Genomic DNA, 140,289 nt, shown 5'->3' with positions numbered 1-140,289 from the left:
GTCTAGTCACCTCTCTTTATCCGTCATCGTTTTCTTTGTCAGTAAAATTAGGTCAGCCCAATTTGTTTATACGTTTTTAAGCTAACCATTAAAATGTAGTACATATACTCATGTGTTTTAACCTAACCTATAAATACTGTTGTAGTATTATTGATCGAAGGTGGAAATATATATTTTGGATACTAGTATACGGAGTGGGTATGCGAATGGCTGCAATGGATATGTGGCAGCGGTACTGGCTTAAGATCATCACCGTTGATTGCTGTTGTCAAGCTGCGGGAGCTGTAGTAATCAAGAGCTGATACGACAAAGGCAAGATTTTCTACCGCGCCTTTGAAATTGCTGAGTACACCGAGGACCCAGATAATGTTATTTCGAATATGTATTTAATTAGCGACCCGCCCTCGCTTCGCTTCGGAAACTTTAATTTGTTATTGATTTCTCCACTATTTAATAGATGTTATTATACCTACATATAAACCTTCCTCTTCAATCACTTTATCTATTAAAAAAAAAGAACCGCATCAAAATCCGTTGCATAGTTTTAAAGATTTAAGGATAGCATAGGGACAGACAGATATAGGGACAGAGAAAGCGACTTTATTTTATGCTATGTAGTGATGTGTCGTGACGTGCAATCTCTTTGACAGGACATAAGACCTACAACGACTAGACACTGACTAAGACAGCCACTTAACAAGAATTCAAAAATAAAGACAGAAATGGAACGAGGGCGTACCCATATATAGTAGGGACACGACATATTGTTCTATACGTACAATTGCTTATATAAATAGCACCCATTTTGAAAGCACACACATAAACATATATCTATCTCGTTCTTACTCAGCACTTTAACTCGCAGGAAAACAATATAACAGTATTTCAGTGCGTACATAAAATGAAACATGAATATACGTAAATGTCTCCGTCTCTGTCTAATGAGGCCGAAAATCCGCCATGTTTAGCGCGCCAAATGTCAATGTCACGTCAGTTCGGCCGTCTGTTTTGGGTTGTACATTATTTATTGACTTTGATATCGATTTAATATAATTGCTTATATAAAATTTCTAGTTTTATCATGCTTAAAACATACAAAAATAATAATTAAAACATATTTTATAGGATCTCAAGAAAGTCGATGCCCCAAAACTATTATCTATATATATTTAAATTCATTATGGAGCCTTCATCCGAAAGATAGATTATACACTTATTATATTTGAATCCGAAATATCGGACACCATTTTTCGGTCGGAATCTATTCATCATGACACTAATCATAAATACCTCTTTAAAATATGTCATCAAACTGTTTAGATATTTCGGGAAAAGGGCTACCGACAAAATCTCTTCGGAACTATTCAAATAAAATAGTTTTATTCCGCAGTGAGTAAAACACTATTGTAAATTCGTTAAATATATATAAATAAGTCACAAGGAATGACGTTTGTAATTTCATTAACGAATAAATGTTCTGTAGGTGTTTTTTTTATCAGGCGGTCCCTTGATAAGTTTAAAATTTGCGTGCGGTGCGGTAGTGCGGTGCATCTTCCTTGAGGTGCGCTGCGGTAGTGTGTTACGGACTTTAGAGTCAGCAAAACAATTAAAATAGATTGTAATAGTCTAAGAAGAACACGTACTCAAAATACGATAACATTCAGCATGCTAGAAATGGGCTGATGGCACTGTACTATGCCATATCTATAAGTTTTGCGTCAAACGACAACTTTATAAAATCAGTGTAGCAAATTTTAAAAATCGTCATATCGTTTACTTGGAAAATTTGAAGCACGAACTCGTCTTAGATTTCACATAATATCTAAATCACATCATCTTTGCACATAACAATATACTTACTTCCTATTAAAGTATAAATTCTACAAATACATTCATACTCAACAATATTTAAAATAAAATAAGCCAAACACGTTTATCGATAAAACCTACTAACATTAAAATCTTCTGGGCAGCACTAAAACCGCCATGTTTTGTGGCCAGATGACGTCACAGTGGCACGAATTATTGGTTGACGTTTCATTTCCATAGGTTTCCTACTTCAGTGGGCGTACCTGACTAGCGGCAGGCAGTACTTTTTTTGACTTCCTAAAAGACTGACACGAACGAGACGTCAAGGAACGAATTGACCGTTCTCACGTGTATATAAAATAGACGACAAAAGAACTAACCTTCTTCAAGTGGTCCTTCGACCGTTCATGTATACAAGCTTATCTTGTAGACTTGTACATTCCTATTTTCTTCTTCTGTTTTTGAATTGCTAAGATGGGTGGACGAGCTCACGGCCTACCTGGTATTAAGTGGTCAATGGAGCCTATAGACATCAACGACGCTACCACCCATCTAGAAAAAAATGTACCGAGTCTCATTTTTTAGAATATAACGGTTGCCCCTCCTTCAAAGCGAAACGCATACTGCTTCACGGCAGAAATAGGTAGTGTAATGGTACCTAACTGTGCGAACTCACAAGAAGCCCTACCACCAATAATTACGACAATTATATGTTTTGCCTGTTTGATTTATTATACAATACTATTCCTTCACCGTTGAAGTTATTCGTGAATATTAGTCAAGTACGTATCTCATTAGAAAAATTTGTACCTCCCTGCGGATTCGGACACTGACACAGTCGCATCGATCGATACCAATGCACCGGCCGTTCTATGTTTTAGGCCACGATGACTTCATATTTAGATTGCTACCACTACAACGTTATTACCATAAGCGAAAACACGCCTTTTATCAGTCTTTATAGCAAAACAAAATCATCAATCAATGTTCATTGAAAAAACGCACACAGCTTTCACCAATCTTTAATGCGCATCAGAATTTAAAAAAAATATATTTGTCAATCAATTTATCGGAATCACAACGAATAATAAATACTACGAAGTACAAGGTCACTGACCTTGGCGAAAGTTGATAACATAATAGCTTATAGATAAGAATTATTTTCAAAATTTTGCATGTTGCATGTTGCATGTTGATTTTTTTATGCGATTTCTAACCCTCACACGTGTAAGTACATGGCTCGATTCTCTATGACTATATTAAATCTCAAACAAATTTGGACACCATTTTCGGATTGTTGAAGCAGTTGACAATAACATATAATCAGAGAATATTTTTGTCGTACTGCCATGGTCAACCTATAATAGATGCCGTACGAGCTTTTTCTACAAATAGATGCTTTTCAATCACTTAATAACAACCATAGCCTGTTCGAAGAGGAAGAAGGGGAGAAGAGAAGGACCGAGGTCCTCCCCCTCCCCCAATTTCTCACAGGAGACTACGCCTTGAAAAAGACGCGCGAGGCACTTGCTCCGCAGAACCGACTACCGACTAAACCCCATCGAGCTCCACCACTTCGACTACACGAAACTTACGGTACCGCAGTGCGCGCCGAAAATAACATCCATACCCTGAGGGAAGCCGAATACTGAACGAAGTGGAAGAAAATTGTACAAAGAGCCACGAAGGTCTTTTAAGGACACGACCTTCAGCAATGCAGTATACGACTAAGAAGAAAAAGAGATAATAACGTCCATAGGTACTTTATACGTGTGCAAATTTTCAAGTCAATGGAACATCTTGCAGTTCATAAAAAACATGCATCTTCTTCTTCTTATCAGTCCATGGCCGTCCACTGCTGGACATAGGCCTCTCCCAAGCCTCGCCACAAAGACCGGTCCTGCGCTGCCTGCATCCAGCGGATCCCCGCGAACCTCAATAGATCGTCGGCCCATCTTATGGGAGGCCTATCCAAGCTACGTCTTCCTTCCCCGTCGCCACTCAAGAACTTTCTGGCCCCAACGGCCATCCGTTCTGCGAGCAATGTGTCCTGCCCACTGCCACTTCAATGTCGCAATCCTTTGGGCTATGTCGGTTACCATGGTTTTCCTGCGAATCTCCTCATTTCTGATTTGAAGATAAGACGTTGTTAAAAACAAATAAACATCTACTAATACATAGTAATGTTGAAAATATATAGTATTAAGCCGTAAAGTTGTTTGCATCGTTTTTATTTCAATAAAAATAAAAAAAAGTAATAAGCATATCACGTCTAACTAGCCTAATGTCTCAATCTATTGATGAGGAAGGAAAATTGTTTTTTTTTTTTTTTATTCACATCTAAATCGAATATAAGGAGTTACTACTACTGTCTACTGGTGGTAAGTTCTCTCGTGAGTCCGCACGGGTAGGTACCTCCACCCTGCCTATTTATGCCGTGAAGCAGTAATGCGTTTCGGTCTGCAGGGTGAGGCAGCCGTAGTAACTATACTGAGACCTTAGAACTTATATCCTAAGGTGGGTGGCGCATTTACGTTGTAGGTGCCTATGGGCTCCAGTAACACCAGGTGGGCTGTGAGATCGTCCATCAAGGTAAGCATACAAAAAGTTAAAATATGTATTATTGGAATCAATTACCTACGATTCTAGCGGTTCAGCTAACACTGGCTTTAATTGTGCTGGAAGACCTCTGTCGCAAGCTAGAACGTATAGTTGTTCTAATATTATTATTATAAGAATATTTATAATTAAGGAGGCTAACACCTGGTTCTATGTCAAGTGAACAATGGGACGACCGCGCTCGGAATTATAACGCCTTATTGTGCGCTATAAGCAAAATTGTTGGTTGTTGAATTCAAATTATTATTTGTTGTGCAAACGAACAATTTCTTGTGGCTTCATGTTTTGGGAAGAGTACATGTTTAATCAAGATGTCGTGTTCCGTTTTTCTAACCACTCTTCTTCACTCGAACGGCTTTAATAAAGACAAACAATATTTAATCTATTCTCAATTTGACCACAGACGGCAAGAACAATAAATAAATAGTATGCATGCGTGTGTGCGTCAAATACATGGTAGTGTGTGTAATGTTTGTTTTTATTGATTTAGTGTATTTTTAGGCATAATTAAAAAAAAATATTAACATTGTACACTCCTTCTCTATATTCTCTATAAGTGTGGAAAATTTCATACTCCTCCGTCCGCGCAATTTTCGTATATGGGATACAAAGTTTTTCCTTCACGTATTAATGCATCGATTTTTTCTATCTAGAAATTGACAACAGTTTCAAACAAAAAATTATATACCTAATAGGAAGTGCCGCAAGTATTTTATTACTTTGACCGTGTAAGGATATCGTAACCTTGCCAGACGACCTTGACGATTTTACGGTACGAATAGTTTATTTATACACACTTGTGTCGACGTTGACGCATTCAAAGTCCGCACAGGGTCTTGCGGGGGTGCTTCTGGGGGGAGGAACTTGATGAATTTCAATCCGTTAATCATCTAAAAAAGCATGTGAGCTTAAAAATAAGGAATCATTATTAAACATCAGCATCAACACATTTTAAATTTGGATCTAGATTTTTGAATGGTACCTAATAGAGTAATATTCGGTACCTAATAGAGTAATAATAGTCGTTGTGGCCTAACGGATAAGACGTCCGGTGCATTCGTGTTGAAGCGATGCACCGGTGTTCGAATCCCGCAGGCGGGTACCAATTTTTCTAATGAAATACGTACTCAACAAATGTTCACGATTGACTTCCACGGTGAAGGAATAAAATCGTGCAATAAAAATCAAACCCGCAAAATTATAATTTGCGTAATCACTGGTGGCAGGACCTCTTGGGAGTCCGCACGGGTAGGTACCACCACCCCGCTTATTTCCGCCGTGAAGCAGTAATGCGTTTCGGTTCGAAGGGTGCGGTAGCCGTTGTAACTATACCTGAGATCTTAGAACTTATATCTCGAGGTGGGTGGCGCATTTACGTTGTAGATGTATATGGGCTCCAGTAACCACTTAACACCAGGTGAGCTGTGAGCTCGTCCATCCATCTAAGCAATAAAAAAATAAAAAAAATCTGCTTATTTAGAAATTTAATTTAGGAACACTAAATTTTTTCTGTTGTATTACATTATTTCATAAATTCTATTTTATTAATCTATATTATTATAATTTTTCAATATAATAATTAATTAGCTAGAAATATACAAAAACTTAAGGCAGCTTCACGAAGTTATACTTCATCGCAAATGACCTGCCTTTGAGTTAATAATATACTTTTTTAGAGGCCCTCAGGCAATTCAATTTGAGTCTTTGAGTTCGCCCATCCGTCCTAGGTGAAGATGAAAAAGCCAAAAGGACTCTAAAAAGATACATCCTGACTTCCTTACGATTCTTGATTTTTACGGAAAATTGTCAGTGAAGTTCTAGATTTACATTATTTCATCGGCTACCCGAATATGTTGCGTGAGATCGATCCAATTTGAATTAGATACTAAATTTACAATACACTTGGAAATAGAAACTTGTGTTGAACACTAAGGATCATCTTCTTACACCGGTCACTCACATGCGCACGAATACGCAAACCCACAAGTGTAGGACGACATTTGCGAGTGATTATGCAAAGTTTTCGCTGCATTCGTGGTTTTCCAAGCTGTGTCGGTTTTTTAACAGACATCAAAGCGCGCGAACCTCGAACCTTCGCGTAGTCTCCCACACATTCGCTTGCCCAGTTGCACCGACGATTGCGAAGGTAACGGACGTATACTATACGCCATTTTCATAGTTCGTGACGTCTACTGTGTAGCGTATCTTCATCAAAAGAAATCCCATAAAAACAGCATGGCTGTTAATGATGTCTGGGAAAGAATTAAAAACTCTTTTTCTTTTCAATGTTCTATTGACGAATTAAAAAGGAGGAGAAATTCGTGAGACATTCGTAAACAAGTGTAGGAGGAAGCGCAAACGGGTTCACAAATTGAGTATGCGAACCCATTTGCACAGCCGCTAGGTTTGCGAATGAATGTTTGACGGCCCTTCACATGCGCGCAAACATTCGTACAATGTACGAATATTTGCGCGCATGTCAGTGGCCGGCATTAGTGTAACCGATAACCTCACGATAAACTATGCCGCACAACTATATATTACCGTAATTTAATATACGGCAGAATATATGTTAAAATCAGTTATTCTTTTCTTAAGGCTTTTTGTCAGTACTGTATTTCAAAGTTAATTTCTCTGTTTTTTTTTATTCCTTAAATGGATGAGCGAGCTCACAATCCACCTGGTGTTAAGTGGTTACTGGAGCCCATAAACATCTACATCGTAAATGCGCCACTCACCTTGACATATAGTTCTAAGATCTCAGTATAGTTACAACGGCTGCCCCGCCCTTCAAACCGAAACGCATTACTGCTTCACGGCAGTAATAGGCGAGGTGGTGGTTACCTACCCGTGCGGACTCAGAAGAGGTCCTACCACCAGTGATTACGCAAATTATAATTTTGCGGGTTTGATTTTTATTACACGACGTTATATTCCTCCGTGGAAGTCAATCGTGAACGTTTGTTCAGTACGTATTATATTTCATTAGAAAAATTGGTACCCACCTGCGGGATTCGAACACCGGTGCTTCGCTAGATACGAATGAACCGGACGTCTTATCCTTTGGGCCACGAAGACTTCAAAATCTCTCTTTGCTCTGCTCAGCTGCTCTGCATTATCGATTCATGTTATAAAAATGTTATTTTGTGTTGTGTTTGATAACGGCAAAAGTATAACTGCGACTGTAACAGTCAAAAAAATCCTTCCCAAGACTCGCTTGAAGAAATACTTGTGACATTGGGTAAATTCTGTAGGAGTTGTAGAAAGTGTGAACTTGATTTTTTGTTCATGATATTTCCAGATAATTCCTCATTCAATGTGAGATCAATTATTGGTGGATTCTCTGATTAAATAGTTATCTCGATAATTCAACAGAGCTTTTTAAAATCACTGTTTTCGACAGTTTCTTACATCTCATTACATCATATTTAAATAGGCTAGCAACCGACGCCTGGCGTGTGTTGTTTAAACAGATTATAGTAATTAACTGGAAGATAAATAAAATCTATTCTGCTTTATAGATACTTGTTACGTAATTTAAAAAATTTGACAATATTTATGAGTACATCGTGCGAGAAGGGATTTTTAAATTTTTAAAATCACTTGCAATTACTTATAGCGAAGATTTGTGGAACAAATTAAAAATTTATGTTCATACAAAATTCTACAAAGTCAAATCTAACGACGTAGAAAAATTAAAAGAAAAACAGCGGCACAATTTGAATAGTGCAATATAAAGAGATTTTAAAAGTATTTATTCTTTTTTGTTCACCAAATTTGTTATAAAAACCCACTGTAACAAATGATTGAAATTACTAAGCGATTATTTCCTGTATAAATATGCCCTATATAGAAAATAAATCTATGCGTTCTACGAAGAAAAAAAAGGCTAGAAGTTAATACTTTTCTTCGTGTATTACAGAATGTCTCAAGTACATGATTTTATTTAGTAAATAAATTATTTTATGATAGGTCAAACTAGTTACTTTAATAACGTACTGACGACAGTTTAGTAAATATATTAGTCGTTTTTAGGACACTTTTCTCCTTATAACGACACAAAATGATTTTATATATTATAAAAAAAAGAACATAATATTCCTAACCTAAAAGTACATGTTATTATTCGCAACATATGGTATATATTATATATATGGTATATATTATATATTATGGTAGGCAGCGGCTTGGCTCTGCCCCTGGCATTGCTGACGTCCATGAGCGACGGTGACCACTTACCATCAGGTGGGCCCTATGCTCGTCTGCCTACAAAGGCAATAAAAAAAAAAAAAAAACATGCTTCGACAGATTATAGAAATAGAGTTATCAGTAACATGCTTCGTCAAAAAGCACAATACTTACTTTCGTCTACAAGCGGCGTCATAAGTTAAGTTAAGCGTAGTTTAGTAAATGATGTACTAATATAATATATACTAATATAATATATCAATCAGATCTTCATTGTGATCTATGAATTTGATTATCAGTCGTCGGCTGTCTGAAGTGTTCTAAACATGTATACATATATGTCAATCTCACTTAGCGAAAGAAGAAGCCGGCTTAAAAAAAATATTACAATGTTTATGTCTATAGTAGTAACTATTGAGAATTATAAGAAATATCTTTTTTATTATTAATTCATAATAGTATAGCAGTCTCGGATTTTATATACTCATTGTTTGGTGGAATTCAAAAGTTAACGATTTCAATTTATTTAAGAACACTTATGAATTATATATTGTATAATACATATAATGATGTAGAATACTCCAGAACGAACAAACAATAAAAGACTTAATTGCGTTTTCTGTAATTTAATAAGAAAACAACATTTAATGTCCTTAATCTCTTTTTTATTTTAAATTATTATTTTAAACAGTATTATTATATAATACATTCTATGCAAAACTGCACTATTCTGTTCACTGAATGACAGGGAGGTGAGTGATTTCATCTATGAAAAATCTTTTTTTAAAACTAAAGAGTTTTAAAGGTTTTAAATGATAAGGCTTTTCTTTACATAATATGTACATGATTTCAAAACACCTAAAACCTTGGGCATTGAACTCATCCTGACCCACCATATTATACTTGCTGGCGGATCCAATAGCTAAGAATAAGCCCTGCTCAAGGAATAAGATTGACGTATCAGTTGCTTCAGATTGTGTTGAAATCGCCAATATACTTTTTGTTAAACTACTAAATAGAAAACAGTTTATTTTCGATTGATAAAAATAGCTCCGGACGACTGAGAATATCATACGAATTATATTTTAAAGTAACTTTTTCAACTGGTTCTTGGAACCTGTTGTTCGACGTGTCCAATGTCACTGACTCAAAAGCAAGCATATTTTTCCTCATATCAACATCGAGTTATTGATTTCACTAAGAAAAGATGTGTAGCAATTCGATGAACAAGAATCTGTTAATTGTTAAGTACATAGATAACAAACAAATGTAAACATGTACGTTTTAACGCTAAACTAAAGAGGGACATTCAACGAATCGCCTTAGAGACGTATTAAGGCAATTTAGTGAGTACTTGATTCGAAAAATTTAAAGGTAAGTCAAATAAAATCTAACAACAAAACCATCAATACATTACAATCACAGTCGACGCGGCTATTGACTGCGATGGCCTACTTGCTTTAGTCATTTACGGTAACAGAAGACACAGATAATAAGGTCAGAGGATACTACATGATAGTAGGTCCTATATTATGCAGAACGTATGTGTATGCAAATCGGTATTTAATCCATACAACGATACTCACAAGTCCAAACTTCAAAAATAATATCTTGAATACTACTGGTCGCTTCGAAAGTCCGTTCGGATTAGCCAAAGTCAAATGTCTGGATAGTCATAACCACAGTTCACTTTTGTTTACGACCTAAGTGTCAAGGTGGGCATTATGGTGTTTGCGGATTCCAGTGACTGCCATGAGCTCATCTGCTTATCTACTAGCTAGCAAAAAACAGTGCCAATTAACCAAGATCCCAAGATGTTTATCGGTCAATGCTGTTAATGTTTACAGAGAAACGAACTACGAAGTTAGTCGCGATCGGAAAAACGTAGAGAGCCGTCGTCTGAGTGGTTAATCATCTCGGTGCGTCATTCCATTGTTTTCTGTGTATGTGTGTGCGTGTGTTTTTCTTGTTTTGTTTTAAGTGCTAGCCATGAAGAGTGATGGTGATGAAAATCCTAAACACGAGACGAAAAGCCCGCCTCCTATCAGCTCTGACGTAGCTGTAGTGGACGACAGAATAATGGCAGTTGCAACACAAGCTGCGAGTTCGACGCCTATATCACAACTCAATGTAACAAAGTCGTCACGGATCCATATCGGACCCAAGTTCATATCAGTAACTCAAACCGTCAGGAATACAGAAGAAATCAAAGGTAAGGCTAGTCGAAAATCGATTTAAATTATTTTCTATTAGCTTGTCTGCATTATGCGAACTTATTATTCTAAATGTACAATTAACGAGGCTTGCGTACAATGCCAGTGCTATCATATATGTACATATACTAACCTATTTATTATAAGTTAAATAAATGCAGTCTAACACGTCTACTTGTTTTTATATGCAGACTGACAATCACGATTTCTGCGAATTATTTGGCGTATTTTTCCTGTTATTTCGATTTTTTGTATTAATTTTAACGTTACACAAAAAATAATTATACTCTATCATTTACATGTTCACTTCAACCTTATAATTTCAAGCAGAGGCAATGATAACATTTTACTTATCCCGAATATGACGTTCAAATTTTATGTCGTATCACTATCATTTTATGAATTTATGTTTTTGAATTTGAATCATTTCATTTGCGTATTTGTTTTGTGGTAACTGTTCTCATTTTGGTAACGGTGTATTAATTACATAATAACGACTCTTGAAATGCTTAGTTATCATTGGATAAAAAAGTATATAGTTAATAAACAAAATTGGTAAAATGACATTTCTGAGTCGATGTATTTTTTTAATGTTCTTCAGTAGTGATTTTTCCAATCGAGCTTATCCCTGAAATCAATCCTGATTGTACCGCAAAGCAAGCTATATTTATAAAAACTATAAACTTTATATTTAGAGGCGCAATTCATTCTGTCTGTTTTATCTGAAATGTCGAATTTAATTGGGGCACTGAATAGCTACTGTGTTTAATTTGATCAATATTACAATAATTGCTTTGTAAAAAATTCAAAAAGTCTAACATAGCTGCGAGCTTAGTATACTGGAATTAGTGCAGACTAATTTATTATTATTATTTCATATTATATATTATTTCACTATTAATGAATTTATTATCGTTTATCATCGTATTTGTTACAAAAAACCATGACAATATGAAGCTTCTCATTTATGACCCACTAGCGTTATGTTTATACAAACTCGATGCGAGATAATGAGAACATTACATTTTTTACAAACGGCAAAATATTTCGCCTTTTCGCAAACATAAGCATAATTTTCTTTCTCTTTTTCATAAAACTTTCGTCAACACGAAATTATTCACAAAAATCAACAATAATTGATGATCGTACAAAATAGGAAAAAGTTTTTATGACTGGAAAAAAATGTTGATTAAAATCAACATACATAGTCCCCCAGATAATAGTCTAAAAAAGTAAGATTTTATTACAGATAAGGCAATATTTGGTTGTAAGTAAAGAAAACAGTGAACTGACGCTCAAATTAAATACAGGCTTAAAGTTATAATGGAATGTTCTGGAAATAATGGTGTCCTGCCCGCGTCATTACGCGGGTTCTATTAATACTTTTAATTGAATATCACGATGGAAAGTCTTAGTCTTAGTCCTAGTTAGTCTACTCCAAATTACGTGGTTGTTATCGTTTCCTGCTCTATATGGAAGATCTTCCACCGTGCTGGTGTTTTTTTATCGATGAACAAACAAAGCGAATATTTTCGTTAAAAACTTTTTTATTCCTTAATTCTTATAAAAGGCCTTACGCTTTTTATTTTTGACTCACTGACGTTATTAAATAACTGAACATCAGAATCTAAATGAAGGCATAATAAATATTTTTTGTGTTTTTTCTGACTATTCTTTTACTATGGAGTTTTGAAAAATGGATTACCGAAAACACTGACAAATCCAAAATACATTAGAGTCACGAGAACTATGAGTATTTGTGAATTTTGAAACGTAACGAGAAGGACAATTGACTTTTTAGCATTCAGAAATGATTTTGTTAATAATATTATGATAATTTGTAAACAGAAGAAAAATATAAATTATCATTACAATTTAATACAATTTCAATGATGACGAGTTCTATTTATTGATAAATATGTATGACATAAACGTAAAAACCTACGCCTAATTTATTGAACAAACATAACGAACAAAGATTCAAACCAAATATCAAAACCTACCCGTGCATAACACTTTATAGTTAAATAAAGAGCTACGTAGCAAAATAAGATTATTAGCCATTCAGATTTAAAGAAGCTAAGAGCGTTTTAATTTCAAGCTCAACAAAGAACTAGGAGATGTATGGGAATGGTAGTGCAAGGTAGAGGGGGAAGAGGTCGACCGAAGAAGACATGGATGGAGTGTGTGAATGACGATATGAGAGAGAGAGAGGAATGAGTGTTGAGATGACGGCTGATAGAAGAGAATGGAAGAGAAAAATTAGCTGTGCCGACCCCACCTAGTGGGATAAGGTGTAAAAAAAAAGAAGAAAGAACACTACAATTTAATAACTACGCCAATTTTCATATCCGGTATACAGATTCCAAACCAGAAGTCCGTTGTGGGATAGAGACAGCGTTCCCTCTCAATCTTCACTAAAACTTCAAACGCTTTCATTAGACGCGAATACGACAGCGACACATGCCAAAAAAACTCGTGAAGTGAGTACCATGTTTGGTTGTACCATGATTCTGGTTGGTATTAAATAAAAAAAAATAATTTAAGGCGAATCCGTATAGTTAATTATCATATTTAACAAGTACCCATACGCAGCAGGGCTAACTATTAACTGAAAAACGTTGAGAAGGAAAACCATAGATCAAACATCGAATGGTGCGCAACCATTAGTCTACAAAAAAGATTAGGCAACTACGTTTACTCAATGATTAACACATTTTTTTCTACTATGAATCCGAACGAATTCTTATATTCGGTAACTTCAAATCAATGTATTTTATCTAAGTTAACGCTCCGATAGATACACAGTGTACGGAAACCCGTATTAAACGAATACCATAGTGCTTGCAAATTAATAGTGATTAGTCGTGTTCGATAATTGAAATTTAATTTTTTATAATATTTAAATCACGAAATTAAAAATCAAGTATGGTGCGTGATCGACGATCTTTCACAAGCGCGATAGATGTTTGTCGGCTGTCGTGAAGTTGAGCGGGTGACGCTTTTGATCTTCCAGTTTTGTATGATAAGCCTTCGGGTTGTTGATGATTTTACGCTAATTGTAGGCAGCGGCTTGGCTCTGATCCTGGCATTGCTGAAATCCATGGGCGACGATAACCACTCACCATGAGGTGGTCCGTATTGTCGTATGCCTGCAAAGGCAATAAAAAAAGCTTACCCAAATTAATATCGTGTTCTATTTAAGGTATAGTGTTGTTGGGCAGCTTTGGTACGGTTCCCTTACCACTTCGTTTTGTAGAGGATATTTGTTTATGGAAGCATTAATTTTGGTACCAAACATAATTCAATCTTGTAATCCACTTTAAAATACTATCGATAAAAAATTTATCGTCACGTAAATATACGTGTATACGGCTAATTATATAAATAAATAATAATAAATGAACCATAACACATGGAAATTGCAGTTTGATGATTACCTAAACGATAATAATAACTGAAGCGTGTCACACAAAATCTAATAATATGATCGGTGCTAACCATAATTTATTTAAAAAAATGAATACCGTTATGAACTTGGTAATAACAGAAAATTAAATGATTTATTTTTAAATGTATTCTGTTGTTAATTTAAAAATTGCCAGAAATTATGGTTTTGTTTTAGGCCAAATACTCGGTCAGGAGCTGATATCATCTAAGAGCACACGCAAACTCCGCTGTAGTATCGCCGTGTTTGTTTGCTGGACGCTCATTGTCACATTAGGACTGGGCTTCTACATATCACACTACGCGCTATCCAAGCTCACACGTCTCGATCTAGGTACGTGATCCGATTTGAACCCTTAAGTGGTTAACTTTATTCCATACCTTATCCGTTCTGGTCTTAATAATAATAAAAATGTTTGTACCATTGTCAGCAACAACAAATCATAAACTTTCCTTATAAATTTTTATGTGAATCTAAGATGTAATTAATTATTGTTTTTATAATGTCTGCTGATAACACTTTACATAAAATCTCCTTTATTTTGATTAGATATACACGAGCCTTGGTATCTTCGTCGAAGTGACTGGCAAGCGATGTCGCCATACTCAGTGGACTTCCTCGATTTACCCCTATCCTTCGTCATAGTTGGTCACAGCGCTACCAACTACTGTACTGAAAAGTACGAATGTATTAAGGAAATGTTGGATGTGCAGAAAAGCCATTTGCATCGCGGATGGCAAGATATCGGTCCCAATTTCCTCGTGTCTGGTAACGGGATCGTATTTGAAGGCAGAGGCGCTAATGTGTTCGGTGCAATGGCGATAGCTTGGAACCGCAGAAGCATACTGATCATGTTCCTCGGGGATTATACAAAGGATAAGACGACACCTGTACAGTTTGAACACTTAAATATCGTCTTAGATCAACTTGTAAAACAGGGAGTCTTGCGATCTGATTACACTTTGTATGGCCAATGCCAGGTAGCGTCGCTCACTATAAGTCCTGGACCTAACGTTATACGTGAGCTACATAATTTGAAGCACTGGAGCTCTGAAAATAGCAGTCTTTGTCTCCGGGGTTAAGGCTGGCTAATAATGGCGTTTAGAATTAACTCGTGTGACAGTATCTTATCAGTAACCAGCAGAAAAACTTTCTGCGCATACGGGAATGTAAGCAAACAATAAGATGTTCCAACGAAACACGTTTTGGTGTTACTTTCTTTACTTCATTATTGTATCTTAAGTAGTAAAGTAAGGAATAAATCAATGTGGAAGTTATCTATGTGCAAATTGAGTCAAGATTTTTAATAAGAGGATATTGTTTATTACTACACTATGACTTAAAGTACTGTATGCGTACTATAATAATTATCTATTTAGATACAAGTCCAAGGCGGATCTCTAGTATAGTATTATCTTTCTGAATTGAAGCCTTCATTCGTCCAAGGGTCTGTCTGTTTTGCTTTCGTTGTTATTCATCAGCTAAAATTTAAAACCTTTTAAATTTAATTACTATTAACCCATATTTCAACGAGAGATATTCGGTTCGAATGCATTTGATTTAGCCTCCCTTCCAATCTGAATCTATTGCTGATTATAACCAACAAAAAGGACGGTGTAGCTAGTGGGCTTATAGAGCACCAGTATCAACCACCTCCAGTGCTAATATTACTTAGAACCATTTAAAAAAATATTTACAAATTAAATGTTAATTATATTGAAAAATTTGTTGTGGATATCAAATATATATAAAATTGAAAATACAAGTAGTGTCAATTTATTTCGTACAAAGTATTTTGTTGTTCTATTCAAGACTGAGTTCAATTAATTTTAAGATTATTAAAGTAGTTAAAAATAATTATACCATATTATTATTTTTAATTTTCTTAGGTAGGTAGTTGATATGATTAATTGTTTAGAAGAAATTGTTACTTACAAAAAAAGGCGGATTGAAGAAAAATAACCAAAAATAAAAGTTTCTGTCCCTAGAGATACTTGCAGTTGAAATAATTTTAAATATTTTGACAATGATCCTGAGTTTTTTGGTTTCCCTATTTACGACTGACATGACAAGAAAATTCCTTTCTCTTAACAATTTTCATAGTAATGTATAGTCAACCTGTATAGTAAGTATCTGTGCAACACTTTACGCATGTGTAAAATATGTAAATATGTATGTGTAACTAGTAAGCAGCAAAGTTGTATGTAAACCACAAATCTTTATTTTAATCATGGAAACAAGTTACAATTAAGTATTATTACGTAGAACAACTAATGATTAAAAAAAATTTAAAACAAAAAAAAATTAAATGTACATATTACTACATATATCTATCACATGATTGGTTCTCGCATTGTGCTTAAGAGAAAATAAATGAATGTGTGATATTTAAAAAATCTCGTTTTATTTTAGTATTGCTGCGCGCTGGGGTTCAGGATAAATAAAAGCTCTATCCGGAATACTACTTAAAAACTGTATTCAACACTTAGAAGACTTCACAAACACTTTAAAAATCTCAATTCGCTTCTTTCGCTTCGAGTAGTTCCGATTACTGACTGGTTGCGTGCCATCTCTGCAACGCTTTTATAATCGAGACGAAATCCCTAGAATCGTCGAGAATATTCCACAGAAGTCGAATATTGTGTTTCCGTTATCTGACAATAGATGGCGTTGTACCTTTCGAGCGTTTTAGATGCTACTAGATCTTACGATGTTCGTTCGGATATTCGGCGATAGATGGCGTTACTCTGACCGGTGTAACAGTATTTTGTTTTCAAGTAATACTTTATTTATATTTAAAAACAACTGTTCCTTCTTTAATAAATTTAGAAAAATAAAATATCGATTATCCCGAGGGGCTGTTCTATTTTAATTAAATACATACGTACGTATACATATACAAATTAAAGCATAAAACAAAAACGACATTTTTGTCTATTCAAAGCCGTTAGACAGTGTCGTCTATTAGAAGCTTATAGAGCTCATAGACAATAATAATCCTTTATCAGATATTAAACAAGTAATTTGCAATAATAACAAAATGTGATTATAAATTAAGATAATAACTCACTTAAATTGGAACAAAGTGCATCTTTTGAAGAAAAAAAACTTAAATTTAAAATAGTTAGTTTCGCAGTTTATCTCGGACAAACATGGGGCCACATTAATTATTTATAATAATCAACATTTTTCATCAACAAAAAATTTACAATAATTTACTAACGGTATCCCCACTAGGCCAGGAGCAGCCAGGTATCGTGGATAACAAACAGCATGTATGTGTTCCTTAAATTATTCCGTAAATCATTACTATAGCAAGACAAAATAATTAATCTAATATTGTTGTTTATCTTTAGATATATGCGTGTGAAACCTGAGTAATATAGGGTAAATAACATGCGACAGATTCTTGATTTTGGTGAAACAGATGGCATAAAGGCATTTAAAGCACAAAAAACGTAACGGTTTTACTATAAATGTACATACACATCATGTTTTTCACGTTTTTCTTGAAATAAATATAACTTTACTAGACAATGCCTCATCACTCCTATTACATACTTATATGTATGTAATTACGACTCTGAAATCCTAAATCAACATATTTCTGTATAAATTTTCCCCTAGAAATTTTAGAAATGACTAATATTTAGACAAGATAAAACCAGAGCAATGAATTGGTATGTATTATGTTATTATATCGTACGATATAATCACAACATTATTTTTCATTCGTAATAGTGGAAGGCTAACTCTAAAAGTATATAGACAAAACGCGATGCGATAATAAAAATTCTTTCGTAATGTTACCACCAATAGAGAACCGAGAAGACATCGTAGAATGCTGTCTCTCTCTCTTTCCGAGCGTCCCTAGCTTGCCCTTCCTATCTTCTTATTCTTACACTCTTGACAGAGTGGTCGTGGTCATGCATCAGTCGGATCCTGCGATATCGATGCTCTCGCAATGCGACGCCATGTGGCACGATGTTTCGCAGAGTGAGAGCAAACATTTATGTTGGAGTGAGTCACAGATTTTATGAGATCGGTCCATCGTGTTGGAGATCGTCCGCGAGATCTTTTGCCCTCGACTTTCCCTTGCACCACCAACCGCTCAATGGAGTCCTCATTATGAGTGATGTGCCCGAAGAACTTGAGGATTCGTAATTGGACTGTTGACGATAGTCTCTCCTTGACGTTGAGCTCTTTCAGGATCGAAATGTTGGTACGGTGCGCGGTCCACGGAATTCTGAGGAGACGTCTCCAACACCACATTTCCAGTGCGTCAATCTTACGACGGTCTTGCATCCTCAGCGTCCACGTCTCAGCCCCATACAGAAAGATTGGAAAGACCAGGCATCTCATTAACCGAACTTTTGTGTTTTTGGTTATTCTACGGTCTCTCCAAATATTTGTTAGCCTCTCAATAGAGGCTTGCCCATTCGTCCGAAAAGTCCGCTCGCGTGTCCGATTTCCATCCAGAGAAGTGTATGTGTGATACATGTTTTTTTCAGTTTATCAGACGATCGTTATCGTATCGACGCAATAGTCTCAATGTTTGATACACTCAAACCGTCTAAAAAGTCCCAATGAGCACAGCTGAAACTCTACTGAAACTTTTTATTTTAATTAGCTATTAATTCAGGACATTAAACAGTCTCTTACGATAAATTAATGCCTATAAATTGGATTCCAAAAAGTTGGTAACAACCTGTATCAATCAAACAGACTTTATGTAAAAATTTAGTTCTTAAAATCTATTAACAGACACAATCCTGCACAAAAGTTAAAACAATTGCACATTGTATGCATAAAGTCAAAGGAAAGGGTACAACAAAATTTGCGATATCATTTGGGATAAAACTGACCTTAATTGATATTTACATGTTATTTTTTTCGAAAATTTTACCGGCAGTATTTGACTGAAAACCTATCAACGCATTTAGGATTTGGAGCTGTTAATATCATTATATCCGTACTCGGGTGTAGCACTGCTCATGCTGGTGCCCTGCACCCCCGACAACAGATTTTGTCACTCTCAGAATCAGAGACTGATCTCGCTCGCCCTAAACACGTCATTACGATCCATTAACGGTGTTTTTAGGTACCTCAAGCACAGGTCACCTCACCGAACCCGTCGCTTGCGACGAAGGGCTCAACGAGTAAATTAACCCATAGACACAGCCCACTGAGTTTCTCGTCGAATCTTCTCAGTGGGTCGCGTTTCCGATCCGTTGGTAGATTCTGCGAAGCACAGCTCTTGCTAGGGCCAGTGTTAGCAACACTCCGGTTTCAGCCTTGTGAGCTCACCTACACGTCAAGGAGAATCTAAAATAGCCTCTCAAGGCTATCAGCATAAGTAGGGAAAAAACGGTCTCACATAGGAACCCCGTACTATGTCACAACGACAGCCTAATTTAGAGGCAGCCTCTAAGCCTCTCGCTGTTTGATAAAAGCGGGCACAATGCGTAAGCCCATATTATCGTTCACCTCCGACATTGCGCCGGTAGCGGGCAAAACAATTTTTACCGCTGCTACGGGAATATACGTAAACCCGATGTCATAATTAGCAATGAGAGTCACAGCGGAGCGTGACCGTATTTCACTAATGAATATATAAAGATAAACAATTGCTATATTAGCTACAATAGGACTGATAAGTATCCTATATTTAGATAGATAATAATTATCAGATATCGATATCAAATCTATGCCAATTTCACCGTAAGTTAGCACAAAAACCTGCAAAGCATATATTAAGTTGTCTGTGCATGTTCGCTATGAGCGCTATGTATTATGACGTTAGTAACATGTCTGGGTGGGTAGTGTGGGAAGAGAATGAAATGATAACATTTTTTTAATTAATTAATCTTGTGGCTATTAAAGTTCTCTAGAGATTGATACTTAAATAAATTACGCCGTTTGAACAAGTACTAAAATTTAATTATTTAAAAATATTTTAGATTTCGATAGTTATTTAGTTTAGTTCCAGTTTTTAGTATTGCCATGGCTCTTTGTAAAAATCTAACACAATCGGCTACGTTATACATTGCAATTCTTGTTGAATTAGTTTATTTAGTGATAACAAATTTTAATAATTAGATTCAACCAGGTTTGCTATTCTCTCTATAATTTTCTACACTTGCACAGGCGTGTTTTTAATTTTTTGTGCATTTTTAAATGTTACCCTGTAAGTTACCATTTAAACCAGGGTCTTAGTGCTCATTAGCGAAGCGGTTAACATACAATCAGCTCCGTACAGAGATAACACACAAAAAATTTAACTAGATAATTATAAAACATATAAGAGAATTTAGTTCCTAATAAACTTATTAGGACTAATTTTACACTGTTTTCAATTAGCAAGCTTAGTAAATAGAGATATTTTTTTTTTACGTACATATATGTATCTAACCTTTAAGATCTGCGCTGTAACGTTTTAAAGCAGCACAGAAACAAAACAATAAAACACATTCAAATAATACACAAATAAAATGATATGAAGTATTTCAGAATGAATAAACAATAAAAGACTTAATTGTGTTTTCTGCGATACAATAACAAAACAACATTAAGAGCCCTTAATCTCTTTTAAAATTAATATTTTAAACAAACCGAAGTTTTTTTTTTACTAATAGAATGACACTGAAGAAAAATCCTTTTTAAAAACTAAAGATTTTGAAATAATAAAGGTTTTTCTTTACACACATAATAATATTATGATATTTAAAATAACTTATTTTACTCTCTTACGCATATGAGGATAATTCTGTGTCTTAGCTTATTATTTCATTATATATCCGAGGGCTCATTAGTGCAAGGCATGTTTGAATTTAATGCGATACTGTCCACCCCATTCGGCATACCAAGTTAAATCTAGATGACAAATTTATTTTAATAAAGTGAAATAATTTTTTTTTCCAGAACTCCCACTGCCGCGCTTCATATGGAAAGTGTTGAAGAATACAAGTAGAGTGGAAAGATCGCTTTGTGCTGCTGCTGTTTCAGCTTTAATCATATGTATAGCGTTGACACTTTACTTCACACTGTCAGCCAAGGCGACCACTGACGACGATGTTGGTAAGTGTATTTTACAATGTGGACAAACTTTTAGCCCACCTAATGTTAAGCGATCACAGGCGCATATACATGAGATCATACAGTAAATGATTCATTAATATACTTAGAACAACGCCAGCAATTTAAAGCGTTTGAGTCGTCCGTGAACCACGAAAATTGTATAGTTTCAAAACTTAGGAAACAATATACCTAATGACAATAAAAATTAATGTCCACGATTCGGGGAAAACCCAAACAAATACTAATTTAAATCAAATAAAAATATGGTTCGAATAATTTGCTGTCAGGAAACACAATTTAGCATGTTATAGAAAATACGACAGTAAGCCCAGGGTTTTTCATCGACTGAGTGAAATTCCTCAATAAACACACGGTCCGAATGTTTTATTCTGAACTTGTATATACGCAAACCTATCCTGAAAATGTTATTAGTAAGATTCTGGCAAATATTTTGTGTTCTGTAATAGCTATCTGCTACAACTCCTACAATTGCTTCAAGATGTAGGACATTATAACTATTCTCAATTGATACCTAAAGCTTTTTACGTCACTAGTGTTGACGAATTTTGATGAAATATGAAAATCCTTTAGCCCTGTATGAAGCTTTCTTTCATCTTACTGCTGAGTACAAACAAGTCTCTGCCTACACGATGTAAGGCGTACGTCACACGGTTGACGCCTACTGACGGAGAGTTAGTTAAATACATATAAGTTATTGTTCTAAAAATTCGCTCCACACAATGAAAATGTATTCAAATGCCACAGCTATTAATGTTAAGACACTTACAATTCATTTTATTAATAGCAAATATTTGTTTTTGTACAGAACTGATAAGAGCACAAGGACAGACCGGAGCGTTTAGTCATTAGTGATAAGTTTCGCGTAAAAACTAACCTCAAAACGCTTCATATTTGTTTAAAAACAACTAACGCTAAGTGGACTAAACTTATTAACCCGAAACTTATTATTTTTCGCATTTGAAATAAACAAGATTTGCCTATTTTATTACCGATTTTTACTTGCAGATTTATAAAATATAATTCATATTTTTACCGAAAAATACGATCATAATTAAGTTTGACGTAGCTGTATGAATATTTTTCAGTACTTATCATAAAGTCCGTTCACTGGTGATAAGATCTGCAAACGCTTATCGGTACATATACTAATTATAACTAAAGCAATAGACCGCGGTTGCGTTCAAGACCAGAGAAGTGCTACTCTACGAGTGTAGTTATATTGTAATTAGTATATATATATTAATACGTGAAGCAAAAACTTTGTCCCCTTTTTACGAAAATTGCGCGGACGGAGCAGTATGAAATTTCCCACACTTATAGAAAACATTGAGAAAAAGTGCAGAATGCTCATTTTTTTAAATTATTGATAAAAAATACAATAAATCAATAGAAAAACATTACACACACACCACCATGTATTTGACACACACACGCATGCATACTGTTTGTTTATTGTCAAACTTTTCTTATTGCTTATAGTCTGTGGTCGATTTGAGAATAGTTTAAATATTGTTTGTCTTTATTAATATTTGCCTAAAGCTTAGTCTCGGCAAGATCTGTGATTATAGAATTTGACTTGAATAGAATTATAATAATGTTCAAAATTATAATTTCAATTAATTATAATCGAATTTGGACTACTGCGCGACCACTAATTTATATTAAGTCCTTCATTCCACAGCACCTCACCCATGGAACATCTCTAGAGATATGTGGCTGGCCAAGAAGTACAATGGGTCAGAAGCAATTACACAGTTTGTGCCGTTGCGACTGGTCATCGTCCAACACACGGTTAGTGCGAAATGCTCCAACTTTATCACGTGTGCGGCCGAAGTCCGGATCATTCAAACGTTTTATTTGGAAAAACAAAAATATGACATTCCGTAAGTATCAGTTCAATTGAGTTTAAAAAGGTAAAAAATCATCACCTTTTATAAAGCTAGGGATGCAGCTTTGTCAGTCACGTTTTAATAATAAAGAAGTCTTCCAACTCTTTGCATCGTGATTCTCAAGGCTGAGGGTCGCGACCTTTATGAAGCGCTTTTGTTTGGATTCTGATACTCCAATCATTCCTGTCCTCTGTGCAGTGGATAGCGTCACTGATCCCAACATCAGTTGGAGACGACACGGATACTCCAAAGTCCAATGTCGTCCTAATTTGATCGGACCAACGAGAAACAATCAACGGAGCAGCTCTAATACACGAATCCAAAGCGCTTTACTTTAATTTCCTTTTCATTTATAATAAATTTTATTATTTTTTTTTGCTTAGAGAGGCGGACGTGCTCACGACCCACCTGGTGTTTAGTGTTTATCGTAGCCCATAGACATCAACAACCGTAAATGCCGCCACACACCTTGAGACATAGATAAGTTCAAAGTTTTGGTTTTATAGTACAGCGGCTCGAGCTGAAATGCATTACTGCATCACGGCAGGAATGGGCAGGGTGGTGGGACCTGAGCGTGTGAGTTCACGAAATGCCCTATCATCAGTAAAAAATTGTAATTTATATAAAACAATTATTCCCAAATCACCGGATTAAGTCAACCATTTGTTGTAATAACCGTTTATAAGTGCACAAGCGCACACATCGATAACTTAAGTTTTAAATATATTATTTCCCTATTTACTATTCGTTCGTAGCCTAAAGAACTATTCAAGCTTCGCGCGGAGATAACAAAATTAATTAATTAAAATCAATGAAAAATATGCTGATTTCAGTTACAATTTCATAATTGGCAACGACAATAGAGTTTATGAAGGACGCGGTTGGGGCATTATGGGAGCACATACTTTATCTTATAATAGCTGTTCGCTCGGTGTGGCTTTTATAGGTAAGAAGTTAATTTATTCGAACTAATTTTATTCGGGCAATAAACATTATTTTTGCTTAATCTAATATAATTTTTACTGTTATGTTCAACGAGATATGAAGATTCGGGGGTGTATGTGGGTCAATAAAGTCTTTTAGATCAAAATTGCATTCCACCTACGTACTATTCGGTATATAAATGTTCGATGTAGGTCTAATTTATATTAAGACACCTGTATAAGTTAGAATAAGCATGTTGTTTTCAAAATATTAATTCTTGTGATTTCTAATAATAATAGGTATACTCCACAAACCATTCTAGAAGATACTACACACAAGCGCTACTACGACCGCGCCATTCTCACCGATAAGGCAATTCATTACAAGAGATCAGATATCACCGTACAGGACAAAATTTACAAAATCACTTACCTTATTGACATTGCTGTTTCTAATACACAGAACATACAAAAAACAATAACTGAAAAAATAAGCTCACGCAGAACTCAAAGATGAAGTGAGCAGAATTTGGCGACAGGAAAAAGTATACATGGTAACCATAGTTCTCTCCACAACAAGCGTTATTCCCAACCGTCTTCTCCGTAGCCTAAAACTATTAGACCTCAAAGAAAGCCTCTAAAAACCCTCTACATAACTCTACAAAAAGTCGCAATCTTGAATACATGTAGAATAGTCAGAAAATTCTTGCAGATAGACGAAAACGAAATTGCCCCTCATAATAACATACCGTCAACATAAATTTTCCTCACTACACGCTGCATTCACTTGGTTTAGGACCGTGGATGTGATTCAGACTAGCCAAAGTGCTAAGAAAAGATTATACCTTTCCGAAAAAAATTATAATAATAATACGACTATACTGAAAAGGCGCGTACGATAAATTATAGTTATGTTTTTTGTAACACACAAATCGTACACGACTTTTCCACAAATCAGATACTCGGGATATAGTACCTCAAGGGAAAACACCGGTGCGATCCACAGATTCCTGATTAATTTTTTTTTTCTCTAAGCTGAAAACTATTTATTGGCTTAGTATCTTAGAAATGTAAATATGTATACTCTACGCAATGTACACGTTGAATTGGATTTCGTTATTTAAAAAAATTGCAGTACATTTTTTTTATAAAATAAAAAAATTAAAAAAAAAAATCCGAAATAGTGGTAGTTAATTTGAACTTGATGAAAAAACTCAATGTCGAAAAGTCTTCTATTTCAATGAGCTGTTTCATTTGCAGAGTGAAAACAGTCGTATAAAAAATTCAATTAAATGTTTTTATTATTATTACAGGTGATTACCGCGAGCTGGAAGCCACAGATCTTCAGCTTAATAGAACACAGATGTTACTTGACGACGGCGTAAGAAGGGGTTTCCTACATCCCGATTACTATATTGTTGGTGCTTGTGATATCCGTGAAACAGTCAGTCCTGGAATCAACCTGTATAATGCCTTAAAAAAATTGAAGCATTTTGATCACAGCGGACGTTTCAAACATAAAAGTTGTACGCAAATCTATGCAATGATCGAAAGTGAAAACTAAATGTGCCACTACTTTTAATTTTAGTTCGTTTTAAGCATATTTTTACTATAAAGATATGGGGTTAAAGTGAATCTTGATCATAATAACAGATCGTAAAAGATTTTTGATCGGTCGTTACTATAATTATATTCGACACTATTGTCCAATTAGCGGCAAACGAAAGCTTATACTGTTAATGTTTTTATCAAAACCATTCAAATCTACGAAGTAAATGACTATAACGTATTTTTTATCTATAGCAAACGTTTACCAAACATTTGTTTAGGCAAATTAATACGTCAATTTATAATCCCGAATCAATGAGAAGTTTTCATCGTTCAAATTCAAAGTTCATGTAACTCGTGCAGTTCTTGTGAATTTCTTGTGAATTTTGTGCAACTGTAGACGCCGCAAAAACATCACGAAACATTGAAGGCAAAGCACCGGCCCAGTACCGAGTCTATAATTTAAGACTATAAATATGCACGATAGAATAAGATGAAGATAATAACAATAATAATACAGAGATTAAGATAATAATAATAATAACAATCTATCCTAGTAGGTTCAAGGTAATGTTTCGTATGTGCTAGTATAGTTTGATGCGGAAATGCTCTATTGATATTTGCTAGATGATGTGTGGACGAAGATTGACAGATTGAAGCCCTCAAACTACAAGTTGAACAGACAAACAACTACACGAATAAATTAAAGAATCTGTTAATTTTAAAAGCTCTATTTTAGTAAAAGGCCTTATATTGTACAATAGATCGACCTCATAATATGTCAGTGCTAAGAAAAGAAACGATGCATCTATCTATGAAATAAAAAAAAAAACCTTAAATGTTTAGTCAGAGATTCCTTTATGATATTTTGCTCCGGAATACTTTGATTTGACAGATTGACATGATTGTGGGTTGTGTTGTGTTTGTGGGTTAAGTTGCACATTAAATATTTTCATTCATCGACAACGGTGCTTGGAATGCCTAAAAGCAACGAGAGTGAATTGGTAGGATCCGAAATGACATGTTTTCGGCGACAGCGACTATATGTTATCCGATCGTGTATCAGATGGGGTATGAAATCCATTAAAGTTTTCAGATTAGATTAGAGCTTATATTTTTGTACGACAAATTCTATACAATGTAGAACTCAGAACAATATCCTGCGTAATGCAACCTACTCTGCTGGCAATAATCGATAATATACAATTACCAAAACAATATCGATGACATTTTCTCCCAACCCTTATAAGACAATTTTAACTATTGTTGTATTGTAATGTAAATCATAAGGTGTCAGTAAATATTGTTGAATTTCGCTAAGGGGCTAATAGTACTTAAGACGATCATGATACAAATTTCAGCTTTTATATAATTTCAGTGAATAATATTTTATAGATTATATCAATACGTGAAGCAAAAACTTCTTACCCATTTTTACGAAAGTTGCGCGGACAGGGGAGTATAAAACTTCCCACACTTATAGAGAATATACAGAAGGAGTACAGGATGATATATTTTTTTAAATTATGCCTAAAAAATACACTAAATCAATAAAAAAACATTACACACACGCGCATATACTCTTTTGTTTATTGTCAAACTTTTGTTATTGCTTAAAGTCTGTAGTCAAAAATAATAGATTAATATTGGGGACTTTTTGGCGGGAACGCAAGGAGTGAAGTTGTGTGATTTGTTTTATTTCGTCTAATTAGTGTTTCTTCAGGTTTAAATGTGTAATAACGGTGGTTTATTAACTGTTTAGTATCTGTGAAAGTGCACAAATGTGAGAAAATGAAACAAAGCCGCAGAACATAGCTTCTCGGGATCGGGAAAAGTCCAATAGTCTCAGTAAATGACCACCATTTTATTGAGATTATGTTATACTTCATCCCATATCATCTCATCTCATTTCATTTCATTTCGTTTTCATTTTATTTCATGCCATGATTCATAATAATCAACTTCATTTCATTTCATAATAACATTTTCATACAAAAAAGTTATCAATAATAAAACAAGACTTGACCTAAAGGTTTTAGTTACTAGGTCATAAAATCCCTTAAAAAATTATTAATATTGTTTGTCATTAATATTAATTAACTATAGTGTAGCCTTGGTGAAATCTGTGATTCTAAAAGTATAGCCTTTGACAATGGAATCATATTAATGTTCAAATTTATAATTTCTTTTAATTATAGTCGAATTTCGAGTACTGGGCGACTAATAGTAATATTTTAAGACGCAGCGCAGGACCTCGTTGTGGCGTGGTTTGGGGAGGCCTATGTCCAGCATTGGACATCTGTGGTCTGAAAGATAGAAGATTTTTTTAAATCGTTAAACCAAATAATTATAACACTACTTAATATAAATCATAATCGTTTCATATGTGGTTAATCGTTGGGTTTTCGTTCATCTTCTATAAGAATTTTGTATTTGTAGCCGTTACCGAAATCCACATAAAATTATGACGGTGCATCATTCTCTAGCTTTTCTAGTCATTTATCTGGAATTGGGATCGTGGCACATAAAATAAAATTATTCCATTGTTGCACTTTTATTGTTATCTTGTCAAATCTTTTGTATTATATTAATGAAAAGTATGTATCACCTTTTTTACGCCTTGTTCTTCGGCATCTTCCTTTTCTCTCTCATTCTGTCTGTCATTCTCTTACTCCTTTCTTACCGTTTTCTCTCACTCACATCTTAACACTCCGTTCCACACTCTTTTCATAGATTCCGTTCTTACCAATCGTACATTTATTTTAGTCCTTAATAACGTTATATTTTTATATATGGTGGCGTCGCTATTTATCTAAACTATCGCATATATTCTTATCGCATGTGCATGTGTGTTTGAAATTGTCATGACCAAAAGGATAGGACGCCCGGCGTACCCATATCAAGCGATACAATTGTCGGTACGAGCACCCCGCAAATGAGTACTAATATTTCTGTCTTTTTTTTTTCATTTTATAATGATAGCCTTGAGAGGCTATTTCAGCTTCACCCTAACGTGTGTAGGTGAGCTCACGGGGCTCAAACCGGAGTGTTGCTAACACTGACCCTAGCAAGGGCAGTGCTTCGCAGAATCTACCACCGGACCGGAAACGCGACCCACTGAGTAGATCCGGCGAGAAACTCAGTGGGCTGTGTCTATGGGTTAATTCGCTCGTCGAGCCCTTCGTCGCCAGCGACGGGTTCGACGAGGACGTTGACCGGAATTTCTAATAAGATGCACACTTGGTACGTATTTACTCTTGTAAGAACAACATCTAATAATGTAATAATCACAGAGAATAGGACGCGTTGTAAGCCCGCACGGGTCGGTAATGCCGTCCTGACGATATCTGCGCCAAGCAGCCTTGCGTTCCAGTTTCAAGGCAAGGAACAGCCATGGCACGTTCTATTCTATGGTAAATATATGTGCACTATATCAATATCCTTATCTATCTATATCTCCATGCACTCTATTTATTTATCCATTTATTATTTACTAACAACCTGCCCTCGCTTCGCTTCGGAAACTGTAATTTATTATTGATTTCTCCACTCCATTTAATGGATATTATTGTACATATAAAGCTTCCTCTTCAATCACTTTATCTATTAAAAAAAACTGCATTAAAATCCGTTGCGTAGTTATAAAGATTTAAGCATACATAGGGATATAGGGACAGAGAAAATAACTGTTTTATACTATGTAGTGATCTATTTGTTATAACTCTATGTCTATGTCTATAGACGTATCTATATAAATCTATTACAAATCCTATTGAGATTATTCTATTTTTATGGGGCGACGCCGCTGTCGCCAACAGCACTAGTAAGACGGGTATGCTATTCACGTGGTGATATTCAAGCGTTTCGTCATTCACTTAACAATAAGTGAACCATAAGCTCGACTATCCATCTAAGTAACATGATTTTTTTATTGTAGTGACCTATTGTAGGCGATTGCATGCAGCAGAGATGCGAATGTTGCGATGGATGTGTGGAGTAACGAGAATGGATAGAATAAGGAATGAATATGTTAGAGGAAATCTGAAAGTGGCACCTGTGACAGAGAAGCTGAGGAGTGCGCGTTTGGGATGGTATGGACATGTGATGAGACGAGATGAAAATGAGGTTGGTAAGAAAATGTTAACTATGAATGTGGAAGGATATAGAGGAAGAGGTAGACCCAAGAATAAATGGATGGATTGCGTGAAAGACGATATGGGTAAGAGGGGAGTGAGCGAAGAAGTGGTATATGATAGAAGAGTATGGAAGGAGAAAACATGTTGCGCCGACCCCAAGTAACTGGGAGAAGGGCAGGATAATGATGATGAGTGACCTACATTTTTTAATTGAACTGAATTATTTTAATGAGATTATGAATATTGATCACATTATATTTTTCATATATATATTTAATTCCAACTTCAAAGCATTTAATTATTTCGGCTGTGTAAAAAAGCCGCTGTACAAAATGTAGCTACCTTAAATATGTAAGTATAAGAAAATAATGCGATATAAGATATTTACTAGTTGCAACTGATTACAGTTCTACGTTCATACATACATATATATATATATTGATATTTATAAAAAAAATATATTGGAAAACACATCAGTCTTAAAGTAACAGTAGTCTGAAGACGTTGTGGCCTAAAGGATAAGACGTCCGGTGCATTCGTATCTAGCGATGTACCGGTGTTCGAATCCCGCCGGCGGGTACCAATTTTTATAATGAAATACGTACTTAACAAATTTTCACGTATGACTTCCACGATGAAGGAATAACATCGTGTAATAAAAATCAAACCTGCAAAATTATAATTTGCGAAATTACTGGTAGTAGACCTCTTGCGAGTCCGCACGGGTAGGTACCATCACCCCGCCTATTTCTACCGTGGAGCAGTAATGCGTTTCGATTTGAAGGGTGTCGCAGCCGTAGTAACTATACTAAGATCTTAGAACTTATATCTCAAGGTGGGTGGCGCATTTACGTTGTAGATGTCTATGGGCTCCAGTAATAATTTAACACCAGGTGGGCTGTGAGTTCGTCAACCAATCAAAGCCCAAAAAAAGTAGTAATTTAGGCTTGATATTTTACATTTAAAATGCAACCGGCCACTTATGCTCACAACTAATGTTATATTATGTGAAGTTACAGTAAAAATATATATATATCAAAAATTTATTTCACAACAAGAGAATGTTACGTTTAAATATTTTTAATGAAAACGTTGGACATAAAAAAAGTGTGTTCACAAACTAAATAAGTAAGTAAACTTTGTATCGTTTCCAGATATTGATAAATAAATTTTTAATTTTGTAAAAAGCATTTTTATTCAGCCGTACTAATAATATAATAATATGTTGTCTGAAAAAATTGTAAATATTTACTATTAAGACCACAAAGATGGCGCACAATTGCATGATTGAGTGCAAGCATCTTCGTATAAAAATTCAACAAATATTACTGAAGCTAAAATGTTAACCGATAAAAAGTAAATTGTATGTATAATATATAGACACTGCACTTAAGCTGGGTAAACAAATAATGAAGAAAACGTAGTAATTGAGATTATCTAGAATTACTTACGTGAAGAAATCGACTGAATAAGTGTAAAAAAGTACTACCTAGTCAGGTCATAAATTCTGACACATGTTTAATGTAAAATAATTGAAACAAGTTTATTCATTATGTAACCATTCATATACCAAAATGAACTTAACAAAACATAGATTCTTATGACACTAAAGTTTATTCAAAATTACCTCCGTGATTTGAATACAGGCCTTCAATCTGCGCGGCCAGTCGTCTATCGCAGCACGAACGAGGTCCATGTCAATATCGGCGGCTGCCTTAATCAAGGATGTCTTGAGTGACTCCAAATTGGGATGAGGCTTTGAGCACGCCGTTTCCTCCAAGTGTTGCCATATCTTGTAATCTAACGGATTCAAATCTGGACTGGAGGAGGGCCAGTCTTCGTGCCGGATGAAGTCGATTTCACGCGCCGCCAGCCAGTCTTGTGTGCTCTTCGCTCTATGAGCTGGCGCCGAATCTTGTTGGAATACCCAGTGCCTGTTATTGAATATGGTATGAGAAACAGGTTCCACAAGGTTCGTCAGGACTGTATTTTGATACACAATTGCATTCGTTTTTACACCTTTCTCACAAAAATGTACCTCTGTTAAGCCCCAATAAGAAACCCCCAACCATACCATGAGCGAGGATGGAAAATGACCTCGTTGGACACGCGGAATACGGTTGCTCGCTTCTTCACTACTGTGTGCGTACACCTTATCATTTTGTTTGTTGTAGCTCTCTTCTACGGTAAAAATTTTTTCATCCGAAAAAAGAATTTCCCGATATTTTTTTCCCGCGTACCGCTTCAACAAAGCGCGGCATCTCTTCAGTCTCAGGTCCATTAGACGAGCATTCAAACGATGTCCTATTTTTCTTCGATATGCCCGAAGCCCTAAGTCTCATTTAACACCCTTTTCACCGTGGTTCTGCTTCACCCCATCTGAAGGGCCAACAGTTTCTGCTTACGTTTGGGATTTCTTTGAATTCGCGCCTTCACAGCTTTTATCACTGCTGGAGTCCTAAAAGACCGAGGGCGACCACTTCTTGACCTGTCATCTACACTAGAGTCTTCATTGTATCGTTTGAAGGTACGATAAACGAATCTTTTGGTTATATTCAAAATTTTCAGCATGTTAAAATTTTGAATTGGCGCGTAACCGCAACGATGCAACGCAATAACTGCAACACGGTCTTCTTTAAGCGTCCACTCCATATTTAAAAATGAGTAAAATTCTAAAAGTATACATTTTTATTTTCATGAACAATTCGAAATTCCAATTCAATAAACTTTTTTGTGGCCAGCATTCTAAAAGAAAAGTTTTTACTCTGTGACAATACTTATGACCTGACTAGGTATTTAAAAAAGAAATTAAATACATTATGTATCGAACAAACATAAATAATGAGACTGTCGAATATCGAAAACCTCTGTTCTTGCAAAAATACGCTTAATACAAATTCAGAAAACAACAGTAAGAAATCACATCACAGTCATGGATATCTATATATTAATACGTGAAGCAAAAACTTTGTATCCCTTTTTACGAAAATTGCGCGGACGGAGGAGTATGAAATTTTCCACACTTATAGAGAATATAGAGAAGAAATGCACAATGCTAATATTTTTTTAAAATAATGCATAAAAGATACCTTAAATCAATAAAGAAAACATTACACACACTACATACCAGGTATTTGACGCACACACGGATGCATACTATTTATTGTCAAACTTTTGTTCTTGACGTCTGTTGTCAAATTGAGAATAGATTAAATATTGTTTGTCTTTATTAATATTTTTTATAGTGTAGCCTTGGCGAAATTTGTGATTATAGAAGTATAAAATACAATCGTAATAGTGTACAAACTTACAATTCCAATTAATTATAGTCGAATTTCGACTACTGCGGGACCACTAGTTTCTTTTATTGTACAAATTGTATAGATGTTACATTGTAACGAATAATGTATACTCATACATTCTGTTATAAATTTCGATAAATAAAAAATTAAACATCCTCAAACTTCATAGTCTTTCCGATGCACTAAAATATATGTTCTGAGATTTTCAACATAGGGTACGGCTAGTGATCGAGTGCTTAACTCATTCATTTGCGATCGGCTTCAAGATGAAACCACGTCTTTTAATATGGACTAATCTCTAAAATACGATGGCTAATTTTTAAGCATTTTTGACATTAAAAAAATGACAATTATAAATACGTTTACAGATGCCATAAAAATAGATACGCATTCTAAATAGCAAACATGTTTGGCTAATATCGTCATTCGTCAGATTTCGACAAGCACAAACATCCTGCGGTAGCGAAAAACAAATGTTTACATCACAAACTTTTTTATTATTACTTCACCGACTAAGCGCTGAGTACTACTGCAAAACTCCCACACCATTTATAGTTAATACCATAGATATGTACTATAATACACATTTCCTTATCTTATATATTCTAAATTTATATTATGGAAAATCTTACCAGTAGCAGGACATCTTGTGAGTCGGCACGGGTAGGTACCACCACCCTGCCTATTTCTGCCGTGAAGCAGTAATGCGTTTCGGTTTGAAGGGTGGGGCAGCCGTTGAACTATATTGATGCCTTAGAACTCATATCTCAAGGTGGGTGGCGGCATTTACGTTGTAGATGTATATGAGCTCCGGTAACCACTTAACAGCAGATGCCTGTAAGCACGTCCACACCCAATAGAACATTAAAAAAAATGTTTTTTAATACTTTTGTGCGAACGTCCAAATTACGCAGTCAGTGCCTTTGAAGATTAAAAAAATCGCTTCATAGATTTATTCATGCCTACTAACACGTAAGAGTATTATGTCTTTATTGCCTTTGTTTGCAGACGAGCAAATAATCCAGCTGATGGTAAGTAGTCGCTGTCACTTATGGACGTCAGCAAAGCCAGAGGCACAGCCAATCTGCTGCATACCGCAAGTATGTCCAACAAGTAGCATGGTAGATACAGCAAGGTTTGGAAGTATATAATACATCACATATTTATTATTGCTAACTTAACTAATTTTATAGTTTTTGCTTGATGCACAAAAATTGATTTAATAAGTTATTAACTTTTGATTTTATCTCATCTCTGGATATTCTAATCTTTTTATGTGGATGAAATAAAATAAATTATGTTATTCAAAATAAGGTACAATAACAAGCTGCAAATATAATAAAAAAATTAAATAAACATTCAAAATTTAAATCTGGAATCTATCAAGTAATAACATTTATGTGATTTCTGATTTTAGCGCCAATCTTTTTTAGATATTTTGCCGATATTAAGCTGGAGTGGGTTGATAAGGAGAATCGAATTACTGAGATACAATTCTGGAACGCAAAATGGTTAAGATAATACACATTAATAGTTACGCTAATAGATAATGCCCACGCCACTGTACTGATTAATTGAGAAGCTTCAGTAGAGCTTTGAGCCTTAACTTAGTCATGTTGCTTTTTATATTACTTAGAACGGTGAACGAGCTCACAGCCTACCCGGTTCTAAGTGGTTACTGAAGTTTATTTAAGGCATCAACAACATCAACGCTTACCACTCGAGACATAAGTTCTAGGTATATAATTTTATATACTACAATGACTGCCCGAAAACTTCAAATAATAACACAATACTGCTTCGCAGCAAACATGGGTAGGAAGGTGGAGCCTTTTTTTTGCTTAGATGGGTGGACGAGCTCATAGCCCACCTGAAATTAAGTGGTTACTGGAACCCATAGACATCTATAATACAACGTAAATGCGCCACTCACCTTGAGATATAAGTTCTAAGGTCTCATTTTAGTTACTACGGCTACCCGACCTTTCAAACCGAAACGCATTACTGTTTCACGGCAGAAATAGGCGAGGTGGTGGTACCTACCCGTGTGGACTCACAAGAGCTGCTACCTACTCGGGCATAAGCTGTCCTTCTACAGGTGCTATTAAAACCTATTGAACTTATTAAAAATGCTTATTAAAATGCGGTTCAATAGGAAATACATCCACATCAGCAAATAAAAAAGGAAGATCGTATATTCGTACCGCCCAAAAAGTTTTTTATGATTTTACCATATCTTGAATTATCATATATGTAAATGTTCTGGCCTACGCGCGTCTCTTTTAAGTGATCTTTTAAAATATGGTCTGTGTAATAAGTTTATTTCGCTAACAAAATCTTAACTATTAGGATCACCATTGCCTCACTCATGTTAATATCACAGAAGTATACTACCGCCTACTTTGCACGAAAATAATGAAATATTAAATTTTCAAATAAGAACAATAAATTCGAAGTTCAAATACAATTTTTTTGTTTTCATTTTTTAATGCGACAACATCTGTGACCACATTGTGTGTAGTTTATATTAAAGTACAAACTAATGGATTAAATCTTACTACTAGCTTAGAAAAGTAATCACGTCTTACCTAATTCGTTAAATTATGCCACCATGACAGTATGGCAATATTGACATAAACAAGACACACACGAATAATTTTTACGACCATTGAAGACACAGTTTCGATGGTCGTAAAAAGTAAAAAGAAACCTTAAGACCTACGTCATTATCGATGGTTCAACGCAGCAACAGGCTCTATTCATGTATTTGCTCCCTCTCTCTCTCTCTTATCTTAGTTTATAATTCTTAATCACCCTTCATCAGTATCGAAAGTAGGTTAAGCAATATAGTACATATTTTCTTCGTTTTTCGCGGGTCGTAGATATAATTAAAACTTATTTTACGGTTTAATATCGTCTTCTTGTTGTCATTACAGGTATAGTCATCGGCACAAGCCGTGATCTCTCAACTTAAGAGGGGGGGGCCGTCTGCGCATCGTTCTTTTAGGGTAAAGTTAAATGGATCACTTCGTTCAATTTGGGATTTAAAAATGGATAAGTAATTTTATAACAGTTTTGCCCGGCTTTCGCTCGTATTATAGTCAGAAATAACCCTATTTTTAATCGACTTCCAAAAGGTTATCAAATCATTCCGTTTTTTTCTATAGAAGCGGTATGTTGTCGAGTTTTTATCGCTAATTTGCTTTTCCCGTCTGGTGACGGATATGGAAGAAATACACGAATTTATACTATGAAGCTTTAGATTTTAGACGATTTTCATTGATTTCTGTAGTGCCAGGGAAACCATTTGAATAATATAGCTAAACATATCTAATTTCAGAAGCTTATAAGAGAATCTTACAGCTACTTCAGATAAAAACTATGGAAGTTATAAGCAATTTCCTTAAGTTATCTTTTTATACGAGTATTGATCAAGGTCCAAGACAAAAAACAATAAACCGACTTTTACTAAAAAAATTCAAATAATATATATTGTATATGTACTTGTGGTACTAAATGTACATTTATCCACAGTACATTATTCATAAGAAGTTGGTGCCTGGAAGAATAAAATAAGGTTGACAAAAAATGTGTGGTTAATAAATATAGATAATAACATTTAACATTTGAGTTAATAAAATTAGAAGAAAGCGTAGTTTGTTGCAGTGATGCGTTTGCACAACACAGGGAACCAATCACAACTGACGGCTTGTGACGCGACGCGGGAAGATCCAATCACGTAATCGATATGGCCGGCACCACCTCCGTTCTTACCTCGTTCCCCCAAACAGACCCAAAATGCATTACTGCACATATCTGCACATATAAATGACAGATATGTGCTGCACATATAAATGACAGCTTAAGACTCGTGCCGATTACTATAACCCTCCGTCCACTGAGTTTCTCGCCGGATCTTCTCAGTGGGTCGCGTTTCTAGGGCTAGTTTCTAGTGTTAGCAACACCTCCGGTTTGAGCCCCGAGAGCTCACCTACACGCTAAGGTAACACTGAAATAGCCTCTCAAGGCTATCAGCATAAGTAGAATAAAAAAAATAACCATAAGCAACACGGTATTCCACAACATGGTTCCAAGCTAAGACGAAAAGAAAAAATGGCCAAAACCCTCTTAAAATACCTATGGCACTTCTGTAACACGAGATGTTTGTTTAAAATTACCCTATACACTATTAACATAATATATATGGAATAACCGAAGTTTTACTGCTTATTTTTTATGTATAATAGGGAAAAAAATACCTACAAGCATAGTTGAGGTGTTTCATTCAGAAAAAGATACTGTCATTATTGTACTGGCTTCTAGTTTCTAATAAGACTAGACCTGAAGTCTTGAGGAACAGGTTAAGCGAACCCGCGAACCTTTTTCTGTCGAGTAATCAAGTTCAAGTGCTCCGATAGTAGCTTTATTGACGCAACTCGAATGTCAAACTCAATGTTTTCAAGGTTGCGCTGTATAAAGACTACGACTATGACTTATGACTATCGATCTATCGGACCGGAAGAGTAAAAAAGTTTTATGCGCACTCATATTATATTATGTCTGTTCTTATAAAATTAACCTAGCGACACTGATTGCAAATACAATCCTTTAAAAAAATTAGATTAAAGATAAAACGATATTGGCAAACACATTTAATCAGCATTATCTACACAAATCGCGGCCATATTAAAATGGCGGACCCAGAACGAGCACAAACAAAAGCAAATCAAACAATAATATAACACATAGTTAATACTATTTCTTGAACTAGGGCTATGTGTTTCAATTTAGGTTTCATTTTTATTGCCTTAACGGGTGAACGAGCTCACAGCTCGTTTTGTGTTAAGCGGTTACCAAGGGCCCATAGACATTTCAACGTGAATGGCGTCACCCACATTGAGAAGTGAGGTCCATGTCTCGATTATATAGATTTAAAGGTACACGCCCCTCCCCCCCCCTTAAATCGGAACGGGTCACTCCTGGCACCCTTAGTTCGGTCACACTTCCTGGCGAAGCTGGAATCTGGTAGTGTAGTATATAGTATATAGATCCTTGATATTTTTCAATAAAAATAATTCATAAATAATAAATAAACACGTATTTACATAATAATAAATCATAAATACATCCTTACGGCTCCTGCAAGGAGACCAATGGAGAATTATAATATAATCAGATATGTAAGAAACCAGACTAAGAACCACACGGCGTCTTTGTCTCCACCTTATCCCTTTAGGTGGGGTCTGCACAGCGAATTTTCTATTCCATTCTTTTCTATCAGCCGTCATCTCAACACTTACTCCTCTTTCTCTCATCCCGTGATTCACACACTCCATTCATGTCTACCTCGGTCGACCTATTCCCCACCTTGCACTACCATTTCCTTATATTCATATATATACCCTCATCTTGTCTATTTTTGTCACTCCATACATCCATCACAACATTGGCATCTCTGCCGCATGCACCCTTTTTTATGCTTTACTTTCGTCGCCCAGCATCAGATCGATACAGCACGACAGGTCTAATGATCGTTTTGTAAGTTCTCCCCTTGAGTTTTAACAAGGCATTCTGCGACCACATGGTGTTTGCAGAGACTTGTCGCCATTTCACTCAACGGGCGCTTATTCAACTCGCTACATCAACTATTTATTATACCATTCCCATAGAACCATAACTATGAAGATCTAAAAACTAAGTTTAAAATTGAAGTACATAACTCTTTTGAGCTCTATAATCAGGCTATTTTTGAAAGCAACAAAAAATCAAGTTCTCAAATATTAATCTTCATTCTATCATCATGAATTAGCCAACCCTATACTTGTTGCCGTAATTATTGAGCAAGAGCTAGTCTACGTGAGTCTAATCCTGTAATGGAACGTTTGGAAAAAATCAATGATGTCAACTTACAAAACGCTTGACAATAACTGAATTAGAAATCGAAGACTAATGTTAAATTTACTTAGAGACTCAACTAGATTTACTTCCATCATTGGTTTATCAAGGCAATACTCATTTTAATGATTGGTCTGTATTGTAGTTTTCTTACGTGAATATTTACCTTGTTCGGTATAAGAGCTGTCCTTAGCAAACATCTCAACGTGACACTATCTGGTACTAATCTAGGCTATATTTATTTGCAGTTTATACAATATCATCACTTGATCTCTTTATTTGCACAACACTAATTGATAATCGTTTACCGTCTTCGACCAGTTATTCTTTGGATGCGACGACCGAACCATTTCCATTAGAGTGTAAGAACTTGTTTGACAACTTTTTAGTATTTTTAATAATTTACATATTGGCTCTGACACTCGTTTTGGCATTGACGTAATTACGTTCTATTTTGCATTAGCAGCTATTTATTATTGAGTTAAGTATTTCAAAGGTTTCACAAGCGTAACGTATATCCAAAGCTGTTCGAGCGATTCAGAAAAGCTATATTTATGATTACGATGTTATCTACCATCAATCGTCTTTTTTGTGTATGTTATCTGCGAACAAGATATATTTCTAGAAAACAGCCCGGATTTAACAAGATCTACATAGTGTGACAAAAAATCTAGTTGTACTAAAATTTAAATATATGTATAGCTAATACAAGATACACTATATTTAAATGGCCAAAATATATGTACCTTCCTTTTTGAGCTTCTTTATTCACTAGATTCTAACCGAGATCAATTCATGTAATACCAATCTGAATTAAATTAATGAAGTTTCAATATATGTACGTATTCATAGTGTTGTTAAAAAAAAAAAGCTTGATCCATTAAACGAAATTCAATGTCGCACATGTTTTTATTCCAATGATCTTGACAACTGGATACTGAAACTTTTAAGCATAAGGGCTCGAACACACTCCTATGGAGCGGCGGCGTCGTGTCGTAAGTCATAATAACATGATGCGTTCGAGCATTTCTTCTTCCTAATCGTGTCACTCTTGACAGAGTGGTCGTGATCGTGATGTAGTGTTGGAACGGGCAGACTTGATGCGTCTCACGATGTCCCGCCATCTCTCCTTACTTAGCCTTACTCTCTGTTTAACGAAATCCACCGACACATTTCAATACCTTGCTCTTCACGATAAACTCACTCCTTTGTTTCGAAACTATCGCGTGGCATCAGGTGTTCCGTCAGAATTCTCATAAACACACGAAGTATTAAAACGCCTTTGCTTGTATTGATACTGTACATTAGATTATTGTCGAATGAAAATTTCTGTTTGTAAGCATTTTTACTCATTTCTTAGATAGCAATAAAAAATATATGATTGAGTCATTACTGGTGGCCCGGAGGTCTTTCCAGTTTCACCAGGACAGGTAGGCGAGCAAAGGCTCAGACCAGACAGGAGGGGTGGGACTTGACAACAGCCGCCCGAGCGCCTCCGAAGGAGACCTAACAACTTAAGAGCAGCTATTTAGCAAATCAATCTACTACCGGATCATAATTAAGCTTAAAACGAAGTGCATACCTGAAGTTCGAATGAATGAAAATGTTCAAAAATCTTAGTAGTTCGGTGTTGCTGATTGCCTGTTATCAAAATCAGCTCTGCATCAATTGTATCGCGACGCGATAATTTATTTTTGTAAGCGAAACGATAATGTGAACAAGGGTGCAGCGACAGTGATTTTCTCTAGTAAAATAAATATAAATTTAACTCATCAATTGCAACTATAGTGACTTATCATCAATTTCTTTTTAGTACCGTTTATAAAATCGTTGCACAAATTCAATAAGCATTGCTATTTATAGAGAAACTCAGGTGATTGTAACCGACGGGAGTTTCTGGTAAATGATAGAATAGGAAGGCTATAGTTGTCCGACATATTCTGGTTATTACTACAATGTTTATCAGCCAACGTTTTTGCAAAAGAAACGAACTTAGACGCGTTTGATAGACAGAGCGAGCCGTCGTCTCAGTGGTTACTCACGCTTCACTCATTGTGTTGTTCCATTTGTTTTTTTTTTTTTCGTTTACATCGGTGCTAATCATGTGGAGCGATAGTGACGGAGAACGTGAACTTGCGATGATGTACCGTCCGGACTGCAGTTCTGACGTCGTTTTGATGGACGAACGAATGATAGCATCAGCTTCACGTGCAGCAGTATCGCCGCCTATATCACAGCTTAACGTGTCCAAATCATCGAGGGTCCACATCGGGCCCAAGTTCGTATCGGTCACACAAAAAGTCAGGAATACAGAAGAAATAAAAGGTAAGTGACCTCTATAATCCATAGAATATTTTATAGTGTTAATCTCTGTGATTCTTTCTGCAATTGGCGACTCAGTAGGACTAATAAAGCTAGCGTACTATAAGTTTTCATGCCATGCTTAACGATTAATTTACTAATTGGTTACGATCGTTAATAAGCTACTTGCATTCATAATTATTTTATCTACTGCGAATTGTTTTTTTTTTGTAATCATTATTTCATTTCCTTTCGTTTTCATTTTTCTATTAAAATTAGATACATGAGTAGGTTATTATTTCACTGAAACGTTTCAAACAACAAAGAAAACCACAGTCTCGTATGAGAGTACAGTTTTACTGAATAATACTTAACTTAATAAAGGAAAAATTAAACACTAAAGGCAACGAGATAAAGAATATTTATATACATATATGCATACATTAGACCAGACCACTTAAAGTAAAATATTTTGTTTTAACAAACCCTATTTTTCTAATGGCATATCGTGATATGAATTCTGAAATCGGTTCTCTTAATTTCCATATAATTATTCATATTTTAATGAGTCGTTTTATAAGTTTTGTACAATAAGTAGAAATCGCGCGGACTGTTTGGCCAATGACAATATTTAAACATCTGACATAAGCACAAATATTTCGTATTGCGGAATGTTGTAAAATATCCTGCTATGAGGAGGCTATTCATTCAGTAACCTTTTTTTTTAAAACAACATCCAATTGGCCATATAATTTACAAAATACTTTCAAAGAAACCAGCGACTGTTAAATATTGAACTGACTCCTTTCAACAGTTTTTTTAAAACGCAGATATTTAACAATGTTAAGAGTATTATAACAATACTCAAATACGCCAATTTGTGTTATAGATTAATCAGAATTGAACTATCTGCGTACTTTCTTAAAGTCTGTTAATAAATGAATGTATTAAGTAATTAAAAAACAAGCTAAATACTCGTATAAAATCTGAATTTTTACACAAAACAAAAAAAAAACTTGTTGACAGTATACGTCAATTTTATCGAACAGTTTTTTATCAACTCAATTAAGTCTCGCTATCAGAAAAAATACATTAATTTTATCAACTTAAATTTAATCCACGCATCGACATGGCTTTTGCAGCAAAAGTGATAACAATATACCTAATAAATAATTTCGAAATATTTTGTAGAATAGTTGCAAACTGATAAGAAAGCAAATAATCAGCAATTCCTTTGATTAATCACGATATTATCTAGGTTGAAGTCTTACTTGCTTATTGTTCTGCCCGTTATTAGGTACAATGACATTAGTATTCATGTTTTGTAATGACTTTATTTCCAATTTTATTATATTTGGTGATCAGTGTAAGACGGTTACCAAATACACTATCAGGTTACACAGTGCATGCCATACTCAGACTCGACGTGAGAGTACCAATAGCGTTTTTGATACTGCGGCAGAACCCGTGGCTCGCAGTTAGCCACCGTTGATGTTATAGATACGATAGATCCACCTGAACCACCCTAAAGCCTTGTTCGAATAATCCTTCCGTTCCCCAAAAAAGGTAAACACAAGAAAAAAACTGGTGCCAGTATAATTAGGGGAAAATTAAATTCTGAATTTCTTAATGAGAAGAAAAAAATATATACGAAAACAATCATTTAGGGTACTTCTACACTAAGGTGTGTTAGAAATTTATAATTCTTATTCTGCCGCCTGAAAAAGTGGTTCAATTATCGATGATCACATATTATAAACAAATATGTACATATAGCACTAAAATCTCAGTTGTTAATCATTCTGTTCACTTAAGCTTAGAAATGCAAATCTTAAATTGAACGAAAAAATATATAGCATCGATAAATTGAACTAATTAATTAATGTGATGAACTTCCTTTTTTTATTTTCTTTAATTCATATAGGAGTACTAAATAATTAAATTCAAAATGGTAATCGTGTGCGTGAGGGAAACTTTGCTATATAAAATGTATAAGTTCATTTTGCAGTGCGCATTAAATATTGGTTTTATAACGGTACCACCGTGAATTTGCTCGAAAATTCGAAGATTCATTTCCAATGAGAAATCTATAAATACGACGAGCATATGCTCTGTCGTGTTCAAGTCGCAACCACAATGCTGGCACTCTGCCGACGGCTCGGATCCGATCCAGTGCAGGAACTCACCGAAGCAACCATGCCCGGTGAGCATCTCCGTGGGCCGGAAAGTGAGGCGTCCTCTGTCACGATTCATCCAATCCACAATGACCGGGTGAATCGCCTCGAAGGTCGTACGACCAGCTGAAGAATCGGCCGGCCGCCTGGACCATGACTCCAGCACGGATCGCTGAGATTGGGCCCTCCGTGCTCTGAGCACACCGGGGCTGTGACGCACCACGCCCCGGACACGAAGGTCAGCCCGCCACTGATAGTCAGTGGCGAGCGCTTCCACTTCCGCCTCTAAACCCAAGGCGGCGTCCCAGCCAGTCGCACGCCGCCTCAAAGGAGATGGTGCGATAACCACCGATGACCCTGACCGCGATAGTGCGTTGCGGCCGTTGCCGTTGGCCTCACACGGGCGCCCCGTATAGGGCCATTGATCACACCACCCCTGTATAGAGACGGCTCGTCACCTGGTCAGGCCTCCCAATCAACCCCAACAAACGAGGGACCAGTTTCTGAAAGTGAACATGGAAGGTGCAACGAATGTTCAGAATGAGGCCCAGGTACTTCAACTGCACCCCGACCCCGATACGGACGCCTCCAACCACGATACAGTCATTGACAGGTGGCTTGTGGAAGCACGTGGCCTCGGATTTACTGAGTGCCACGTTGAGGCCCAATCCCCTGATTTTGACACCTCCCCCCAGGCCACGACCAACGCATCGTCTGCGCAACAGATTGCGCTCAGGCCCGGGAGGAGGGCACCCCTCAGCACCCAGTCATACCCGATATTCCACAAAATAAGGCCGAGCACCGACCCCTGTGGAACACCGCGTACGACCGGAAACCGGTGCACGATCCCACCGTGTCCGGTACATTTGACCGATCTGTCGTCCAAGTAGGAACCCACCAGCCGGCTAAGGTAGGGGGGCACTCCGTGTCTTTCCAGGGCCCTCCCCTATCACAGGCCAGGGCAGGCGGTAAACACATTGGCGATGCCGGGCGACACCGCCAAGGCCACTCCATCCCCGGAGATGGCCTCCTCCGAGAGGGCCCGCACGCGAAGGATTACGTCCACCGTTGAGCGGCCCTCTAGGAAACTCATCTAGTACTAGAACATCTTTATAAAAGTGTTGAAATAAATAATATGGGTTATAAAACGAATAACGAATAAAGGGTTCGACGGAAGATTCTCTTATCGCTTAGAATCATCTCTTGTAATTTATCTTGTACGGGAAAGAAGTGTTATGCATAATAGACATTGTGGTTCTACCGAATTCACCTTGGTAGGCAATGGCAAATCGAAAATTAAGAAATCACATATAAATTAATGAATGAATGATCAAGAAATCTCATGAATTAACAGGACTTGAAAATCTTGTCACCTTTTCCAAAGGTTGGGTACACTACGATAAGTTTCCAGGAAGAATTATAAGGATGTCGAAAAATAAAATGATATATTTAGTAACTTCAGTATCCCAACGGCCACAACGAAAGCGATGCTAATTCTAAAGTCAATCTCAGACAGGAAATAGTTATGATTATTCATACTCTGGATTATACTGCATAGGAAGTTGGTGGAATATTAAAACAAAAAAAGGTTATCTTGTGCAGCAAACGAAAAAATTAACCATCATTTCAATAACATTATATTTTAGAATAAAATATAAAGACTGAGCCTAAGCTACAAAGCTCGTGAAACTATATAGTGTTCACCCAAAAACATGACATACGTGTATTCTAATTACTTACGTAAAAATAAAATCATATAAATTTACGAACAAAGTAAACGGAAAAGGGAAATAAGTGCGATATTTAAATAAATGGTAATTCACGGGAAAATTTGGTAGAAATGAAGAATTCTTTTATCCAAAACGAGGGTAATGGTTGAAACTAGGTGAGCATTGAGGTGGCCATGAGCAATTAAACTTAAACGTATATATAGACTAAGGACAAACATGTCCTGCCTTGAAAAAAACTAAAAAATAACCCAGTTTCCGAACAATCTACCGCATCCATATAAATCTATTATATATTATAAATCTAAACCATCCCATATAATAGTCACGCACAAAAAAAATCATCAAAATCGGTCAAGCAATTTTGCCGGATTGCGGTGAAACACACACGTACCTAATAATTATCTATTTCCAATAACACATTTTTTGAAAACCGTTTATTTACTACATTACATTTTATACATAACTCAGAATGTAACGGAATCCTATATAAAATAACTATATTTATTTATTTATGTAAATATGCATACAATTCGAAGTGTCGTAGTGTAGTCCTTTTTAAATGGCCTTTAAGATTACCAGAACCACCACAAACCAGCAAAAAAACACCTAACTTCGATTTCATGAAAGGTACCTTAGGTTAAGAAAATCATGACAACCAATAATATATACCGTTTAATATAGTAAATATTTGTTAAGGGCCATTTAGTTCCATTCCATTTTTTTTTCACTTATGATCGGCAGACGAGCTCATGCTCTAACTCGTAAGTGGTTATCGGAGCGCATGCCGTGACACTGTTGCCTTTTTCTTCGGACAGTGCCGAACCTCTTTCATGAACGCCTAGGTGCGGTGTATGTGGGTCTTAATAGTTCACAGATGATGGGATCGAACCGCAGGCCCAAGGATGTTTTTAGGGACTTACCCATCAAACGACTCCCCTTGCACTCTCTTCCCGACGTCCTTGCTCCGCCCGGAATCAGAACCCGGGCAGAGTAGGGGGTTCCCGCGGTCAACAATACAACCTAACACGCGGCGCCACTCTGAAGTCGCCCGACCGACGGGTCTTGGAGGCGATTATCGACGACCAATAACACTGGTCTCCGCGGTAAGGCGGCCGGTAAGACCTCCTGCGCGGTGCTGTTGATGTTCCAGAATACCCAGCTGGGGTGATATGTAAACTAACCTAGAGTTACCTATAGATCTAAGACATTAAGTCGAATTATCAATACTAGTAGACCCTCTGTAGTCGAAATTTGACTATAATTAATTGAAATTATAAGTTGGAACATTATTATGGTTCTATTGTCACACACTATTATACTTCTAGAATAAAATCACAGATTTCGCCAAAACTACACTATAGATAAATAATATTAAAGACAAACAATATTCATCTATTCGCAATTTGACCACAGACTTTAAACAATAGGAAAAGTTTGACAATAAACAATAAATATATACCTATATGCGTGTGTGTCAAATACACGCTAGTGTGTGTAGTGGTCTTTTTGTTAATTTAATGTATTTTTTATGCATAATTTAAAATAAAATTTAGCATTCTGCACTCCTTCTCTATATTCTCTATAAGTTTGGGAAATTTCATACTCCTACGTCCGCACAATTTTCGTAAAAAGGGGTACAAAGTTTTTGCTTCACGTATTAATATAGTTATATAGATGCTACTGAATGTCGAATTGTACAAATTACGTTTGTACAAAGTTTGATGTTGTTTCAGGCCAATTACTCGGTCTGGAGCTGGTTTCGTCTCAAAATACGCGCAAACTTCGCTGTAGCATCGCCGTGTTCGTCTGCTGGGCGCTCATTGTCACAGTAGGCCTCAGTTTCTACGTCTTCCATTACGCACTATCCAAGAACGAAGCTCGTCTCGATCTCGGTACGTGATTCTAATCTTCAACTTCCTTTTTAAATGTCTCTTTAAACTAATAGACCCCTTTAATAGTCTTGACTAAAACCTGAAATATAATTGTTCAAAGCTATTAGGCATTATTCATGCAGTTATTTTGTGGTTACACAAAAATCCTATTTTCTTTTTTACAATGCTAATATTTTTACATGTACTTCACACAAGAAAATATATTATTATAAAACTCACAAGCTTGTTACTATATGGTTAATTTATCTCCAAAATCAAACCTCATCGACAGTGTAATTTTATATCATGGTGTATAACGCCTCCGTTATTTTGATTAGATATACACGAGCCGTGGTATCTGCGACGGGGCGACTGGCAGGCAATGAGGCCCTACACTATGGATTTCCTCGAACTACCGGTATCTTTCGTTATCATTGGCCACACCGTTAGCCAATATTGCAATCAGAAATACGACTGCATAAAGAAAATCATAAATGTACAGAAGAGCCACCTGGACGCTCGCTTTGAGGATATCGGCCCCAATTTCCTTATAAGCGGAAATGGTATAGTATTCGAAGGGAGAGGTGCCAACGTATTAAGTACTATGTTGAAAGGGTGGAACCGTCGAAGTATTACGATAATGTTCCTTGGAGATTATAGAACTGACAAAACGACTCCTGCACAATTTGAACATCTAGACATTCTTTTAAATCAGCTCGTTAAGCAAGGGGTTCTGCGGCCTGACTACACAATATTAGGCCAATGTCAGGTGAAGCCACTCACCGTCAGCCCTGGCCGCAACATCTTGAAAGAACTAAAAGATTTTCAACACTGGAATTCGGAAAACGCACACCTGTGTTTGCCTGGATGAATTTTGACCGGTTTGAAATACCAGCTGGCTTCTCAGGAAATAAGAGACAAAGAATTGTCGTTTGTGTTTATAACGTTGAATTTACTTTAATTCTATCGCAGAAGGGAGGCGAAAACCGAGAAGATTCAATTACTTCGCGATAGGTTCTGTCGTTCTTTTATTTTGAAATTTCTTGTTACACATTGAAGTAAAATTATCAAGTAACGGTCCTCGTAACGACTAAAAATCGTACACATAAAAATTTAAAAACTTTAATTAAAACAATACATTTTGTATCCTATCTTTGTGATCGCACAAAAAGCCTCATAAAACAATACACATTCTGTTATCGGGTCTTTGCCTTTTGCTGTAGCCTACATAAAGGTAATAAAAATCAAGTACATATTTTTTAACCAAAATAATTTTATTTAAGTACATTTAATCATGTCTGCCCTCAAAAAAGTTTGTAATACTTTACTTTTAAATATCATTCCATTACCTTGTTTATTCTTAAATGAAACCGGGCCTAACAGCCTTTTCTGTACTGCGTCATACCTTCTATGTAATTAAAACGTAGTGCTACCACAAATTACTAACGTCTGTAATTCAAATAGAAAGAAATGTTGAAACTGTTAAAAATAAACGTCCAAAATCTCATTTGGTTTTTTTTTCCTGATTGTTTCGATATTTGAAAATACTAAAAAAAAAATTGGTTATTTTATATATGTACTTACATAATTTATATTAAGAAAAAAAGAACATTCTTTTTCTATTGCACAAAACGAAGTACTTGATGAATCGTTCTTTTTTTTTTCGTTTTGATAATCCACAAAACAACCGTACTATCTTAATTTAGAAATTGTTTTCCATCGCTTTTACATTTACTGCCTGCTAGATTATCATGAAAAAGATATTTTTATATATAGTATAGATTTTTGCCCAAAACACGTCATTACGGATCCTCCCGATCCATTAACGGTGCTTTTAGGTTCCACATGCACCGATCACCGTCTTCCACAAACCCGTCGCTTGCGACGAAGGGCTCGACGAGCGAATTAACTCATAGACATAGCCCACTGAGTTTCTCGCCGGATCTTCTCAGTGGATCGCGTTTCCGATCCGGTGGTAGATTCTGCGAAGCACTGCTCTTGCTAGGGTCAGTGTTAGCATCACTCTGATTTGAGCTCCGTGAGCTCACCTACTAGATAAGGTTACGCTGAAATAGCCTCTCAAGGCTATCAGCTTAGGTAGGACAAAAAAAAATTGGATTTTAAACTACATTACTGCAGATATCAAAATATGATCCAGTATTTAATATCTCTTAATATACATATATTGTATAACTCTATGTAGTGGTTTGGATTTTGGGGAACTTAAGATTTTTTCTAAGTTAATGGGTCTTTATGAAGTACTTCAAAGACAGTGCAATATCCCTCATGTCTCAAGTTAGGCGCTGATATTCATTTTGTGATATCCATTGCTCCTCTTAGCACCAGGTGAGTCCCGAGCCTGATGACCAGCTTTCAACGTAGAAAAGAATTTGTTTTAGTATAAAGAAAAATAGAAAAGCAGTTTCACGAATTTTCTTTAATCAATAAATTTAAAAAAAAATGTGTCTTATGCCACACTATGCTTATTAGGAATAAATACCTTTATACCTTTGTAAACGGTTGTGTCACAATAAAAGAATTTGATTTGATGCTTTTGTGCCGCATTAGAACGAATTTTCTCAAAATGATACTAAATATGCACGCTATTTTTTAATACAGTAATGATGTACAAAGTGATGTATTTTAAGTTCAATGTGCACCATTGTATAACAGACCGTTATATCTTTGATTAATTTTATTTTGTGTACTGCTCACCATTACATACATAGCTATAAATAACCAATAGATAAACTATCACTTCAACTCGAAAAGAATTCTAAGTTATGTTTGGTCAATTTTTATGATAGTTCAATAAAGATGTTTAGTAGTTCTTAACATTCTGTCGTTTTCCTTGAAGTCCGTCTGAACTGCCATTATCGAATATTAATTAGGTAAATAATTGAAATTATACTGTCATACAGGTGTGAAACCTAGTATAGGTTAAGTTAGTAATACTAAGGTACTAGGCGGCTTGTCTGGCTAGGACAATGATGTCCATGGACTAAAATGCTACTTATAAACAGATGAGCCTGGTGCTACTACTGACACCATAAGTACGAATAGAAATAAACGTATGTACTTAATAATAATACCAAAAGTCCATCAGATACATGTGACACATAGTCATACGAGAAGTGTGATAATGACTGAACCAGTTTGAATATTTTAGTTTTTTAATGAGTGCGTGTAGACCAATTGAGAATTATTTTAGATAATACGATTGTACAGGAATCTTTCAGCTTTGTATACTAACAACAATTTTACAATATTTCAAATGGGAAAGTCTGTGTGTCTGTCCTATTACGAAATAATGAAACAACAGAACTAAATTATTTTCAGCAGAAATACCCGGAGTGGTAACTATGTCTATCCAGAAAAAAATTGTTCGTGTTTATCTTATTACTTTATTCTTATTATCTTATTATTATTATCTAATTACCTATTAATAGATTATTTTATTCACAGAAGCTTGAACATTAATATAACAAATAGCAATGCGAACAACAATTAATTATTAAAGACTCTACGAAAGTTAATAAAAAATATTTACTCATTTAAAAATATTAGTTATGGCAGTGGGTATTATGAGTACAAGATTTACTTTAAATGTTCTATGCATATATTTGATTTACACAGTCGAACAGCGAAATGAGTCAGGTTACGTTTGCCGTCAATTTCGATGCGACTATGTTTAGGTTAAAGTCGTGAGGAAAAATACATTTTTTTCTAATGAAAACCAATTTTAACTATGTAGCAATAACATCGTTTAAAAATGATTAATGTAATTAATAGCGGTATCTGTGAGCCCCTTACGCAGGCTAACTCCTGTAGACGTTTATGTTTGTATCTTTTAGGCGTTGCTTTTCGAGTGTTGTTCGCCATATTAGTATACTCACCATACGGCCCACCTTATGGAGTGGTTAACGATAGCGACAGCTCTCATAGACATTAACAATTACAGGGGCAGAGCCAAGCCGCTGCCTACCGCAAGCTACGAGTATATGGTGTTGACTAAGCGGGATCAAGACAAGGCCCGTACCCGATCGAGAATTGACGCATTTGAAATGTGGTGTTGGCGCAAAATGTGTCAATTCTCTCGAAGCTAAACGTCAAGACCCGTCTAAATACAATCTGTATGCAGCGTCTCCTCAAGTACTTCGGACACGTGGCCCGACGAAATCCTGACAACTTGGAAAAACTAATAGTTGTAGGTCACGTGAAAGGAAAGAGAAGTCGAGATGATCGCCAACCAGGTGGACGGACATTGTAAGGGAGGCCCGAAAAAGGGAGGGGATATCCTGGCGGCACGAATTGGCAGTGCCGTGTAGGGGGCCTCGGACAGCCCAAAGGAGGGGGCCCTAAAAAGGGAGGGGTTATCCCAGCGGTACGAATTGGCAGTGCCATGTAAGGGGCCTCGGACAGCCCACAGCCTGAGAGGCCCGGCGAGCATGGTTTCTAGTGGTAGTAGGGCGGCGGGGAGTAAGGGCTCAGCGCGAAGCGCGTACTTTTGCTCCCAGCCTGCCTTGGATGAGTTCTGCTTCATCAGAAGTATGGAAGACAGTTGTTGAGACAGGGCGTTTTAATTGGTTCAATCACGATATTCCTTGGCTACCGCCCTCAACGGGTAGACGTAAAACCACCAATTTCTTAGTGAACAAAACATTTTTATGGTTATGTATTAAAATATACTTACTAGAGGTCTTATACTTACGCACGAGGTAAATATACTTACGCAGTAATCGAAATTCGACTATAATTAATTGAAATTATAAGTTTGAACATTAGGTTCTATTGTCAAAGACTATTATTATACATTGCCAAGCTTCGATCAATTGATCGAAGTTGCCAAGACTACACTATAGACAAATAGTTAAAGACAAACAATATTAATATATTTTCAATTTGACCACAGACTTTAAGCAATAACAAAATGTTTGACAGTAAACAAAGAGTATATATAGTTCTGTGTGTGTCAAATACATGGTAGTGTGCGTAATGTTTTTTTTATCGATTTAATGTATTAATAATGCATTTTTAATAAAAAATTAGCATTCTGCACACCTTCTCTATATCTTATTTTTAAAAACAATCACGCCACGTTAACTGGTCCCGTGCTAAGTTCGTAAAGAACTTATGTTACAGGTACCAAATAACGGAAACACATACACATATTTAATATAAGTACATCCATAACCCTAGAAAAGACATTTTATATTTATCATACAAAATATCCTCCATTGGTGGGATTCAAACCCGCGACTCGCTTGTGTAGTGACCATGTCACTTACCACTACACGAGACGGCCGTTCATACATATTGTAAGTGTGGTAAATTTCACGTTCATCGGTAATTATAGAATTAATTAATTACATAGAGCGATTGCTCTATGTAAGATTTGATGAGAAAAAAAAAAAATTACTTTCAAAATTTTGCCGCCCTAAAAAATTTGCCGCCCGCAGTGTAAATTCACCACTGGTTTACAGTATAAACATGAATTTTTTTTGAAATAGAATAAACGCTACGTTTTACGTTTAGTTCAACTGTTAAGTTATATAATATTGTAGAAAACATGTTCAGCTATCAGAGTAAGTAAATATGTTATAGAATATTAATATAATAAAAAATTTACAGTGATAATAATAAAGAAAGGGTCCATAATTTCTTGACACACATTGTACACCATATTATGTTTCATGTTGTTTCAATAAATTTAACACGGAACTTAAGTTCAGTGAAATTTTAACCTAAAGTCAGTAAATTTATTTTGTTTTTGATTCAAGCTTTAAATTAATTTAGAATCTTGTAAGTTTCGGCCTTCCGTTCTGACGGTGAGGTACCTATATTGCAGACCTGCACGAGAAGGTGCTTACTTGTTTTTGCCGCGCGGTAATTATAACATATTCTCCGTTAACCGCTGATCAAGGCACTCAGCTCGTTTAGTTATAAAAAATCTATTTAGACAAAAGCAGGTAGTCACATTTTAGTAGATACATTTGTTGTTTCATGAGGAATATTTTTTCATGGATAAACAGAAAACTAATTTATATTTCAGAACTCCCGCTGCCGCGTTACCTATGGAAAGTTTTGAAGAATACAAGCAGGGCAGAGAGACTATCGTGCTCCGTAGCGCTTACCGCTCTTGTCATATGCATCGGGCTAACTTTGTACTTCGCTTTGACAACCGAGACAGTCGCAAACGATGATGACATCGATGTCGGTGAGTTATCGTGGCCACAAAAGTAGGCAAACTTCTAGATCTTTTCTTTTTAAGTTTCGCTCGTGGCCTAACGAGTACTTGTACAAAAATAATAATAGTTTTAAATCCTTACGATATGTAATTTTCTTCTAAAACCACTACGTAGGTTCCTCACGCATTTTAATTTTTTTTTCGCCGATGAACAATAAGAAATAATAAAGTAAGATCCCAGGGTCCCCAGACGTCACGTATTTTCTGACGAACGAAATATGGCCGATTGCGTAGTGTTAGTATGTACTAAGAACGCATGCCTACCTGCTAACTTGCTTAGACGGCCAATTTTCAGGTATCAGGTACTCAAGGTACATAAAATCATGACCTACTTCACGTATTTTCTGAGACCTGATTTTTACGTAATTTTAGGCAATATCCTTAAAAATAAGTCGCCAATACTCCCAGACACTTTCCGTCAGCCGAATTGTTTTGCAAACGCTTTAAAGGGCCAATCATCCCCTAAATTCAATTTAATACCTCTGTGGGTAAGAGCGCGAGGGCATTATCCACGCGTATGAGACTGAGTGAGACATGTATTAAGATATATTGACTTCTTTGTCTCTCTATCTCTCTCTTACAGTTGACTCATATCAATTAATTATTAATATTAAAAGAAAATCAGTTAAAAATTAAATAATCATGGGAACTCTAGGATCTTGGACTATAAACAAAATAGCGAAGCTACAGTTTATAAAATTTTGATGACAACGAAGAAGTTATGTGTTCTGGTTAAAATGGTGCAATGTCGTTGCTACCCGTAACAAACCATTTGGGATGGTAATAAAAACCACATGGTATTGAAATTTCGACGTGTCAATAAGTATATAGTGTTAATACGTTAATTAGGCTTCGATAACCACTTAATCCCGGATAATTTGTGAGCTCGTCTCTCCATCTTTCCATCATGCTTATAGCATTTTCCAAGATATGTAAAAAATATGAAACTACTGCTATAATTTTGTTATATTTTTTTATCAACTGATTTCTATTTTGTAGGCATACCTAAATGCTTACGTTGACAATAATTTTAAATTAAAAGTTATTATTTTACGGCTTACTTTTTTAATAAATAAATAAATAGTAAATAAATATTTACTAACAATTACGCCACGTTAACTGGGCCCGTGATAAGTTCGTAAAGAACTTGTGTTACAGGTACCAGATAACGGATATAAATGTAAGATTTTTATTATACACATACATATATTTAATATACATCCATAACCCTGGAAAAGACATACAAATATCATACAAATATCTTCCCTTGGCGGGATTCGAACCCGCGACCCCCTTGTGTAGTGACCATGTCACTTACCACTACACCAGACGGCCGTTAATATGCATCAATTAAATTTTAAGCGTCATAATGAAATAAATATTTCAATGATCGTCATGTGCAAGCGAGAAATTAATAATAATCATACATGATGTAATTTATTATACACAAATATTTCTTAGCTCCTCATGAATGGAACATCACAAGGGAGATGTGGTTGGCTCAAATTGTAAACGACACAGAATCGGTCAGAGAATATAACCCGATTCGTCTGGTCATCGTTCAGCATACGGTCAGCCCTGAATGCGACACCTTCCAAACATGTGCGTCGCAAATGCGTATTCTTCAATCCAATGTCTTACTAAATCTTGAAGATGACATTCCGTAAGTTGTCTAAAATATTATGTATGCACATCAACATCTATATCTATACTAATATATAAATCTACAGTGGTTTTTACGGATGTTCCGTTATAACTACTGAACCATGCATCCGATTGACTTGAAACTTGGTATCCATGTAGAGAATACATGTACTTAATGGATAGGCTAATATTTATGTGTGTTGGATTCCCTAATGATAATGACAATAAATAATAATGTTAATTTTAAATGCCCAGCGAAGCGGTCGAGTACGGCTAGTTAATGTATTACCTAATTGTAATATTGTTGTGTCAAGTCAGCTTTTTATCTCTCTAAAGATAAGCGGATTGTATTGATTGTAATAACTACAAAATTCATTAATAGGTGGAACTAAATAGTCATAAATGGTGTCACAATGAATTAACAGCGATGAGGTATTTAGCGGTAGGCAGCGGTTTAACTCTGCCCCTGGCATTGCTGACGGCCGTGAGCGACAGTAACCACTTACCATCAGGTGGGCCGTATGCTCGTCTGCCTGATCGGGCAATAAAAAAAAGGTATATAGAAATTGGTAGTGGTACATCAATTTTCCCGATTAAAGATGTCATCGCATATCAAATTCCGTACATGGGATGAGTGAACTCTTAAAAATCAACACAGCACACGATACGTGTTCGTAGAGAACGATGAGAAATCGTGAATTGAACATGAAAGAGTAAATTTGGAATTTATTGTCTTAACTTAAATAGTTTATTTTATAATAGTTTGAGGTAGCGTAATACAGCATCGCTCTGTCAAGGTCTTACTTCCAGTTACAACTTTTTGATCGGCAACGATGGCAGAGTGTACGAAGGACGAGGTTGGGGACTTGTGGGAGCACATACGTATCATTACAATCGATGTTCCCTCGGCATCGGGTTTCTTGGTAAGATGTTTACTTTAAAATTACATTGATCAATTAACGTGCCCATAGTGTTAAGTAGACTAGTTCTCTGCGGCAATTTCATATTGACGCGTCTAGAAGTTTCATGCAGTAGTTTGTTCACAGCTCTCACAAGTACCATTACAGATAGATACCAGTAACGTGGCGTAAAATCTAAAAATAAGGCACGGAATCACTTGCGAATTGCTATAAAATAAACTCGACAACTTTGGACTTATACTTAAAAAAGATATCTCGCTGTGTAGCCATTGTTTAAATGCGCCGCACAATTTATTATATTCTTGATATTTAGGTATTTTTATATGCTTACAGATTTTAAATTTATTAATTACTACTGGTTTTCGTTTAACTGTCATACACACGTTACCATTACAGGCGACTATCGCGAGGAACTTGACCCACACACCAGAGTTACGGATCTGCAAATAGCAAGGACGAAAATTTTACTTGAAGATGGCGTGAAGCGAGGCTTTCTGCATCCCAAGTACTACATTAATGGTGCTTGCGACTTCCAAAGCACCGCCAGTCCAGGGTCAAACTTGTACAAAGCTTTGAAAAGTTTTGAGCACTTCGACCACAAAGGAATATTAGCGAACAGAACATGTGATGAAATATATACGATTCTCAAGAATAAAATTTAATCAGATTAATCTAGCCAAAAATCAATGAAATTGGTTTAAAAAATTGTAAGCAGTAGTTCATAATGATCATTTTAGGTATATAAAGGTGACGTACCAGTGACTCACTGGTCATAAGCACTAACCAATGTCTGTGCAGATGTAAAATGTTTTCAACACAGCTAAACAATAGCTATTTTAAAAAAAATACTAAGTAGAAATGTAGCAGTATTCAGTGTTTAAATTTTACAAACCACTTATGTAAGCGAACGTTCCAGATCGAGATATGCCAGTGGTTAGTTATACGACACGAACATTGCCTTTCATAAAACAATCTACATATTTGCCATCGACATTTCACTTTAGAGTATTTTTATGAAGTTTAAGTGGTATGAAGCTATTATAATACTTAAAAATAAATGTAACCTAATTACAACTAAGTGGAAAAAGCTATTTTTCCATCGCTATAGAAATCTGGTTCTAAAATATCTATGTACTACGGAAATTATATGATTGAGTAAGAAAAAGTATAGAAAAACTTTTCTTACTAAGGAAGAAAAAGGAAATATTTCCAGGCACCTCTAGATATATGTGTACATATATTTTAAGTAATTATCTTCATTCCTCGAAAAACATAAAAAAAATCATTTAGTTTCACTTACTGTGATATTTTACATATAACACAAGGGGTTTCACGACCAAAAGTTTCAGCCACTCCAAAATGGTGAACCTAATTCTAATAAATCGTTAATTCCTTTTACCTCAATCTTTTAACAGAAATGATAAAACGCCTCAAACCATCTAAACGAATCTATACTGTAAAGAAGATTATTTCCAACCTACAGTTTGACGCCAAAATTAGTACTAGGCTATTAGATAATTAAATTAGCACTAATATATTTTAAGAGTCCTGATGTAGAAAAAAACTTTAGTTTTGAAACATCTGATGTTGTTTATTAGTTTTGTTTCTCAAATGTAATTTCCATTATTAACTAAAATGTTATGTGAAATATACATATAAACACGTGAAATAAAATATTTATTCGTCATTCAATTACCTTGCAGACTTCACTGTAATCACTAAAACTGATAATTACTGGCGCTAATATATTAATAATTAGATATTAACAAATTACACTTTCATTTACATTTAATTTGAAGTTGGGCGCTATGGCGATGTTCTGCATCGCAACTTATTTATTGCAATTTGATTTGCTAATACATATGTGCTGAACTCGGTTTTGTATCCTAACTGAAGAGAGAGATAGAGAAAGAAGCCGTGATTTTGAACTAACAAAAAAAATTCAAGCTTTCGATTGAAATATTAAATAAGTAATCACTAGATTGACTTGTTTTACTTAATTTTTAAATCTATTCTATTTTCCTGTTAAAGAAACCAGATATTTAACATCAACCAACGTCAGTATACAAAATTATTAGATGTTAGTTAGAAAATGTTTCAATAGCATTATGTTACTGTCAGTTTTTTTTTCCTACCTATTCTAGTAACCTCGAGGGGTTATACTAGATTCACCGGGCGAGTAGGTGAGCTCACGGGGCTCTAGTTTGACGAATTTGCTAACACTAGCAAGAGCAGTGATGCGCAGAATCTACCATCAGATCGGAAACGCCACTCACTGAGAAGATCCGGCGAGAAACACAGTGGATGGTGTCCGAGGGTTTATTTGCTCATCAAACACTGCGTCGCAAGCGACGTGTTCGACGAGAACGGTGACCGGTGCTTGAGGTACCTAAAAGCACCGTTAGTGGATCGGGAGGATCCGAAGCGACGTGTTTTGAGCGACGGCGACTGTTTACCGTTCGGTCCGCAGGATTGGGTGTGTTTATTGTCAGGAATCATGAGTACCGCTACTGTCCTATAAATTTAGTACATTTTTTTCGCAACGAGATATACAGATTTCAATATTGTTATAGTGATAATTAGCCCTCGCCTGACTCATTAAGAGACCACGAACGCCTTGCAGCTGTAATATTATGCTTTTTGGTTGTACTTACCAGTTTGGTTGTAGTTCTAGAACATATTTCCTGACACTAGGAATTAAAATTTGTATTTTTTCTAAAACTTTTCTGTAATTGGTTCTTCTGTAAAACCGTTAGGCGTACCCTAAAAATGTTACCCACATATATGATACGAAGCACGTTATATAATCCGATGATTAATAGTTCAACGGGGTTCTTATTTAAGCATTATAGTTATGCTAATAGTATTTCAAGATAGGTACCCGCTTGGCTGACCGAATAATCATCAGCACACAAGGACAATGCCGGAGTCAAAAATGCATATCTCGTCTTCTCGCATTAAAACTGTATAATCTCAAAACTTACAAATTTTACAGGAATATTTTAAAGGTTTAACATGTATAATAATATTTTTAATATTAATCATATTTGCAACATTTTTTTTTTTACCAATTACATTATCTCTCTTTTAAAGTAAGACTAGATGATGACCGTTTTTTTTTATAATACCATCTTGTTGCGTCTTTAAAGCGGTTAGTTGCCCTCAATTACAAAAATAGTATTATTATTCGCCAATAGATGTCGAGAAAAGTTGATTATTGAAAACACGAATAAAACAACATTTTCTGAAAATAAATCGTAGCTAGATCGATTTATCGCCCCTCGAAATCCCCTGTATACTAAATTTTATGAAAATCGTTGGATCCGTTTCCGAGATTCAGATTATATATATATATACAAGAATTGCTCGTTTAAAAGTATAAGATAAAATTATGTATTAATTTTGTTAATAATAGTCAAAACATAACTAAAAAAAACTAAAACTAAACTACGCTCTTTTGACAGTATTTATGAGAAAAATACTGGAAAAATACCAAATGTTTACGCATATTAACTCAATTTCGAATATTTTTGGAAATTGTACACTTTTAATGCGAAAAGGCGATCTATCAAAATTTTCAAGTATTTATGATAATAATTCATGGTGAAGGAAATAAAGAGTTTCATACTCGTATAGGCTCAAAAAGTTATATTATGTTAATTCAAACAGAGAAGTCGGATCTCCGGTTCCCAAATCCGCTGTTATAGATTCTTTCTTTTATTCTGCAATAAATGTTGGTCAGCTGATACAATCAGATTTGTCGCTTGTTTGTGTTTATAGTTCAGTTATAGTAATCATTGTATTTTCTTTTGATGTACATGGGGTACTTTCACACTGTGCTGTTTTATTAATTAATATATACTTGAACGATAAGTTCATAATATGTAGGACTAGGTAGATGAATGATCTGTGGGGCAAGTGCTTCGTGCGCCTTTTTCAAGGCGTAGTCTCCTGTGAGAAATTGGGGGAGGTGAAGGAGGCCCTTCTCTTCTCCCCTTCTTCCTCTCAGGAGGCGCCGGAGTCCGACATAACCCGGTCCGTTACCCCCCTCGACCGGGAATCCGTAAATGGATACCCCAGCCTTAAAAAAAAAAAAGGTAGATGAATGATTTTTGTTTTACATTTATTTTAGGATCGTAGTTTATGGTCGTTTCTGTCAATAGCAACGTATTTAATTATATCTGTCCTTTTTAGACAATATTTAAACTCTCTTAACTATGCAGCCATCACTCATTTTGCCTGTGGGCGACAAGCAAATTATGGAATACCAAATGGTTGCTATAATAACCGTTGTTGAGGTAACCGTCACCATGGCAACCGACGCAATGGTTAATCCTTCGTTTGTCCTCAATACATCCCTAAGCCATTAATCCAGGTGTTACGAAATATGGCACAGTTGTTGTTTACGACGTACCCAAGGATTATTACAAAGTAACATCATACTATCAACGAACGATAGATAGTACACGAACATTTTCAGGAAATCGATGTATCGTTTTGTTTTAAAAATTGCGATACTCACTTATTTAATTTCAAATTTATTGGTTATGCAAAGGCGTATAATGTATTTGGTCTACAAAATGTCCAAGTCATTTTTCTTTGTGATTAAATTGTATTTGGACAAATAATAAATAATAAAAATAATATTGTTCTTTTTTGTCGTTGGTTTATATTTAAATTGGTGCATTGCATTAGAGTTTTTAATTTCATTATTTTATTAGTTGTGAACTTGGCCTTCCGTCGATTTCACGTTTTTCATATCAATATAGACTAATATATAATATAATAAATAACGGCACACGTCATTGTGCGGAAAAACGAATCGATAAAATCAGCTTTTAATTTGTGAATTTTTTTGTTAGCATTCTCACTAATTTTGTCTTAAATAAGTTTCGACGTATTTCGGTTTCTTGAAGTTTTCATTAAAGCACCTTTGTAAAGCCACACTACGTACATAATTCACTTTTACAGAAAAATTGCATTTTTTTATTCTATAGAAATGCATAAATTTGTAAAAGACCTGTTATTTACTAAATACGTAAGTATATGTATACTTGTTGATCATTAATCTACCTTATAACGTTGCGATAAATAGGCTTTTCCGTAAACAAAATAATAAATAATAAAGAAAAAAAAAACAATTAAATCTTTCAAAAAATTTAAGACATCACAATTTCTAATTTTTATTTATTTTTCGATAATTATACAGCCTTCGAGTTTTATACCATGTTAACATAAACACATTGAACGATATATATATATATAGATAGCAATGTCATTTGTTAAATGGAATAACCCAGGTGTGCCTTGTTCGATTTCACATCACATGATAACCATGGAAAATTTCAAATAAAACTAACACAGTGCGGACACCGACACTAATATTCTAAAAGTTATACGGTAAAACCTAATTTGTTTTGTATAATAATCGAGAGGTATTTCAAAGTCGTTAATAAACAGCACTCATTGCTTTGTATAAAATTATAAAATCGTCGTTGCTTTAGTATTTATAGTTAGGAGCAAAACTCCGATATTTATCACTGGCGAGGTCCATTCGATTGTAATACGCTAGCGAGCACAACGCGTAATCATAGCCTGATCAAAAAATTAACGCACTCACCCCAGTAACGTGCAATAAATTTTAATCAGATTAAAATTACTATCTCACTAAAACTATTAAGGCCTATAAATAAAATTCGATTAGTATTTACGACGATTTTTCGTTATAATAATTTCGTGTTTGAATAATTTGACGTTATTTTAGCCTTAGTTTAATGTTTACGAAAAATTCAGATCTTAAATTCATTCATAGACGTGCATAAAAAACAAGATACGTTTTTGAGAGCCAAGCTACAAAACATTTATTTAAATGCAAGAAATGTATTTTATATTAATACTTTTTTTTTTTTAATAAAATGTTTACAGAATTTTACGAGACGACTCTTATTTAATTTTATCTACAAATTACACGACACATTTGGATATTATCAGAAATAGTAAAAGTTTGTTTAATCAAGTCTCAAAAAACATTTGGCAAAGACGGTTCCCATTACGATTATATTCGAAGAATAAAAAATAAAAATATACCCTTAGTATTATTCCAGAGTTTGTAATTCTGAAAGCTTAAATAATTTAACATTTCTTGTTTGGTATTTCCGACCGAGAGGTTCTTTTAGGCACTGTATTTGACAATTGTTTTAGGTTCGCCAAATTCACTGCTAGACACTTTGGTTTGAGTATAAACAACAGTTTACGTTGGTCAGATCTCACAAGACATTCATAGCATCTTAAATATACATTTTTCAAGTGAAAATAGATGATGTAAATATGTAAGACTAGTACATATTAATACCTATACCCGAAATAGCACGGGATTTAATTTCGTAAACTACAACACCAAATATTTTGATAATATTATTACATTACTATTACTATGTTATGGTTACATGAGCATAAATATTACGATTCAGAATATCAAATCATCAAGATTAAAGGCTAAGTAAGCATATACATTTGTTCAAAATTCCCTCGCTCAATAAATATGTACAAGCGAGAAAGCGATAACGGTTATACCGGTCTTAATTACATAGGATTCGCTTTTACTTACTTACAATTCACAATACTCACACTCCTAAACAGTTATACGTAATCGATCGTAAACGAAATTTAAGACATACCGCCATAGTCAAAGACATTAAAATACTTAGAAATGTGATTTAAAAAAATTTGTTCGTCTAGAAAGGCTTACAGGAGGGGTATTAGATTACAGAGCACTAAAAAAAATTGAAGGGTAAGATCCGATATAGAAAGAAAAAAAAGAAAAACTGGCAACACCTAAAAATACATTTAATAGCCTCCTACCGTTTCGGGTTCTAGTCCGTTCAATTGAAATACGTTCAAAAATATTGTACACATCAAACAACAAGGCTTATTTCACTAATCTTAACACGTTAAAAACGTGATATCAAAAAATGAGAAATCTATGATCACTTTGTACTTGTACTTTGAATTTCTTGTCGTAAATTTTATCACCTATCCGTTTCTTAGTGTAATCACATTTAGCACTAAATCACTTACCACATCAAAACGCAGTGGCCCCGTCGAATCGTACGATTAAAAAAAACGACATTTACACATTTACGGTTCATCATTGATCACAAAAACTGGTCAGCGCGGCCAGGTATTATCACAAAATATGGAAATTTTATCAGAAATATCAAAATTCACATTGGGCACGTTAAATATTTGAACACATTTTATTGCTCGTAATGAAAATATTATCTAAGATAATTATAAGTTTCCGTCTAAGACGAAGTCTGATGTTGTTGTATAGATTCATTTCGTGTAACGACTATTTTATAGATCCAGTGTGTAAATGACGCTTATCAAAACACCGGTCTTGCTTGCCCTTTTCTAACGTAATAGTACCCGAGAGGCGCCTTCGGGATATGATATGCAGCTAGGCAAAGACAAGCTAAAGGAATTCTCCTAATATCGCTTTAACAAATTTTAATAATGCACAGTTGGTACTTTGTATATTAATTAAATGTATTATTGCTTTATATGCATAAGACGTTAGCCAGCTTCGGTAGGTAACCTGAGAATCGATAGCTAGACGCAAGACAAGGATCATTTTGAACGTGATAACAATGGCGCATCAGCCGCCATCTTGTGAAAATCAATTTTTTATTTATTTTAGTATGATTAGACAATACATTTCTGAAGGTCATAATACGAAGCGCTGTTAACAAATAAATTTATAGAGATAAATTAGTAACAGAAATATGTATAAAATTAAATAAATCCGGTTGTATATCAAGATTATAAAATTAAATGTGACGCTCATGATAATAATAAATTTCAACGTCGTCAGGTGACCAAAAAGACTACCATATTTCCAAATTTAAAATGATCTTAATTTGAAAAGACAAAAAAAACGTTATAATTTATTAGTGGCAAAATGAGTAAAAGTATTTTAAGTGTCAACATGGGTTACATATAAACTAATTCTCTGATATATATATTTTTTGTTATTGGCAACACTGATGCGTCGGTAACGTCTCCAAAACCGACTTCGATCACATTCATAAAGATCCTTAAAAGCTTTTTACGGTCGCGTTACCTAAAGCCTAATCTCGGCTGGCCAGTGAGGCACATGTTGATTAATTCTACGAATAGTTACGTGGATAGTTCCACGCGCTTCAAGAATTTATTATTATCACATCTTTATTGCGGTGTAGTAAGACAGGTGTTCATAAAATATATATGTATGTCTATACAATGCCAAAACTAATTTTCTTAACCGAGCTAAATTCGATTCTTCGTCGGATACAAACATATTATGTACAATATTTTATTATATAAATATGAAAACAAGCAAAAACGTAATTCCGTACGTTTAAGCTTACATGAAAGGCAATACGTTTGTATTCTAATGTTTATTTATTTATTGTAGATTATGAAGAAAAAACATCTAAACTGCCACAAAATACTCGTACTATAGATATGTGTGCAACATACAATTAAATTAAATCTAACACCAATCTTATTTACTCAAATGATTTTTTATTTCAGTCTTTGGTAAAAAAAATGTTGCATAATTCATAGCAAATGTATTGCTGTTGCAAGTGATTGTTCGTCATACTGTTAATTATTGGTAAATTACAAGAGTATTAATTTTCTGGCGACACATAGCATATGAAGTAAAATAACAATGGAGAGAAAACACATAACACTAAAGGACTAGCAGAATTGTCCTGTAAGGACTTTGTATTTAAAATATTAACATTTTATTTTTGAAATTGATTTCACTTTTTGATTACATCATTGATAAAAGTAGCTCATAATTCATTTCATAGTTTATTGCACGTAAATTTTACAAAATCACAGAACATGTTTCGTATAACAGAGATCTCTTAAACAACATAACAGCAAGCCATCAAATAATAAATAACATTCCATTTTTATATCCGATCTTCGCGAACTGTACATAAATATACAAAAAGTTTGTTTATCACTTTGCAGACGTGGTCCAGTTTTGTTTCTTTTTTTTTTCATATAATTATAAAAATGCTTCTAAATTTTCAAAGCATATATTCAATACATATAAGAGAAGTATATTTAATGGACGTATATGTAATACATGCGTTTTTAATTTTAATTCGACCTTCATTTGTTATGTGTCCGCCAAGTAGCCTATACAAATACATAATTGAACTTGGCAAACCGTAATATGCTAAACAATAAATAGATAGTTGGAATTTTGAACAACGTGTCTATGCGAAAAAGAACCTCTTATAAAAGAAAATTAAAAAAAAATAGCGAATAAAAAACGATATCAATAAACTTGATATGTTGAACTCCTTATTGATCATTAAGCGACATAGGTGATACGCGATCCGATCTATCGAAAGGGCCAAAGTAACGAATTATTTTTCTTTTCCTTCGTCACCTACTTTTGACACAATTAACAAAACACAATCTAAATGCTGCTAATGAAAAGAGGATCAGTCAGTCTCTCACGAATACAATGAAACAATTTAAATCGAAAATCAAACCGATAGCTGTTTTTTTTAACTACGTACATAGCTGTAAAATGTTCAGGTCTTGTTGTGGTTGGTCGACCACGACGTCTCACTCGGCCAACAATTCTGTCGATCAAATAATTATTTTATAAATACGTGAACATCGAATATTAAGAGTAACATTTATTGAACTTGATAATATAGGAAACTTAAAAATAAAGGTATCAATCCATTAAACCGACGTGATTTGATAAGATGGTGACTGATCTACTATTTGCCATTACTCTTTTTTCATTGCGTGGATTTTACTGGAGTCCATTAGCTTAATAACATGAATGCCGTCACCTAATTTGAGGTACGACGTCGGTCTTAATTGTAAAGGACTGTTCAAACCTTCAAACCGGATTATTTGACTGCTTCGCGGCAGAAATAGGCAGGGGGTGTGATATTTACCTAAAATAATTAGTTATAGTAGGATTTACATTTATTGTACAGCCCGTAGAGGCTGGGACTAGGGTACTGCCTATTTTTAACAAAAATAATTTTTGTGTTCGGGTAGAAGAGATGCAGAGCCGTTAGCTAGACAATAGTTAAAATTAAAATTGTCCCCGTATCTCATGGGTAGTGGCGTCTTTCAAGTTAAGATATGATAATCACACTTAATTTCAAGAAGAACAAGTTATAGCCTTCTTTTTTTTCTACCTAAGCTGATAAGTCTTGAGAGGCTATGCCAGCGTAACCAGGCGAGTAGGTGAGCTCACGGGACTCAAACCGGGAGTGTTGCTAACATTGGCCCTAGCAAGAGCAGTGCTTCGCAGAATCTACCACCGGATCGGAAACGCGACCCGCTGAGAAGATCTGGCCAGAAACTCAATGGGCTGTGTCTATGGGTTAGTTTACTCGTCGATTGAGGTACTTAAAAGCGCCGTTAATGGATCAGGAGGATCCGTAATGACGTGTTTAGGGCGACGTCGACTGTTCACCATTTGGTCCACAGGATCGGGTATGTTAGCCTTATGGAAATTAAGACTGAAGAAGAAAATTAAAATGTATTAGTATATGACCTGCGATGGGACGACGCGGACGGAAGCCTCTCGATCCGTCCGGGCCGCGTGGAGTGCGCACAGCAATCACTCGAGGCCCTGCCGACTCCTCCAACGAAGCCGTCCGGAGCCGAGAGAGAAGCCGCTCTGGACGTTCACTTCTCACTTTACCCTTGCTCCTAAAACAAAATAAATGCAACAGAATTATAAAAATTATAATAATTTTATGTCCTTTTATTCTTTTATTGTTTTACTAGCCGTACTCGCCCGCTTCAATGGGCATTTAAAATTAACATTATTATTTATTTTCATTTATATTATTAGAGAGTCCAACACTCATAATATAAATATTAGCCTATCCGTTGAGTACATGTATTTTCTACATGGATACCAAGTTTCAAGTCAATCGGATGCATGATTCAGTAGTTATAACGGAACATTAATAAAAAACACTGTAGATTTATATATTAGTATAGATTTGGTAGCTGTTGACGAATATTTCGTGTTATCAAAAAAAATCAGATAGAAATTATTTTTTTAAACTTCAATAACAAAAAAGATAACACGTAATACATAAATTGAATCTAAATTGCGAAATGTCCGAAAATCACTTGATCAAATTTCGGTGATTGGAACACTAATGATAATAGATACAACAGAAATAACAATACTCAATGTGCTTTTATGTAAAGAAAATTGTTTTCTATTGTACGTAACAAATTTGAGATTTAAAATGATTTCCCACTATATGCAAAAGCAGATATATGAGGTGTCTTATGTAAAATTTACACCGAAGCAAAAAAAAATATTGTCAGATCAAATTCCAAAAACAAAGTTTGAACGAGAAAGCATTTAATTTTATTAATATGTGCCTTGAATAACTTTTATTTCCAAAAGTATACTCACGCTATTTTAACGACATTACAAGCAGAAGACTTCCCATTACGAGGATTAGTAAGCATCACGAACTCAACAGTATCCCCCGACTGCAACTCGGAGGGATTACCTCGAACCTCAGACATGTGGAAGAACAAACGACGAGTATCTTCGCCGTCGACAGACAAAAAGCCAAAAACACCTGGAATTAACGTACGATACATTTATTTATCCAACATTGCAGTGAAATTATAATTTGCGTAATAACTGGTGGTAGAACCTCTTCAGAGTCCGCACGGGTAGGTACCACCGCCCCGCATATTTCTGCCGTGAAGCAGTAACGCGATTGGGTTTGAAGGGTGGGGCAGCCGTTGTAACTATACTGAAACCTTAGAACTTATATCTCAAGGTGGGTGGCGGTAGACGCCTATGGGCTCCAGTAACTACTTAACACCAGGTGGGCTGTGAGTTCGTCCACCCAATCTAAACAGTAAAAAAAAAGAATACTTTCAACTATTTAGTACAAATTTACGTTAAACAACAGGCTATTTACTTCATTTAAATTTCTATATTTATATTATTATTATTTATACAGGCAAAAACAGAATAGTTAAGTATAATTTCTCCTCATTTTATCTAGAGATTTTCTAATTTTTTATATAATAGTCAAAATAATTATGTACCTTTTATGGCGTCAACAATGGCACGTCGCTTCTTTCTAATTGGCACTATGTTACTGGCCCGTCCCTCTATATCAGCTTGGAAAGTTACTGGATCACCAACCTGCAGAATCTCACGCTTGCATGATAATCCCATAATGCCAAACTCATAGCTTGTCCCACCTTCCACTTGAATCAAACCTGAAGAAAAAAAAAGTGCACTAAACTCATAATTCAAACAAAATTATAGTTTAAAACTAAACTAAAAAGATACGCTTTAATAACGCGCACAACTAAATAATCGAAAAATAAAATTATGGAACCCTTATGGACCCACGGGGTGCCGTACAGTTGTCGTTGCAAAGGCCACCGAAACTTTCGGTCGACGGCCTAAGAGGAATATAACTCGGTTGACGGCACGGCCACTCGGACTCTTCATACTCGTCGAACTCCGCAAAGAGTTCAACGTGCAACCTAACCTAAACATCAGCCCGCTGAGTTTCTCGCCGGATCTTTTCAGTGGATCGCAATTCCGATCTGGTAGAAGATTCATTCGTGAAGCAGCTACTCTTGAGTTGTTAGGGCTCCTTTGGAGGCGCTTGGGTAGCTGTTAGCAAAGCCCACCTGCCCTGGTAAAACTAGAAAGACCTGCAAGCCACCAGTAACTTCTCAAACATAAAAAAACCCTACAGACACCCCGCTGAGTCGGAACAGCGTGGGTCGAGGAGTGTAATCTTACACGAGCCGGTTGCTCTTTTGAAAGACACGGGTAGAGCAATTGCATGTCATCTACAGTCCCAAACCGGCCAACGGGAAAAACTATAAATAAACCCTCAGGGGGCAGGATGCAGAAGACATTCCTATCATAGCTCTCCTACCTATTTTGACCATTTTCTAATTTGTAAAGTTAAGTAAAATTGTTAACGAGACAAAAGTTAAATGAATTATAAAGATTAAATTTTGTTATCAGCACAATACACAACTGTTAATACTTATATAATAATTTAATTATTTTTCAATTCAATCGATTAAATAAGCAATCTCTCTAATTGACGCGACAACACTATTACTAGCACAATGATTGTGTAACTGAAGCGGGTACGTCCAGAACCAAGGATCAATAAGATCAAGAGAGCATGATAAGCTAACAAGCTGAATTCATCAATGAATCTCAATTTTTTTATCCAGTGAACCAAAGCAATAACTCATTTTTACTTTGCAGTCAACGTATATATCTCTCTCTCTCTCTTCAATCGGTCCCTCATTGCTGAGGATCGTGACTCAGTTTGATTCCGTCAACTAGCTGTCTCCATCGATCCCGTTCTGTAGCTTGGTGAAGTGCGTCGCTGACAGGTATTTTTAGTTCCTCCGCTATTTAGTTCGACCATCATTTGGGACCTCTACCCCTAGGCCTTTTTCCCTCGACTAGGGTTGTAAATACAACTATAATTTTTCGTGGGTTTTCCAAACTTCAATACTAAAATTTGCTTACCGGAATATTGGGCTTGATCAGGGTTCAGAGCCCGTAAGGTTCTCGTCACAGTTCCATTTAGAGTTGGTTCTAGCGTCTTCGCAATAGGTATAGTACCTCGAGGCAAAACACGGACGTATTCAGCGCTTGCACAGCCCCCGCCAGAGCCGTTCAGGCGACCCAAACTATACTCGACTTCGATGCCCAATTCCAGATTTTCCGGGCTACCTTCCAAATTACTGAAATTTAAGATTAACAAGTTTAGTGAATTTCGTATACTCAAATTTCTTAAATATATTACAACATCTCAGCGCCAGGCTTAAATAAAATAATATTCGCATTACATATGCGTTTTGTTTGTTAAATATTCGCTTGTGTACTTTTTGGATCAACAAAGAGATTTTGGTGAACTCATTATATGCTTATTCGTACCAATCAAAAAGTTATCAACAATCCATCATAATGGGAATTACTATATGATTTTTTTATAAAAACAAAATTGAAGTTTACAATCTAAATAAGAAGAAACGACAGTTTTAATAATTCTTTTTTTTTTTGCTACTTTTGATATGAATCTTGTTTAATTTGAAAAAAATAAAATAATCTGCAAAGCATAACAACACATTTCATATTTAATACAGTACTTACTTGCAATCCTTTACGATTGCGAAAAATACACCATTAATACAATCGCTTCGCTGCTTATGCAATAAAAGCGCTATAGACTAGAACTATAAATAAACGCACTTTACAAAGGGGGCGATAAACCCGCTTTAGATAGCATTAGTTACGTTCAGCGGCGCTGAATAAAATAAATTGAAAATATCGTTCACAAAGGGATAGAAAGAAAAAGGTAAAAGCAACGTATTATAAGCGTGTTCATTTTTTACATACTATAATAAGAGGTACGTTGATACTGAGCAAAATAATTTTAATACATGCAAACAAAATGAGTAAAGCAAATTATTTTTAAATAAAAAAAAATATATCTACATATATACATTTCGCAGTGCAAGTGAAAAGATTCGTTGATTTTCAAGTTATGAATTTTCTTTCATTTTCTAAGCCAATTTTCATATGTTTTTCATCTTTTTTTTTTCATTAAGAAGATCGTTGTGTAAGTGTTGGGCTCATCTGGTATTAAGTAGGTATTGCGGCCGATAACCATCATAACGTGAACGTTGTCAACTACCTTGAGACATGAAGTTTATGAATACTGCCACCCACGATGAGATATGAGATTTAAGTCCCAATTTTATTGTAAAACAGTTACCACTCGCTCCAAGCCGAAACTAGGACACCCTACCACCAGTTCCATGAAAATAATCTATTAAAAAAATTGATTGATTGGACGTATTTTTTGTAATCAGCAAATAGAAACAATCAAGGTTTAATATCAATATTACGCACCTGAAGTGGAAAAACACTTCTTTGGTGTGATCTGAGGTTTCAATAAAACCAAATCCATCTTTCAGAGCAGCTATGAAACCTTGCATGATGGGACGGCTGCCGTTTCCATTACTCGAGTTGCCGTTTGTAAGACTGTGTTGGACTTGTACTGACATCGCTACAAGCTCCTTTGTGCGTTTAACCTGTGCAATTATTTGTAAATATTATGTTTCCGCTTATTTTGTTTTCCATATATTCATTACACTACAACAAAGCATTGCTTAATGAGAATTTCAATGAAACCGTTACATGTAAAACTAAGCAATAATAATAATAATAAAGTTTCTCAAATAATATAAAAAATATAACGCGGGTACCTCGTAGAAGATTCTCAAAAAAAAAGGCAATGAAAAAGATATAGAATAAACTATTTAACAATTGTAGAGTACGATAGCCCACAAAGTAACACGTGCATTAAACCTATCTGCATCATACGCTCAATATTCCTGAGCATTATCACCAGAGCGCAAGTATACGCTCAAATTTTCTAGAGATTTCCCTACGAACGAAGTCTAAAACGTTATATCATTTGGATCAAAAGAAACTTAATTTTCAATGTGACAACTGTGAAGTGGCTTTATGCATTAAATATTTCGACAAAACAAATAAATATCCAATGTTAGCAATTTTGTTGTTAAGAGATAAAGTTTTTTCGTATTTTATATATAACACAAATTAAATGTGTTTTTACGTGTTTTTTTTTACATTACGTTTAATTATAATGTAAACGTGCACATTGCCCAAAATTTCCGGTCTGTTGATTAAAAAAAGGTTCAAAAAGTACCTTGAGTCCTCTCTTGCTGTAGATCTGGTACTACAATGAATTCTGAAGAGACCAAAACAGATAAAAATCTGAGGGTGGATGATTATGGCAATATGTTAGACTCATTAACCCTATCCAAACAAGCTTACTCAATATTTAATGAGTGGCCAAAGTTGTGTGTAGTCTCACGTTTTTTTTACGACACCCTTTGTGTTAACCAATTCCGGCAACTTTTATTTTTTAATTAACTTGTTCGAGTCTTTTCAGCTTTTAACAGTAGTAATCCGAATCGACGGTTTTGCCCGGCAGTTAAAGCTCAAATTAACGATGCCCTTACAATCCAAGCATACGCGAGCATCACATTACTGCGAAGTAATCCAGGTTTCGCTAGTTTGGAGCTTGACTGCTCTTTGACAACTTTTTAGCACTTAACGTGTAGTCCTGGTTCAGACAACCTCCTATTGACCACTCCTATCAATGAATATTTTTTTAAACGGTTCGGTTTCATTACTTTCAAAAAGAGAATAAAAAACGATTCATAAGTTTATTCTCGCTCGTGTATAATACCGAAGTTTTTGTCTATAGGCAAACCCCTTTTCAAAAATGTTTTGTGGTGAGCCTCTATCCCCTCAGTAATATCGTCCTATCACTAACAAGCCGACCTTGCTCCACTTTTTCAAAGAATGGCATCGACTTTGCCCCGATACAGGTCGACCAGAGCAAGCTTCATGTTTGACGTACAAATTCCTGGACTTGGCTTGAACCAATTTTATCCTAGTCTTAATGACACTTCGATAAGTTAACTTCAAAATATATCGCAACTTCTTCGTCAGATCCGGTAATTTTCGACAGAAAATCAAAACAAAAAAGGCGGTAACCGTTTTCACATAAAAAAAATTAATGTCATCTATTCAATGGTATAAAAACCAGTCAATTACAAATAGTATAACCAAAGAAATTTTACTGTGATTTATTTTTACTTATAAATTCGAAAAAACTTTTTCACTTTGGCAAGGTTTTATTTTCGCTTATGATGCAAATGGATTTAGGGTCAAATGAAATCATATATGTGCCACAGACAATAATGCGATAACCACATAATAACCAACTTCGATTTTATACTAATTTACATTTTTCGAATTGCTGTCATTTTCAATGTAACGTTGCGATTTTCTTTAATACCTGTTTATCCTTAAGGCCCAGAAGGACCTTACACTAATAAGTATATTAAGCTATTAAGACCCGACCAATAGCCTAATAGCACCTCCAGAGGTGCGACCACTTTTGTCCTAGGAAAAGTCCACTCACTCATTTATAAAATTCTTCCAGCATTTGACGGCCTCCTGGTACTAGAGACCGAACAAAAGTCAAAAATACGGGAGAACCTATCAAACTCTTGCTTCTCAAAATCATCACGCGTACCTTACAACACTGTTAGCTCGTAAACGACGATATCAATCCTTTTTAAATAGTCCTCAATAAAATTTTAGTAATTTATAAACTTGTGCTTCGAAAATACACTGATAGAATCTACTGCCGTACAATGACAGTATAACAAACTATGAAGTACTTCAAATCTGTTTCTATGGCAAGTCAATCTAGAAACTTCGACCCCTATATCTCAATACGAAATTTACTTCGACACCAGACTACCGCTTACCGTTAGAAACGCACACATCTCTGACCTAATAATATTCGGTTACCTATTATTAGGTGCTGTCTGCTCGTCGACTGAAGTAAAGCATCTAACGCGTAAACAGTCTTTAGGTACCACAAGCACCGGTCACCGTCCTCGTCGAACCCGTCGCTTGCGACGAAGGGCTCGACGAGCGAATTAACCCACAGACACAGCCCACTGAGTTTCTCGCCGGATCTTCTCAGTGGATCGCGTTTCCGATCCGGTGGTAGATTCTGCGAAGCACTGCTCTTGCTAGGGCCAGTGTTAGCAACACTCCGGTTTGAGCCCGGTGAGCTCACCTACATGTTAGGGCGAAGCTGAAATAGCCTCTCAAGGCTATCAGCATAGGTAGGAAAAAAAAGTAAACAGTCCTGTTTGAATTCCTTCTGCAATTCAGTACTTCCAACTGTTACAAACTTAATATTCTAATTTAATTCAAAATTAGAAATGGAAAGATGAAAAGTGTTTATGGTCCACCTGTTATTTAGGTATTTACAAAGGATAAGTACCACAAATAAAATACCTTCCCACCTTGGGACATGGGACATCCTCAAGATTTTGATTAATAAGAAAATCCTATCATTTATATTCAGATGTAAACTGGGTCCCTCTCATTTGAAAACCCTCACTTCTATCACGTGCGTGTTTTTTTTTTCACTTCATTTTCATTTAGGAACTACTTATGTTCATTTATTACATTCGCAAAGCAGTTATGTAGCAATAGCCGCACTGCACTGGCAAAATTAAAATATACATTACCTGGTATAAGTCGAAGGTGACCTTGTCTCCAACACGGGGTAGCATTTTTGATTCGCATTTTTTGGCCATGAAAGGCAGAGATTTCTTAGTCTGATTAATCTGACAAGAGATTAGTCCATTTGTATCCGGCTGAAGGAAAAAGCTTTGTTTATTATTTACGTATAATAAAAGAAGCAATTCATTCATTACATCTTGGTATATTTTAATGGACTTTAATGGACCGCAATTAATTACTACCGTCATTTATTAATCTAAAAATAGAACAGTAGAATAACATTTAAATATTTCATACCAAATCATAGTCAATTTGTCTAGTTTCCAACACTGCGTCTTTCGTCTATGATGACAAAAAATAATTTTGTAAAAATAAACTTCACATGGCCAATATAGGTAAAATTCATACGTACATTCCACATACCGCAGCCCCAAGCTATATTTTTCTCCCGGGTTATTAACACTGATGCACACTTGAGACAAATAAAGCGAGACCAGAATTCAGCCTTCAGCAGATGTTAACTTCGATCGGGAATGGAATCCACGCCCCTTGTTACAATAGACCCATCTGCTCTCTAATAAACAATCCGACGTGACGATATAACGGACTAAGAAGGCGCTATCAGCATCGAACGTTGTTATCGCCATTGAAGTTTGAATGCAAATTTGGCACATTTAATACGTTTTTTGCGTTATGCTACTTAAAAAGCCCCATGAACGATTATCACCTCCTATACTACGGGTGTATTCATAAATGACTTATGTGAGTCCTATAATGTCTCAAACACACTATAAAGAAGTCCTATCTTGCCTCAAAAATATCTCATACGCGCTGCCTGAAAATTTCTCAAAAATTTTCCCGCGTTTAGGGCGTTAAGAACTTACTGGAGGCTGCCGGGTCGGACTGCCGGTGTTGTTGTACACTTGAGCTTCCTTGGTCACAACACCTCTGACGCCGCGCTCGATCAGAGTCTCGAACTGAACCGTGCCCGGCGAGAGATGCTTGATGCGAATAGCTGATTGCCGCGTGTTCATGTTCGAGAATGTCGATAAATGGTCAACGGTAAACTCCACCTGCGGAATACTTTAAATTTGCACCCGGATTCAAGTTTTAATTTCCATGGTCATTTGTTTGCAACTGTGAGAGCAGAGTATCTAATATAACAAGTATGTTCGGTTGACATACAGAATACACGAAAATTCGACTGAATCTCCTCGGGCCCTTAGTACTTTTTCATGATTTAGTAACTGTATCTACAATTACCTGGTTGTTCCTTGTTGAATAACAATAAAATCGACAAAATTTACCCTTGCTTAATTACTTGCACTACAAGTAATTATGAACTTACACCACTTTATCCATTACTAGCCAAGAAGGTCCGGTTTGAAGGGTGAGAAGGTAATTTTACATAACAGTTATGATTTTAACTTCAGTCACCGTCGAGTCGTCACCGAGTAAATTAACCCACAGACACAGCCCATTGAGTCTCGCCGGATCTTCTCAGCGGATCGCGTTTCCGATCCGGTGGTAGATTCTGCGAAGCACTGCTCTTGCTAGGGCCAGTGTTAGCATCACTTCCGGTTTGAGCCACGAGAGCTCACCTACATTAGGGTGAAACTGAAATAGCCTCTCAGCTGATAGCCTTGAGAGGTTATTTCAGCTTCACCATAAGCAGGAAAAAAAAAAGAAAAAGAAAATTAACTTCGTGTCTAACATTATATACATTTAACATAAGTAGCGAGCGGCATTCATGTTGTCATTTACTCTAATTCCCGGTGAACACTAAATGTAGGCCGTTAACTACTCCGCACATCAAGACTTATAAATATTATGTCAATATAACAACTTAATTAAAAAAATAAACAAACACTAAAGTGTTTTTATAACAAGACTAATTGAGTAATTGAGACTTAATGTGTGTGTCAGCATTCACATCGTGATATGCGTCTATTCAATAACAAAAGCGTTACGTATATGTATTTACAATTTATTATATTTGATCACAACATGATTTTAACGTACGTAAAATGAGCACAAGCAGTATCTTAGAAGCGCTAATATTCTTTTTTAAAAGTACTATATTGAAAATACAGTTCCACAATCCGGACCAATTTTACTATAGTACTCTTTGGAGACATATTTACCTCATCTCCAACGGTGAGATCTTGTCCTAAGCGAAGAACCTCGGCGAAATGAAAGAACATAGTCTGTTCTCTTTCCACGCAACGGATGAATCCGAACCCTTCCCGCAGAGAGCACACGAGACCTTGCTCCCGCCTGTTACAATCACTTATGCAATTATCAAACGGGTCAAGGTTAAACTATATTACGTAAAGTATTGAACACATTTTAGTGTCGTGTATTTCAGATAAATTCATCAATTTAGCTGATTAATTTCCTTTTCTTACACTAGATCGATGAACTAGTTCATGGTCCCGGCTCGTGTTAAGCGATTTCCGGAGGCAGTAAATATCGTAACGTGAATGTTACCTTCCATCTTCTCACATGAGACGGAAGTATCTTGTAGAATGTATTATTTAAATAAAAGTAGATTTAAGTTTAAGATGTTAGTGGTGGTGGGATAAATGTTTGGCTCGTTCGGGAACCAGTCTTGCTAATGTCGGCCATAAAAAAATCATTATTTCCGACTATAAGTGTAAAGATAGCCACTATTCCAATGCAAATGAGACTTGAACCTCATTTCTCGTTATATACGGCAAGATTAACACTACAGGGTCTGAGCTTCGGTTGCCGCTTAATTCGCTGATTCGCTTATCAAGTACAAACAAACGCCAGTAAAAAAAAAAACAATTTACAAATTTTTCTTGAACATTAGTTCATAATTAAATACATAGATAGCTATTACTCCAGCTGGCGTGAGTTGTATACATTATTATATTACACTGCACTACAGATAATATACATACATATCAATGAAAATGAGGTTTTATTATTCAAATATTTACTATAGTTTTTGTAGGTATTTTGTAGGATTCCCAAATTCGAAAATTTCTCCTTGACTTAGCTCAATGTTGCATATCTCATTGTTTGCTGAATTTACTTTAAACGAACAAAGGTTTCGAAGTATACAACTCACCGTTCACCAGATACATAAAAAGATTCATCGAGGAGTGAAATATTGGTGGCGCGCTTGAGCTGGTCACGACGATCGGTTGCAACTTGAAACTGCACCCAATCTCCGTGTCGGAGCGTAAACTCACCACACTGGTCTTTATCTCCAAAGGGGACCTGGTAAGAATAGTTTAAATGGTCATTTTTATAAGAAGTTACCATACAGTTTTTTTTTATTGCTTAGATGTGTGGACGAGCTCACAGCTCACCTGGTGTTAAGTGGTTACTGGAACCCTAGATATCTACAACGTAAATGCGCCACCCACCTTGAGATATAAGTTCTAAGGTCTCAAGTACAGTTACAACCGCTGCCCCACCCTTCAAACCGAAACGCATTACTGCTTCACGGCAGAAATAAGCAGGGCGGTGGTACCTACCCGCGCGGTCTCACAAATTTTTATATTGCTATCGAAATCAGACGCGCTTACGCCTCACCTGTTCAAGATTAGTTCACCGTCATAAACTGGCAAGCTGATTCCGAGAACTTTTTTGATGACTCTAGCATTCTATCTTTCCAATGCACACGTCCGCAACGTATTGCAAAATTACGCCAAAGCACATCACAAAAAGAGTCGTATCGTAAATTCGAACATAGTACGTTAGAAGAAGGGTCACAACATTTTGTTCAAATGAATGAGCTTTGTAGTGTGTACATTGCAAGCACATAGTTCCGATAAAAAGCTGTGTTAGTAAATCTATCGGGAAATAAATAAATAAAGAAATGAATCATGATAAAAAAAGATAATGTTCGTAATATTTATATTTACAAATTTTATCATCATCTAATGTTGCAAATTAATTATTGCTAATGTTGGGACGAATTTTTACTTTTACTATTCAAAGTCATAAAAAATCGAAATACAGTAATGTTATGTTTCTCCTACTTAACCTCTACTATTGTCCCTAACCTTATACTGAACACTTGTACTAAAGAGTAAGTTAAATCCGACGTTTTTAGCCGCGAATAAGTCACGGATTTCGGTGTGAAATATAAAAATAAATAATCAGGGATGCACAAGTCACCTGGGCCCCAAACTAGAATATCCTTTATTGAAACTGATACATACTTATGTATAGCAAATATAAATACATGGGATAATCGTTAAACAATACAAATGAGACGAACCTCATGTCTTTAGTAACAGTAATCACTTTATAATATATATGAGCTCCAATAACTACAATACATATCCAACCATCTAGTTCAAGAAATGAATAAAGAACTGCTTTTTTCTTATGATTTTTGTGTGTAAACTTCATAACCCCATTCTGTACCCATTTCAATATAAAATAGACCGTTTAAATTTCATTTACATAGCTCATATAACCTTCGAATAAATTGGCTCTAACAAGAGACAATATAAAATGTTCCAAAAGAAGTATTGTTAAGTGTACCAAAAGAAAAAGGGTTCCAACGAAAACGAGAAAGACGCACTGAAAAGGTGACCTAATTGAAGTTTGAATTGCCCATACATAAAAGCAAGAGTGCGGCAGGTCATATAACTATGTGTTTTGAAATGCTGAGGAGGGGGTAATGTATGTAGAAAAATGATTTTATAGGGCAGCATTTAAAAAAAACTCTTTGTACAATTGTAACAAGTCCTTGAATAGATGTTAATACGTATACACAATTCCTACTTATATCTCATAGTTATTATTCTATTATCTATTTATTATTTATCTATTATTTCTACTTATATCTCATATCAAGTTTCTACTTATATACTAATTATAGATATAATAATATTAATCATAACTTATCTGTAAATAACCAAACAAATGTACCTCAACTTCAGAATGATCTGCAGCACGGTATCGGATGCGCCCAGGGAGAGGATCGTTCTGTGTTGCACGCACCAAGTTACCGCGTTCCAAAGGCTTCAACACCTGACCACGCATTATTTCAGGACTTACATCTTCAAACACGACTGAACCACTTGGTAACTTAGTAATGTTACATGCCACTTCTTTGCCCTATGAAGAACGCAAAGATATAAATATCTGAATACGTCAAAGTCTAATTATAGGATCGTTATTGTTCTACAAAGTAATGTACTTACATTTCTAGTTTGTATAATAAACTCGACATCATCACCGAGAGTCAATTCCTCTTTACATTTAGTTTCAGAAAAATGAAAGAATATCTCTTTTACAACATCAGCACGTTCAATAAAACCAAAATTTTCTTTCATGGAGCAGACAACTCCATGATATTTAACTGGATGTACGGGGTTCTCAAAACGTATATGACAAGCACCTAATGTTCCTCTGAAATTGCAAAAAACATTATTTTCTGTCTTTAACCTAAAATATACTTTTTCGTCTATTAAAATTACCTTTGATTAGTTGCAATTTGAAAGCTGACAGCATCTCCAGTGCGTAAAGTGACATTCCCTTCAACATCATCTTTTGTATAGGGCAAGAAGAAACATTCTCCACGAGTTTCATAGGATATTCTACCTGTATTATCACCAGATCCTTCACCTTTTACTTCTGTTGTTACAGTGCCTGTGACTCTAGCTTCGCTTAATACCTTATTATGTAAAACATAACATTATATAAATTTGTTGGTAATATTATAATTCAAAATAATAGAAATTATTAATATTCATCTGAAAATAAACTCACCACTTCCGGTGCAATTTTAGTGACTGTTGATGCAATTGGTTTGCCTGTTCGACGATCATAAGTCATTTCAAATTCCACAGGGTCACCTATTTTAAGATGTTCAGTATTACCACTGAACTGACTGAAGTGGAAAAAAAGACGGGCTTGTCTCTCACAGCATTGTATGAAACCATAAGAATGGAGAAGTTTTTCAATAATGCCGGTCTCTCTAATAGGTGGGTGATTGACTGAGTCATATTGGGATGAACTGTTATTGGTTGAAGAAGATGAATACGCTGAGTCACCCATTGGACATCCATCAGCATTGTATCCACCTGAGAATCGGTTTCCACCACTTGATTTGGAACCACCATTATAATTATCCCGAGGAGAACTTGGGTACTCACTGCTGTAGGTACCTTCAGGGAAACGAAATAAACCATTGTATGATCTCTAAATATATCAAATCAACTGTAATTCAGTTAGGAGTAATCATTATATCAAAGATAACCACATAACCAGAGGTCAACATTGTAATGTCCACAAGTTCTACTTAACACCAAAGGGACCATGAGTTTATCTATATCTAAATCCAATTTATATCCACTGTTTCAGATTAATATTCAATATTGAATGTGATTAAATAAGCCAAGCATTTCAATTGCTGTAACGTCAATGAAGTAAGCTGCAAATGTTTATCCAACTATAAAAATAGCTTAAGGAGTCTTTAAGACATTTTAATAATTATTCTAATCTGTGGAATTTTTAGCACTGAACTACAGAATCAAGATTTACATAAAAAAAAAGATTATTTTATGTCTCAACTAACATTAAGGATAAAAAAAATCATATTATCTGGATTTATAATTTGAACCAATTGACCCATTTAACATGACCTTTTATCACTTGGCAAGTTCATAATAAAAATGCATTAAATATTTTTTTACATTGAAGAATGATCACGCTATTATAGTTTTGAACTCAGGATTACATCTACCTTCACAATTTTATAAACTGTGGGGCATATTTTGTAGACTGGTTAAAAGAATGATTATAAAAAATATTTCTATTGTCTTTTTCTTTAAAACAAAACACTTTTGGGTCACTGTACTTGGTATACTATATTTAATGAGTAACAACTTAAGTCACTTTTTCAGTCACTTTTAATTTTATTTGAGAAACTAAATGATATTGAATTAATTGCAAAACATTAACAAATTATAATAAACTCACCATTACGATACGAAGATTTGTGCTGCATGTTGGAGTGCTGGAGATCTAAAATATCTTGCAGGGGAGATGAGTGTGAATCTGGCGGTTGGAACATTTTCCACTGAGGATTACTAGACATTATATTTTTCTTAGGTTTTTTGTATAAGAGTCAAAAATCTGTTTTATTACCAATATATCACAGTTAATTTTATGGTGTCACAATTTAATCTACAGCGATTACAAAGCTTTAATCAAATCATATTTATAAAGTCTGCGTTCACGCGAACATAATGTACCAATGCGACTGTGACAATTTAATACACACCAAAACCACTATTGTTGCAAAATAAAATTATGTACTTTAAATTGTGTTAAGCTAAATCCTCAGATGTCTTCAATGCTTGCTGAATCGGAGCTCCGTGATGCATTGGCTCGGTTGCAGACAATAATAAAATCGTGTTGCTATCTGCACGTTTGTAAGTCGATATTCACAAGCTGCAAGAAACACCGTCATTAGAGAATTATTTTTCGTCAATTGAAACGTTATACCGAATCATTAAATAAGTCCGGATTACAGCAAGACGATGCATCCGACGGACGTTCTACATTTTATCATTGCTATCTAGGTAGGTACCGCCGACCGATAGACCGATCTGCATAAATTACAACGATGTCCGAAACGTATGAAACTACCTTAACTGCTCTCATAAATGCGAATACTGTATCATATTAATTACGCAATTATTCAAAATGTTCGCATACGTTATGGTGTCTGACAGCAAATAATAAATACAAAACTATGATATTATCGAATCTCACCACGACACAGCATAGCACTGACGACATACCGCCATATTGAATGTCAACATTTATCACGATTTGGTTCTGTGTTATGTTCAACTACCTATTCAAACTTCGTATTTTGGTTAATTAAATTCAATAAAGCTCTTTTTTATCCAAATTAAATATAGAATTATGATTTTTGAATTTTGTGCTTATTTTTGTCTAGAATCTAAATTAATCTGTCATTTGAGTATTTTTTAATTTTCATGGCAACTAATAAGCTGACTATCAATATTTAAATGCAGTAAAATTATTATTTTTAATACTGTGCAGGAAGTTATAGTATAAAGATAGGATTTATTTTTCTTAGAAATGACGCGTTATTTTTCAATATCCATCAAAATTTCTTTTCTGAACCTTATCCAAGTTTTCACCAAATGTACCACATTGGGAATATTATAGAAAATGGCAGCACCAAATTACTAGAGTGTTGCCAAACTATTTGAAAAGGAATGATTCAGTTATTTATTATAAATAACGGGCTTGTAGCTTACAAATCGTTTTGTCGTTTCATTAAAAACAACCTCTGGTACTTACAACATCGCCAGGCACTAGTCAAAGCAGGAAGTCTTGTTCCAATAGAAGTATGCGACGAGTAGACCACAACCGCTAAGATTTAATAAATTTGAAAGACTCCATTTTTTTAAATCCTAATAAGTCAATTTTTTTTTTCTGTCGTGAAGCAGTAATTCGTTCTAGTTTGTGGAACGGTGAGTTACTATTCGCATCAAATTTCATATTTATTTACTCTCTTTATTGTTTCACAAACTTGGATCGTCTGGTCAGTGGTTAGTGCTGACCTGGTAGGTACTTAAAATGTCTGGGTTTCATGTTTTCATAGAATCAGTGTCTTTGGTTAATAAATCCTGACTTATGTCATTGAGTGAGCTTACTTTGTTAATGATTACCCATATCTTAAGTAGGTACCTACTACAACATTTAGTTGTCAAAATTATTTTTTAAAGTGCTTGTGATTATTATTTTCAAAATCGACTTATTTTGCTGGCAAGGAGTTCACAAGACGTGGTGTGAACAGGTGTAAACAGATAATACAATATTGTACTGCCGCGCCGTACCGTAGAAATATTTAAAATAACGTAAAAAGAATTTTGGTAGGTATTAGAGGTACATTCATTATTGACTAAATGTTTGAAATTAAGTATAATTGTAATAAGTTATAGTTTTTACTAACGAATTGTGATAACGTAACTAGTAATGCTTTTCACTAGTAATACTATTGTATAGATATACAATTATTCTTATATATATCTGGGTTTTGTAACTTATATGAGATGAGATGAGGTGAGATGAGCGAACGATTGAGAAGAATAATTCCTACCTACATAGCACTCGCAACAGAGAAAGATGTTAGAGAAGAGAAATTCAAAATACTATTAAACTTTATTTTATTTGCATAAACTGTATTCCTTCGTCATTTTAATATTTGCCTAATACGAAATTATGAAGTACTTTAGAAAATCATTGCATTTTCGAGCCACGTTTGAAATGAACTCAGACCGATGACAATAAAGGGTGTCCCATTTCCAAGTCTATCACCCCAGGAAAGAAAACCAATTATCTTTGAATTTACAACAAATGCTGCTCCGTGATCTGAAATAAAAAATACTTATTTTTTGCTCTGATTTAAATATAAGTGAGGGACTCAATTGCTCAGAAGGTGCTCAATAACTAGGCGCTTAAGTATACAATATATTTAAGTATATATTTACATGATGACCAATAAAATGCCATTGTCTTACATTAGGGCTTTTTGGAATTTCCTTAAGATTGACTCTCTTGATCGGCCTCAAAAGAGTTGTATCGTAATTTAGCGTTTGTTTAAAATTCCATTACGGAGCAATCAGCATTTATCATTATTATTATATTTCAAAGATTTACATAAAAATATAAACTGGGCTAACCAAGCTTATAGCCAATACTATGAGTAGGCTTGGCACAAAATTCATACTGTCTTTTTTCGTCAATTATTTGTGAAACATGATCCAAACATTTTTCAGATGTCACGAGGTATACAGCAGTAACATTACGCTTTTCACCTAAAAATAAATAATAATCGTATTTAATTTTATTACTAGTTCATATAATCAATCCCAAAAAATTATATATCTATATATTAATACGTGAAGCAAAAACTTTGTACCCCTTTTTACCAAAATTGTACGGAGGGAGGAATATGAAATTTCCAACACATAAAGAGTATATAGAAAAGGAGTGCAGAATGCTAATATTTTTTTTAATTATGCATAAAATATACATTAAATTAATAAAAAAAAAACATTACCTATACACACTATCATGTATTTGACACAACACACATACTCTTTATTTATTGTCAATTAATATTGTTTCTCTTTATTGTAGTCTTGGCGAAATCTGTGATTAAAGAGTGATGTGATTAAAGTTCAAACGTATAATTTCAATTAATTATAGTCGAATTTCGACTACCGAGGTACCACTAGTATGTATAAAAATACGTGTACTCAATCTACTTCTATATTATGCCAATGCAAATGGATAACAATATTATTTATCTACATGAATAACAATGCACATAATATAAGTGACATGTTATTTTATGTTGATCAATATATTTTTTTATTCAGATGCGATTGATGGTCTTTTATGTTATCAAAAACTTTTTTTTGGCTGAACATTTCAAATCTCGCGAACGTAATAAAAGAAAAATACACAAAATGAATACCTACAGATCTTGAGATACTAGCGATTGTGGTTGATTTTCGAACATCCAGAAACCCCTATTAAGCTAATAATCATAATAAATCAGTATCTATAACTTATTAGAGTAATATCATAGAAAAATAAACATAGTATAATAATAATAATAATAGTAAATGGGAACAAATCACGCACGATCATCGGACCTCAAATTAGGTTTCCCTGTATTATCGGTACCAGAAATTGACTTATATACGTCTAAATATATACATAAATAGATAATAAGCAACTAGACGAAGAGCAAACAAACCTGGTCATTCCGTGAATGTTTGCCCGATGTGGGAATCGAACCCACGACCCTAGTCGCAACAGCTTAAAAACTTATCGTATTAAAGAGTTCACGTCCACCCACACTTGAAATAAATAACGGATTCACGACGTGTCACGAAATGTTGACTGTATTCAAGTAGCATTACGTGAAGAAACGTGAAATTGTTATTAAAATGTATAACACGATTGATTTGAATCAAATTTTTGCAGTGCCATTGTAGTAATACCGAACGCAGATGTTCTTCATTTTTCGAGATTATCCGGAAAATAATAAAGTCGATTTATAATTAGTATGCTGATAACACACTAACACATTATTGGTCGACTGAATGACGAATAGAGAATGTGGTTGCTAACGTTGTGGTTACTAGTCTAAATAGTGTTTAGTTTTTGGGAGTGCAATTCTTGGCGTAAGATTGTCCGATAATATTATAATGAAGAACTTTAAAAATTACTTACTTTTATTATTAAATATTACATCCCAATTTATTAAGAACATTTGTTCGTGACCATGATCTCGGACGTCTGGTGAAATTGGACTGATGGTTGTTACTGAAAATTAGAACGGGAAGATCCAATGGTCATCATTAGAACACATACGATTTCAAAATTACTCCAAACTTATAAGCCTTAAACGTTTAATTCTGCGCTTCTTTAAGCATTCTGAAGAACCAGATTTACGTAATTGGAAATGCTGCTGGTGTATTCGTATCGAGGAATTCGACTATGTCGCGAATCAACTTTTTTTTGCATGCCAATTTAATACGGCAAAATATTTTTAGCAGGTGAATCGTTCATGTACTGATAGACATACCTACTCATGGTGCTGCAAGCAACAGTCACTTTGGACCGTTTTTTTTTCTACCTAAGCTGATAGCCTTGAGAGGCTATTTCAGCGTAACCTTAACTAGTATGTGAGCTCATGGGGCTCAAACTGGAGTGATGCTAACACTGACCCTAGCAAGAGCAGTGCTTCGCAGAATCTACCACGGGATCGGAAACGCGACCCACTGAGAAGATCCGGCGAGAAACTCAGTGGGCTCTCTGTGTCTATGGGTTAATTCGGATGGTGACCGGTGCTTGTGGTACCTAAAAGCACCGTTAATGGATCGGGAGGATCCGTAATGACGTGTAATTTTGGACCGTAATCCTATAGTCGTTACACACATCATGTAATCCATTATTAAGTCTTCGGTAGCTTATATTTTTGTCTTCTCCGCGATAAATTAGAGGGTTTGTTAGCTTTTAAACTAATTTTCATTTCATTTTAATTTGGACGTGAATAGTTTATATTACTAACCATCGTATGGAATAATAGACGTGACATTTTCGTGCAGGAATAATCCAATGTTGTTTTGAAAATCTATTCTATTAAATTGCCAGTGAATTATGGTTTTTTTTACTTTTAGTTCTGTAACGGATATATTTATATTAAAAACTTTGCGGACAATCGTTACCTTGATTGAACCATTATGTTGCTAATCTATCCCATCCCATTACACGAACAGAACAAAATAACCGACGCGTGGAAAACGTATAATACTGCTGGTCCATCCAATATTAGAAAATAACATATTTCCTATTGCATTTTCTTACTATGCAAGTTATCGGGCAAGCCAAATTGCTATAATCATCGGTTTTTTAAAAGGTAAGACATCTAGTGCGAGTATTCGTGTCTACTACAACTAAGCCGAGATTTAAGCATAAATTTGCCGGAGTAAATATAAAAACCGGCACATCATTCGTATCTGCTTGGTCGCTATAGTACCTACCACCAGTACACTTGTCCATATCTCCCAAGAACAATACCATAATGACTTCTATCTCATATGTTCAAGTTGTATTATGAAAATATTTGAGACCAGTTTCCAGATCGGTAATATAGTCGTCTTGTCTACGTCCAACAATCAAAACTGTACATAAATGAATACCAACCGAGGAAACGATCGTCTTTCGTTTTGTATTTAATACGCCACAAGTCCAACATATTAGCCAAATCCGGGTCAGATCGTATTGATGCGCAGTGAGCTGGGGCCAGTGACCATTGAACCCGCAGCAATATTACATTGCACATGATTTTGTGAGGATTCTTGTTCAAATAAATGAAACCAATAGGATAATAAGATTCGTTTCTATGGAACGGCTCTGTAATCAATATTACGAGTAATTATTAAAAAATCAGCTGTAGACGCGGCTTTGCCCGTCGCCGAAAGCTGGCAATGAGTTTTGTGTCACTATTAATATTAATACATGTATTCGTGAGCATGATAAAAGCATATACGAATACGCTATGCGTCTTTTAAATAAAGGGAAACCAAAGATCTGCGGACCTATTACACACTAATCTCACAAACTATCTTGAAAATTAAACAAACGAAATTCCGCAATTTTTCTAAAAATAATAATACATGATTTCCTGTGGGAACGAAATGTTTTATCAGGATAAAAGGTAGCGACATAGCTTGTGATCTAAAACTATTACTTTAGAATAATCATGTCAATCCATTGCTTCTTTTTTATTTGATGTGAAATAAAAACAAATAGCACAAAAAAAACCAAACAAGCACACTTTCACAATCAAATATTATAGTATGGAATGCCAGAAAACACATTTTTTTTAAATGACATCGTACGTAGTTTCAACCAGGTTCAACACAACTTTTAAATTTTTAAAACTTGACAAACTTATATAGTTGTCACTTGAATTTAAGAACAGTAGGTAAATATTTTTCCTTTATGTATAAGTTAAGTAGTGTATGAAACGTCAAAATTTTAAGAAGTATATCATTAACGTGAGATCTAATAAATATACCTATCCATATAATCCATATATATATATATATATATATATCTAAAATCTCTATCAACATATATTATTATGGTATAAGTATTTTTGAAGGTTTATGACCTTGTTTTCACAAAACAAAACAAAACATTACTGCAATTTTGATAAGGTGGGGGACTATTTATCTATGTAAATATATAATAAAAAGAGGGGAAAATGCAATATTTTATTCGAAAGACATTGTCACAGTCACAGCTAAACAATATTTATGTGCATTGACGTTGTGGCAGGTCAAATGAATTCGAAATTTTATTCCATACAACTTCATCACTAATGTACATATGAAACTTGATGTTTGTATGATTGACCTATATACATTCGTAAACTGTTTATCGGTTTAACTTAGTAGAATTGTTGTTTGCATTCTAAGGAAAGTTTATGCCATAATGTCATCATAGTGCAATAGGTGGTGCGCGAATAGTTTCATGAAGTCACACCGAAAGGGTAACTCATTTTCACTAGTTCGGAATAGAATAGGTGGAATTGACTGTGGTGGGCAAGGTAGAAGGGAAAAAACCCGCTGGCCGGCCGCCAAACCGTTGGTCAGACCAGATAACTGCGCTCACTGGAGTTTCTATTGCGACCGCCCTGAGAGAAGCCGAAAACCGAAGGAAATGAAAGCCGATGGTACAGAGAGCCACGAAGGGCTTTCAGGGACACGACCTTCAGCAATGAAGTATGCGACTAAGAAGAAGAAATTAATACATTTACGTACTTTAAAATAAAAATGACATATCACCTAAATATTCACACTAGACACTCGACACATTTTTTTTTGTTTTTAGTACCCATATAAATATTGATCACGATTTTGCGTAATTCCTAGATAAATACGTATGACGCTTCCTTTAATATGTATCTTGGATGACGGATAATTAATCCGCAAGGATCGAATGGAATTTAAACTTGCCTTTATTAGTTCTGCGCGTTATCCAGAATAACTCGTTGGGTCTGTGTTGCACTACGCATATATGTACAAAATAAATGATTATTAATATTATTATAAAGAAAAATGATACTATTAAATGAATGAAAATACATTTTTCGCCTCGAGTGAATTTAGGCTCCTGTGTTTCAGGCATTTCTTTTTCAAAAGTATAATTGATATTTTTCCGTTGCCGTCTAGATTTTGTTTACGATCTAATAAATAATTAGGTACGGAATAATTAGTATATCATATCAAATAATACAACATAATAAATATACTGTATTTTTAAATAAATGTTAGAAACCAAATTCACGGAAAAAATTGATTATAATTTCTTATTAACTGAGATGGGTTTATAGAATGTATATATCTAGCGGTTCATTTTTTTATAGTTTAGATGGGTGGACGAGCTCATAGCCCACTTGGTGTTAAGTGGTTACTGGAGCCCATAGACATCTACAACGTAAATGCGCCACTCACTTTGAGATATAAGTTCTAAGGTCTCAGTATACGGCTACAATTCGATTCGATTCATCTGATACGATTCGGAGGCTTACAGATACTACAGCGAGAATGAAATCAAAATCTCAATTGTATTAGCAACAGTTATCCGATCCTTCATATCAAAATGTATTTTTGTTTTAAATCAGAAATAGGCACGATATTGGTGCGGCCGTATTAGCTAGCAATATGATCTACCATTGAAAGGAGGAGTTTATAGGATTCCTTAAATTGTCTAACAGCACCGAAAACCTCCGCATTTTTAATCGAATTTAGCGGGGTACATACAAATTTGATCGCATTAATGGTTTACGCTCAAAATCGGCAAGATGTTGTACTGTCTCGTTTGGTTAAAAGTATGTACTTAGCTATTGGCGATTCAGGAGCGTTTAAACATTGTTGTATAGACATTTACGGTCCTAATTAATAACGGTGAAGATGCTAATTTCGTTTTTTAATTTGTTAATTTTCCTAGTGATGTTTTTCTGTGCTAAATATGTATTTACAAAAATAAAAGAAACTCATGTAGATACTCGAAAGAAGTTCATTGTATTACACATTGGAATAGACAGATTGGATGAATTATTCAAGGCAAAGGCTACACTGGTGGTAGGACCTCTTGTGAGTCCGCACGTGTAGGTACCACCACCCCGCCTATTTCTGCCGTGAAGCAGTAACGCGTTTCGGCTTGAAGGGTGGGCCATCCGTTCGTAACTATACCTACTGAGACCTTAGAACTTATATCTCAAGGTGGGTGGCGCATTTACGTTGTAGATGTCTATGGGCTCCAGTAACCACTTAACACCAGGTGGGCTTTGAGTTCGTCCACCCACCTAAGCTTAAAAAATATGAAAAAAGGTGTTTTGTAGGCTATTGGATCCTATTATGTTACATTACATTCACTGTAAAATAATTAAATTACGGTCATAAAATAAGTCATAACGTTTCTGGATATGATGGAATTACCGCTACCTGTCTACGCTTTGGGAAAGCTTTATTAGTATCTATTTCATAATAAGAATAGTTAATAAAAAAAAAACACTTAATGTACACTAAATTATGACGTGTACCATATCTATTAATTTCTTATATATTATCAGTTTTATGTCAGAAACCTTAAATGAAGTGAAAACAAGAATACCAAAAAATGAACTACGACCACAAAGAAGGCGAACAAAGATCAACCAACTAACAAATGTGAATTTAGAGAGGTTGATTTCTAATTAGCAACTAAACATCAACTTTATCGTTTTTTTAATAGGTAAAACTATAGAAAAACGACTATACAAAGCAATTTTCGCCACTCACCTGAGTATCAACTGTTTAAAAGTAACAAGAACAGAATAACTCGCTTAGTTTAGCTCTTTGCTCGAATAACTGATTGCAAAAACTAGTGGAATAATTGAAATCAGATTTCCCGTACCTGGTTCGAGAACTGAATTCTGTATGTTTTTTGTTTAATTTTTAGGAAAATCGGCAGGTTGATTGTGATCGTTTTGCTTCGTTGAAGGTACGTACAGTTGAATGTTATGTATAGCATTAGCCACATCACCCTTGTGACGAATTACTGATTAAATATCCTATATGTAGACTAGGCATTCCGATGACCACTGGGTTCTAACTCCAAGCTATGACAGTCAGAAAAGCAACTTCGTGAAATTTAGCTCAAGTGTGAGATTTGGTGTATAAAAAAACTATGAATAATATAATCAATATTTGCTTTTGATCGAGTGATCATTGCAACTTAATTCATATTCCTTATGCGAATGAGTTGTAATCTCCAACCAAAATCGTATGCCGAAAGGCGAGCAAAGCCGTCAACGATTATCACCAAATCTATTGTGAGGATAAAATGCTCGGGAAAAAAAACAGCTAAATTAACTAAAAAATCTTTATAGAAAGCTATACAATCAATCCCTGTTTGTGCATAATTTTAAAATTATTAATTTATTAAATTCAATATAATTTTCATTCATTCAACATCTCATACGAGCTCTTCGCTTGGTTCGAATGAAGTTCCTTCAATTGTGTCAGTCGTGTTGCTCTGTACAAAATTCTTGAAATCACACAATACTTTCAGCACCACTTACAAGTACAGTTTTCGGGGCGCTTCGTATTTCCTCTATACATAGACCTCTCCTCTTTTAGAACCTGGTTTCCTCGCGAAATCTGGAGGTGTGCCGCTATGATTACTTTCACGATCCGATGGAGGGAGCTCTGTAATGGTCGCTCTTGGAGATTGCGGTGAACCACCGGAGCCATCAGCTGGGCCACGCTCAGCTCGTGGCGTCGATGGCGCTGAGCTCACTATAGTTGTGAGCTGGGACACACCCATCGGTGTTAAGTTAACAGGTGCAGTAGTGAGCATTGGTGTTAGTCCACCGGGTGCCAACACTGCCTGCGCCAGAGCCGTGGTGCCAGGCTGCCCTGCGTGTAATGTGTTGTTCACGGAACCACTATCCAATTCCTGTATAGGCGATAAGACCAGTGCACCTAATACGGGAACTTCATTTTGATAGCCTTGGTGAGCCATTATTACACCCATGTTCTGCATACCCATTGCGATACGATTTTCACGGTCCATGACCTCTTTCGTCACGTCCGGTGTGGGTATACGAGGTCTGTTCCGCAGGGTAATAGGAACGGCGGATCCATTACTTTTTTGGCCACCTGCAACAACGAATTGTAGTAAAATTAACGATCTTAAGACTTTTAAAACAATCACAGTTTTGCTTTGAAAAACAATATTATTATCAATTGATCGCATTAAAAGAGAATTGTTATAACCTTTCTAAAACAGACATTTCTGTTGTTTTTTTTTAAGGAAAATTCTTTCTGGTGTAGGCGTTTAATTCAAATTATATAAAAATAATTAGCAGGAGTAAGGTTAAACGTGTTAAAGAACAATAAATTATAGGAAATAGGATAATCTGTTGATTTTGCAATCAGTTCACATAAAGCATTCGTTTTTTTACTAGATTTCTAATCTGTTTTAGTAAATTGACTTAAAACGTAAATAATGTTCATATATTTTTTATTTATTGCTTTGATGGGTGGAGGAGCTCAGAGCCCACCTGGTATTAAGTTAGTGTTACTGGAGCCCATAGACATCTACGACGTAAATGCGCCACCCACATTGAGATATAAGTTCTAAGGTCTCAGTAGAATTACGATGGCTGCCCCACCCTTCAAACCGAAACGCATTACTGCTTCACGCTAGAAATAGTCAGGGTGGTGGTACCTACCCGTGCGGACTCACAAGAGGTCCTACCACCAGTAATTATGCAAATTATAATTTTGCGGGTTTGATTTTTATTACACTATGTTATTCCTTCACCGTGGAAGTCAATAGTGAACTTTTGTTGAGTACGTATTTCATTAGAAAAACTGGTACACGCCAGCGGGATTAGAACACCGTTTCATCGCTAGATACGAATGCACCGAACGTCTTATCTTTTAGACCACGACGACTTCAAAATCAAGTGAAATTCAAATATCAAAATTCAAATATCAAGTGAATAAGTACCGTGTCTTGAATTTTGTCGATGCTGCCCTCTGCCCGATTTGCGACCAACAAGTCGCTCATATAAAGACATCTTGTGGTGCGGGGGAGGTGGCGCCACGGGCTGGCCTGCTTCAGGACTCGAATAGACAACAGAATTGTGTCGATTTCGTCCAAAGAGGCCTCCCGATGAATACGCCGTTGAAGCGGACCGTACCGAGCCCATCCTCGATATCTGTCGCTGGAACCAATTTTTTCGCCTTTCAACTAAGGGAGTGTCCACACTTTCCTGAAATATTTTAACGAATTCATTCATCTGATTACATTATTCACTAGCCTTATTTTGAATAATATAAATAAAATTGGTGTGAATTGAAATAACCGCTTTTTACTACATGCATATGAATATATATACGGTGCATAAATAAATAAATAAATAAATAAATATTTACTAACAATCACGCCACGTTAACTGGTCCCGTGATAAGTTCGTAAAGTACTTGTGTTACGGGTACCATATAACGGAAATAAATGTAAGATTTTTATTATACACATACATATATTTAATATACATCCATAACCCTGGAAAAGACATTTATATTTATCTTACAAATATCTTCCCTTGGCGGGATTCGAACCCGCGACCCCCGTGTGTAGTGACCATGTCACTTACGACCGTTATACCAGACGACCGTTACATACACAAAAATAACATTTTTACAATTTTTGTCTGTCTGTCTGTTTGTTCCGGCTAATCTCTGGAACGACTGGACCGATTTTAACGAGACTTTCACTGATAGGTAGCTGATGATATAAGGAGGAACTTATGCTACTTTTTTTAGACTAGCTTCGCCCCGCGGCGTCACCCGCGGTACGACTATAACCGCGAGTAACATCGCGGGACTCAGCTAGAATTGAATAAAAGCTGTATAAATTACTCGTAGTTCATACCGTATCTTGACTTTTTAGATTCTATTTGAAGAAAAGCATAAGCAAAATATCATTTTTTGTTAGTAAAAATCATTAGACATTTACTATCAAGACATTTTAAGACGAGTCTAGACCAATCATTTATTTATCACATCTTATATTTTTATTGTAACAAGAAATGGATGTATGGATCATAATATGATGCCCCGTAAGGTTTTATAAGTGCGATTATTTCGAGTTGTGGTACAGGTGTATGTATACGTCAATTTTTAATGTGTATACTACATTTCTGAAAATTCGATTCGGCAAATACGGTTAATGCATAGTGCTTAGGTAATAATAAATAAAGCTGCTGAAAATTTTACTACGGTAAGAATTTACCAAATCAGGTTAAGACTGATTTAGTAAGTACATCGAATTCACATCAAGAACTCACGTGCTATCTATACATATAAATAAAATTAGAGTGTCTGTTTGTAGTATTGAAATAACCGCTTTTTACTACATGCATAATAATATGCATCTATATACGGTACATACACCAAAATAACATTTTTTATAATTTTTGTCTGTCTGTCTGTCTGTTTGTTCCGGCTAATCTCTTTTCGGCAAGACTTTCACTAATATGTAGCTGATGATATAAGGAGTTACTTAGGCTACTTTTTTTAGACTAGCTTCGCTCCGCGGCGTCACGCGCAGTTATTGTCGTACCGCGCGCAACATGGCGGGCTTCGCCTATCAATAATAAAATTTAATGTTTCCGAAGCGAAGCGAGGGCGGGTCGCTAGTTTAATCATTAATTATGAGCAAAACTTACGTAATCAGCGTAAGTTTCATCGTGACTCTTTCTGGGTGCTTGAACGTTAGCATAGACAGCGTCTTCTGCTTTTACTTTGTAGTGGTCAGCTGAGCAAGGGGGCTCATGGCGACGGTAATGTTCTGAGGCTACGGTGTACGGTAAATCTTTGGGGACCACCTCTTCCCAGTATTGATCTTTCAGCAGTTCAGGATGCTCTTCGTGCATCTCGTCAACAATCATATAGGCTGCCTGCAAAATTCAATTGAAGTTTTAGTTTAGTTAGTTTTAGTTATTACTGGTGGTAGGTTCTTACTGGTGGTAGGACCTTTTGTGAGTCCGCACGGGTAGGTACCACCACCCCGCCTATTTCTGCCATGAAGCAGTAATGCGTTTCGGTTTGAAGGGTGGGGCAGCCGTTGTAACTATACTGAGATCTTAGAAGTTATATCTCAAGGTGGGTGGCGCATTTACGTTGTAGATGTCTATGGGCTCCAGTAACCACTTAACACCAAGTAGGCTGTGAGCTCGTCCACCCATCAAAGCAATAAAAAGAAAATAAAAAAAATAGTAAACAATATATCGTATTTAAAACGGGACTTCGTTCGTGACGCCTACAATTTAATGTTCTATTAATATTGAACCATACGACGCGGCCTATCATGTAAACAAAACAAAAATTAATATCTTAGACTGCCTAAATCTACGTGACCAAACTAGATGATTTAGTAGCGAAAATATTATTTTGGATAGATTAAATAATATTAATGGAATATGAGAAAGTGTTCTACGCCGATATTATTTTCGTGAATCGTAATCATAATTAAAATTATTTGAATCCTTAATCTCCCGGTTTTTATCGTCACTATAGTATTATCCGATATAGTATATCCGATATTTAGAATATTTTACAGTTTTCATGGACGACTGTTGTGCGTAAAAAGTAGTTTTAATTATGTTCAACTCTAAATAAAAATCAAAAGTATAGATTTAATTAACTGGGCCACGGCAATTCAATTAGAAGGTTTTTATGTGAATGTGTAGGTAGTTGTTTTTTTTTTTAATCGTCATAATCCCACAACTGCTCGTAGTCAAAGCAACCTTTATACTGGATATAATATTCATTATTAACTATAAAATCACTATACATTTACTAATATGTTCAAAGGGGTTGTTTTCGGAAAATTGTAACTAAATTGTGTGTGAAGGAACAAAAGTTAGTCATTAATGATTTTAAAATTTTATCTTATTTTATTCTCAGCACAAACAAAATTGTATTTCACATTTATTCGATATGATAGTCTGGTTCCATTACATTTGCTTTTCTACAAAACGTTTATGATTCATGAGTGCGCTATACAATTTAAAAAGTCTGTCATTTGTAGTATTTTTCATTGACTTAGATGAGCCCGGTAATACTACCTAACCGTCTAATTCTAATCATATCTGTAGTGTTGTGCGCGGCAACCAAAACTTGTATCCCAAGTCTTCAGACACGATATGAAGTCCCAAGGGTATTTAACGCCACGTAGAAAATGTGACGTGAAACGCCACGTAAGAGACGAAGAGAAATTCCATTAATATTAGGTCTGAGTTTGACATACTGTATTTACTTTACAAATATATTTCTATGACCTCTTGTGAGTCCACACGGGAAGGTACCACCGCCCCGCCTATTTCTGCCGTGAAGCAGCAATGCGTTTCGGTTTGAAGGGTGGGGGCAGCCGTTGTAACTATACTGAAACCTTAGAACTTATATCTCAAGGTGCATGCCGCATTTACGTTGAAGATGTCTATGGCCTCCAGTAACCACTTAACACCAGGTGGGCTGTGTGCTCCTATATACATCTAAACAATAAATAAATAAAATATTACACAAACCTTTATGTGCCTGTCAATAAGCCAATTTAGTTCGATGTCATCGTCATCTTCTCCGAAAGGATTAATTAAAACTTCAGCTACTTTCAACCATCCCACGTAAAAGCAGAACTGAAAGGAAAGAATTTATGAAGTCAGTTTTAATGCGGTCTACAGAATAATTAGGTACACTGATTGCCACCACTATACACTACAAAATTTATTGAGATGCCAGGTCAAGATCTCAACATCATTGGAATAATGGGTATAATATCTTAAGAAGTGAAAAAATAAAGCCGGACGATGCCGGCGACTCTTGCGCGCTCACAACTAACACGATTAAAAATCATACCGAACCTGGGATTAAATCACACCATATTCAAAGAAGTGTTCTGTATCTTATTTATTAGACCTGGGTGCATCGTGTTATAAATAGGTACCATACGACTGTTGTAATAAAATTACAAATAAAACGAAGAAAAGGCATGAAATGCTCTACAAAAAGTTTGGAAGCAGAGGCTCCCGGAGGATCAGAGGATCTAGAGGGCTAAGAATAAACAAGTTAGATAGAAATTTAGGTGAGCTACGGACAGAAGATAGGGAGCAGTAGCAGTAGTTAATACTTTGATTTATTAGTTGTAATTGAATTTTAAACGAACGGTAAAGCCAAGTTAGCTTCTAAAATATTAGGTGTCTTGAACTAAGAGAAACATTATTGCACGCATGAGACCAATCTCACAGACAGTTTGGAACCTCTGGGTCAATAAAGGAATTTCGTTTTTTGTTGTTATTTTGTTTTGTTGAAGGCTCTGAAGTGATTTGAATGTTTGAGATGATTTCGCCGTCTCCTTTTACCATCGCACAGCGTGTCACCAGAGCAAAGTTAATCCCTAGTAACTGGAACCGCTGCGGTCATGCACACTGCGATTCCAAACATAATTTTTGCTCGTACTATTCAGCCAGAGGTTGCCAGCGAGCCGAGAGTTATGACATGACCTTTTTCATATGATATGGGAATTGAGTAGCGAGCTTCGCACTAGGCAGCAACCTGGATAGGTCCCGGTATTGTTGTTCTACATTAACGATTATGACCGTTTACTTATGGGATGTACACTCGACTGTTTCTAAGACAAAAAAAGATTGCTCTAATCAGCCGGGGTCGATCCAGCCGTTTTCCTCTGATTAACAGGTTTTCCAGTATTGCCTGTCACTTATAAAATCTAAACAATATTTATATTCACAATATAAACTAGAGCAAGCGAATTCACGTGGACGAGGACGGGTACAAGTGTACTTAGTCCCGGATTGTGCAGTGCCACGTGCTCGGAATTCAATAAACATTCAAGATTAACAAGGACGATAGAAATCTATATAGAACAGAACTTACAATATATTGGTCTTAATAATCGCTTACAATACGTTCCGGATACGTTGCGAATTCAGAAAATTGTTTGTTCTTTTTTTTACAATAACCACGAAAGGCCAATACCCCAAGGCTATTACTTTAGTACAATATTTATTTATTTATACTTTATGCACAAAACAAAAGTTGTACACAGGCGGACTTAATGACATGGGCATTCTCTTCCAGTCGACCATAGGTTGGTGCAGAGATAATGCACGGTAGGTGCATTAACAAAAGAATAACAAAAAAGAACAAAAAACAAAAAAAGAACAAAATCAAAACAAAAATCTTCCTTAAAGTAACATCTCAGTATTATTACAATACAAATTATTACAGTATACAATACAGTATTACAATACTCGTAATATAAACGAAAAAATCAGATGTTATGTGACGTTTATCAAATCGGATGCCTAAGGCATTTTTTTGTTAGTAGAATTACCTGTAAAGCTGTGAAGAGCGGAAAGTATACGTCAGGTTCGTACTTGGAGGTACTTCCGGGCGCCGGAGGGACCAGTTGACGGCCCATCAATGCCGCAACGAAATAAGTGTACAGGGACAAAGTTACCACCTGAAAAGAACAAAAAACAAGGACGTTCATAGATAGCATCGCAGCTATGAATCGTAAACGATTCGCTTCCCCGATACGCCTTTTTTTTCCTACCTAAGCTGAAAAAGAGCCTTGAGAGGCTATTTCAGCGTAACCTTAACTAGTAGGTGAGCTCACAGGGCTCAAACCTGACGACGTTGCTAACACGAGCCCTAGCAAGAGCCGTGCTTCGCAGAATCTACCACCGGATCGAAAACACGACCCACTGAGAAGATCCGGCGAGAAACTCTGTGGGCTGTGTCTGAGGGTTGCGATACGCCGCGTGCGGGTCAGTTGCAATGGCTACCTGCGGCTGTTCGCAATGGATCTGGAACACTCGACATGTGTGCATGTTAAGCAATCTAGATCCAAACCAGCCTTAAGGTTAAGGTAGTTTTTACATTCATTTTTATTTTTATTATTATTTATATTTTATTCCGAAATTGTTGTTATTGTTTTTTTTTCATTGCTTATGTGGGTGGACGAGCTCACAGCCCACCTGGTGTTAAGTGGTTACTGGAGCCCATAGACATCCACAACGTAAATGCGCCACCCACCTTGAGATATAAGTTCTAAGGTATCAGTATAGTTACAACGGCTGCCCCACCCTTCAAACTGAAACGCATTACTGCTTCACGGCAGCAATAGGCAGGGCGGTGGTACCCACCCGCGCGGACTCACAAGAGGTCCTACCACCAGTAATTACGCAAATTATAATTTTGCGGGTTTCATTTTTATTACACGATTTATATTTTTTGTATTCTATGTGAAATGTTATTGTTAATGAATATAATATAGATGCAAAATCTGAAATAAATAATCTTTTTCAGTATTGCATAATTTTCAGTTTAACACAAAATACTTAATTGCCCTTAGGTATCGACGACAGCATACAGAAAAAGTTAATGGCGAAAATTTCAACTTTAAACTTAAAGTAGGTACGCTGGGCGAGCTTATCTTCCAGTCAACCTTTACAAGAAGATTATTTAGGAAATTGGAGAGGTTCATCTAACACAAGGAATAATTCACGTTTCCGTGCTCGCGTTTAAATAAAAGTTTTATAAAAAAAAAGCAAACCCGTCTGTTTGTTGGAACGCATTGTTCTAAAATAAGAATCGAAACGAATTAACAGATTACTGGGTACAATATTACAAAAAAAAAAAAAAACAATAACACGCGAGTACGTCATGTATCACGTACACGAGCCACAAAACCTCGCCCGCATGTTTCGTTTTCATTGTTATTCTGTGTTTTATCATCGGAACGAATTAGCTCACACGGCTGCTAGGTTGTGGCGACCGTCAAGTTTTCTTGTTTTGTCGCTATTTAGACTTTATACTATACCACTTAAGTGACTCAATTATGCGAGATAATTCTGAACGACTGAACGTCTAATGTCCATTCAAATGAATCAAAGTGGATGTGAACTTAACACGATAACGATTGTATTAACATTTTATTTCATAATTTCATTATATACCTAGTCAGGTCATAAATTCTGTCACATGTTTAATGTAAAATAATTGAAACAATTTTATTCGTTATGTAACCATTCATATACCAAAATGAACTTAACAAAACATAGATTCTTATGACACTAAAGTTTATTCAAAATGACCTCCGTGATTTTGAATACAGGCCTTCAATCTGCGCGGCCAGTCGTCTATCGCAGCACGAACGAGGTCCATGTCAATATCGGCGGCTGCCTTAATCAAGGATGTCTTGAGTGACTCCAAATTGGGATGAGGCTTTGAGCACGCCTTTTCCTCCAAGTGTTGCCATATCTTGTAATCTAACGGATTCAAATCTGGACTGGAGGAGGGCCAGTCTTCGTGCCGGATGAAGTCGATTTCACGCGCCGCCAGGCAGTCTTGTGTGCTCTTCGCTCTATGAGCTGGCGCCGAATCTTGTTGGAATACCCAGTGCCTGTTATTGGACATGGTATGAGAAACAGGTTTCACAAGGTTCGTCAGGACTGTATTTTGATACACAACTGCATTCGTTTTTACACCTTTCTCACAAAAATGTACCTCTGTTAAGCCCCAATAAGAAACTCCCAACCATACCATGAGCGAGGATGGATAATGACCTCGTTGGACACGCGGAATACAGTTGCTCGCTTCTTCACTACTGTGTGCGTACACCTTATCATTTTGTTTGTTGTAGCTCTCTTCTACGGTCAAAATTTTTTCATCCGAAATAAGAATTTCCCGATATTTTTTTCCCGCGTACCGCTTCAACAAAGCGCGGCATCTCTTCAGTCTCAGGTCCATTAGACGAGCATTCAAACGATGTCCTGTTTTTCTTCGATATGCCCGAAGCCCTAAGTCTTCATTTAACACCCTTTTCACCGTGGTTCTGCTTAACCCCATCTGAAGGGCCAACAGTTTCTGCTTACGTTTGGGATTTCTTTGAATTCGCGCCTTCACAGCTTTTATCACTGCTGGAGTCCTAACAGACCGAGGGCGACCACTTCTTGACCTGTCATCTACACTAGAGTCTTCATTGTACCGTTTGATGGTACGATAAACGAATCTTTTGGTTATATTCAAATTTTTCAGTATGTTAAAAATTTGAATTGGCGCGTAACCGCAACGATGCAACGCAATAACTGCAACACGGTCTTCTTTAAGCGTCCCCTCCATATTTAAATATGAGTAAAATTCTAAAAGTATACATATTTATTTTCATGAACAGTTCGAAATTCGAATTCAATAAACTTTTTTGTGGCCAGCATTCTAAAAGAAAAGTTTTTACTGTGTGACAATACTTATGAGCTGACTAGTTATATTTTTTAAATATAAACTCTTTTCTCCTACAAAATGGCATTTAAAGATTATATTCTAAAGACGTCTCTAGATTCTAGAAGCGTGGAGAAATTTAACCGGTATTAGAACTATTATTTATTTTAAGGTGGATTAAATTTTCGTCCATCCATCCCGGATTTACACATCTTCTTATGAAAAAAAAAAAGATTTAGATTACCGAATACTCTCTGTGTTATTCCTCCAAGCAGAGGCGGGCGGATAGAAAATTGCCTGACAGAAATCTCGGTAACTGTTTCAGACATTAAGGGATGGGTTTGAACGAAAAAGCCCATGACACAACACATTGTCGTTTTGTGTGTTTAGATTATGAAAAAGTGCCAGTTCCACTTTTTCATACATACATATAAGGCCGGATATAAGGCGGGCCACGACCCGCTATGACCCCATCAAGCTCCCGATCACCCGTCTACTGAGAGAATCGATGGATGTACTCTCTATGTGGCGTCCAGCAAGGCGGTGTCATTAGCTTATCAACACCTTTGCTTCAGGATCGAGCGTTTCGGTGAAAAAGTAACGGGGTTGTGATTGGAGTTCAAAAAGGCCATTAGTTAGCTTGCGACAAACGTCGCAATGCTCTAATTAAATACACGAAAACAAAAATTAATTAATATAATGACATATACAAACCTGCGTATAAACGAGTGGTACGCAAACGGTGTCATAACCAATGAGCGCCCCCAATCTTCGTCTTATGTCAGATAGCTCCACCAACAACGTTTGCACTATGTGGTCACTGGTTATTAGGCCTTCTTTCCTGGCTCTGTTTATTATATTCGTCGCCCATACTAACGGCATCCAATACTTGGACATAGGACTCTTGCCGTCCATCTTTTCAAAAACTTTTCTCTCGCTTTCCAACATAAGACCTGCAAGAGATAAGATTATTTAGACATTAAATATATAGACATTATTTTTCAAACCTACTTTCTTTGTCAATATGCCGAAACCAAGCAGTTTGATATTAAACACCGTTGATAGTTTGAGAGAGTTAAATAACAAAAAAACAAGTGACTATTGGATTGGTATGTACCTACCGGAGTCAACTACGTGTTGCCATGTTGGAAATCTTCTTTTTACCCTAAGAGACACCCTCTGTAGCGTGATGACGTAGGCGAGGATAGCGTATCTTACAATATTTCTTCTCATTAATCGGCCCGTCTCGTCCTAAAATTATAAAGTTTTTGATTAAACACGATATACTATATAACACAATGAACAAATGTTTTATTTATTTTTAGCGCTTAAGCCGTTCACAAAAATATAAAGACGAAATTTGATACATTTATAAATTTCATGAACAAAAGCGAGCTTAACTCATTCGTATATTTTAACGATACGCAAAAGCATTGTCGAGATTCGCCATAAATGAAGTAGTTACGAAAACCGCTCATGGGAACTACACAGATGGTGGCTGGTACGAATTTCGAAATTATATTCAAAAGTTCATAGTATTTTATTAAATAGCAATAGTAGAAGAATTAATAAAACCTAAACCTAATAAGGTAAACAAACGACAAGTAATCGTTCTTAGCTTAACAAGTAAAATTGTTTTTATATCGAGATACGATTGATTATATTGGATAAGCGGACTGCTTCTAGGCCCTGTTCATAGGAGATAGTATACAACTTAGCGCACATTAAAGCCATTCCATACTATACCATACTATACTAGATTAAAAAGATCTACTTTCAACTTTCTACTTACATCATATAAATAAATAAAATTAGAATGTCAAGCTATGATATCGAATAAATAATTATTCATTAGGCATTCTTTTTTTCTTTAATTATTGTATTCCATCTTCGAGCCGATGAATTGCCAATGTTATGTACGCCATTATTGTCACATGCATCAGGCCATAAATTAAATAGTTTAAGTTATTTTCAATGTTAAATGTTTGTGATGTGGCAGTACTTTTTTTTAAATAAATAAAGAAATTTTAACTCATGTTCATTTGCTCTACACTAAACCAAAAATATGTTATCATTTTCTTTCTAAAATCATTTGTTTATTCAGCTTAATCGACTCTAACGATAAATTGATTGGCAGAGTACTCAAAGGATTTTATTATTTTTGTATATCTGTCTAAATTGCTAAAAAAAATTTAGATAGTATTAAACAGAGCCAAAATAGAGGAAAAATCAAAAAGAGGAATAACACCATGCTGAGACCACCAAACAGTTAGCATTGCCTTTTTATTGGTAAGATTTGTTTTAGGACAATGTTGCGGCGTTTGACCTGGGGTCAGCCATTGCATTTTTCGCTTACGGTTATCGTAAAGAATCCACTTTTCATCACATGTCACGATTTTATATTCCTTCATTTCTATATAGATTCAACAACAAGGCTACACAAGTTTCAACAAACGTTTCTTTCTGCACATTAGTCAAATCATGAGGCACCCATCTTTCATATTTATTTTATTTTATTGATTTGACGCAAATGAGTCGATATTGTTGGTAAGGTAACGTTAAACCGTGCCGCTAATTTCTAGGTAGTTTGGCTAGGATCGGCTTCCACCATGTCTTTCAATTCATTGTTATTGACATGTGTGGGCGGTTTTCCGCGTGGTTCGTTTTTCAAATCAAAATTTCCATCACGAAAGCGTTTAAACCAAAATCGCACGGTGCGTTCATCAGTAGTCCCTTCTCCAAATGCAACATTGATATTGCGAGCTGCTTCTGCAGCGTTAGTTCCGCGTCGGAACTCGTATTCAAAAATTACTAGAATTTACGAAGTATCCATCTTTTTTGTCTAAGCTGAATAAAAAAAACAACTGAAAGTCGATAATCGAATGTGGCACATTTTTTAAATGAAAAACCTCATAGGTACAATTTGAAAAAAGTTTCACTCAAAAATCTCAAAACATGAAGGTTATATGTCAATTCGAAGGACCTATTACAATAAAACGGCAACTTCATACTTTAGCCCCTATTATTGTGAGCTTATGATTGACATCAAATCTCATTAACAAGAGAAAAATAAAAATTGTAATTTCAGAAGTTGTAAAGTCTAGACAGGTACCACGTGAAAGCCACCTCCGATTTATATTGGATCTATGTAACTGACATCGCCGAAGGTAAAGTGCAAGGAAATTAGCTTTGAGAAAGTTTAATAGGTAGTTAAGGTTAAAAACATTGCTTTAGTTTATTTCTTGCATGCTTCAGTCATATAAAAATCAGATAAGTTAGATAACGAGATTTATATCCTTATATTGATGAAACTAAGTTGGCAAAAGAATATGATCAAAACATAGATTTATAATCTGCCTCAACGGTGTTCGATATAAGCGTTCGATAAAAGTGATGTTATATGGACGATTTGATTTCAATCTACCTAACATAATAAAAACTTAGGACCGCGAAATCACGATTCAATCGTAAAAAAGGTGGACTGTTGCAAACAATGGAAATTAAAATCAAGTATATATTTTACAAATATAATTTAAATTATCAACGTGTAATGTCGTTATTATTATTAATGATTTATTGTTTATAACATAGAAAACTATATGAATTTTATTTTTTTAATTTAAACGAAGAACATTTTGTGTAAATAAGCAAGCTTAGGTTATTTAACAATCTTGCATTTTTTTTTTGTAAATAATAATATAGCTTTCTTTTAACAAGAAAACGGAGTGTTGCGATTTCACATTGCGTAGAGATACAAAGCTGACGTAAAAATAAATTCGTGCAAACGACTTAAACAGTCATATTGGAAGCGAAAGTATGAATGAATGTTTTTACTGGTCAAATCAGTGACCGTAAAATGTAATCAGAATTTACAAGTTTCACGTCTTCGCTTTGAAATTCGCTTCGTTCCGTGTTTATTCGGAAATCTCTAGTGAGTACGTAACTTTTATAATTGACTTCTACTTGAATTAAATAACCGTCTAAATTATTTTTAATAATTGGGTATTTCTGGACCTACATAATCTTCGAATTAGGGAGTAATCCTGAATGCACGAAGATAAATAACCTTTTTTATCATATCTACAACGGTAGGCAGCGGCTTGGCTCTGCCCCTGGCATTGCTGAAGTCCATGGGCGACGGTAACCACTCACCATCAGGTGGGCCGTATGCTCGTCTGCCTACAAGGGCAATAAAAAAAAAATTGCGATCCTCAGAAATTACACTTTTACAGGGTTACGTAAAGTAAAGATATCTATCTCATTAGTTTGTGACATTCTCATACGAGATAGCCTAATGAAATGCTCGTCCAGATACATGTTACCGTGACTCAGAATATGCTATTAATAAAATAAACAACAAAACGTATTTAGTTGACCTAATCGTGACTATGATAGCCATCAGGCTATATAAGAAGTTAAAGGCAAAGTAAGAATAAACCACAAATACAATCTTCTCATAACTAAAGTTTTAAATAAATTATCTATGCTAAAATCATTCGTGTGTATTCATTCGTTCGAGGTACAGCCCGTTGAATAGTAAAGTGTATCAGAAATATATTATATCCGATTATAGACATCACAATTCTAGTAAATAAGCCTTTATTGCTGTCATAGTTTAACTTATTTAACTAAATATAAAATAATAACAACAGAGAAAGAGAAAACTATAAAATTAACTTAAACTAAAACATATTTCGGCATTCGGCTTATCACTCCTCTTAACAGCTTGTCTTTCGAAAAAAGCCTCCTCTAAGGATTTCCATTTGCTTCTGTCCTTTGCTGTACATAACCGTCCTGACCCAGCTAATTGCTTTAAGTCGTCTTCTCATCGATTTGGCTGTCTTCCTCTAGTAATTCTGTTTTCTCTAGGGTAGCATTCCGTTATTATTCTGGTGCATTTCTCTTTCTTTTCTCTCATCATCTCAATTACTACGAATTAAATATGTGTTAAAAATCATAATTTTGTCAAAATGTTTCATAACTTGTTGGCAAACGATTCGCTTTTTTTTGTTTCAGTTGAATGCGGATGTTTGGCTCACCGTGAGATTTGATTTCATTGTTTCTGTTCGAGTGCAAAAACAAAGAAGAATTATACGGACGTAGGATCTGTAATTAAGGAATAACAAAAATTTTACGTACGGCATGGTTACCGCCTATCTTCGAATGGGTCGTGAGTACAAAAATAAAACTGTTGCAAGAGTAGGGTTGTAGAAAAAATATATTAAATATTTATATTTATAATCAAAATATTAGTGGCTCCATGTTATGACAGTTGTGGTAAAATTGCTTTTCGTTCTTTTTTTTCTTTCTTGAGAGTGCTTCCTATAAGGGTCTGTCTACGCCGCTGAGAGTGACTGGTTGCTGAATCAGCCTAGTCAGTTGCAAATATAGCGACAGCCACAATAAGGGGTTTATCGGTCACATCACTATCGCGAAATAGTGTTCCCTTTTTTTTTTCTACATAAACTGATGGTCTAGAGAGACCATATCAGCGTCACCGAGCTAGTAGGTGAGCTCACGGGGCTCAAACCTGACGATGTTGCTTACACGAACCCTAGCAAGAGCCATGCTTCGCAGAATCTACCACCGGATCAAAAAGCGACCCACTGAGAAAATCCGGCTAGAAACCCAGTGGGTTAACGAGCCCTTCGTCGCAAGCGACGGATTCGACGAGAATTGTTGGCTTCATATGTACATATTGTAACAACGTCAGGTTTGAGCCCCGTGAATTCACCTACTAGCCCGGTGACGCTGATATTGTCTCTCTAGACCATCAGCTTAGGCAAGAAAACAAAATGTATATTCTATTTATATATATGTATAATATAATGTATATTCGTTTACGAATGAGTTAAAAATTAAGTTTGCTTGATCTTCTGGTGTTATATTTTTTAGAAATATGCTCAAATGTAATTAATGTATTCGTACACATATTGTGCGAAAATGTAATCTGTAAAATTAATTAGTTAATATTAATCATATATTATTAACTTTCGTGGTTACGTCACAGGTAACTCATTTTAGTACTGTTATGTTAGTTCCGTGAGCAAATATCCAAGAACTTGCTTGGAATAATACCTATGTAAATTTTTTGACCGAGATTCTTCTAGATCTTTAATACTTGTCGTAGGTAATATTAAGCTATACAGGGTTCTGCATAAATATATAAATGATTATAATGAATGTGAGTAATATGCTCTAATTATTTAGCTTAATGACAGTAGCTATTAATCACGCTTGGTTAAATATCGGACCGCTACTGATCGCTACCATCTTACATATCCCGGAAAAATGAAAGCATTTAATAGCTGAAGTATGGAAAGATAAGCTTTCTTCATTAGGCAACTAATATTAAGATTTAAGATGTTCATGAAATAAAACATATTTAAATATCCTTGCATTTTTTATGCTATAGGATCTATATAGCACCGTACTCCCTAGCGTATTATACAAATCAAGTGAATATTTGATATTAAGACAATTATTTTGTTACAACATTGCATAGGCGCTCATCCTGTATGAAGTAAGCCTAATATCCGAACAGGACCGGTGCAAATTATAACGATGTTACACCAGACTGAGTGGAAGGCGGTTTAAACTTGTTACCTACGTACACTTGTATATAGAATTATAGCTATAGTTTCAGCTCGGGGCAGATTCTGAATACCGTTAAGTTTGTTGAGTGCTTTGGGAGGCACTGTGTTCATACTTTTAGTGCTGAATCTAGAAAACTGCCTGAAACTTTTCGGATCATTCAACGACGTTCACATTAAGAGACAGAGATGGATTATATTAAGATATCGCTGATAAAGTTAAGTCGGCAATGGTTTCTTATAGTTTTTTTTTACATAACTATTTTATTTGATTTATGTCTTACAGCGTAAACTAACCAACTCTATGAACCGCCGTGATCTTGCAACAGTTTTATTTTAATGAAAATTGATAGCATTGTTTCTTATAGTGTTTTTTTTTGCATAATAATTTTTTTTTTCTTTTTTGTTAATAAATAAATAAATATTTACTAACAATCACGCCACGTTAACTGGTCCCGTGCTAAGTTCGTAAAGAACTTGTGTTACAGGTACCAGATAACGGATATAAATGTAAGATTTTTATTATACACATACATATATTTAATATATGTATGTGTATCATATATGTATGTGTATCATCCATAACCCTGGAAAAGACATTTATATTTATCATACAAATATCTTCCCTTGGCGGGATTCGGACCCGCGACCCCCTTGTGTAGTGACCATGTCACTTACCACTACACCAGACGGCCGTTTTATGTCTTACAGTTTGATTTATGTCTTACAGTTTAAATTATCAAACTCGGTGGATCGCGGTGAAATCGAAACAGTTTTATTTTAATTTGATGCACTTCAGTGCTTGAAAAGTTAAATAGGATTATTCACTGTAGTTTATGACGTTTTTAAGTTTTTTTTCCAACGTATTCGCTGTAAGCCTGAGGGGCTATTCCAGCTACGAGCGGACGGAGTTTAAGTTGGATTTTCATCAGTAAATAGTGATATATATCGGAGCATCAGTGGAAATAGCTGTGATAAATTAGATTAGAAACTTCAGGTTAATTACCTGGGTGGAATCGAAGATGGTGCGCTGCAATCGTAATCATTTATGGGTAGACTTGTTATTGACTCGTTCAATAGACAATGACGTATGGCAAGTGTCAGTGAATCTGTGGATGACGTGTGACATTTGAAGAGTTAGTCTATGGCGGTAGGATGTCTAGACAGTCATTTGAGAGAGAAGGTATTCTCTTTGTAGGCATCATTGCGATCGCACGCATCTCTGAGATCACCGCGTTTCTAGTCTGCTATTATTTAATTGTGTTCTTATTTCGAGTCTAACCTACAACTGACCACTAGGACACAGGTGATTGATGATCGGGAAAAGCCCAACCCTACATAACGTCTATAAATATATTTATTTGAAGAAATGGACGATCATACATAATAGAAAAAGTTATCTTAATTGTTTAATTAAATCTGACCATCTGACCGTTTTATTTCTATTTGTATAATACTATCAAAATACTTTTGCTTTTATTAACTAAAACTCGGAGATTAATAATTGAAATTTCGTCTATTATAATTATTTGTTAATATAAACTAAATTGCAAATAGTCTGGTGTTCAGCAGTCACCAAAGTCTAAGAACATGACCCACTCACATTGAGACAGGGGGTCTAAATCTAAATTGAATAGAAAAATCAAGTGGCCTACCCCTAAAACTTTTGAAGTATACGATAAAGGGAAGATCTTCCACCGAACGTGTGATGTCCAAATATTTTTGTTCGGAACTTGTAGAAATGCAAATTATCAATCAATCAATCAATGAAATGCAAGTTTATCTTGAAAATGTCGTAAGCGAGATTCAGGCATCTGTCAAATATCTTGGCTACCGCTACAAAACCGTAACAAAAATAGGTAGATGATAAAGAAATGTAAGCATACGCCACATTCTATTTCAGTAGTCAAGATTGAAATTAGGAGAATTTATATTGTATTCCGGATCGATGATAGAAAGTAGTGATAGCCGTGGCCGACTCGAAGAGCGTTAAATTAAGTGTTCGTATTTTCATTAACAGCTAGACTAGCTATTACAATATCAGATCCTCTGGCCTCTAGAAAAGCCTTGAAATTGATTTAAAACATTGAAAAGCGGAAGTTGTGTGTAATTTATCTAAGGATAATTAGATTTCAATATGTCTGATATTTACTGCTAGCAGTTTGGCTGTGCCTGGGCATTGCTGACATCCATGAACTACAGCGTATACCCGTCTGCCAACAATGGCAACAAACAGAAAACTTATCATCACACAATATCCTGCTGGTGATATTAGAAGATTTTGTCTTTTAAATTGTATTTTACTACTCGCTTCGCTTCAGAAACTGTAATTTATTATTGATATAAACCTTCCTCTTCAATCACTCTATCTATTAAAAAAAACCGCATCAAAATCCGTTGCGTAGTTTTAAAGATTTAAGCATACATAGGGACAGAGAAAGCGACTTTGTTTTATACTATGTAGTGATTTTCATTTTTAGCAATTAATGATGTCATTATAGGAATAAACCTAATAAAACTTCAGGTCCATTGTACAGAACGGGAATGCTTTGTACTAGTTTCCCAGAAATAGGTCACTGAATGCGTCATAACCAGGCGCGTCACAGTAGAAAATATTATCCCGTGGTTAATTTATTCAGTCTATTTCAATTGTTTTTAATATTTGGACTTGAAAAATAACATCACGTTAGTCGATGACAAAACTGCAGCGCTATTCGCATCTTCTATTTATCAGTCACTTCTCAATTTTTATTGCCCTTGTAGGCAGACGAGCACACGGCCCACCTGATGGTGAGCGGTTACCGTCGCCCATGGACTTCAGCAATGCCAGGGGCAGAGCCAAGCCGCTCCCTACCGCTGCAATACTTTTAATGAAAAAACAAGCATACTTTACAATATTATTTTATCCACTTACTGAAATTTTACATATAAGCCAATAAATAAAGATTCCAATTCAATATTACAAAAATATTTGTTTTGTGTATTTACAAAACGACGAGGTAGAATTTATTCATATGAATGCGATAAAGGTAGATTATTGAAAGTATTGTAATCTGTTAGTAGGCAATATTAAACCGTTGTGACCAGCTAGAACGTACTAAACACGTTTTGTTTTCAAGAAACACGTCGTTTAGAAATAAAAACACTTCGTTCACCATTCGATTACAAAAAAAGGTCTTACACTGATTCATGTCTCTTTACTTATTTTCATTATGTGATGTCGATTCCAAAAGCAAATTTTTTTGTAAAGTCTTTGATCGAAGTAAACTCTTTAAATAAATATTGTTCAAAAAATTTCCATACGTAAATGATACGTAATTAAAAATCAATCGACCATGCTCTTGGGGGAAAGCGGGGTGCGGGGTCACCTTTGTTTTAGTCTGTGGATTGATAGAATTAGAACTGGGGGCGTAAAAGTATTTGCGAGCAGGCTTAGAAATTTAATTTTATCATATATCTGCTGACCGAATGATCGGATATTGTAGATTATGTAAATTAAAAATTAATGTTTTTTTTTTGTATTGCTTAGCTTTGTGGACGAGCTCACAGCCCGCCTGGTGCTAAGTGGTTATTGGAGCCCATAGACATTTACAGCGTAAATGCGCCACCCACCTTGAGATATAAGTTCTAAGGTCTCAGTATAGACATTCAAGCCGAAACGCATTACTGCTTCACGGCCGAAATAGGCGGGGTGATGATACCTACCCGTGCGGACTCACAAGACGTCCTACCACCTATTTAAACTAATAATACTTTATTATTATTACATAAAGTGCAATCATTTTCTATTTGTATTTTTACTAAAATTCACGCATCCAATTCCGAAAATTTACATAATCTATACTTAGTCTAATATTCAGAATTTGGGTGTCTTAAATCCCTTATTTTCGCTTACATAAGGAAAGTGGGAGCCTAAAATCATTGAAACTTTGCTTACGATACACACGAACGTCCCCATTTATTAAAATGTTAAGTGTTTAGTTTAATAAATCATCATTGTTTTCCATTAACTTTGGGCTAATGCCGTCTTGGCACAGTGAACAGTTTTTTACACCTTGCAGTAAGCCCGCATTACTAAAGTGAATACACAGACCATTTAATGAAGCTCAATTGTGTACATACTTTGCTGATCATGCCCTATAGCCAAATTGTTTGGCGGCAGATAAAAGAAGGATGGTGAAAGCAGATGCAAAATACTATTCATGTCGTCAATAATTAGTTAAATATAAAAATGAATAAGCAGAACAATAAATGTGACTCAGAAAATTCAATTAAAGCTTAATGGGAAATGCCGTTTTGCATTAATTGATTTGAATCAGAAATATCAATTTCCTAAGGTAATTGATTATGAATCATTTCCACAGAAATGGGCTGTCAAGTACTAAATTACCAGAATTAATGTACTTCGGTTGATTTTTTAAATATTGATATAGTCCGATAGTCAAATGTCATAATATAATTACGCCACATGTGTCGGAACAATTGTGATGACAAACTGATGACAGACTGTCTTCTAGCCAGTAATTAGTTGGTAACTACAATCTGCCAAATTTTATACGAAAACATATTATTATTATAATTTTTTTGTGTGTATTATTTCTTGTCCCTACCCTGAGTACCCCAGTTAGGGTTATACAGTATTTCAACACTAAGATTCCGTTCTGATCGACCACGCGCTTCACCTGAACCTAAATTGTAAGAAAGAAAACCAAGTAACTTCATTTAACGTGACGCTAATTTAAACATTCACCATAAAGATTATAACTTAAATACTAAAATGGATTCATGACGACGCGTAAATTTTATTTTTCTATCAAAAGTCGACTTTGGTCAGAAGTTGAGTAATTAATAGTCTTGTTGTTTGCTTCCTGTTAATTACAGCTAATTGCAGACTGATTATCTTAAACAGCGACCTCTTTGATAATCAGAAACAATTGCAATATGATTTTATCAAGAAGCAAATCAGTAACTACAGAATTAAAATTTTCCGTTCCTCATTGAATATATTACTTTATTTATAACTTGTTTTTTACATTCATATAATTTATTAACTTATTATCACCCCTGGTCGCGTCGCGCTTGAGATTTAAGTTTGGTTTCCTGCAGCGCGGGTTTTGTTATATTTATATCTCGCTCTTTTGGACTATGACGTCATTATACAAAATATTACGTTCTAGCGGAAGAATTTGTTAACTTTTGGGTTTTATTTGTATTACACGATGGAAGTCATTCGTGAACATTTTCAAAGTACGTATTTCGGTAGAAAATTCGGTACCCGCTTGCGGGATTCGAGTACTTGGACAGGCGCATTGCTCGACGTGAGCGATGAATTATATCGGGCGATACTTTAGGCCGCGACGACAACAACTTATTAGTATTGTTACTATTAGGTCTTTTTGGACTTTTATATAAATATTAGTCGACACGTGAACGGCCTTCTCTGTTACTTATACAAGAAACTTGTGAATAAGCTCTTAATAAGAGCTAGCTACCATGACGTCTCATAGCAGTTCAGCTTTAACCGGAATTCGATCCGACCTGGTATCTTTTACCATGAACATGGAAAAAACGAGTTGACTAGTGTCCACGCGATCCGCGTCAGTCTGAGGTCACATGACTAAGTTACAGAATACTGACAGTCTCAAAGCGTGCCATGAAGTGATTTTCTCCAATCGATTTCAATATATTTTCTCTAAGCAACTGATTGAATTTCTTGCTGTCATAATTTGCATTTATGAGTGCAAGTGAATTGAATTGTCCTGCTTCTTTTTTTAAAACCTTAGTATTCGTAAAAATGTAAGAAATGTATGAATGTCTACTTTTTAAACGTATATTGTGCTTTTTTATCACGTTTTAACCGTTTTTTGTTTAATTAGGTGCGTGATGAGTACGATAGTTAATATATTCAATGTTTTTAGTTACTTTAAAAATTTAACTCTTCAAACTCTTTTAATACCAAAGTTCTAGATAAAAGAAAATATTAAATCAGATAGTAATGAAAATTCATTTCAAAGCTTGTGTTTCGAACATTTTATATTAAAATGCACTATAATAATTATATTTTTAGCATTCTTAGATTTGTTAAGTATGCTTACTAGTTGTTTATTAGTTAATTAATCTCTCTCATGACTTAGATTTTATACTAAATTTGGGATGCAAAGATCTTCCAGAATATTACCGAATTTCATTTACCTGATACTTTGATCAAATTAAATATTCGAATGTCAGAAGTATATATACAACACGAGCTTTGATACTAGATATATATCCATTAGATTTTAGACAAAAAAAAATATAACATATAATATGTTGTTGAACATGCACTCCATTAAGTAGGAACTGGTCTCTGCCGCCCATGGACAACATCAATTCTATGCTACCATTCTTATGTTGAGCTCATCGGGAAGAACACAATGTTTCTCAAGTTAGATCGGTTTTCCAAGGTTGGATTACATGAATATGTTTAATACCTTAGATTTCAGTTTTAGTTTAGTTTAGGCCTTAGTTTATGTAAATAATTGAGTTAACCGAACAATGAAAGTAGGAAACGGCCTCATTATTTTATTTCTATGACAAGTTTTCTTTATTGGTTATTACGGGTGAATAGTGAGTGTCATTGATTGTGGAGCATTGTGGTCAAGGTTGCGCCAAGCGTATAAAAACGCAGACAAGAACCTACAGCTAAGAACCTAATTAAAACGGTTCGTTAATGATAGAAACGTTAGAAAACAACAAATGATTTAAGTGTTAATATTTTATCTAAAGCAAATATTTACTTAAAACACGTTTACTTTAAAATTGATCCAAAAGAAACGGCCATGATTTTGAAGATATTCTATTGTGTTATAGGTACCGAAAATACACATATCAAACATAGTAAGTAATACTCAGATTGCGGAATAAGATAACTTTTTTATTTATTTATTGCTTAGATGGGTGGACGAGCTCACAGCCCAACTGGTGTTAAGTGGTTACTGAAGCCCATAGATATCTACAACATAAACGCGCCACCCACCTTGAGATATAAGTTCTAAGGTCTCAGTATAGTTATAACGGCTGCCCCACCCTTCAAACCGAAACGCATTACTGCTTCACGGCAGAAACAGGCGGGGTGGTGGTATCTATCCGTGCGGACTCACAAGAGGTCCTACCACCAGTAAAAAACTGACTTAGATAGTAAGTAACTTAGATAGTAAGCCTAACTGCTAATCGAATCCAGGCCTCCTTGGTCATTGGTTAACTCAGTAGTCAACATCACTAGCGCACGAGGCAATCAATACATTTTGTACCTTCAGCATGAATTTATACTAAACTAAACAACTTCATCCAACTAAGTTTGTATGTTTTAAATTTCAAACAGCACTTCTCGGAACAAGCGATTCAGATACTTTGGAAACTAAAATTAAATTAAATATCGTCTTTATATTGCATTATCTATACTAATATATATTATACTTATACTTTGTATACAAACTTACAGTAGTTTTTACGGATGTTCCGTTATAACTACTGAACCATGCATACGATTAACTTCAAACTTGGTATCCATGTAGAAAATACATGTACTTAATGGATAGGCTAATATTTATGTGAGCGTTAGACTCCCTAATAATAATAACTATATAATAATATATCTTAGTTAGTCTTTTTTTTATTTATTTTTTAAATTTCTATTAATCAAAACATGCATCTATGGCATTCGATGCATCTCTACCAGCGCAGTGGTAATTTTTCAACTTCTTTTTCGAACTCTTGAAGATGTTTGATGTACGCGGGAGCCAACAAACTGTTCAAAGGTATTTTGTAATGTCTTTGGGATATTAATTTTTTCTCCCCCAAGAAGTTGTTCAAACAATAGAAAAAGTAGAAGTCTGTCAGCGCAAACTTTAATGATTACGGTGGATGACGCCAAACTTCCAACCTAAGCTATCGTAGCTTTGAGACCGTCTTAAGTGAGGCATGAGGTCGAGCGTTTTCATGTAGGAGCAGCCAGAACGAGCGATAAACCAAGGCTGGCCAGATATTCGCGAGCTTCTTATCATAGTGTTTAGTTTCTCACAGTACACATCCGTAATAATGTTGGTGCCATTTGGTAAGAAGCTGTCATGAATTATACAGGTACTAGACCACCAAACAGTAACCACTTACTTCACGTTTTACTTTAGCGAATTTTGTAAATAGAATAACATTTGAAACAGACTGTTTTTTTTAAAAAGGTCATTACTCAGGCATTTTAGCCATTTATATAGTTAACTAATCTAGATGCTTTTTAATTACATTGTCTCTTTCACATGATGACCTACGCGGTCAAGGCTAATTGCGTTAGATTCTAGTTCGACGATAGAGTTTCGATTTTGTTACGTGATACTTCATTTAGGAAATTTATTTTTAAATAATAATAAATAGTAATTAATCCGACATCGTTTTCCCATCAATAATATGGAAGGGATTGCTGGTATGTGTCGCTGTAAATTTCCAGGATGCTCAGGCCCTTTCAAGTTTCACCAGGGCCAACGGGCGAGCAAATGCTCAGCCAGGAGAAGTGGGATTTGCTAACAGCTGCGCCAGCGTCTCCGAAGGTGACCTCACAGCTCAAGAGCAACTGCTTCGCGAATGAATCTACTACCGGATCGCAATCGCAATCCGCTGAGAAGATCCGGCGAGAAGCTTAGCGGGCTATTGCATTGTATATGTACAAGATGAGCGTAGTATCAACCAACCGTAATCACGGGATTATTACAAATTTTAATCCTGCGGAATACACCGATTTGTAAGTGACTTTCAAAGAAAAAATCTTAAAAGAAACCAAGAGCATATGTTTTATTAGATGATTCAATACCTTATACGTATACCCGATCCAGTGGACCGAATGGTAAAATGTCACGTCGCCCTAAACACGTCATTACGGATTCTCCCGATCCATTAACGGTGCATTTAGGTACCTCAAGCACCGGTGACCATCCTCGCGAAGCACTGCTCTTGCTAGGACCAGTGTTAGCAACACTCCGGTTTGAGCCCTGTGAGCTCAGCATAGGTAGGATAAAAAAAAACATACGTTTTCATGAAATATCCCTATATAGAAAGAACAACATCGAAATCTGATTTATTGGTATTATGACCATCTTGTGTATTACGTGCTTGTCTACCATACAAATCGGCCGCTAACCGCAAGTTCAATTTCGGATCTCGAAATAGGCGGCGGTTGTTCCGCAATGTTAATGTTGGGTCCAAATATGACCTCACCTTAACACCAGACGAACGTGTCCAAAAATTAAAAACATCAGCGTCGATGATTTCAAAGGCAAAAGCAATATTATACAATACGATGCTATGTAACAATATGAACTTGCTGGAAATGCCTCAGTACAGAGGATCAAATTAAATTAAACAAATCGGCAGCCTCGTTAAGCAGGTGAACGAGTTCATTGTGTTGAAAACAATAACATTTACGTTACGTGTGCAACTTTTTACAACTTTACATTCGCACGTCGTGCAATTATTTTCGATCAGAATTGTCGTCTGGTGCTACGGACGATAACAGTAAAAATACCTCGAAACTATTATAAATGAAATTATGTTTAAATATGACTATCGTAAAGAGAGTGCAAGGAGATCTTCTTTTTTTATATTTTTTTTATTGGTTAGATGGGTGGACGAGCACACAGTCCACCTGGTGTTAAGTGGTTACTGGACCCTATAGACATCTACAACGTAAATGCCGCCACCCATCTTAAGATATAAGTTCTATGGTCTCAGTATAGTTACTACTTCAAACCGAAACGCTTTACAGTTTCACGGCAGAAATAGGCGGGGCGGTTCTCAAGAAGCGAAGCGGTGACAAGCTATAATATTATTTATCGTCCGGGCTGAAGACAAACGCTGGTTGCTTGTGCATCTTTATACTGAGTAGAGAGCGTGTTTATGACGAAGGCAACAGAATTAAGTCATATTATGTTTAATAAATACTTTATGTGTTGTTTTTTTTTCATAGATAATATTATGTCTATATCTGATATAACGTAAAGGAAAATAAAACAACATATCACATACTTTCCGTTTTGATTAGTTTATAGTTAGAGAGAACAGCGTGCCTGCTCAGCCTAATATTATTATTTTTCATTACGTTTAATCGCAAAATGATATAATTAATTGTATTTTTTCGAAGCGATTTTTAGCGTTATCGTATTAGAGACGTGCAACCGCTAACTATTTCTTAATAATTTCTAAGAATCAGGTTTCTACTTAATATTCCAATACAAATAATATTTATGAATAACATTTTTTACAACAAATCATTCTCAATTCAATTCAAAAAGTTCATTCTTTTTATATATTTTCTTTACTTGTTGGTATGTCAACTAATAAATGTAATTACCGACTTTTGTCTTTTGCTTCAAAGGGGACAGAAATAAAACCGTGCCTTTGAGTAGTCAATCAATATCTTAGTACCTTTTCTTTGGTTAGTGTTGTATTTAGTACTCAGCTGATTTTATGCAAACACAATATTTTATTGCTTGCTTATAATATATATTGCTTAGTAGGTATTTATTTTTGAATATATTGTAATTTAACGCATTCAAGCAATATGAAATGTGAAACTTTTTAATGACTATTTACACTAAAGTAAATTAATTCTATTTACTACGTAAACCTGAAAATTACTAATTTTTTAACTTAAACAAGGCGATTGAGTTTATTACTTATTTTGTCTATATTAAATTTAAGGCATATTTAAGTTTTTTTTAAGTATTGTTCCTATTATATTTGTATACGTCTATGATGTATTTTCTATATATATTTCATTAGACGAGTGTTTTTCGTGATCGAAAACTGTTTTGTCATGCCATTACAAGGCAAACAATTCTCTATATAAAGCTTATATTATATCTTATAAACGTTCTACTACAAAGGTTTCGCTGTTAGGTAAACGAACTATTATCGTGTAAGCCATAGTCGGGTTACAAAGCGCGAACGAAACTGTACTTAATCAAAGTTTCAACACCGTAAATTGTATGAGGAAATCGCCGAGCGAGATTGTGGTTCGGGGCAGGCGTGCACAATAATTGTTACGTAGATAGGCTAATATTAAAAAAAAAAAACGTGTGGCACCGGGAACTGCCGCGGTAAAGCTATTGCATAGCATTTTATCAACTTATGCAATTATAATTAGACAATGATAATTTAATATTAAAACAATCGCTATATTAAACATTAATAAAAGCAAAACCTTAACGGTCCCCTTCACACTCATAAGCTAGACCGCGCCAGAGAGAGATTGGCAGACTTTTCATTATGCGCATGCAGTGTGACGCCACGCGCTTATTCACAAACACTACACAAGCGCAACGTGTGAATGTGTTGAACGCGAGCTACATGGTAGGCGGAGTGAGGGGTGTAAGGTTTTTTTCGTTACGGAATTTCATGATTCGGTCGCCGCGCTCAAGGCCCGCGATAAAAGCTATGCAATAGCTTAAAAAAAAAACACGCCGTCGGCTTAATAGCGCAAACGTGTCTCACTCCATTTAATCGGTGCACACTTTTGTTAACGGATAATTTATTTTCATCTTCTACTTGCATTATCAACACGTTTATTTATTTAAAAAAATACACTGATAGCGTAATACGCAAAAACATTATAATCCAAAGGATTCCATAGAAAAAAAAATTGCTAAAAAAAATTTACATTTTTTTTCATCGAAAGAATCATTTGATAAGCAAGTTTTGTTCACGTACGTAAAGATAATAAAATATACGAATGATTTATGTTATGTTAGTCAAGGCATTAATAATTACCAATGTGCAATTAAATAACAATACAAATCATGAAACAACATAGACATGTTATTTCGCGTAAAATAGCGCGCCGCAGCAATATTTTTCGCTTATGCAGAAGTCAAGTTCATAGCACTTAACAACAACAAAATATAAACATTATATTCGCTTCCATGATTAGTTTGATACGGTTAATGCAGCTACATTATCATGCAGGATTATTTCAATAAGGACACGTTACATACACATACACATGTAGTCGTCACTGTTGTTTTATTTGATCTGGGAAATCACGACGCGTAAATTACATATCCAAGGAGATCTAATCTTTACGTCTGATTCGTATTATCGTGTTAAATTGGCACCACCGAATTCCCTCAGTGCATTATGTGCGTAGTGCTTATTGTAATATAATATATACTTGTCTTTACTTTACTGACCGCTCCAGGTATGCCTGCAGAGATGAACAGCGCGAGCGTATCAGGCCACGGAAGGAGCTTGTACTGTTCCCACCAACGCTTCACGACGAGACTTACGTAGAAACCGAGCACGAACGACATCGGAATAGATTCGCTCTGTGCTCCGAAATACTGCCGAACCTTCTCGAACACCCTGCAGAAAACAAAGCTTGCATTACAATTTTTACTTATTTTAAAATACGCTGCTACATGTTTATTGCCGTATCAAGAGTAAGATTTTTTTTCCTACCTATGCTGATAGCCTTGAGAGGCTATATCAGCTTCGCCCTAACATGTAGGTGAGCTCACGGGGCTCAAACTGGCTCTAGCAAGAGCAGTGCTTCACAGAATTTACCACCGGGTCGGAAATGCGACCCATTGAGAAGATCCGGCGAGAAACTCAGTGGGCTGTGTCTGTGGGTTAATTCGCTCGTCGAGCCCTTCGTCGCAAGCGACGGGTTCGACGAGGACGGTGACCGGTGCTTGTGGTACCTAAAAGCACCGTTAATGGATCGGGAGGATCCGTAATGAAGCGTTTGGGGTGACGTCGACTGTTTACCATTCGGTCTACAGGATCGGGTATGAGCGTAAGATAACGTTTTCTCCATGCACCGATATTTTCAGCAGCCTTCGCTATTATAGTATTTGAATAGACATATGATTGGTGGAATTTCAATAAAAAAGCTATTCTTTACCCCTGTAATTTACATGTATATCTGAATAGTCAAAGTCAGTCAAAATTAAGTCCCAGTTTCCGCTCGATTTTTCAACGACTTTTCCTTTTTTATTTAGTAGCCACTGAAGAGGCTTAGTATGATCAATAAAAACATTTGGGAACACTCTACTATAGTTTTTTTCAAAATATCAAAAGTGGAACCAAAAAAATTGCAGAATAGGAATATAAATCTTGAGGTATCAGTGATTATGGTCCAACTTCGCTCATTGGTCGCACACTAGTAATTTCATTTTGATAGATACTAATTTTTTTTATAACCGGCTTCAACAAGGAAGTTCTCAATTTGAACCGAGTGGTTTTTTATATTATTGTACTAATTACGCAAACAATCTTATTACATGTGTGATGCATTACCATTTGCATTTTGTTAAATATTAATTCTTGATAATAATAATACGAATATATTGTAAATCTATACTTTTGTAATTGTCACATTAACGTTGATAAAAACATATTAATGAAACGCTAATATTATTATGCCTCGTTCTGATGAAGCTTGAGAAAGACCTATTGGGTTCACTGAATATTAAGAAGTTTTTTTTTTTAATTCAATATCGATTAAAAAGATGTAAATCGAAAGTGTGTTAATAATCTTGTTGATTTTAATTTATTCCATCTGTGACAACCATTTCGTAACTGCAATGAAAAAAATAAAATATGTTTTAGCAAAAATAAAAGAAAACAATAAAAACCTAGCGAATCGTGGACACGTTTACGTTTGCCGAATTTTTTTTTAATTATTTATACAGGTGAAGGAGCTCGAGTTAAGTGTTTCAGGATTTGAACACAGGCACCGCTCGATACGAATGCACCGGTGTCTTATCCTTTAAGCCACGATGAATTCAAAACAAATGACAATGGACATTGTAATATACTCGTAACTATGAACAACTATGAATAACACATGCGACTATACTTAAGACCTTACTTATATCTCAAGGTGGGTGGCGCATTTACGTTGTAGATGTCTATGGGCTCCACTAGCTACTTAACATCAGGTGGGCTGTGAGCTCATCCACCCATCTAAGCAATAAAAAATCTTACGTTACGGACGTTTTTCTCCGTTAGGGTGCCCCTCCGCATCGACCCATGTTCCAAAAACATTCATTAATTAACCCTTGACTGCCATGTAGGTCACCGGTGCCCTACGTGGCGCACTGAAGTAATTATGTCTATTTCTGTTTGATATTACTCTTAACTATTCCAATTATTCGTAATACCCAAGACCGTGGTACTGGTAGGAAGTATACACTACAACGAATTTGACGATGGCGATGACTTTCCTTTTTAAATTTTCGGGTAAAATCGGTTTAAAAAATTTTTTCTTTTTTTTTTCTACCTAAGCTATTTCAGCGTTACCTTAACTAGTAGGTGAGATCACGGGGCTCAAGCCGGAGTAGTGCTAACACTGACCCTAGCAAGAGCAGTGCTTCGCAGAACCTACCACCGGATCGGAAACGCGACCCACTGAGAAGATCCGGCGAGAAACTCAGTGGGCTGTGTCTATGGGTTAATTCGCTAGTCGAGCCCTTCGTCACAAGCAACGGGTTCGACGAGGGCGGTGACCGGGTTTTTGATATTGGTGCACAGGATAATAAGAGAGGACGTCGAATGTGTAAAGTTTAATTTACTTATTTTCGCAGGACAGGATTGTCAAACTTGCCTATTGTGTTTGTATTGACCCATTTTATTTACAGGCTGGAGCGAGGGTTCACTCAACATTATTTAAACGAAGTGAGTAATTTCAAATACACATTGTGACGAGATTGCTAACAAACGATACCTGAGTTACTTACATTGTATTATTTGTTTAATCTGATTTCCTTGTATAGCTCAGACCCACGCTAACTTTTTGCAGTTGGAAAACCACGATAAAGTATATTTGTTGAGTAATTTGCAAGTTTTTTGCGCAACGAATTCCAGAATAATTTTACGGAACGTACTGAGTAAGTGTTCTAATGATTTGATTTAATTTATTGACCCGTCTGGCGCTAAGCGGTTCCGTCAATATTAGAGTGCATAGATATGACAACTTGAATGTCACTCCCGAAATTAAAACCGAGCATGGATGCCTTAATTTCTATTAGTTTAACTGTTATCTGACTGAATTAGGCAGAACGGTGAAACACAAGTCGTCGTGGCCTAAAGGATAAGACGTCCGGTGCATTCGTATCTAGCGATGCCACAGTGTTCGAATCCCGCAGGCGGGTACCAATTTTTCTAATGAAATACGTACTTAACAAATGTTCCCGATTAACTTCCACGGTGAAGGACATCGTGTATTAAAAATCAAACCCGCAAAATTATAATTTGCGTAATTATTGGTGGTAAGACCTCTTGTGAGTACGCAAGGGTAGGTACCAACACCTTGCCTATTTCTGCCGTGAAGTAATTGCGTTTCGGTCTGAAGGGTAAGGCAGCCGTTGTAATTATACTAAGACCTTAGAACTTATATCTAAAGGTGGGTGGCATATACGTTGTAGATGTCTATGGGCTCCAGTAACCACTTAACAACGGGTGGGCTGTGAGCTCGTCCACCCATATTAGCAAATAAAAAAAACACAGCTCCAAGGCTTACCTGATCATCATTTAGATATGAACTTTAACATAATTTAGGAATTACGGAGTTGGATTTGGATATTCCTACGACATACGGACAACCTGTTATTAGTGGCTCGAAGCGCTCGCAGAGCTTATGGTAAGCACGCGCTTCGTGGCGTAAATAATTTGTAAACATTTTTGAAAAAGATAACCCACGTCCCCTTTTCTTACCATTATCACTATGATTCTCCAACCTTTGACTATTTACAAAAGTCTGACGTCATGTTGAAGATCATTAATGACATCACTGTTGGTATTATAATGAAAACAAAATAAAGGTATGTACTCGTGTTGTTTTTTAAGGCGTCTGTGGCGTAATCGGCAAAACGGACACACTCCTAGTGATGAAACTGTGCCGTTGTTCAGCTGCTGAAGTAGCTAACCACTTTTTCAAAATATTTTTGTTTAATTACTATTAATATTAAATTCAATTATTTCAGATAAAATATTAAACCATATTAATGTTAGTGACAGTGATTTCTTAAGAATATGTTAGTAAGGACATAGTAAAAAAACAAAAGAACAGAACAACATATATACATACATACATACAATTACAATAGTTGACCATTACGAGCACATTTTGTGGAATAAATAATCGTCTAAATACTCTAAGCTATTGCTTACTTTGTCTATTATCATAACATCTTGACTGTGAAGGAAGAAATGTCGCGTACTAAAACAAACAAAAAATGCAGAATTCATAAATTTGCGATATTAGTGTTCGTATCTGCACGGTCGATGCGTACCAAGCCCTAACAACTGCAAAGTTTAGGGGTCGCTAAATGGCGTACCGCGAAAACAGCAATTTTGCTCTACAGAGTGCGGAAGTTTCCAGTGAAGGGGTCTGGATGAAATTTGTGCATGGTAATAAATAAACAGAACTACAAAAATTCGCTTTGAAATTTCTTACTTTGTATAGGTCAACATATATTTGTGAAGCAGCATTTTCGAAGATGAACTTCATTACAAATAAATTTTGATCTCGACATACTAATGAACGTCTCCAGGATTTAATGTCCTTAGCATGGATCCATTTTAATCCAAACTTCAGACAGATAGTCCGTAACAACAAACATATTTTTCTCAATGATGTTTATAAAAAGAATCTTTGTTATTTCCGTATTGACATTTGTTTAATAAATCTTTTTTTCTATAATAGTTAAGCGGATCGCGATGGTCATTTTATTTCTTAAAACGTATACCCAGCAAAGCTAATTGGTGACCGCTGGTGTAGTTCATTCAATAAATGTGAATGTGTGAGTAGTAAATCCAATGCAACGGAGATTCCGGGCTTATACTTTAGAATAGGCAGCATCATTTCTATTGTTTGATAGCTGCTTAGCATTGGCTTAAAAAAGTGTAATCACTGACTTATGCCACTGGACATAGCCAAGTACATTAAAGAAATCCAAACAAACAAGCATCAGTTTTTGCTTTATAATTGTGAACGTGCGATGGAATCCCAAGGAAATAACAAATTGATTTAAAAACCAGTTCAATTTGTTTAAACGGGTTTGACGCTTTCATATAAGGAAATGTCAATTTAATGAAAAATACTGACCGTTCTTTTAAAACGTGAATACCCATTGCTAATGTCACGTTTCTAAAACTATAATAGTAATTTATATGGCCTAGATATTGAAATTGAGACAAAAAAGTAGGAGTACGATTGATTTAGTGTATTTCTATTGTTATATTTTAAATATAAGTAATTGATTATTTTGATTCACTGAATTTATCGATTACCTTAAAATTATTAGATACTGGTATTTATTTCTTAATTCAAATACACCGCAGAATGTTTAGGCATATGTTTTAGTAAATAAATAACTTTGAAATTTATAAATATTTCTGCACGTGAGAAAACCTTAACAACGTAGTCGAAAACATTTTTTGTGTGGCAAGCGATCATTCTCCCCACTTGATGATCAGTCACAGTCGTTCAGGGACATCAGCAATGCCAGGAGCTCAGTCAAGCTGCTGCCTACTGATACTGCTATTTTTTAGAAACCATGAGTCGAAAAGTTTGACGCGCGCTATTATTAATTTGAACCTCTCGAATGAAGTCATGGTTTATTTGCGTGCACGAGTGTACAAATGTTTCAATAAAGGAAAGCCATTATAAATACGTCTGATTTCTAAATAATTTTAACATCTTAACCCTGTGTCACGAGAACGCGATCATAACTCAGTCACCGAAATCCTTGACAACAGGTTTTCTTACGATACGCCATCAATAAAATAAATTTATTTCAAAATATCTAGTGCAGAACTTAGTGACGCGACATCACAAAACTGCATAAATTAAATAACTACTATGAATAAGTTAGCTCGACAGACGCGAAGTAAATTCGGACCGTAGTAATATAGGCAACTTCACGCCACTAATTCTACGACACTATATATATTATGTCAATACAAACATTAAGTTGTTCTAAGGGTGTTAATTAAAACGATCATGCGTTCGTTATTTTTGTGAAATAATGATGATAAACACACCTTAGGTCGCTAAATACAAATTATTAGAGCATACATAGACGTATATACGTATTTATATAGTCACCGTCGCGAATTGACGTTAGCAATATCAGGGGCACAGTCAAGCCGCTGTCTACTGCTGAGGACTCTCGACGAGCCTCGTTTCAAGAAGAGCATGTCATAGCATCCGGGAAACACCGTGGAAGGGATTTAATTCCAGAGTCACATGGTACATGCAGTCGCATGCATGAAGTCGTCGTGGCCTAAAGGATAAGACGAAGAATCCCGAACAAAATAAGTTCACGATTGACTTCCACGTTGAAGGAATAACATCGGGTAGTAAAAATCAAACCCGCAAAATTATAATTTGCGTAATTACTGGTGGTAGGACCTCTTGTGAGTCCGCACAGGTAGGTAACACCACGCTGCCTATTTATGCCGTGAAGCAGTAATGCGTTTCGGTTTGAAGGGTGGGGCAGCCGTTGTAACTATATTTGAGACCTTAGAACTTATATCTCAAAGTGGGTGGTGCATTTAAGTCGTAAATGTCTATGGGCTTCAGTGACCACTTAACACCAGGTGGGCTGTGAGCTAGTCCACCCATTTAAGCAAAAAAAAAACATGCCAAAGAAGATCTCTAGAAACGTAGCGTGGATGAACTCTGCTCCGGTGGTGGGTGGTGCAGTTAGGAGAAAGAAGTTGAAACGCGCTGGATTTGGGGCGCATGATGTCATAAATACGTCTAAATATAAATTTATTTATTTATTTATTAAGTTCACACCACCGGATAAAATCTTGCATAAGAGCGGTTGTGAATAAGATAAAAATATTGATAAATAATATTAAAAAACTAAGAGAATAAAAGATAAAAAAGAACTGCAAATAAAAACTTACAAAAAACAATCAACAATAAAAATAAAATAAAAAAAGAGCGATTAATGTCCAAAAAAATCAAATGTGTTTGGTCTACAACTCAGTGTGGATCACGGGTATTAAATTTATATGAAATAAATTTATAAAATAAATGATTACTACTATATTACTAAAAGATATTATTAAACAAATTTATATTTATTTATATCTTAAATATGCAATCCATGTTTAGCTCTTCGCGTATTTTAACCCCAAATGACGTAAAATGAAGGTTTTGTTCAACCACGTTATTATACATATACAGGGTCTTCGATGATTTAAAAAAAAAGTTCTTTGCTTCCACATTCATATCTTTTTGCACACACAATAACTTAGTATTGCGTGATAAATTATATGCCGAGCGATGCGTCGCAAAAATTTGTGTTGCAAGTGGATTTGCGTTTATTTTTGGTCCTTTCGTACGTCGTGACCGCGGCATCCGTGTTTGTTGACCCTGGTTTGAGCTATCGTTTGGAAGATCATAAAAAAAAAACACGTGAGCCAAACAATTAAGTTTACAATTTTTTGCGATCTAATTGATATGTGAGGACGTAACCTCCTTGTCTACACTACAGTTTTAAAGTACAAATAGGTCATTACTTACATTACTATTCAACTCAATGTCGTTACTACACATCTGAATTAGGAAATTATTTTACAATGATTGTTAGAATTCCACTAGTGGTAAAGGTGTTACCGTCTTTTAGCGTTCTTTTTTCGAAATAACGATTGCAGACCAGCCGAATCGAAATGTTGTTTTTGGTATCTAGCAACACTTAAAATTTTAGTTAAATAAAGCAATGTTGCTAAGCACCCATGACGAATCTATGTTTTCTTGTAAAAACAAAATATGTACAGGGAAGGTTTCATTTAAACCAACGAAGACAAATTTTGATGAAACCATCGCGAAATACTTTTTTTTTTATTTCCCTCGTAGGTTACCGAGCATACGACCCACCTGATGGTGAGGGGTTACCGACTTCAGTAATGCTAGGGGCAAAGCCAAGCCGCTGCCTACCGTTAAGTACTCTCCACAAGCCTCTTTGAAATATCGGTTGTAGTTTTTTGAACCAACTCTTTATCATAAACATCTAACCACTACTCCTCAAATATGTCCACCTGAGACAACTCGTGCCACTTATTGTGTATTGGCGGTACTATACTCTTCTAACTGATATTGATACCCCTATACTATTTACCCACAGACACAGCCCACTAAGTTTCTTGACGGATCTTCTGAGTGGGTCGCGATTCCGATCTGCGAAGCACTGCTCTTGCTAAGGCTAGTATTAGAAAATTCTTTCAGATTAAGCCCGTGAAATCACCTATTCGTCCGCGTGTAGCTGGAATATCCGCTTAGACTAACAGCGTTATAAGTAGGGGAAAAGAAAATACTATTGATACCTCTATAACACTTTGAGGAAGGTTTGCAGGACTTTCCTCGAAGTGTTAGAAGAGTAGATACTATTATTTACATAAAAGTATCAATAACTCGAGAAAGTTAGGAGTCAAACAGATTGCTTTCGTAAACAATCAAAAACAATATTATGCTTAATTATGTACATATCTTTAATATTAAAAAGATTTTAACACCGACGAACCGCAAGCACACACGTAATCGATGGGAACGTAAATTGGTTTAACATGAATTTATAATGTTTCAGTACGTTGCCATAAGAGGGAGTGTCTTAGTTCAGGTGTACATTGCGGCAGAAGCTACTCTGCGTACACACTGTATACATAGGTATACTTAGGTATTACTGTATACTCTTCCAACACTCAAGTTAGAAAGAGATAGAGAGACTGTGTGCAACCGTCGCCCTTGCCATCAATACTGAAAGTAAAATGCTATTAGGTTGTCAACTCCTGAAGTAGTTAACAGTTGACGTTACAACAAATTACTTTCAGACTAAGTACATATAAAAATCGGTAGGAAGATATTATTATCAAGCGAATTATTTTCGGAGATAGGCGGTGTAAGAGATTCAAAAGAAAACATAATGTAAGAGTGCTTTGAAAGAACGTATTTATGGCTCATTGAGTTCTTAAAACATTAGTACATATATGCATAATATAACCTTATTTAAGACTTCACCTACAAAATGTAAGTATCAGTGGCATCTGTCTAAATAATAAAATCCAAGAATGAGGACTCGTCAAAACGTTTAAGGCATTTCAAGGAATTCATATTTGTATATCGTTTAATAGTTGTTCGTCAAACTGTAGACTGGCGACCTCCACTTGTTTCTTAAATTAAAATCATTTAGTTCGTCACACTGATTCAATACAAATTGTTCGATTCAGTTTCCGTCTTAAAGCGTCAACGAACGCATTTGATAACCTTGCTTTGTAATGCACTGCGGAAATACTGGGCATGAGAAATCAACGGACTCGTAGGTGCCCGGGAAAAAAAGTACATACATATTTACATCAACCATCGCGAATTATATCTATCTTCTATCTATATATATATAAATGAATTGCTGTTCGTTAGTCTCGGTAAAACTCGAGAACGGCTGGACCGATTTGGCTAATTTTGGTCTTAAAGTATTTGTGGGAGTCCACAGAAGGTTTAAAAGGTAGATAAATATGAAAATACTGGAATTAAATAAAAAATACAATTTTGTTTTTCCTTTGATGTGTCCCCCGTCGGATGGATTCCTTTTGTTTGTTTTAAGTTTATTTTATACAAAAGTTTAGGTCTTTTATTTCTCGATTGAGGCACTACGAATTCTGCCGGTTCAGCTAGTATGTAATAAATGTATTTATATAAGCGTCCGATGTTGTCTGTATTTTCATTGCAATGCAACTTACTACATATTTTCAAGATCTTTTTCTATTGAGTAACTTCTTCTTCTCTTGAATAATCCAGGAGAAAGTTGTTAGAGAAGGCTACGACCCTCAGCATTAAGGATTATCGACGCAAGGAGGAGGAACTTCTTCGTTCATTGATCCGTTTTAATGTTCGGGCGATGTGAAATGTCCCTTGCTACCAACCAGCCTTAACACATTATTATTATATATTTTTTATTGCCCTTGTAGGCAGACGAGCATACGGCCCACCTGATGGTGAGTGGTTACCGTCGCCCATGGACTTCAGCAATGCCAGGGGCAGAGCCAAACCCCTGCCTACCGATATAGGTGAGCAACAGTTTAAAGGCAAGGCAAGGTTAAAGATTGCGTGAAGTTTATAAACCTAGTACAATAACAAAATCGACACCACAGTAATAGAAATTGGAGGTAGTTTTATACAAATCTGTACTTATGATGTTATTAACTATGTTTTATAATCGCGAGTGCAATTTCATACTCTTCATTGAATCCATAAAATGATGTGTATAATATTTTTCGTATAAATAATGTATATAATAATAAAATAACAATATAATATAAATATAATAAAATTTGTCGCCTTAACCGAGAAAAGTATGTTATTGAATATATATATTTTAAGTAAATTGAAAAATACGGCAGTTTTTTTTTAAATGAAACTTAAGAAAAACATACAAATTGAACGGTTAAGGTCTTAAGCTTTTTTTATTGCATAGTTGGGTGGATGAGCTTACAGCCCACCTCGTGTTAAGTGGTTACCGGAGCCCATAGGCATCTACAACGTAATGCCGCCACCCACCTTGAGATATAAGTTCTAAGGTCTCAGTATAGTTAGCAACGGCTGCCCCACCCTTCAAACCGAAACGCATTACTGCTTCACGGCTGAAATAGGCAGGATGGTGGTACCTACCCGTGCGGACTCACCAGAGGTCCTACCACCAGTTAAATTCAGTTAAAGAAATAAAATTAGAATTGTGCTCTGTTCTGTTGTGAATTGCTCTTACCGTGTAGGAACAGTCTCATTCCAAATCATCAAGTTACAATTGCAAATATATTTCTCGAAAACATAATCAAACGTGGAGTGATAAATTATATTTTATGGCCGCTTATGTTTCTTACACGCGTTTTGCTGAAGTCATTTCTTCCTCACGAATCGAAATGGCTTTAAAAGATCGGTGTATGTTTTTATGTTTGCTTAATAATAGAGTTATTCTGTAATCATTCTTCAAATCGAAGACTAGCTTCGCATTTAAAAAAAAACTGTTGTATAACATACGTGGATGATGGCTATAACTGTATTGTTAATTACTGTTTACAAGCAAAGAAATGTCAAAATGAATTTCCAAGTCGCAGAATAATATTTATCCTTGTCCACGTTTACATTCACACATTCTTATTGTTTTGTTTTGTTTGAAATGCAAATAACAGGGTCTTATGCTGTTTGCATTTATGTATGTATACAATATTTATGTTAGGTACTATCCATTAAGGACAGACTTTAAGCGTCACGAACAGTTTTAGTATATAACAGCAATTTGCAGTAACTCGTCAAACTGGTGTCAGTATGGTAATGATGAATCTGATGTTACATACGGCGCGGCGGCTACAATAACTCGTAAAAACATTTGAAAAAAAAAAATGTTTCGCTTTCGTATACAAACCAAATTCAGCACATCTTATCGACAATATCAGGGGCAAAGCCAAGCCTTTATTATTATTATTTTTCTTTATTGTTATTTCTGGGCATTTTAAGCAAAACTTACAAGGAAGGACACGTTAAAAACCTCAGGAAACGCTATGGAGGGGAGTTAATTCCAGAGCTGAATGGTAAAATAAACGATCTTTAGAAAAGCAGGATAAAAGCAGAGGTTCCAGTACATACGGCCAACCCCTGCTACAATGATAGGTGGTGAATAGATAAAACTCAGATGACGTAATCATCTCAAATAATTACTCAGAGCACTCATATCTCATGGAACATGTAGTACAAAATTCAGAGAAAATCTCTGTAGACCGGGAGGTTCCAAGCTATTGGAGTTGATCAAACCGGCCGTGCAGCCCGCGTCTGTGTGCTGTCAATAAATAGAAAAATAGTCCTGTTTCGGTATACGTTTCATTCATGTTAGAACATGCCTAAATACTGCTATGCATGATTATATAATGCTAGTGGCAATGTATATACAGGTAATAGAAATTTCGGAACGCGTACCTTACTTTGTAGTTCATCTAAAGATTAATTTTAATAAATATTTCTGAATCAATCATTTAAAATTCCAATCTCAAATTATCAAAAGAAAGTATGGTTATACGTCATTATTAGAAACTGATACTTTGGCGGATGCTGTTTACGAGTAATAAAACCTAATTTCTACGTCAAAAGTACAGACGCGATAAGCAATCCAGCCTTTGGTCTTTCCGTCCGTGGCACATCATAATGATTAGTGTTCTCCGAAAGTATAAGACTTAATTACCCATCTTAATAGTATAATATGTTCTCATTTTGTTAGCTCACACGGTTAGCAGCTGGCACCGTGTACGCTTCTGCCACGAAGCATACTGCGCTATAAATCGCAGGGTTGTCATTATTCTAATACAATTAGAAGTTCATTTTATCTCAACGAAAGTATCAGTACTCACATTGTGGTATCTATAGGCTCTATTAACTACTTGATAGATCCGCCATAAGCTCGCATAAGTGCGTTATATATGCTAATAAAGAATAATTTTATAGTAAAAAGAATTTACCTTTGCTGCTGTTCTGTGAGTGCGAAGCGATACAATAAGTTTATTGTATAGTAAAGCAATAGGTATGCTAGCAGCTCGCGCCACACCAGCTTGTAGACGCTGCCTCTCCATCTGAAAAGGTGGTTTTAGGAAATTAAATTGATTCATTGTAACGTGAACAAATCCTAACATATTGCTGATTTATAGACGTAAGGGCAGCCCAGACTCATTTTTATCTATTTACTACAAATATATAAATATAGATAATAAAATGCAATCTATCAGTGGATTAGATGCATTTTAAATGAATACATAATACTTATATTTCAAAGATAAAGTGAGCGGGTTCATGATCTGTAGTCAATGAATTCTGGTAACAACGAAAATCCTGTAGGTATGCCAAGCACTGCTGATAGAAGCACATCGAACGTCGTATTATTTAAGCCACAGAGACTTCAGTTACAAAAAATTAGTAAAAAAAGTTATTATCAAAAACGATGACGTAATTGTATCATCTGAACTTGAGCGATGAAGTCACTTAATTTTGTAGACGTTTGCGGAAACGATGCGGGCTGCTAGACTAGAGCCGTGCACTTTAATCATCAAGGTAAACACAGGCAGGTAAGTCTTAACTTAATGAATAAGGTTGATGTCTATCGCTAATGCACTTCGTTTCCGACAAACAGTAAATAAACATAAAAACTTTTGTTTAACGTTAGTTAATACAGAACAACTCGCAGTACCTAAGCAAACGCGAAAGGCGTAGGAGGACTTCATTAGTTAATTGGTTCGCTATTTAATCTGTTCCGTAGATATTGAAGTCTTTGAGTGTTGACTCTGAACTGAATTAAACTGAAGAGATATCCTGCCTAATAAAATATGACTTATAGTTTTTTTTTTTTTTTTCCTCTCACGCTCGAGTTATTCAGTACAATTATAGTTTATGAAACATTTAACGTTTCACGTTCCCGCATTTCAAAATATCGTTTCGAATTAGTTATCGGTTCGAGTAAGTAGTAAAGTAAAAATACAATTGATTTTTAGGACAACTTTTTTTATCCGTTAGTTAAGTCCGTAGAACCTACCCGCTTAGGGTTAAAATATAGTTTGTCATATAGAGAATCAACAGTACCAACTATACTGAGACCTTAGAACTTATCTCAAGGTGGGTGGCGCATTTACGTTGTAGATGTCTATGGGCTCCTGTAACCACTTAACATCAGGTGGGATGTGAGCTTGTCTACCCAACTAAGCAATAAAAAAAAAGCCACAAGAGTTCCTTCAAAAATTTCTAATGCACACATGCAGACAAATACGACAGCAGTAAATGTACAAATGGCACAGCTTATACAACAACAGTTTTGACAAAACGATTATCTCTGATCTACCATGTACATACATGCGTCAATAAACGCCTACCTATTTCAATCGATTAAAGGAGCCCGCTGTTAAGTGATGTAAATGGTTATTAAGGTGCATAGTTACAACGTGAATACCGCCGACTATCCTGACATCTGACATTTAAACGGTAGGCAGCGGCTTGGCTCTGCCCCTGGCATTGCTGACGTCCATGAGCGACGGTAACCACTCACCATCAGGTGCGCCGTATGCTCGTCTGCCTAAACGGCAATAAAAAAAAACAGAGGTAGAAAATACAACAACATTGGAGTGACTGACGGCTATCCTACCTTTAAAACCGAAATACATAAATGGTTCACGACATAAATAAGACAGCGATAATGCCCGTGGCCTCCGAAGACGCTTTATTGCCGGTAATTACGCAAAATAAATTGTGCAAGTTAAATTTTTAATAATATAATTTTTCAACGCGGACGTCATTTTCGAATAATCTTGTTGGGTTTTTACATTACGATTTAGACAAAATGACACCAGTCGCGAGAACGACCTCATCGACCTGTCCAAAGACGTTTTTCGTATGGCGGCTTGATTTTCATAGGTGCCTGTGTAAGTTATAAGTCATCCTCATTTTAATATTCAATTTCAAATATTACTTTAAAATTAAAAAGAAATACGTTTCCAATCTTAATGATCAATGATTTACAACTTTTCTTTCCTCCATAATGTGAATGCAGTGTATCGTAGGTCGTATCGTATCGTATAGGCACAATAGAGATTCCTCAATTCATAAATTAAGACTCAATTATACGTAAGATAACATAAAACTTGTCTATTCAATCACGATTTCTAAATGTTATCGATATCATTATCGTATCAGAAGTTACTAACACGACTACCCATCCTAATTATGGGGAAAGCTGCCCTCTCATAGATACTGCATGGATACTGCTCGTTTCCATCGACATTTTAGTAAAGTGATGGCGTTTTATCAAATGCTCATGTTTGTCGATGGATTGACATTGCTTTCACGCAGCAAAGGGGCAAACCGATATGATTTTTTTTTCCTCGTCAAGTTTGGGCCGCGTGAGCCGTATCCGTTAGGTTACGCCGGTATAGCCTCTCAAGACTACCCCTAAGTTTTTGCAAAATAGTCGTAGTACGCCGGAGTGACAGCCTTTCTACTACGTACATTCTAAGTAAACAATTTATTTATTTATTGCTTAGATGGTTGGACGACATCACAGCCCACCTGGTGTTAAGTGTTTACTGGAGCCCATAGACATCTACAACGTAAATGCGCCACCCACCATGAGATATAAGTTCTAAGGTCTCAGTAGTTACAACGACTGCCCCACCCTCCAGAATCAAATGCATTACTGCTTCACGGTAGAAATAGGTAGGGTGGTGATAACTACCCGTGCGGACTCAAGAGGTCCTACCACCGGTCATTATAATTTTGCGGGTTTTGATTTTTATTACATGATGTTATTCCTTCACCGTGTAAATCAATCGTGAACATTGGTTAAATACGTATTTTATTTGAAAAATTGGTACCCGCCTGCGGGATTCGAACACCGGTGCATTGCTCAACACGAATGCACCGGACATCTTATCCTTTAGGCCACGACGACTTCAAATACCTACCCGTATTCATGTGATTATTTTATTACAGTAACTCGTTCAGCGCATGTATGATATTAAAATGATAGTAAATACACGAACTATGGTCGTTAAATTATTTAATACGAATCACGATGATTAGTTTAAAAACGATTTAAAAACTGTCGACAAAAATGAATAATATATTCTTATTAAGCAAAATACGACTGGAAATATTTAAAGTATGTATTTAGAATAAGTTTAGTGACAAAATACGACTGGAAATATTTAAAGTATGTATTTAGAATAAGTTGAGTGATGCAGTAAGAAAATGTTCTATTATCCGCACTGGAACAATATCGACGCGGCATATGCTCGAGTGTTTACAAGACAGTAACAGAATCGACCTTGTGTTGGCGTAAAATTTCTGTTCTTTTATTCAATTATTTAAATTACCATAATTTAGTTTTAGTGGTCTGTTGAATTGTATTTTATCCAGTTTATACTGCGCGCGTATTTATCTCGAATGAATTATATATCAAATTAATTCTTTAAAAATCAAAGTGGTTTTTTTTCTTGTTGTCCGAGCCTCTTAAACTTGTTTGCCGTCAGAGGAGACAAAAAATTAAAACTATAATTGCATAGCTAATCGTTAAAGCAAGTTTTAAGCAATTCTAAGAACTACAATCTACGACTGATTACTTCAACTTTTACGGATCCACGTATTTTTTGGAATAAGAGGTCTTCCTATATAGTTTTTTTTTATTCAATAGTTTTAATTAATAATGCCTTGAGGCTAAGAACTAAAATGTATAATATAATAATAATAATAAAGAATAATAGTATGTAGTTTGGTAGGCAGCGGCTTGGCTCTGACCCTGGCATTGCTGAAGTCCATGGGCGACGGTAACCACTCACCATCAGGTGGGCCGTACGCTCGTCTGCCTGTACGACAATAAAAATATGGGAAATAAAAAAAAATGTAAAGGATCCTATTAGGTAGTACATATTTCAAATAATTTTATGAAAATTTGAAGATGCAAAATATCGAATATCACAGCCTCGAACACGGTTACACAATAATGGCAAGGAATCTATGTATCTCGGTTATGTCGCTAGATATCGAATCGATTTCGACGTAACTTTCTCTATAATAATCTCTGGAATGTCAGGCAAAGATGTAACTTTCGAATCGAGCTGAAAAAACTATACAAAGATAAATAAACAACAGCTGCGGTTGGTTTACACGAAAACAAGGATAATAATTAATCTTTGAACGGTGTTTTCTTTTTTTTGATTGACCGAAGAGGTTTTATTACGAAAACAATTGCAAACTTTTCCCCTAGCATGACCATCGTTCAATAGGTCACACGATCACTAAAATTGCAATATCATAATCGGCTAGCACGAAAACAATTGAAATCTCTTTGCAATAGATTTCCTACATTCAGAATACAAAATAGATAGAAGCCAAAACCTGCCACGGTGACCTTCGGCGAACCTTGAATGGAACATAAACCGCGCTTACTAATTACTAATATCAGTTTGTTTCGACCTTCTTTATCAACGACTGTTACAACCAATAAAAATATACGGATTGCCCAACAAATAACTCATTGAAACTCAACATAAAGCTTAGAGGGGTTTTTATTAAAAAACAATGTACTTTCCTAATATTTGAGATATATTCTTGCATTCCCTTAGGTATAGGATGGTTTTTTTTACATACTTGATGGCACCATCGTTGTTAATTTCAGATAGTCGTCGATTATGATCCTTTGACAACGTTTCGTTTAGCAAAAAATATATTCGTAAAATTAATTCAATAATACGTACATTAAGCCTGTATTTTAATCATACCTAAATAGTTGTTATGTGTGGAACGGATCGATCACCAAGTGCTAAATTTTGTTGCATTGAATTAATGAAAAGCGTGTGTTTTTGGGAAATGAAGCAGCATAATATGTTTGAGACCATGGCATTCGATGTAAACAGCGATTATAAATTTACTAGAAAAATTATTCAATCCGTTGCTGTAATATTTGTTTATACTCATTTAACATTTTACTGACAATTTAGCTAAATAACGAAATACACCATGCATTCAGTTAGATATACGCCGTAACTTAAGAGCTAATTCATTATACTTATTGTGATTGTGTTCACTGGAAGTTACTCATGCCGAGCTATATAAAGGGACATATTGTCACGTACTTATATCATGTTACAAACAGGTGATCATTATTATTTAGCAGACATGATGATAGTGTGTACTCGACAAAGTCATAAATATTACTGAAATAAGTCATATTCGACTGAGATTTATTTGAACAAAAGATTCGTCATCTATGTGTTAATGACTGTATAGATTGTAAACATTATACGTACCAATAGTTAATTACAAATATCAAATTAAATATAACACGACTTACGAATACTTACTATATATAATAACAACTAAAAACAAATTCTATAATAACTGGAGATTATCCTTACAAATTTTCTTTGTTTGACTTAGAAAGAAAAAAGGGTTATAATTTTTCTCTATTTAAATTGACAGAACTTAGTATCATATTTTTTAGTATAACTTAATCCGATCGTGACAATGGGATAAGATGCGAAGAGTAATAAGCTGTATTTATACGCTTGTTATTTCTGTCAGATTCCGAGTTTGATATTTCCTTTCTTTAATACAAATGTCGTGATTAACTTCCAGCGCGCTTATCTGCGTCAAGTTAGTGTGTACGTACTGTAAGGTGTATTCGGTGTGTGATGTATAATAAAGTGTGAATAATTTTATTATTAACAGAATTTCAAATACTTTCTGGCTTAGTTCTACTCTTGATCATAATGAATAACATGTTTAAATAGGAGTGAGAGCTCTCAGAGTGGGCCAATCTTAGTGCGATCTACATGTCATCGTCGTGAAATAAATTAAATATTTGATTACATTAACAATTCATATAACCCGATAGATTAGTGATATGAAATAAACGGTTTCTAACTTCATTAGCAATTACTGTCATTGCATCATCATTGACGTGACATTGTGATGAAATTCTTGATGCATTTCTGATTTTATTCTAGTCTTGAATCTACTCAAAACTAAGCATTTAGTGCTCATAAATATTAAATTTGTCGTGACAATAAATCGTACGCTTCGGATGCTAAACCCCGCTATTTTTTAGTTAGTTTAAACAAATCCATTGTACGTACTTTAGTAGTATCTAGTTTAATTTGAATACGACACTCTAATTGCCTTTATCGAGTAATTTTTCAATTTAAAACTCAAACTTTTAAAGATATGTGTCATATTTCTCAGTGTTGTTCACGTTAAATGACATTATTGAAGGTTTAATTTCGCATTAAATATATACACATACGTGGCCAATATAATGCTCATAAATATGGTTAAAACACTTTTTCGTTTTTATGTGCATAATTTTTTTATGTTCAACTGTTTTAATCGAGTCTACTAGTCGCAAATACTTGGAGTTATTCTTATCAATATGTGAAAATATTTTTTTGTAGAACCTTTAGTGGAACGAATAGGTACGATTATTTACGACAAATATTTTAAATGAAATTCTAAGTCTATTGAACATTTTACCTATATGATTCTTGTATGATAGATTTTCAACGAATGTTTCTTTTCAGATACAGTAGTCGAGTTAATTTTTTTGCAAGATCGTTAATGAGTGATTTTACGAAGTATTACCGCGTAACGGACATTGATTGGTTGACTCAAACAAGTTTTATAATTTGGTTCACATAGTAATAAATTACTTTTCATTGTGACTTATTTCACTTACCGTTAAATTGGATTCTCAAAAAAATAAATTAAAATCATGTACAGTAAGTACTTACTAGCTGTAGTTCAAAGGAGATAGCAATTAGACTTCAATTTGATGTTCTCTCTTAAGATGAATACAGATTATTCGTTTATACGTGTTTAGTTTATGTTTACATATTTTAGATTTATGGTGAATTATTTTGTATGTTGTTAATTATGGATATAAAAAAAAAATTAAGTAATCACAGCTACGACGTGTCTCTTATATCAGACAACTATATTGAATTCTGTAAATGTTGATGAATTAAACCAAAATATTCTTGAAGCAGTTAAACAGTACCAGTCGATACGTTTACTGAAAAATAATGGTATTTAACGAACATTTTATTTGTAATTAAATCCGCTGAGCTTACAACGTTTAGTGGTAGATATGGGTCATAATGACTTTCGCCACATTTCGTTGTCAGGGTCGAATAACCAGCCATCGAATCAGCCCGGTTAGGTCTGTACAAGCCTCATACATCAATTCGACGCCATCAAGGTCATCTCCGCACTTTATTCTCGCTCTCTAATTATTACAGTTAATAACAAACTTTCGACCGCCAGATTATTGTAAACATACGGCGAGGTTAGCTTTATATTCTATATACAAAACACAATAAGCACGTCACAGTGAGTCGCAAGAGAGGTGCTATTGTTATAGACAATGTGTGGTTACGGACGATTGGTGCGATTTCGTCATGTAGGAGCGAGGCGGAGAGACATGACACCGAACAGCTGTTTCAGGCGACTCCACGGGACCAGTGGCCGTCTGAACTGGCTAAGCTCCTCGACGCGGTCAAAGACATTAGGCTCGACGATTACTACTCACTTGCAGAGGATCCTCCAGAAACAACCAAAACTGCTGCCGTTTGGTACTTCACCGGCGTACGATATAGTCATTTTTTTTGTTTAGTTTAAAACACTATTAAATTATTTTTATTTAGACACGCACGTTTTGTTGGCGCAAGCTTGGAATGAGACACACGCGGAAAATTAAATACGTTTTAGAAAGTAATAAAAAGTTTGTTAGCCGTTTGATATTTAAGGAAGGCGAAAGGAAATTATTGGCTAAGTGGTGCACTTATTTTGTCACATTCTGGTGATGTGTTATGCACTCTGCCTTCCTCGAATTCAAGCGAAGCATAGGAGGGGCGCGCGAGAGCTCCGTTCACAAAGTAACGTCAAATGTGACTGATGCATGATACCTCGGTCGGCGATCGGCATGTCGCTAGAACAACTCGGTGTTTGTTCATGCAAGCGACGAGGTGCGCGGGCGCAGCCCCTCGTCTTGGAGGTTTTG

The 140,289-nt window shown here is 35.5% G+C and overlaps 7 protein-coding genes across 17 annotated transcripts in view; 3 read left to right on the top strand and 4 right to left on the bottom strand.

Annotated features, from left to right (window-relative positions):
- Positions 1-107, top strand: part of LOC114244544 (peptidoglycan-recognition protein SC2) — a 10,758-nt gene extending 10,651 nt beyond the window's left edge. Inside the window, exon 5 of the mRNA XM_028176398.2 lies at positions 1-107. This exon is cut by the window's left edge and continues 302 nt beyond it. The gene's annotated coding sequence lies outside the window, so the exon portion shown is untranslated.
- Positions 108-10,472: 10,365 nt separating this feature from the next.
- LOC114244504 (peptidoglycan-recognition protein SC2) lies at positions 10,473-28,333 on the top strand. 2 transcript variants are annotated; one of them, XM_028176334.2, is made up of 5 exons: positions 10,473-10,828; positions 21,199-21,354; positions 23,057-23,258; positions 24,098-24,210; positions 25,501-28,333. In XM_028176334.2, the coding sequence occupies exons 1-5, from the start codon at positions 10,606-10,608 to the stop codon at positions 25,749-25,751; spliced, it is 945 nt and encodes a 314-aa protein (XP_028032135.2). In that variant the 5' UTR covers positions 10,473-10,605; the 3' UTR covers positions 25,752-28,333. The 2 variants fall into 2 exon arrangements, with proteins under 2 accessions (XP_028032135.2, XP_028032136.2); XM_028176335.2 differs by lacking the exons at positions 21,199-21,354; positions 23,057-23,258; positions 24,098-24,210; positions 25,501-28,333 and adding exons at positions 14,455-14,610; positions 14,827-16,673.
- Positions 28,334-40,741: 12,408 nt separating this feature from the next.
- LOC114244539 (peptidoglycan-recognition protein SC2) lies at positions 40,742-57,937 on the top strand. Of its 3 annotated transcripts, XM_089728251.1 has the most exons (6): positions 40,742-41,393; positions 47,007-47,165; positions 53,197-53,361; positions 54,853-55,054; positions 55,846-55,958; positions 56,352-57,937. In XM_089728251.1, exons 1-6 carry the CDS (start codon positions 41,171-41,173, stop codon positions 56,615-56,617), a joined length of 1,128 nt encoding a protein of 375 aa, XP_089584377.1. In that variant the 5' UTR covers positions 40,742-41,170; the 3' UTR covers positions 56,618-57,937. The 3 variants fall into 3 exon arrangements, with proteins under 3 accessions (XP_089584377.1, XP_028032194.2, XP_089584372.1); XM_028176393.2 differs by lacking the exon at positions 47,007-47,165 and having other exon boundaries at positions 40,743-41,393; XM_089728246.1 differs by lacking the exons at positions 53,197-53,361; positions 54,853-55,054; positions 55,846-55,958; positions 56,352-57,937 and adding an exon at positions 47,483-48,651 and having other exon boundaries at positions 40,745-41,393.
- A 3,853-nt stretch (positions 57,938-61,790) lies between these two features.
- Unr (cold shock domain-containing Unr) lies at positions 61,791-82,181 on the bottom strand. 7 transcript variants are annotated; one of them, XM_028176412.2, is made up of 17 exons: positions 81,943-82,145; positions 81,484-81,618; positions 81,145-81,222; positions 79,933-80,330; positions 79,641-79,837; positions 79,365-79,572; positions 79,090-79,278; positions 77,270-77,421; positions 76,317-76,449; positions 75,057-75,245; positions 74,178-74,306; positions 70,939-71,120; positions 69,550-69,767; positions 68,082-68,258; positions 67,429-67,600; positions 66,544-66,701; positions 61,791-65,605 (listed from the first exon to the last, which is right to left on the bottom strand). In XM_028176412.2, exons 3-17 carry the CDS (start codon positions 81,170-81,172, stop codon positions 65,589-65,591), a joined length of 2,547 nt encoding a protein of 848 aa, XP_028032213.2. In that variant the 5' UTR covers positions 81,173-81,222; positions 81,484-81,618; positions 81,943-82,145; the 3' UTR covers positions 61,791-65,588. The 7 variants fall into 7 exon arrangements, with proteins under 7 accessions (XP_028032213.2, XP_089584352.1, XP_028032212.2 ...); XM_089728226.1 differs by having other exon boundaries at positions 81,145-81,254; positions 81,817-82,135; XM_028176411.2 differs by having other exon boundaries at positions 81,145-81,254; positions 81,943-82,135.
- A 1,232-nt stretch (positions 82,182-83,413) lies between these two features.
- LOC149503474 (uncharacterized) lies at positions 83,414-85,613 on the bottom strand. Its single transcript, XM_089736216.1, has 3 exons — positions 85,453-85,613; positions 83,889-84,023; positions 83,414-83,577 (listed from the first exon to the last, which is right to left on the bottom strand). The coding sequence occupies exons 1-3, from the start codon at positions 85,490-85,492 to the stop codon at positions 83,438-83,440; spliced, it is 315 nt and encodes a 104-aa protein (XP_089592342.1). The 5' UTR covers positions 85,493-85,613; the 3' UTR covers positions 83,414-83,437.
- Positions 85,614-86,067: 454 nt separating this feature from the next.
- Positions 86,068-89,146, bottom strand: LOC149503473 (uncharacterized). Its single transcript, XM_089740120.1, has 3 exons — positions 88,749-89,146; positions 86,929-87,138; positions 86,068-86,404 (listed from the first exon to the last, which is right to left on the bottom strand). The coding sequence occupies exons 1-3, from the start codon at positions 88,918-88,920 to the stop codon at positions 86,289-86,291; spliced, it is 498 nt and encodes a 165-aa protein (XP_089596246.1). The 5' UTR covers positions 88,921-89,146; the 3' UTR covers positions 86,068-86,288.
- A 1,998-nt stretch (positions 89,147-91,144) lies between these two features.
- Best2 (bestrophin family protein) lies at positions 91,145-140,081 on the bottom strand. 2 transcript variants are annotated; one of them, XM_028176367.2, is made up of 10 exons: positions 139,819-140,081; positions 132,218-132,328; positions 119,884-120,064; positions 102,209-102,338; positions 101,802-102,040; positions 98,200-98,328; positions 96,377-96,484; positions 94,517-94,747; positions 92,794-93,058; positions 91,145-91,937 (listed from the first exon to the last, which is right to left on the bottom strand). In XM_028176367.2, the coding sequence occupies exons 1-10, from the start codon at positions 139,887-139,889 to the stop codon at positions 91,390-91,392; spliced, it is 2,013 nt and encodes a 670-aa protein (XP_028032168.1). In that variant the 5' UTR covers positions 139,890-140,081; the 3' UTR covers positions 91,145-91,389. The 2 variants fall into 2 exon arrangements, with proteins under 2 accessions (XP_028032168.1, XP_028032169.1); XM_028176368.2 differs by having other exon boundaries at positions 119,893-120,064.
- Between the last annotated feature and the right edge of the window lie 208 nt (positions 140,082-140,289).

The sequence above is a fragment of the Bombyx mandarina genome, chromosome 01 (assembly GCF_030267445.1).
Source record: "Bombyx mandarina strain Sakado chromosome 01, ASM3026744v2".
Classification (NCBI taxonomy): Eukaryota; Metazoa; Arthropoda; class Insecta; order Lepidoptera; family Bombycidae; genus Bombyx; species Bombyx mandarina.
This window is presented reverse-complemented; position numbering and strand designations above follow the sequence as displayed.

What these genes read in the sequence shown, in the direction of transcription:
- LOC149503474 (XM_089736216.1), bottom strand. Translation starts at nt 85,492, where the DNA reads ATGTTCTTAATAAATTGGGATGTAATATTTAATAATAAAA. An exon ending in TGTAATATTTAATAATAAAA is followed by an intron (nt 84,024 to 85,452) that starts GTAAGTAATTTT and finishes ATTTATTTTTAG; the next exon opens with GTGAAAAGCGTAATGTTACT. An exon ending in TAGTATTGGCTATAAGCTTG is followed by an intron (nt 83,578 to 83,888) that starts GTTAGCCCAGTT and finishes TTTTTATTTCAG; the next exon opens with ATCACGGAGCAGCATTTGTT.
- Best2 (XM_028176367.2), bottom strand. Translation starts at nt 139,889, where the DNA reads ATGACTATATCGTACGCCGGTGAAGTACCAAACGGCAGCAGTTTTGGT. An exon ending in TACCTGGAGCGGTCAGTAAA is followed by an intron (nt 102,339 to 119,883) that starts GTAAAGACAAGT and finishes TTATAATTTTAG; the next exon opens with GACGAGACGGGCCGATTAAT. An exon ending in TTATTGACAGGCACATAAAG is followed by an intron (nt 94,748 to 96,376) that starts GTTTGTGTAATA and finishes TGAATTTTGCAG; the next exon opens with GCAGCCTATATGATTGTTGA.
- LOC114244504 (XM_028176334.2), top strand. Translation starts at nt 10,606, where the DNA reads ATGAAGAGTGATGGTGATGAAAATCCTAAACACGAGACGAAAAGCCCG. An exon ending in AAACAAAAATATGACATTCC is followed by an intron (nt 23,259 to 24,097) that starts GTAAGTATCAGT and finishes TGCTGATTTCAG; the next exon opens with TTACAATTTCATAATTGGCA. An exon ending in GCTCGGTGTGGCTTTTATAG is followed by an intron (nt 24,211 to 25,500) that starts GTAAGAAGTTAA and finishes TTATTATTACAG; the next exon opens with GTGATTACCGCGAGCTGGAA.
- Unr (XM_028176408.2), bottom strand. Translation starts at nt 81,262, where the DNA reads ATGTCTAGTAATCCTCAGTGGAAAATGTTCCAACCGCCAGATTCACAC. An exon ending in CTAAAATTGCACCGGAAGTG is followed by an intron (nt 79,838 to 79,932) that starts GTGAGTTTATTT and finishes TTACATAATAAG; the next exon opens with GTATTAAGCGAAGCTAGAGT. An exon ending in TTTTATGTATCTGGTGAACG is followed by an intron (nt 76,450 to 77,269) that starts GTGAGTTGTATA and finishes TGATTGTAACAG; the next exon opens with GCGGGAGCAAGGTCTCGTGT.
- LOC114244539 (XM_089728251.1), top strand. Translation starts at nt 41,171, where the DNA reads ATGTGGAGCGATAGTGACGGAGAACGTGAACTTGCGATGATGTACCGT. An exon ending in CGAAGCTCGTCTCGATCTCG is followed by an intron (nt 47,166 to 53,196) that starts GTACGTGATTCT and finishes TTTATATTTCAG; the next exon opens with AACTCCCGCTGCCGCGTTAC. An exon ending in AATCTTGAAGATGACATTCC is followed by an intron (nt 55,055 to 55,845) that starts GTAAGTTGTCTA and finishes TCTTACTTCCAG; the next exon opens with TTACAACTTTTTGATCGGCA.
- LOC149503473 (XM_089740120.1), bottom strand. Translation starts at nt 88,920, where the DNA reads ATGCCTGAAACACAGGAGCCTAAATTCACTCGAGGCGAAAAATGTATT. An exon ending in AACGCGCAGAACTAATAAAG is followed by an intron (nt 87,139 to 88,748) that starts GCAAGTTTAAAT and finishes TATTGATTACAG; the next exon opens with AGCCGTTCCATAGAAACGAA. An exon ending in GAAAGACGATCGTTTCCTCG is followed by an intron (nt 86,405 to 86,928) that starts GTTGGTATTCAT and finishes TATCCGTTACAG; the next exon opens with AACTAAAAGTAAAAAAAACC.